We start from the raw sequence: 139,705 nt of genomic DNA on the forward strand, positions 1-139,705 counted from the left end.
GCATATTTGAGTCCTTTGGAATACTACCCCAAAATGTGTGTGGGAAAAAAACCAAAACAATAAAAAAACACAAAGATAAATTGCTGCAAGTTACAGCAACTACAACAAGAAAAGATCAGATTTCCTGGAGAACAAGCAAATAACCTGGAATGCCCAGAATCGTCACGCCAAGCCCAAAATGCGAGCAGTTTGTTTCCTAACAAACCTGGGGACAGTCGATCCCCAATTCTCTCCAGCTCCTTTCCAATGGGAATTTCAGATGTTTCCCTGTCCAGCTCACAATCACAACTGCTTCAGGATAACAGCCAGCTAGGGATTTTTTTTCTCTTTTTTTCAGCCTCCTAGACAGAATATTCTGCATTTCCGCAGTGCTTTCCATTGAGGATCTCCATATACAATATTCACAGCATCTCCCTCCCTGGACGGAGCAGCTGAAAGCACAAAATGACATCTGGAGGGGACACAAGAGCTTATTGTCAGCCTGGCACTTCTCTGCTACGTCAAATGACATTATTCCCATTTTTTTTCCCAGTTCTGCCAGGATAAAGAGGCCACATGTAACTCAATTTAAGGATATAATTACATTTATGCCCAGAGTCACGTTAGGAGACTGGCTAAATTTGGTGTAAATGTAGACCCTAAGTTTATCCACCACAGCAGCATGCTTAGAAATCCAGATCTTCCTTTTCCACAATTAAAGAGGGCTGTGAGGAAACAAAGATTGCATTTTGGCTTGGCTCTACTCGTTATAAACCATCAGCAAATTCTCTGCAAAACCAGCTGCTTTTTTTTCCTTTTTAAATTCATAAAGGCGTCAAATTTATTTCCCATCCTCCCCCCCCACCCTGTAACAGTCGAGTCGATATATATAAAAATCACCAAATATGATCTTTTACGATATAAATAAAAAAAAAAAGTATGAGGCATCACCGTTTACATGATGTAAAAAGAGCTAAAAAAGAGCGATATAAACTACATTCATAAAAGTGCATCTCCAAACATACAAGTAATGCTTTGGCTTGTTCCTGTGCCGAACGGGTCACGTACTGGAATACAAGAAGTCCAAGCTGGCCCCCCACGTTCTCTCTCGCTGTACAATTGCTATTTCCTTGCATTAATGCAGAGTGGGATACAAGTGTATACACAGAGTAGGCACATTTCAGCGTAGGTGGTGGGATTTTTCCAGAGCTCTGGGATAGGACCAGGAGCTCTGGTGGGGAAAGGACTGAGCCCCTCAGATGCTCTTTGCTCTGCTCTGGAACAGCCTCCCATGATACATATGAGGTAAAAGCCACAAGGGATCCTGAGGATTGAGTTGCTTCGAAACATTAGAAGTGACACCGGTTCCTCGTGCCCCATTCTCCCAAAACGCATTGGTCTCCTCTGCCGCGGCCCGGCAGCAGGGTGAGCCCCAACGGGGAGGAAATTGCAATCTTTGGTATTCTGAGGTGCTCGTTTCAAGGGTTGAAGAGCGCTGCCCACCCTACTTGTGTCGCGACCACGGGAAGGATCCCGCGTTGCCCTGCAGCGAAGGCGGCCGCAGCAACGCGCTGCGAAACGCTCCCTAGGCCAGGGCAGGGACGGGCCCTCGCTCCCCTCTGCTGCGAGTGGCAACGAAGCGCAGGCCAAAAGTCAGGCCACAGGGACAATTTGGGATCGAGTTCCAGGCTTTGGAAAGACCAATGGAAGTGCTTTCACTGGAATTAAATAAATTATGGAACAAGGGCTTTCATAAAAAAAAAAGAAAAAAGAAAAAAAAATATTCCCCTAAGTGCCTGCAACCTAAACAGTGCATCCTTGTAGTAGTGCAGGAGAGCCCAGAAGTGAAACCAGCTGAACACTAGTTGCTTTCACTGCGGATACATTGCTCTGAGTTTGGCACAGGAAAACCACTTCAGATTGTTAGACCCTTCCAGGGCTTTGTTTTTGCCTTTAAATTCAACACATCATTTATCATGTGCTCAAGCACCTTTTGTTTCATTAAAGTCTCCCTGCTACGAGCATTTACCTAAAATTAACTCCTGTTAATTTTACTGCACTACCAAAGCAATTTTCAAGCTTTTCCGATAGTAGTGCAGAGCACCTTTAATTCTGCTCTGTAAAGCAACATTTTGGCTCATGCAAAGTTTGCTTCTCCCAGTTTCTTTTCACACAGATACCTTATAATTAATCCATGGATCCACAGTGCTTAAAAAGCACTACTTTTTTATCAGTGAAATCAGGCTTATTTGTGCACCAACATACAGTATTTGAGGCTGGGAAGCCACCAGGAACTCGACTAGGAGAGATGTGGCACACTTAGAATGCAGAATGACTTCTACATATTCTGCCAGTATCTCTTTGGGGATCTCCGCAACCTTCTTCTTGGTTAATTTTAGAAATACACATTACAAGTTCTCCTTACCTTTGTTTCACTGTTTTGACTTAATTTGTACAAAAACTTATGTAAGTAGGGCCATAACATTTTATGGAAGTGTTAAATGAACACTTGCACATCTGGAAAATAAAACGCACACACTGAAGGGTTGAGCTTGGTTCCATCCAATTGTGCCGAAGTGAACTAGTGTCCAGCAAATTCTCCTCAAAGAAAAAAAAAAAAGAAAAAAGAAAAAAAAAGAAACCCATTTTCCTAGCTTTTTTTAGGGCCTGGACTAAAGGAAATAAATAAGGTTTTCCCAGACTCAGTAACTTAGTTTCTGGGCACCAGTTAAATTATCTTTGGTTTAAGGGATGGTAAAACTTTACCAGCTGAAGAGACAGGTGCAATAGAAAGCTGCTCTGCAGAACTCCCTTCCAGAAGAGATTTGGTTAATCCCTAGCAGTCCTAGGGAGATGAAGCAGGGGTTGTTTTGGCTATGAGGACACAAACTAACCAGCACCGTCCTAATGCTAGAACAGGTCAAGCCTTGCAAATCAAGCTCTGGATTTTCAAATGTCAGTGGGAGTCCCCTTAGGCCCTGGAGTGATTGCATTCTGCTGCAAGTTAGTTCTGATTATCCTGACATTTAGCTATAAAGACCTCCCTCACCCCCATCCCCAAATCCATGGTTTCATTATAAAATAACACTATTCACATACTTTTGAATCAATATTTTCTGAACACCTTCAGATGCTGAATACTTAAGAAAAATATATAACTATATAGCGAGTGCATGCTCAATGACACATGGCTTTTTGCTGGATTCTTGTACTTTAGATGCCTCAAAAGCCCTAGCAGTCTGGAAAAAGAGTGATCCACGCCGAGGAGCCACTTGTGGAGGGCTGGTCTGGATGGCTGTTGCAAATTTCTACTCTGAAGAGCGCAGCTTTTCCAGATCCCACTTTGATCCAGACTTCTTCTACGTTCAACCAGTGAGACACTTTGAGATCCCCATTCTTTGGCTTGCAGGAAACATGCAGCCAGCTGCAATTTCACATCAAGATAGCTAGGGCAAAAATGCAGCTCTGTTTGGGCAGCTGTCGGTAGCATAACCATTAGTCCAGCAACCAAAGATATCAGGCACAAGAGCAGACCCTAGGTTCCTTGGCATGACTTCTCCAAAGGACTAGGACAGCTGAGTTGGCATTTGGAAGATGCAGCACCACAACGGGCAGTTGCAACTAGACCAGACAGGGGCACTGAAAGCCCAGCAGGAGCTGCTAGCAAGGGAGGTAATTCAGTACTGGAGCTGTGCAAACTGATGTCTGAGCAGCTCTTCAGCAGAGGGTCTGTGCCTGGCTTCCACAAAGATCTGCTTTAGAAAGTCCCGGCAATGTTCTGATATGTGAGAGGGGAGCTGGGGGTTGGTGGGCTGGGTGGCGATCTTGAAAATCGCGGCCATGGCTTCGTACTCTGCCCAGGGTGGTTTCTCTGTCAGCATTTCCACGACAGTGCAGCCAAGGCTCCTGGAAAAGCAGATAGGAGAGGGGAAAAATTAAAAAGAAAGTGAGAAGTGACTCACACAATGTTCAGGGTTCAGAGAGAGCTTCCACGCAGCTGTCATCAAGGTACAGCAGTGCTCTGAAATCACCTATAAAACTGTTCTAGGCTCAGCAAGGCCCCTGTGCACGCAGGTTCTCGGCTGGATCTGCCAGCACTGCTGCTTTTTACTCCTGTGAGCCTGACACTGTGTAAAGTGCTGAGACAGGGAGCTGGTTTCCACTGGGGTTCTCACGGCATCAAGAACTGTGAAGTGCCACCTGCCCAGCTGCTCTTTGCTCGACTTCTCGATAGACCCACTATAGTATCAGAGGACAGCAGGTTCACACCACCCTACGGAACTGCTTGACCTGGCTGGTATTTCAGATAACTGCTGCTGCTGTATCGCAAAAGCCATTGCTGAGATGCAAGATAGAAGAGAGACTTTCAGGGTAAGATCCAATGGATCAGAGCTGGTTGATCTCACAAGGCGTTTCAGCAAAAACACTTCTCCTTGCACAACCTCCAAGTGCCTATGTGGAAAGAAAGTTCTTATCTCCATTTTACAGGAAACGAAGCATCCCAGAGAGTCAAAAAAAAAATTAAAATCTTTTAACAGCTCCAGGTAAATGGAGATGACACTAAATTAAACACTGGTAGGGCAGATTCATCAATATGTTCAGACAAAACTCCTAGTGATGTTAATAGGGTTTTGTAGGCCAATTCAAAGCAAGCAGAAGCTGACTGAGGAGGATGGACATGGGTGAGACAGCACCAGACCAAGGCTTTGATGGGAGCTTCACCACAGCCTACATGTCTATGCCCGTGTTTCCCTTCTGCCTGGATGAGAAGTGCTCCTTCACTGAAGGGTTTGTTTTGTGAATGCACTGCCATACAAAATGGACCGTTACCCATATAGCCATTTTGTAAGTGAGCAAACAGAAGGTGGGAAGCACCTTCCACAAGTCTCTCAAGGAGACCAGGGGCTGAGCCACCTCTCTGAATTAAGCGTGGCACTAATACTTTCACGGGGAAGATGTGCTTCTGCAGTACAGCAGCGATTGTTTTTTGCTCAGAAATAGAATTACTTGCTCAAGGCTACAGATTAACCAAACACAGCCAACTTCTAAATTCCAATCACGTGTTTTCATCACATCATTCCATTAAAAAGGAGAAAACGTGTCCTCTGCCTTTAAACCAAACCTTTCTTTGAAGTGAAATGCAAAGAAAAGTCATTCTCGGAGGCAGACTTGCATCAATTGCCAAGACAAGGAAGGAAAGGAATTAAAATCCAGTGAATATGCAAGAAACGACTTCTTGACAAGGTTTAAAATCCAACGTGAAAATTTTACATTGGTTTCCAGCCATTTAAGACTTACTAGAAGAGAGTACAGAAAATGCAAACCATGTGTGCTGAAGTGCTGGGGGTTTGCTCAAGAGCAAGCAGGGATATATTATTGTTTAGACTGATTTATACCGTTTAAGCAGATCCGGTTTCTTTAAGATATTCAGCAAACAGCAGGAATGTTTTTCATGTCAAGTCACTCCAGCAATAACAAATAGCTCACATATTCTGCTATTTAGGAAAAAGAAAATTGGAGAGGGGCCTGCAGCAGTGGCGGAAAGCCAGGTGGCTGGATTTGTTACGTCTTTGGGCCTCTCAGCCATACAAATCCACCCTGGGACTAGTGCTGCGCTGGAAAATTCTGCCCCCTCAAAACAACTGGGATTGTAGGAACTGGAGCCCAGCCAACGGCAGCATCGCTTTGATGGGAATGGACCCGTGTCAGCACCAGGAGGAAATCCACAACTGCATCAATCCAGGGAGAAGGGCACGTGCTCCGTTCTCTCCCCAAGCATCCCATCTGGGAGAGGCTGCAGAACTTAACTCTTTGCAGACAGGACAGATTTCAGCTACGTTTCCACTCGCTGCTTCTACAAGAAATAGTGGAGGATGCTTTGCTTTACTGTAGAGGAATAAGCAGAGCTTTTGTTGGTGTCAGTTAGCTTAGTTTTATAATCTCACCTTTTTAAGGCATCCAAAACTAACATTTTGACACAGAAGACAGTTTTTCTCTTTCCTTTTGATAGAGGTTGTTTCTTGGCTATGCAAATAAAATCAGGGCTACAGTTTCCACTCATGCATGCTTCAGATCACCTTTGGTCTGACCTGGGTCTTGTGTTATTCCAGGCTTGGGCATCTTTCCTTTAAATCTTTGTCAATATACTCAAGCGCTGTTCACTTGCATTTCCACAGTGTCACAAATAAACTCCTCTTTTTAAAATAAAATGAATAGACGCTCCCTAAACAACCATCTACATAGGTGATATAAGGCTGGAAACCTTGTATCAGAAGTAGGAAAAGAGGATCACTATTGCTTACAGCTTGATATACTAATTCAAGAAAGGAATGAACGGAAAGTGTTACTGGAAAACCAACAGGGCAGTAAGCACTGACACTGCAAAGCAGAGCCCGCAGTCTGAAGTTCAGACTTGCCACCCAAGTTTGCCTTAAACTCTTCTCATGTTTAATACAGACAGAATCTGAATTTGGATATACAGAGAACAGAGACTGTATTATATGCCTGTGTCATCTCACTCCAGTTGTAAATCAATCTATGGACAGAAAATCAAACCCTCACCATACATCTGCTTTTCTTCCATAGCCCTCTCCGCTGATGACCTCCGGGCTCATCCAATACGGGGTGCCAGTGACGGAGCGGATGCCTGTTCCAGACATACAGATTGTCTGCAGCCGTTTGCTGGCCCCAAAGTCCCCAAGCTTCACATTCCCAGCAGAGTCACGGAGAATATTGGCTCCTGGACAAAAAAAAAAGAGAATTGAGACAGCTGTTTTCATGCAATCCAGCTGTTGGCTCTGCAGCCTAGAGAGCTGATACCCAACCCCAAAATACCCGTGCTCACGGTGTGGCTTTCTCCCCATCAAGCCTCAGGTGACCTGCTAAACATCAGCTCTTTACTTTGAGCTGTAGACAAGCCAATTGCTAAGGGCTGCAAATGCAAAAAAACTTAAGGGGAAAAACACAAGGAAATGAAGGGGGAAGGGAAATGAGAGCTGAGTCAGCACCGTCATTGTTAACACTGTCTGTAAACAGCTCCGAGAGCCTATACGGGGCCCCCAGGCCAATGGCTCAGCTAGGACATAGCTGTATAGGAAAGGATTTCATTTGGATGCTGCTTTGGTGAATACTCAGCTGACCAGAAAGCAATGGCTAACAGATGTACCTAATTAAACCACTTTGAACTCCTACAATAAACAAGTCAATCTCCACTTCACTTGGTCAGAGGTCCTGAACATGAAACATCAGGAAAACAAGCAAACTTGGAGGATAGCTTGTGTGTGGACATAAGCTACTGCTTAGACAGCAAAAGATGATTTTCCTTCAAAGCTGGAAAACAATAGAGAGAGCCTTTGTCGCCAGTATCTGATATGTGCCTACATGAAGACCCTCTGCCCTCAAACCAAATACATTTGTGCTATAAGATAGTTCCACCACTTTGTTTCTGCACTGGGAGAGCTGAATCCAGAATAACAAGCCTGTCCATCCAGTACCTAGGAGGCAAATCAACAATTTGACTTAGAAGATGGGTACAGACTAGTGATTTCCAACCTGATAGGCAGGACAGGAGGCAGGACAGGTCAGGACAGCCTGATATAAGCAGGACTGTCAAGAACAGGCATGGAGTTCTTGTAAGACATGCTACATCTACCAGTTGAGAAATGGTACTTTGGCCAAACACAGAGAAAATCATAAGGAAAAGCACAAAGAAAAAAGATGCCCTGCAGGGTTGAGAGAGAAAGGTGAGGAGTTACAGATGAGGCCTTCCAATTCCCCTGGAGAGAACAGGTCAAGTGCCCTAACACAGCCCAGCACCTTCTCCAAGATCAGGACAGAGAGGTGAGACCGCAAGGCAGCACTCGAGCAAAGCCATTTTCAGGAGCCCAGCCAGGATACTGAATCCTTAACTCTTTGCTTCCTTTTTCCGAGATCTCTGAGCACGTGTTACATACATAAATCACCAGCTGATCTCACCCTTTATGTCCCTGTGCACAATCATGTTGCTGTGAAGGTACGAGACTCCCTCGAGGATCTGGCGAGTGTATTTCCGGGTTACATTTTCCGTCAGAGCACCGTACGCCTTTACCTGGTCTTTCACTGACCCCTACACCAAAAACAAACAGAAGGGATTGGCAAAAAAACGACAAACCACAAGTCTTGCAGTCTCCATTCAATTCCCACAAGTCGAGACCATGTTATAAATCCATCCAGCACTGTACTGAATACGGGCCTCTTTTAAAGCCCTTTTGTGAGCCTCTTGGAGCATCTTGTCCTATTAAGCTTCTTTTCAGGAAGGTAAAGACATGGCTCTATTGCAAAAATAGCTTATGGAAATTCTGGCTGTTTCCCCCATCCTTCAGCTGCCCTGGTATAACCATTTGTGGAGACCTACAATCAACTAGTTCAGTAGACTGAATCAGGTCAAAAGTCTTCCTTTTTGCACGGTTAATTTTAAACTGATTTGATGCACTGCCTATCTCTGCTAATTCACTATTTGTGTATTGCCAAAGTTCTTGGAAGTACTTTGGTAGAAGGAAAGAAATGAACTTTAGTGACTAATCAAGAGAATATACCACAAGTGCCAGACATTTCAATTGAACAAACAAACAAAACCAAAAGAGATGTTTTGAGGCTTCAGTAATACAATAAAAGAGCATAAATAAATAAAAATAAAGTGGTTGTACTATAGCACAATGTGCAGAGAGGGCATATCTGAGAGAGCAAAAGGGAAATTACATAGTTAGGACAACCACGGTATGATCTGGGATGCTGCTGTTCGTGTCAGCTCTTACCCCTGGCATGTACTCCATGAAGATGGTCAAGGTCTTCTCGGCTCGATCCCGCAGGCAGCCATAATACTGAACGATACGCTCGTGCTGGAGATTCTTCAGCAGCTGAATTTCACACTCCAAGGCACTCACTTCCTATAGACGTTGAAGGAGAAAATAAGGCTCTGGCCCGAGGAAATATTCCATCCCAATTATTCTAACCATGTCACTGCCAGGACAAGACCACTTCACCCTGAAGCAGCCTAGTCCATGGGATTGGCTCACCTAGCTCCTGGGAATGGCAAACATTAGCAAGGCTTCCGATTAATGCTTACTGTAGAAAAAGCAAGTTATAAGTTTCTGCAGAAGCTTCAACAGTTAGAAATAGAGGCAGTATCACATATAGGTTTAGAAGCAGAAAAACTTGATTTCTAGTCTTGATTCTGCCATCTGTTTAGTGACCGGCTTTGTCCAAGCCAGTTGAAAACATTCACAATTCAGAATTAACCCTTCCTTCCACCACTAACCTGATGACAGGAAGGCTTAATTCTGATTATGAAAAGCTGTGTGAGAGCACCTCTGAGAAATATTTCTGCAGGAACCTCAACCCATTGGATAGCAAGACTAGAATGCTAAGACTTTCTAACTATTTCTGTCAGCGAGCTCTTGCTCCAATTTATGCTCATGAGTTTTACTTGAGTCAATTTTATAAATAGCTTTCTCTCTTACAGGCTTCAAAGCATTTGCAGCTATGCACATGAAACTGATTCTCTGCTTTGGTCCTGCCACAGACAACAGGGTTATCACAGCACAAGGGCAGAAAGGTTATCCAAAAATTTCAGGCTCCATCAGGGATATTTGCTGCTGAGGAAAAATATTGTGTTCTTGATGAAGCCAGAGAATAAGCAAGCTGAACATCGAAGATACTGGAGCATGACAATCTACAGAAAGACAAATGACTGTTTTCCCCCAAAACTAGTCCCACTCACCCCAAATAAGTTATCTCTGCCACTGAAAGATGCCAAATCCACCTCCCACCTGAAGAGAGGATATAGCTCTTCAGAAACAAGGACCTGGCCACTGCAGAGATCATGGAACAAGAGGAAAAAGCTTAATGGGGCCAACTGATAGCTTAAGGTTTGGAGTTTCAGTGCCTTCAAAACACATTCCAGCCTGTTCTTCCCTGGTTCAGAGTTACTCTCTGACTTACAGCAGAGTCGTGGTATCAGTTAGGACGTCTCTTGGCATCAGTCTCCCAACATACAATCAGAATAAGCAGATCTTCATGGATGACTTATTTCAGATCAAAGTGAATTTGTTTAATACCGAGAAACTGATACGTTGTTGAAACACTGGCAAGGAACCCACCAGGCCCTCCAGCTGTGTTCACTGTGCAAACAGCAGCATGCAGCCTCTACCTTGAAACAAGGGCCCCTTCCCACCTCCACTGGTTCTCCTGTGTTGTCACACAACACTGTTCTTGATTAATTTGCACAGGATAGCTCTGCTTGGAGGAGAAGGAAAATTTAGAAGCTGAAACAGGCATCTGATTAATTGGTACCCTCCATACAGGAGCTACCATGTAAGTCCATAGAGTGAGCTTTGAATGTGCATCTGGCTTTTTTACTTAAAAAAAAAAAAAAAAAAAAAAAGTCCCACTCTTTTTCAGTTCAGTTTCACTTACATCCCTGTCTAAGCAGGAACACAGGGCAGCCTAGGATTCCTCAAGTAACCTGGCAACAAACCAAAAAGCTAAGAATGGAGAGCCAAAAATGAAGCTAGAAAATGGATATTAGTTTCAGGCTGAAGTTAATAATACAGAAAAGCAGTTTTTAAATAACTCCTATAACTCTCCACATGACTTGAAACACTAGTATGGACTCAAGAATATGCCAGCTTTTGAGGACAGACAGATAAACTTACTTTACAGGATCTCAAAATCTGTATAATGAAGTTATATAGCTCAGAAGAGAATTACCTTGCTCGTTTCAGGACTCTCGGGATCGAATTGGACCTGCTTAGCTGCAAGCTCTCTGCCCGTGTCCACATCATAGCACAAGTACACCCGACCAAAGGCACCCTGGCCCAGAAGTTTTCCTCGTCGCCAGTTTATTGGAGCAGTAGGAGCTAGAAAAGGACATTTTGAAGGACATAATTTTTTGAGTACTTTGCCAACCATTGGTTACTTTGCAGTTCTTTCTCTCAGGGGAGGGATTTCACTGTAAGGCTGTTTCTGCAGCAACAAAATTAGACATCACAATTCCTGCTAGAAAGCGATATGGTGGAGGCATAATGTAAGTTAGTGCAAACATCTTCATTGCACGTTGAACAGCCGGTCTATAGTAAAAATATATGAGACACCAGGCTAAGGCAGCTGTCTCAAATACCCCAGCAGGAGGTTATGTCAGCATGGAATTATGAGTTCTTATTATTCTACTTCACAGGCAGCATCCTGAGCCAGAGATTAACACCTGAGCCCAGTTTTCCACACTGCACTTCATCCTGTCCCAAAGCATACTATTCAAGAGCTGTGTTTGAGTTCTAACTTTGAAAAATGACACCACCAGACACAGCGCAATGCTTCCAATTATGTAGTATCTAACAAGAAACTGCAAAAACAAAGACAGGAACCAGCCATCTGGACAGTGTGAAAATACAGAAGAGTTGAGAGATTAGCTTTGCCACCTCAAATTTAGTTAGATTTCCTGACGGTCAGTGTTTTAGCGTGTTTTCTGCTTACTTTGTTAGCTTAATATCTTCATTTTGATCTTTAAATTACTGTACAGGATATGTGAAGTTCATTAGCAATAAATTTTGCTCTGTTTCTCTTTTTTCTTTTTTCTCCTAAACAACATACTCCCGAACAAATAACTCAGGGATGCTATTAATATGAAAGTAAATCTTTCTACTGAGGAATAAGTGAAATAAACACAGTGTTTAACTTGTAACATAACTGTAATCCACAAGTCTGACTATAAGAAGTTAACATATGAAGAAAATAAAACAAGCTCTTCTTTTTAAGAACACTGTACATCACCTCGATCCAAGCGAGTTCATATTTCCTACTTTTTAGCTAAATTTCCAATGCTTTCTAAAGGAAGGGCCACATGTAAGTGTGAGACTACAAAAACACAGACCACAGCTGAGATAACCACTGTGGGAAAAGTGTTTTGTGATTTTTTTTTTTGACTACAAAGTATCTTTAAATTTTACATGTTCTTATTTAGTGACTATTGATCTATTTCAAACACAACCAATCCCTAAAATATTTCTTACATGTTCATGTTACTGCGGACTACACTATGATTTGCTAAACCTTACGAACAGAATGTTAGGTACTAGAAAACAGTCTGGTATATACAAAACTAAGTGCTTTAATGGCAACAACTCTCTCCTGCACTGCTCTTAGATCAGGGATTATATGGGAAAAAAGTCACCAACTTCCAAACCAACTCAGTTCATAGGCAAGTCATGAAATTATGTGTTTTCAAGGGCTTGTATCAATCAAACCATGGTAATATTAACAGATCTCTTTGTCCCTAAGCCCAGGAGGCCTCTACCCAGCACTGGGACTACTTACATTTAGTGGGAATGTTCCTCTCCTGCACAGCAAGGGCATTTTCGCTGTCTGCGCTCCGCAGGCGCCCCCGGGGGTCCAGGTACTGCAATACCAGGCCCAAGTTTTCCCCATTGGTGCTTAAGGAACGACTTGAAGGCACCAAGGTGAAAAGATTCCCTTGGTGACGCCGTATCCGCGGAAACGTCCTCCGGCCTGAGGTGATAAAGATTAGAGAGAAAGAAACGAGAAAAATAAAATTTCTAAATAATATGCTTATAAATGGGAAACAGTAGCTGGAACTCAAGCAACGAAGAGAATGGAGAGGGACATGTTCTGGGCTGTTCCCATGAAGCGGAATCCAGCACCAAACAAACCACATGCAAAAATATTCAGGGCTGATGCTGCTTGAATTCTGTATAATTTTGTCTCATTCCACTAAAGAAGAATCTGTAATGCCCTCAGTGCAGTAGTGCTTCCCAGTAGCCTCATCAAGATCTAATCAAAACTTGCCTTCCAAAGGAAAGACTTGGTTCACAGGTGGCCAAGCAAGCACTGGGGCTTGTTAACACCCACACAGGCAGAATGACTTTCTAGATAACGTGCTTGAACCTACACACACTATTCAGGAACAAAGATTAAGATAACCCACATTTCCTATGGAACTCAGAGAAATTAATTTTCACAAAATTACCCAAATGACAGTTAAGCCACCTGACTGCAGGCAATCTGATCCTTTAAGTCAATAGTATTTTATATTAAAAGACTATGTTCCACCAAGGCTTGTAAATATTCCTACTGCTTAACTCCGTAGTCATTCACGGATACTCTAAGAAAATGCAAAGGTAATGAAGAATCCCAAAAAGTAATCTTGGGCTGCTACCAAAATGTGATGCCTCACATGGCAACAGCATCTCTGGCACCAACTGCACATGCAAGGATGAGGGCCCCTCTTTTTCACAGTTGGAGTCCAAGGTGTGAAAAACTCTCACCGTCGTTGTAGTCTTTGTGCTGCATGGAGACGTTGTAGCGCCGAGGGTAGGTCCCACCTTTCCCTGCTTTGTCGTAGATCTGATTCTCGCGATCTGGAAGAGACAGCAAGTGAGGATCCTTCAAAAAGTACCTGAGTTCTAATGACAGAACATTCCTGCAACAGTCAGCTTTTTAGGAAGAAGTGAGAAATGAATAATTTGAATGTTTTTCGACCAACTTCCCCCTAATTATTTTATTTACACAATCCAGTGAATAATGGAGTTAGGCAGCAAACAGCAGAAAAGATCAAAAGCTCTTGATACTGGATGCTGACATACCTGAGAATTCCTGCCTATTATCAGGAAAGCTTTGTGCTCTGGACATTCGTGACTTCCGAAAAGAAGGGCTATTAAAGAAAGAAGGCAAATATAAGCTTTGCTGGAGAGAAACCTACAAGACCTTTAAACACCAGCCAAAATATCTGCCTGCTGGTATGGCTTGAGACCCAGTTTTCCTGCAGCCACATGTAATACAAGGTTAAAACTAAAGCTAAGAGGAAGAGCAAACAGGATACTGCTTGCAGTACACAGCTCACAGGCAATTAAAGAATGGGACCACTGCCCTAGATGGTTTTCCATGAGGGATAAGAGTTCCTGTCCTGAAAACTTGTATTCACTTTCCTCTTTGTCAGCAGCTGATGGGCCAGAACACAAATTTATAACGTCAATCCCCTGTGTTTCTCCCCAAATAAGCAGAGCCTTTCCAGCAAGCCTAAGTACCCTAAGCCACCTATAAATTCATACTCTTCTTTACATACATATTCAGATGCTCAAGGGTAGCACTGTTCCTAATACCTGCAAGAAATCAGCACCATCAGCTGCAAAGAAAGTGAAAAGTGGGACTGAGAGTGTATCAAACCTGACATGCAGAGCTCCCCCATTTCCTTTGAAATTAATGTTATATCTTGTAGGACATAGGAATCTTGTATAATGATATATTTCTGTACCTTTGAATAGTTTGTTTTTATTTTTTTTAAATGAACAAGTAGAGCCTTGTCTTAAAGGATTTAAATACATTGCAGCCAGATGTTCTCAAGAGTCTACACACAAACAGCACTCTTTAAAATTTTGTATTTATAACATACGACTACTGAAGCACCAGTTTGTTGATACATGGTTTTGCCAGAAAATAAAACAGCCTTAAGATGTAGTTAATTCCCTGTAAGGAGTACATTGGGATATTGGGCTGGAAAAGTTCCTCCTTCTCTATGGGAAAACTTGTAAGATGGAAAACAGATTTTCACATAGATGCAACTGGCATTTCAATTTGAGCACGTCTGAGTTCCTACCAACTTGCATGTTTGTACCTGTCTGCTGACCTGTCCAAAGACTGACAGCTTCCTGACACAGAGTTTTCGGCACTGCTTAAAGGGTCCAGCATCTGTAACACAAGAAAAGTCACATGGCAACATCAGCTGTGCAAGAGGATCAGAATTGGTAACTGTTCATCTGAAGAACATCCAGACAAATAGGGGAGCCTAAAGCTGTTTAGAATGAACATTTTTCCCTTCTCTCTCACATAATTTGTTAGAGTTAAGGACATATCATGTTTGAGCCATCGCTCTGCCTCAAGCAACATCAGAGCCATGATAGTTCCAGCTGTGGAACTCAAGTGACTTCAGGAACAGAAGCTGCTGTCCCCATCTGCACACTGGCCTTACTTTGGCCTTATTTCCTACTTTTTAAATGGAGATGGTAATTTTAAACGCAAGAGGGTCACATCAACCTGATAATAGGAACTGAGCTATCTGCACGATGCATGACAAAGCCATGGCTCTCATTCAGACGTGGGGAGACCAGGCACAACACGTACAGCAACTGCTTCTAGCAATCCAACATATACACTGCATTTACATACATACAAACAAAGTTGGAACACAGTTTAAGTGAACAAGTATTAGTAGCTGCTAACACAACTCCAGCTATTGAATAGACGGAAAAAAAAAAAAAAAAAAGGCCTAGATAACAGCAATAAGCTCCTTAACTGCTGCACTTATTTTTCTTCACCCTAGTGCTCATACTCACACACTGTTCATTGGTTTCTGGGATGAATTCGCCTTCGCTGTTTATGCTGGTGTAGGAGCCCTGGCGAGCGATGCGCTGCTGCCTCTCTGGGACGTACCCCGGCGGCGGCGAACTTCGGCCTGTGTTCTGGGAACCTGGGCCAAAAAGAGCACGCACTGACCAAAAGGAGTCTGCACTGGCATGTACATGAAGCATAAAGTCAAAGTATTCACCTCTGCTGCTTCAGCTCAATGATCACAGCAATTTGGGAGTGAACCTTACAGCCCGGACAGAAACAGAACTGAGAGGTGCAACATCAAAAGGCAGGGAAGATTAGGAATATTCCTGGTGAAGCTCTTAACAGAGCAGTCACTTATCTCTGACCTCTTGTGCCCAAGCATAATTTAATCATCTCAGTAAAGCAAGCTGGCATCTACCAAGACTCCAGGAATCCTTGGTTTTCTAACAGGGGCATGAATTTTGCTCCAGTGCTAAACTCCACTAAAGAAAACACTAATCTCTTCTCCTGGTTACAAGTTTGCCACAACTAGTATCATCCACCCTGAATGACAGTACTGTCCCCACTAGTTATCCTCAGCTGAGCTAATTATACTGACACTTAGCAATGTAAACATCCTACAAGAGCACTGTGCTGCCTTTTTAACACACCCAGCAATCTCTGTCTTACTGTGTGAAACTGGAATAGTGCAACCAGCTTGGAAAACAAACACTGAGGTCAGTTTTGCAGCTTTTGAGATGAGACAGCTAAAAGGACAGAGCATGTCTAGCAGCAAAAAGATGAGAAAAACATTTTAGTCATCTGTTATGGTACTAAGGAGTTTTTGTTGTGCTACCTACTGAGAAGAGCTTGACCTCTGGCATTTCTTTATTCCTTGCAGATCTTGAAGGTGCTACTTCAGAAACAGGAAGGCACAAAATCCTTCATTTGCAGTGACCTATCCACCAAATCAGACTGTGAGTGCCAGGAAATGCTGTGGTCCAGCCAACCTACGCAAGGTCACTCATGAAGTCAGAAGCAGAGCTCACCTCTCAAGCTGTGCTCTTTATGATGCTGCCTTTAACTGTGTGTACTCAGGTGCTATGAAAGATGGGTAAAGACCAGCAGCCACTCTCCCAAGGAAAATATTTTCTACAGAAATTGCTGTAACAAAGAGAGAAGGCAAATGCTGGCAGAACCTAATCAAAAGCTGGTTTGTGCTCTTTTTGGAGAAATGCAGAATGAAAAACACTGGCTTGGTGTGCAGGGTGGACTGCAGGCAAAAAAAATCTATTGCTGAGAGTTACTATGTGATTTTAAGAGTTGGTTCACGTGACAGCGCGAGCCAACCGGAGGGCGGTAAACACGAGCGCGTGCTCCGTGCGCCCCAGGCACGGGAGCACTTTCACTCTTTCCGACACAGTGTCACGGCGCTGACGGAGCCCGAGTCCCGCTGGCGTCAGCCCAGGCGCTATTGTGAAAGGCCACCATCACTGGGCAGGAAAGGGAAGTCGGCACTAAATCACTGTATATCAAAGGAAGTGAGTGGAAAAAAACCACAAGCGCTGCCAGAATGCTTAGCAACTTTTTCTTTTTTTTTTTTTTAAATAGAAGTTATTTTATTTTCAAATCTCTGGACGGGTGACAGCAGGCTCAAGGTCTGCCTGCTTTAGGATACAGGAACTATACAAGTCTATCTGCTGCATGCAAGCAACTTTCCTGTTCATACCACGTGATGAAATGAAAGTTTCTGTGTCTGAAACTCTAGGAAATGGGCTAGATCTTTCCAAAAATCCAAGATAGGAAAAGGGAGAAGAAGGAATTGATTTAACAGTGATCTATGGCCAGAAAACTATTGGACAAGCTGGAACACTTCTGGACCTCAACAAGGCAGCAGTCTGCTACTTTAATTCATATATTATAAATGTGTCAATTTAAATATTTATTAAATGAAATTCATGCTTTCTTGACTGATGAATGACAGGCTTATCAGAAAGTGACAATAAATAAGCAGGAATAAGAGAATAGAGACTGTAACAGTGATACAAAAGGGGCCCCTCATTACTATACAGTTTACCCATGATAGACACTCAGTACAGTCTGTTAGCTTTGGCATTGCTATTTGGATACCTTAGAATGCCAATAAAGGGGAAAGATTTTTTAAAATAAATATTTCTGGCATTGAATTTGCCTGTGAAAAAAAAGAAATGTAATGTTCAGACAAGCGTGGATACCACTGCTTTCTTCATAGCTCCAAGGAATGTTGCTCTAGTTTAAGTTAATAGGCAAACAGAAAAAGAGATGGGAAAACCCTTTCTGTACCAGTTTCAGACACATATTTCATAAGATTTGAGCACTATTCTTTGTTTGTTTGCTACCTCACAAAAGCTACCTGACTAAAAGGGGATCAGCAGCCTTTAGACAGGATTCAAGCAGGCTTGGTAGGCAAGTACAACAGAGAACTACTAGTTTAGGTCTCAAATCCTTCTCTGCTGAGCTTTCCCTCTCATTTAGTTTTGCTCAGGACAGTGTGGATCTGAGCCAATATGCAGACTACTGGTTTTACTTTTAACAGACTTCTTACTTGGCACTGGAAGTTGGTTTGCAAACGTTGACCTAAAATGCTGTTCAGATTTTACCCTAAACGCTGTTAGGATTTTATCCCTACCCTGAGTTCACAGGTGATTTATGCTCCTCTTCTGCTCAGGAGCTGGAATCAAAGCAGCACTGGCAGCTCCCAGCTCCTGGTACCAGCCTTGTGATCTGCAGCACCTATGCCTGAAGCAGTGGGGCTGATAAGCTCTAAAACACGTTAAAGCAACGGAAACAAAACGAACTTCTGCTTCTGTTTCCAGCAAACTTCAGCTTTTCTAACTTTTAGGCAAAGCTCATCTATACACTACAGCACCTTAGGGTCCAGCCTTCTCGCTGCAGATCCCTGTTATTACTCACTTTCCCCCTGCTGCTTCACTGGGCAGTGAGGTTTCACACAAAGAAGCCAGGTTCTAATCCACAATCTTTTCTGTAGGTCCCCAAAATCTTGGGAGTCTCAGATATTTTAGTTTTTCAATATAAAAGGTTTACAGCTTTGACTTTCTTTCATCCACTGATTTGAACACAAGGTTATAGTTATACAAGGGGATAATGCAGACAAATTAGCACAAGTCAGCCAGATCTACCACAGGTAAAAGCCTTAAACATGCATATGTGTGGCTGCTCTAAACTGACACACTAAATGGTGCATCCTATGTCGTGTAAGCTGTATATATAGTTAGTAAATCCTTCCTGTAAAACACCAAATGTCTTAACTTTAGGAAAAGTTCTGAGAGTTGATAATATCTGGCAATCACAGGTTTAGATTTGCATTACCAGAGCTTTACATGGACCTTTCCATGGAAAGCAAATTCATTAATCCAAAAGAAACACAAAGGAAATGAGGCAGGGGCACATCTATCTCTGACTGTTTTTACTACTTTTTGTGCAGCTGAACCAATCTACCACCCTAACCTTGTGCTCTAGTCCTCTGGTAATTACCACCAAAAGAGGGACTTGGTGCATAGCACTCTGGTTAGATATGCAGGGGCAATTCCTGTGCTACCAGGGAAAAAGACTGATTAGAGGAGCTACTGCCGCTTCCAAAGCCCTACCATCAAGAAAAGAAAAAAGAAAAAAAATCTACATTTCATGAACTGAAATTGCCAAAATAAATAAAAAGGCTTAATGGACCCACATAAGCTTTCCAAATCTCTAACCTCAATGAAGCCGGCTGTAGGACATCCTCTGTAGCAGCTCCTCAGCTGTTCAACAACTTAGTAAGGAGCTTTGAAACATTCTTTCAAAAACACATTTAGGACCTTTGAAAATGAACTGCTATGTCCTAGAATAACCTCTCCTTTCTCAAGGGTTTCATGAAATCTGTACCACAAATACTAGCACCCAAAAGATAAGTTTCACAAAACAGCACGAGCAGAAGTGTCAAAAATACTCACTGACAGATAGATGCCTACTTCTGGGTTCTGGCTGCTGATAGGGTGTGTTCACATCCCCGACCGATTGGGAAGTTTTAATCCTGACTTGTTTGGGCAGTCCAGAATGGGATGAGGAACTGGTCTGTTGGGTAAAAGGAGAAAAAGAAAATGAGACCAAGGACCTCAAGCGGTCTGGCCACAGTTGCAGAAATATTATGTTTAGTAGCAAGAAAGTAACAGAGACAGCCCTAGAGCCTGAGATCTTATTATTTCATAGGTGAGAAACAGTAAAGGCAGGACAAGCTTCACAATCACAGTGTGAAACAGGAGTCGAACAACTAGAGTGTGCTCCCCTGCAGCCCGGAACACATGCAGGATTTACGAGTCTTGGTGTTTGTCTTCCATGAGCAAGTGTCCATGAAACCCACAGGAAAGGGGCCTGTATCACACACCGGCCCGTGGAAGAACCTACAATTGCTGCCAGTCATCTCAGCTGGCCAAAAGGACCCTGAGAAAATAAATGCTGCTTTCTGAAAATCATTTGAATAGGATGTGGTAAATAAGACACGAGGTTGCACAAAGGAAAAGGTGAAGTATTGAAGAGGTGCTCATTTAATAAGCAAAATCTATCTTTTGCACAGAATAAGGGGGAGGGACCTGATTTAAATTAAAAAAAAAAAAAAAAAGTCTTTGGTTGTGCAAATTACCATGAAAAAACTCATGGGGGCTGAACAAAGGGTTCACAGGTCACACCATATACATAGGTGGCCAGGCCCTAGTTCTCTAGGTGTTCAACTTAATCAGTTCTTCCCATTAGTTTCTAAGCAGAAAGAAAGGACTGAAAACAAAGAGCACGAATGAGCCACACCAAGAGGCACAAGGAAATTAATATAAACAGTATTCAGAAACACAGACTCTCTGCACTAGTAACACAGCTACTGCTGTAAAGTTATTTTTTTTTAATATACAGATTTGTGCCAAAGTCACGGCATTACCTTTCCATCCCCAGAAAAAGAAAAGAGCACAACCAAAACAAAATCTGCATCCTGTACTTCAGGAAAAATAATGCTTCCCGCTCCCTCAGTGGGATGAGATCATGCAGCCAAGAAGCCTCCTTCAGACTTGTGGGCTTTTGCTTTATCACATGTAGGTCTCTCCTGTCAGGCAACTCAGAGATGAAGAGGAAGTCAGAGGAGAGGGGGGAAACAGTGGCACTTACTGAAGACTTCGCTGTTTGTTTCTGCTTTGAGCAAAAGAGGAAAAAACAGCTAATAAAAGGGCAACACCACAGCACTGGTTATTGGCTGATGCAGGGATGAGATTGGCTAAGTGTTTATTGTAGGATGGCGTGGGTGGCCTGGCTAAAGTTTGGATAGTATCGTTTAACGTCTGTGTTGCTTGTAGCCTGAAGACACTGAGGTTAATGGAGGGCTGTAAAAGAGCACTGTTTTACCAAGTATTGTCTTGAGAACAGCCAGGAACTAATACGTAGGGAAAGGTGATAGGACAAGGAACAGCATGAACCTCTCCTCTATATCTTTCCATCTTCTGGCATTCAATTATTTGGGAAAGTGCTGTTAATACTCCTGCAGGTTTTTATATTTCAATTAACATGGATTATCAAATTTATAAATAATGAGAAGTATATCTAAGTTCTCTTGACAGTTCCAAGAATTACAGGTTTGAGTCTTCCAAGAGCCTGAGCCCACAGAAGATGAAAAGGAGTGACACATTCTAGGCTCAGAAGCTGCTATCAACATAATCTTCATAATCAGGGTAGCAGGTGGTTGTCATACAATTCAAAATAATCCATAATTCGCAAATAAAATATCTAAGCAGTCAAGATCTTTGTCTTTAAAAGTTGTACGACCTTAAGACTGATAAAAAAAAAAAACAGCATCGATTGACAAAGTTCTCCAGTTGCAGATCATCAAAAGAAACTTCTGACACTTCCTGCCCCAGTGGAGTTCAATTCCAGCTCAGTTCACTCCCCAAAACATGCAAATTTGTGAACCTCACTTAAAAGACCTAACTATTCCTGTTATGATCTTTTCTGCTGAGAAGTGAAAATTACATTAAAACTCATTGCCACAGCTCCTCGTGCCATAGGAAAGTGAATCAAGACAATCAGATTCATCTTAGTTGTGAACATGCCTCATCATTAGGCAAAAGCAACTTGTTTTTAGCCTCATTATTAGATAAAAGAAATTTAATTTCCCCATAGTAGGCTGGATTCAAATCCATAAAATACAGATGGGGAGAAAGAGTCATTAGGAAGTGACCTGAGGTTTCTCATCCAGAGAAAAAGAAAAACAAAACAAAACAAATAAACAAACAAAAAGACTCTTCAAGAATGAGTCTTCAGGAATGAGTCTCAGGACAGGATTATTAGAAGCAGTTTTGACACTGTGCTATCAATCAAAACTATAAGAAGTTATCTGTGAACCAAATTCATTAAGTGCTTTCTGGATACAGTTACAGGGTTTTCTAAATAAATCTTCACAATCACAGCTTAAAAGCCTCTGTTCAGTGTTTTAGTCCCTAAATACCTGCTGAAACAAAAAGGAAAAATTATACCTATAGCTTAGCCAGAGCAAGGACATACAACATATGCATGTGTACATGTGAAGCACAGCAACCTTGCTGATTCGTATTACTCTCTGCAGCAGAATACTACATTTCAAAGCTTAAAGGTAGAAACCTTCACTTTTACTGCAGTGCCACAGGAGCTGTTACCTACATGGTTTCTGTCCTGAGACAGTAGTAATATTCTGAGACTTTTCACATTAGAGCTTCGGTCCAAGAGATCTATTGCTTTATCCAGGTCATCTTGATTCTTCAAAGGAATAGATAACTGCAAAATATAGAACAGAAAAAGAGTAAAGACAAAAAAAGAGTATACTTTCACAATAGAAATTGATATAAACATTAGGAAAAAAAAAACAGAATATGAGGTTTCTAATTGCTTAATTATTCCACAATTTTTCATCATAATACTGTCTTTTAAGACATGATTTTCCTCCCACACCACCAGAGACTGGTTGACCCTATGCAAATTTCCCTACGGCAGCGTCCACAAGATTAATTACTACCTGATCTTTTAGATTTCAAAGAGCAGGTCAGAGACAAGCTCTTGTCTCTCTGATGAGAACACTGTCTTGGAATATTTATGAATCCAGACCAAATAATCAAGTGAAAACTGGTTTCACATGAGAGAGGAATACAAGGAAGATTAAGGCTTTTATAGAAGGATTCAGAAAATAATTTGAAGACTGATAATAAAACACTGTCAAATTGTGTCAGAGGCCCTCTGTTGTATAGCCCACAACTCAAAACGTGTGTTATTAACACTAAAGGACCACTTCAATTTCATTTTGGTCAAATTTCTACTGGTGAATGAAGTGTTGCACCCCCTTCATGAGGGATGTAACACCATGACAAAAAACAAAAATAAGGGAAGGCCGAGGTGTCTGGAGCAGGTAATCCAAAAAAAATTGATTATAGTTAACAGACACAATGCATTTTGAGCATTATTATCATATTGCAATGTGTTTTGAGCATTGATAACAACCCTCTTACCTCGTTGTTCATGTAGTGGAGGTCCAGCGGCTGGCCAAATGCTGTCTTCACTTTCTGTTGCACATCTTCATAGCGCACGGGACGGACAAACGGGATAATTCTGGAAGGAAAAGGAATCACTGATTGAATCAAGAGATGTACCTGACCACACAATCAAGTTAGACGGGAGAATTATTTAAAAGAAATAAAGGTTTCAACAAACATGCTCACAGCAAGTTAGTCCTTGCAAGCCGGTATCAGCAGGAACTCACAAAGGGAGCTGAAAATCTGCACCCCAGGGTTGGTCTGTGACATTCCCTCCTCAGAGGCTGTTCTGCAAGTCCAGGCCACAGCTTCAAACACCCAAACCGCAGGACCACGACACTGTCTTTGCAGCTATCCTTCAAACCACGCGCAACGCAGCTTGGACATTTTTGTCAAGAGCTGAAGCCAAATCAACTGTGCGCAACTGTTACATTTGTTGTTCTTTCTTTCTCTTTCTTTTCAATTTTGTTTTGTTGTTTTAGACTTAATGAATCAAAATGTACAGAGTCCTACAGGACCTAATGAGACCTAATGAATCAAAACCTACAGATTGCTTCAGCTGTGATATCAGAGCACAGCTGCCCGAAAACACTGCCATAATACAGAATATTCTTATCTGTCTCAACCCCCTCGTGCTTCCTCCCTACCTCAGTAGAAAAGAAACATTTAAAATAAAATTCACAAGATATTTTTCTTGGGTGTTCATGGGTAATGTATCTCTGGGCACCTCCACCACCTATCTCGCAGGAGAAATCTTGCACAAATGTAAATCATCCTGACTGCTTTCTCTGAGCCCAGACCTCCTGACATACCAGTTATAACATTCAGCTATTTCCTTGCCAGTTGAATGACAGGTAGTTTGAGACTAATGTACACACACGGCTGCAAAAAAGCCAGAAATCCAGATGGCAACTGGCAGAGCCATCCTAGGGGAACCCAGCAAAATCCTGCGGCATAGGCACGATTTTCAGAAAAAGACAGCATAGTTTTCACTCTTCAGTATTTACGATTGTTTGGCCTGTCTAGGAATAAAAACTACATGGCGCTAGGCAAAGAAGCAACATGAAGCTCCAGCAAAGCTTCTACGACTGTTTATTTTGCTGGAATGTTCTTCTGTAGGAACTCGCCAAGTACTCAGAAAGTCCCTACCTTGAAAGCAAGGAAAACAGACTATTTTCCCCTTTTTCAGAGCACAAATCAGCAAGTGAAGAAAATGCTGGGTCAAGAAACCAAAGATTCAAATGTAAACCACAGCTTACAACCCACTAGGCCATATTTTAGCAAACCATGGATGTCTAATGTTCAGAAAACTGCTCTTTTTGCTGCATGAGGCCCTGATGGATATTTTTTCCTGCTTTGGGGCTCATTTGCCCTGGACTTCTAATCATCTCATCGTCTGCTTCTGCAAGGTCCAGAAGACCACACGGACTCCTGGCTGAGCCGCTTTGGGACACAGTTGACAGCAACTGACCATTGCAAAGCTGTGGATCACTCACAGCTGCAACTTGAAACAACCTGCACTAGCGCAGCTCCTCATGCCTCAAGGATTGCCATAAAAACTGCAATCATTCAGCCCCACTTGGCAATTTTGCCACCAGGTCGAAATAGGAAGACATGAGCAGACCACAGAAACCCAAGACCTGTCTCGTTCACAGGGACGACTCTTTGTTTCAGTACAGCGAAATCCCAAACTCTCTCTGGGGAAGCTCACAGAGTTTCTGCTGAACCTGCCTTTTGGACAGGAGGCACTTTCCAAAACGTCAATCCAGCACATTTTGCCAGCACTCAGCAGCCTTTCACTATATGTTGCTTTTGCTTTAAACAGCTCTGAAGTTAGTTGGACTCCTCAGCCCCTTCCCAGGAAAGGTTCATCTTGCTACCGGTCCTACAGCATTCAGCTATCCGGAAATAATTGTCCTTGCTGAAAAAGCAGCCCACAATAACATTTTCTACATATTACTAAAAAACCCATCAGTTAAATTACAGTACTCTGGCACTGTACAAATGTAATTTGGCTCTTGGTTGAACTGAAGTCCCTTATAAAGGCTTCCATTCTATACTCAGGGCATTAAAAAGCAGAGCTGTTCTCAGGTGCCACAAATTCTATTAGTTTAAAAACTCTGTGCACTTTTCTAACACAAAATCATGGACTTCAGGGTTTAAGGAACCCATTCCTGCCTGACCACCTTAAATATTTGTGGTTAGGCCTGGCAGCTCCTCTGAAACCAAACACACACACTTACATTCTCAGTGCAAGCTTGCTGTCTGTAACTGCATACCACTTTGGGAATGGGGAATTCAGGCAAGCGTAACTGCATAATTAGACTAACACACAATCACCCTTTTCATTTTAATGCTACTTCAGAAAAACCTTTCTTCTCCCCGGAGCTCTGTGCTATCTTAAATGCCCTCGCTTGGCAAGGGCAGGTAGGACGACAGTAGAGCGGTCACAAGACTTCCCTTCCAATGTCCCTTGTCACAGCGCGGTAGCTGTGACAGGTCACAGCAGCTCTGCTGTAGTCCCCACGATGCCTTTGACATTGGCAGTGGGTCCTTTTCTCTGCACTTTTCTAAGTGTGCAGTACATGACAGCTATGATTGCTTCTGAATTTTCTCCTCATGCACCAATAAGTCCCATCTTTCTTAGTGACCAAATTCACTGCGCAAGACTTTGGTGAGTGAAACAGTTTGATTTTTTGAGGAAGAATTTATGTGCCATTCCCAAAGCCTGCAGTAGCAACAACAACAACAAAAGCTCCCCCCTCTGCTTTCTATTGTAAAAAAAATCCCTCAATTTGACAAAGGAGGATGCTGGGGAGTGTAAGCAACCCAGTCAGCAATATGCTGTTAGGATATGCGCATACCACTTGTCCTGTATCAAACATAAAAATGCCTTTTTTTTTTTTTTTTTTTTTTTAAGATATCATGAAACCACAAATTCTTGTCGTTTCTGTTGTCTGGGAAGGCAGAAAGCCAAGGATTCTCACACGAAGTAATGTGGACTAACATAAAAGTTCACAATTACAATCCAATTAATTTCTTCAGAAAAAGGCAACTGGAATATAACATCAAGATCTCCTTTTCCCCCCACTCTCAAAAAGAGCTAAACAAGAGCCTTGAGGAAGCTGCAAACAAGCCTGCAGGCTTCCCTTATGTTCTCACAGCCATTGAGGAGCTATAACAATATAAAGATTTTCTCTCAATTAGAAGGGAAATAAGGGGCTTTCTGGGACATATTTGAAACTTTTAGGCATCCATTAGGTCCTCAAGTAATTCTCACTGATAAAACATTTGCATTTCACAGTTGCTCCTATATTAATAGTGAGCTATAACTAACACCACACTCCAAATTTGAGTCCATCAGGGAGCGTGCGCATTAAAACATATCCTCAAATGGAGGCCTGGGCATTAGCAACACTCTGAACTGACTTAGAAACAATGGGCTTCACTGGTTTATTATTTAATTTCTTGAAACTGTAACCAAGCACACAAATTTCGCCTTCATACATTAAATCAGATCTATTCCTTTTGTTGGTGATAAATGTGATCTGATAAACGCATGATAAATGCACAAGTTTTCACGAGACCTTTCTGAAGGACAGATTAAAAGTTGGTGACTGAAGGGGACCTTCTAACCTTCAGGCATGATCTTGTGTCTGGAATAATACAATTCATAAAACACTTACATTTTACTTTTGTGAAAGGTATGTTATTTCAGCAAAAAGATTCTCATGTCCCTGCAAGGAAACTGAAGGACTTAACTAAATTTTATTCATTGGAAACAACACTGTAAACACATAAATGCTAATACAGTTCTGGTTTTCGTAAAAGATGTGTCTTAAAACCAAGTATTAGAGGAAACAACATGGAAATTTTTAGGCCAATGAAAAAAAAAAACCTTCCTGTGCCATATCTGGTGCTCAGTCACAGCAGGACAGTAATAGTGATAGATCATCAGGAAGTGAGAAACTAGAAAAGAATGAAGCCCGTTTGATCAGTTTCATTTGTTTTTAGTTAAATGAAACAAAAAGGGAACGTCTCTAAAATAAAGAGACTATCAGGCTGAATTTAAAGAGAAAGAAGTTTTAAAAACTCACTTAAGTGTGCCTCTTGCAAAGCAGAACACATTTATCATATCAACCTTTTTCTGTTTGTTTTTTTTGGTCCAAAGGACAATAACCTTATCCAGTTATTCTTCTATGCAAAGTTTCAGGCAAAGTAGCAAAAACAGACTTACCGTCTTTCCCCATTATGTTCAAACTTTATCCTTACATCATTCTGCACAAGAGAGAACAAAAGGTTACTTCATTATGAGAGACTTTGACATATATAACAAAGCATGCGAAGAAGCTATATGATTTTAAAGGCTCAAACACAAATTAAGGCAATTTAAAATTAAAAGGATGTGTACCACAATCACAAGTCTTCTGCAATTACAGAACCCATCTTGACCATTTGACTTGCTACTAGTAAGTTCTCTTTGATTTGAGTTTAAAATAAGGGCCCATCATAGAATGCCTCCATGGAATGGGGTGGGAACAACATAATTTTTATTAATTGGCACTGAAATAAGAGGACATTGAAATATATTTTAACTATATAAAAAGTTTAATCCATCTTTAATACTGTATAGAAGAAGACTGAAATAGACTCTAACTAATGCCACTTTTCTTTGAGCAAGCATGACTTTCTCGGCACAAAAGAGAAACAGATACAGCATCTGCATTTGCAAAAACTCTGCCTTTACTATGAAATTGCCAACAAATTAACTGTGTCATCCTTTAAAGTACAAAGGGGTCACCGGCCATATTGACAGATGGTTAAAAGCACTAACCATATAACCTGTACATCATGCTGTAAACTCAGAAGATGCTACGTATCACGGAAGAGTCAACACTATGAACTTTCAACTCTGGAGATCAAAGTTGAAATCCCAATTTAGGTCACAAAGATAAAAATAAAAGGGAAAAATCTGCTCTGATAAGGCTCCATAATTTCTGCTGCACAATTTATGTGATTGGAGTAGATTAAGCCATCTGTGAAAGCCTTAGACAATAGGCAATCATACATCTAGGAACTTCAAAAAAATGTGGCCAGGAAATGCTCTTTAGCTAGAGGAAATATCTGGCAGGCCTAGTGGTCAAGAATGCAGTTCAAAGGGACCCATGCAATCACTGTGAGTACACAGTATTCCTGCAGCAGGGCTGTCAGCACATAATTGATCATGACAAACGAGCTTTCCAATCAGCGCGACAATAATTCGCAGGTGGGTAATTTACACATCAACTTTACCAAAGCTGTTTTCTCAGATGTGAGAAGAATAAGAATCTACTAGAGAAAGCCATCAAAATAAAGCAAATTTTAGAGAGCTCTCATTTTGATTGAGCAGTAAAGGAAATTAAGCAACAAACAGTATAGGGGTAATAAGCTATAAAAGATGCCTTCCAGCCAGCTGCTGATGAAAAAAAAAGAGGAGTCTTAGGCACGACAGATGGAGAAATGATGTCTTTATAATAGGACTGTCTGGAAGAAAGGCTCTACACCTTCATTTTTGTCATGCAATTCTAAGTAGTTCAGTACAAGCAAAATAAACAGGATGATTTGGATGAAATTAAACAAAAGTGATTTTAATTAAATTTCTGGCCTCGTGATATACAAACGTTGAAAACGCTAAGTGACAAAAACTGCCTTCTGTCTGGTTAAAATTAAACATCCCTAAAACTTTTTCAAGGCTGCATGGAAACCCCTCTTCTACTTCCTGGTACCTAGGTAAACCAAGTCTTTCAATTTCATCGCTCCCTTTTAAACCTCTAATTTGTAACAAAAGGAAGGGGGAAAAAAATCACTGGCAGTAACACTATTTGGCCTCTACCCCTGGATGATTTTTTCAAAATGATTGGACACTGGCCATTTATGTCTATTTCTCAGAGACCTAAGGAAAGGTATTCAAAGTAATCTTGGTGTTTATGCTTCACAGAGAAACTAGAGGAATTAAACATCTCGCTCTTAATTTCCTCTGAAAATGCAGTTATAGAGGAACTCACATAAGCTGTCCTAAGGGATGTGCAAGAATGCAAATCCAGATCTGGTGCTTTAGTATTCCACTTCTGCAACGGGTTATCATACAGACTGATTACAGACTTTGATTTAAGACATCTCTGAATTTATGCCTCAGAGTGATTTGGAAAGGATTTTGTACTACTCCACCGATGGATTTGTCCAGCACGCTCAAGGAATTCCCAGATCCCAGCTGAACAAGCAGATTATGAGCAGACAAAGAATAAGAAAGAGACAGTCAAGACATTTAAAGCTTGCCTCCAAAAAGCTTAAGCCTGTAATAAGGAGACAAGTGGAACTAGGCAACTTCTCTGTTTAACCTTAGTCTAATTTCAATTAACTCGATTTAATCCTTCCAAAGCAATAATGGACAAACATATCTCGACTGAAATTGCTCCTTTTACATTGAACTATTTTGGTCAAATAAAATGCAGCACTGACAGGGCTGTATTTTTCTGTCTTTCCTTTCCACCAGAAAGTCAAAACAATTGTTTTCTCTATGAAGGAAGTCTCCAAGAACATAAAATGAAACTAGGGAAAATCTGAAGTACTGGGCCTGCCACTTTATTACCTTGGGAAAAGTATTTCTTTTTGAAAATGGACCTCACATCCCCTTACGCAAATGAAGGTTAGTTTCATTCCCGTCTTTCATACAACTGAGTAATTCCAGACAATCCTTCCCTTTAAGGATGCTACCTATATTCAGAGGCCTGTAAAGACGTATTTCCTTTTTTCACTGTGTGAAGCAAATTTATTATAGTTTCATTTAAATCAGTCTTTTCAATTAACCCATTTCGCATCCTATAGCTACATGGCAGTCAGTAAATGAAACCTTTCCTGGCCTCCCACACCTGCTTGAAAACTCTTTAAAGGTCACTGTACACAGTTTCAAAAACATGTGCCTGGCTTATAATTGCTAACATTGAACTGGAAGCCAGTTTTCTTACCGGAATTTTTTTTTCATCTACTGCAGAGGCACATTGGTTTGTTATTGCAGAGCTGGTCAAGAGGGGCGGACTGCTGGCATTGTGTTTTTTCTTTAAATAAATAAATAAAAAAAGTCATTACTTGAAAAAGAGGCAGCATGGACTGCAAAGCAAGAAAATCACGTGGTAAACTTAGCTGTCTATATGCATCACACTCCATCCAAGATTTATGCGGGAGGAAGGCAGAATTCTAAGCTGTTCAAATTACAAAATCTCTATCATCTTCAGTCCCAGAAGACAAGCAAATGACAAAGATACCCACCTAGTAACATGACCTGAGCAAACAGAATAGGGGGCTAATCTCACTGTGATGCCAGCTGCCAAAAGCACAGGGCAGAACACAAGCATAAGATTCACTGCCACCCTATTTCAGCCCTTCTGCTTCCAGGGAACGATTTCAAGTCTCAGTAAGTAGCTTGTTACCTGCTTGTTGGAGTGAGCAGTGTCTTTATTCTTCATGGTATCGAATCCAGTCAGCCTGTGACGACGGCCCATCTGGAGCGCTACCAGGTCCTTCATGATGGAGTTCAAGGCCTCTTGTTCATCTGCGATCAATGAGAATTTCCGCAGTTAAGTTGCCTGTGTGAATATCAACTTTACCATTCCTGCTCTTGCTTTCCACTGTCTCATAGAAAGGCAATCTTTTGTAGAGAGCTTCGCAAATAACCTATAATTTCATTTAGTCATAAAAAACATCCAATAAACTCAACCTAATTTCACAGAGCAGTAAACAGACGGATAAGGTTCAAGTCATCCGTCCAAAGTTGCAAAATGATCTGGCCATAGTAAAGGCTCAGACCAAATGTCTCCAACCCTGGGTTCTGTTAAAAGAGGTTCACAACATACAGCATGACTTAGATTTATTGGATCATCATTGAGTCATTTAGGAAGGGATGTCCTTCTGCCAAGAAAAAAAAAAAAACTAAGCATTTGTTCCTTCCAATTTTATATTCTGTTACCTTAAAAGTCTTGCTTGCTGGTAGAAGAGACTATCACCAATAGAAAGAAAATGGAAAAAGAAAAATTGGGACAAATTGGGGAAAATTGGGACAAAGAATTATCTTTGAATATATCTTCAAGTTCAAAACCATTAGAGGAAAAAAAAAAGGAGAAATGCACAGTAACTGGTCTGTGATGGAAGCTAATATGATAAAAGATTGTGCTTAAGAGTGACTGAAAACAATCCTTTGCTTTTGGAAGCAAAACAATTCTAAATTGCTTGATACTGTAAGAGGGAAAAGCTGGCACGTGGCGTTTGGTTCAAACCAGGCCTGTGCTAGCTGCTTTGCTCCTAGGCACCGTGCCATCAATGTAAGAAAGTAGCATCAGATAATATGACTTAGAGGATCTGTTATTGACATACTTGTGTCTACTGCATTGCTAAGCTGGTGTTTCACATCAAGACTCAGTTTTCAGGGATAAAGTGTTGTTTCCTTAGCAACTGTGCTGTGCTCAGTTATAAAATTCATGCCCCTGATATCAGGGCATGAATTTTGAATCAGAGACCAGACCAACTCTGAAGAAGCCCTAACGAAGAATCTGTCCTCTCTGCAAGGGTTTGGCTGGCCCTTACTAGCCGTTTGGAATGAAATCTCTTTTTTTTTTTTTTTGGATAATGGAAACATTTGAAAGTGAGGAAAATGCAAATGCATAGACAATGTTATCGCATCCCACTGGAATGAGTTATCTAGGTGTGCAGCACTTGATAGATCCAATTCCTCCTTCCTCCAGAAAGTCCATATTATTTGGGCATGCTTGAACTGAAATAAATGAACTTTTTTTTTTTTTTAGGATAATCTGTTAATAATCAAAAGCTTGATTTAAAAAATACCAACTATACCTATCTGTTCTTGACTCAGGACACTGATTTAGCTGCTTAGCAGTTCACATTTACAAGCAACAACCTGGGAACAGTCTCTGTGCATGAAATGACGGACCAGCTTGCACGTGTATTTCTCTATAAAAGGGACTTGCTGGGACTACATGTTTCTGCAATTTCACATTAGGCATTTGTTAACAGACATCTCTTAATAAAGCTCACTTACATTTTATGAAGCCAATAGAACTCATAATTTATCAATGAATAAATAAAATTAAAACTTTGCAATACCTCAAAATGATGCCTATGGGATACGAACAGCATCCACTCCCTACACACCTTCGTGGCAGGAACAAGATTTTCAGGATGTTAACAAGGTGTATTACTCCTTAAGGCATAAACTGATCACATTTTATAAATTCCACAATCTGCCCAGTGATTTGTGGGCACTAATGAGCACTACACAAAAAAACAGAAACAACAGTTCTACTGCTGCAGACATGAAAGGAAAGCATTCTCCCTGTGCATTTGCAGGAGCTGTTAATTGAAATTAAAATACTTTAAAAGAGGAAAGCAGAGCAGGGAAAATAAAGTCATTTAAAAAAACAAAACCCACCAAACCTCTACTGTCCAAGAAAAGCCAGAGGAGACAATAACGACATTGTAGCAGAGAAGGGAGAGTATTCCTTGAAATTCCAATTGCATGCAAAAGAGACGAGGGGTATAAGTAACACTACCAAAGCAAGAGGTTGCTTTTCAAAAACCACATCAGCCAAAGGAAATAATTGCTAGGATGTATCTCAGCACTAAGTAACCCCTTGTGGGAGGAAAACATGAAAAAAACAGTTGTGAATGAAGTCAAAGTTCCAGGTAGCTAACAGGACTCTTGTTGTTGTCGTTTCCAGCTTTACAATCAAATGTTTCAACTTTTACCTTATGGAAATGTGTCTAATTTATCCATATTCTTTCATTTTGTTTGATATTAAGCCTAATCTTTTGGTCATGTGGCAAACTAAGACCATAGCTTTACACGACCAAATACTACAAGTTATGGACTGGCATAACCCTGGAGCGGCTACCACCCAAACACACTGGGAAGAGCTGGGATGCGAGTTTTCCACTACAGTGTGTTTTGGGTTTGGCCAGATACCAGGAGGATGAAGAGGAGCTTGTCTTGGCAGACAGTCAGGGTTCCTTTGGGCAAGCAGCAAAACAGCTTTGAAGGCAGTTTATAACTGAGCACTCACGAGAAGAAATCAAGTCAATCAAAGAATAAGTCTATGAGTGAGAAACTGTATCCAGAGGGTAGAACATGCCATTCAAAACTAAAAAGAAGTTATGTATTCCCAAGCGAGATGCCCAGTTGATTCCAAAGCCTAAGTTGCACATGCAAATCAGACAGGTTTCAAAGTCTCGTTTGTGTGAGCAACTGGGCAGAGGGAAGAGTCAACTAACCACTTATGTATCTCGTGGTGCACATAGTAGCTCCGTTACATGACAAATTTATTACTGGCCGAGACAACCTGCAACTTTACAATACACTGAGACATTAAACTCTCCAAAGCAGCATCTGGTAAGCCTCTAAGCCCTAGCACTTGAAGGTCTATATCTCTATCTCTATATATCACTTACTCTGTTTTCTGAGTAGACAAGTGTTAATGGGGAAATCTTACTTACATCCACACAAACAGGAACACTTAATGCAACAAAGCAGGTTGATGGAGCTCTGGGCAGATGCTCTGAAGGCACTTTCTGTTCCCCAACTACCCTGTTCAAGTCACTTCTAAACTTCTTAACAGAAAAAAAAAAAGTAATGTATTGTTCTCTTGCATATTGTTTTATACTGGTACCAGTAACAAGAGATTAGGTGTCTCTCTCCTGATTTGTTTACCAGATGAATTCAGCAGCAGTTGAATACATTTTTTTTCTACTGCAGAATGACCACTTTAATGACCAGTTTAATGCCCCACTCACCCCCAATAGGAAGAATTAAAAAAAAAAAAAAGAAAAAGAGTGAACCTAGTTTTAGAGGGAGCTCATGAGATAACACCTAGGCACCCGGTTTGTGGCAGAATCACAGCACAGCAGCAGGACCCAGACTGGGAACCCCTGCTGCAATCACTCTGTACAAGTGCTGAATAACATAAACCAACGTGACTGTGGTGCCCAAGGTATGTTCGTAGTGCAACAACTTGGAAGGACATATTTAAGCTCGACTCTCACTTCCTGCTTAGTGCTCATTTTAAAGAGACCTGGAGACTTGGCTGAAGTGAACAAACGCACATTTGACATTTGTTCATTGCCATACGTTTAAACATTCAGTATTAGAAGCCCATTAAAAAATCTGGCACGTTTAAGCTCCAGGCTGCAGCTTTCAAAGGGACCACAGCACTTTGCAAGCCACCATACTGCAGTTAGCATTGATAGCTGCATTCACTCACAGCAGTAAGTATTGATAAAGGCTTTGAAAGCCTGCAGGTGATCTTCCATCTCTTATGCAAATATATGTATGTGTGTGTATATGTATATATATACACACACACACACACACACACACACACACACACACAGCTAAAACAAACTATTCTATAATTCATCCTTATGCTGATGAGGTAGTGTAAAATAAAAACCAAATATTGATCTGAGTTTGTGTACGGAAAAAAGTTTGCATTTAGGTTTGCATTGTAATGGATTTAACCTCGGGAAGCATGAATGCTTCTTTACTTCCATCAAAATGCAGGATTTCTATAGATTGACTTTAAAGCAGCAAAGCAGCATGCACAGCAGCATCACATTAATCACACAATACAAAAGTTATTACAAACGAAAAACAAGCAATTTTGGGAATGCACTGAGAGACCCTGTTTCACTAGGTCTCCAGTAGATCTGGGAAACACAGTTCTGCTTTGTGCGGGAAAGATGTTGTCCAGGAAATGCTTTTCATGTTTTAAAAACTACACTCAAGGATTTTTATAACATCGATAAAGGGGAATTGCTACTCACAGAAAAAGCTATTGCCCTCCATAAAGCATTTATTTCAACAAACGCGTGGTTTATTACCCAAGTCTGAGCAAGTCAGTGTATTTTCTAAGGCAGAAATGGAAATAAGTTTTGAAAAACAAAATCACAAAGTTCAAACGAACAGAGCAAAAGCATCTGCACATTGGTAAAAACAGGAAGTCTGTAAACCCCTATAAAGCGGCACGCTATTTCATATAGCATGATAATAGATGATGTGATGCCACTAATGTTTGTTTAAAAAGGCAAAGGTGAACAAAACAAATGTTTGTCTGTTGTCTACAGTTGCAATAGCAAGTTGATTGTACAAATAATTAGAAGATCCAGGGCCAATAAGTACATTTCACAGGTTAGGAATAGAAATGGAGTACTTATTAAAGCTTGGAAAATAAAAGTTTTGAAGAAGTTTCATTTTCTGTCCTTCCTCATATGCCACTAAATGAGCCATGAGGTATTTTGCAACAGAGCCTTAGCGATAACAAAAATGCTTTTATGCACCTATGTTTTAAGGAACTGCAAATCATTTTCTTAAATAGATTAAAAAGAAAAATCAGAGTCTCTCTGGGAAGCTGGTACATGTTCTATGTATCTTGGGGACCTCTTCTCACCCAGAAACTCCAAAAAAACCCAAAGGGCCAGGGTTTAAACTGGAACCGAGCTGTAATTCAGAGCTCCTACCCTCCCCCCGCCAGCCGGGCTGTCAGAGCAGCAGCGCCCGAGCGCTGCTTTACAGGCAAGTGCGGGAGCCAAGGGAAGGAAGTGACACAGGCAGGAAAAAAGAGCACATCGAGGGAAAGACTGGGCTGCAGCTGGGCCTGCACTGGGCATTTCATCCTAGGCCTGCCACAAACCTTCAGCCCAGATGCCTCTTTCCCTGTTTCTCTGCAAGGGAGGCAAGCGGGGGCATTTTAAGAGCGCTGAGAAGCTCTGCTGTGGGAAACGCACAGGGAGCTACTGTGGGAGCAGCTCGGCTGCATCAGTGCACTTAGGACAAGCTGCAATGCCATTAACTTACTGCTATCCGGCCCCCTATCCCTCATCAGTTTATGAAGAACAAGATGGAAGTATAACACAATACAGCCTGTTCCCTATAGTTCTGTGTAAGATTTGGTCGTGGCATAATCGATCAGGATAAGATCATTCCCCTCAGGAGCAACCTGTTGGTTCAACAGCTTATGGAAGGCCCGGGAGCTTCTCGTTTGGCACTCACGTCTTTGGAAACGTAAGTGCAATTCCCACCAGGGATAGAGCTCCTTCCTTCGCAACTACAGAGAGTGCAAGGATGCCCAGAGGAGCCAGTGGACTGGACAACACGAAGCTGCTTTTCCTAAAGGAAGCCCGCTCCTGGATCTAGACCCATCTGTTCTATTTCCAGAATCAAAGCAAGCTCCGAACTTGTTTTGGTAATGGCTGCAGCTGGGCCAATTGCGGGCACAAAGGAAATAAAGTTGCTTCACTTCATGCAATCAAACACTGCATTTTCTGCAAAACTTGCAATACTTTACGAATTCACGATATAAGAGTTATGTGAACTGGATAGAGGAGTCTCAGAAAACCAAGTTGGTAGGGGGGAGGTATAAAGAAGCACTAAACTCGGAGCCCCGCGACCAATGCGGCCCTGCGGCCCCTCTGCTTTGGGGGCAGGAGCCGCTCACCCGCGCACGGAGACCCTTCCCAGGGCTCAAGGAGGCGGCGGGTCCCGCGTCCCCCCCGCCAGGAGCGGCGCAGGCCGCATCACCCGGATGAATTTAACGGTTCCGCGGCGGCTACGGCAACTGCGACACCGCTCTGCCGCCCGCCCCCCTCCCGGGCCCCGCTCTTACCCATGGCGGCAGCCAGGCCGGGCCGCGCGCGCGGCGCGCTGAGGTACGGGGCTGTCACCGCCGCGGCTCCATGGCGGCCAGGCCGAAGGGGAGGGCTCACGGCCGCCGCCACATTCCCAGGCCCCGCGCCGCCGTCTGCTTCCGGCGGGCGCCGCTGCGGCCGCCCCCGCGGCGGCGGGGAGGGGGAGGCGGGCGGGGGGCAGGGGCGGTCCCGGGCGCTCCCCGCCGCCGCCTCAGGGCGCCCGCGGCCGCGCGAGCAAAACAAACCGCTCGGCGGGCGCCGCCGCGCACCCGCCGCCTGCCCGCCTGCCAATCACAGGGGCCGACCCGCCGCCGCCCGCCAATGGCCGCCGCCGAGACACCCACGCGACGGCGCCGCCCGCCAATCGGCGCGCCGCCAGCCGCGGCGCCGAACCCGCCCCCCTCCGCCCGCCTGCTCGCTGCCAATCGGGGCTGTCCCCGCCCCCTCGCGGCCGAAAGGCGGGGCAGCATCCGAGGCCACGCCTCCCATCCCTGACAATCATGATGACGAGCACCGCAACTGTCCCGCCCCCGGTCACCATTAATATAAACCACTTTGGGGACAGAAACCGGGTCACGCTAGAGCAGGGCCACAACCCTCCCCTCTCCTCTCCTGCTCCTACAGAGCACAGCTCTCCCCTACACTCACTAATTCACTCAATTTTTTGCTCCTGATATGCTCAAATAATTTCTTCCTGCTCCAAAAATGACTTAGGGGAAGGAAAAAAAGAAAATCTCATAACTGACATAGGCCCCTTGGTATTAAGGGGGTTTTCACAAATTTTAAGACAAAGACTATCATCATCTAATCTAACCCCAGCACTTAGAGCTATCCCTGCCGACATACACATCATTCCTGAAGGGAGGCAAATTCTGTTGCACTTAAGTGTTGCATTAAACAGATGCAGAAAATTCAAGAGCAATGACAGTGATGCTATGACACTAACAAGTTGAGTGTAATTTAGGGATCTGTCTGAAGGTAAAATAAGATTTTAGTTTTTCTGTCTAGAATTAGTCATGTCCAGCTGGTAGCCATTTGTTTTCATTTCAAGATTATCCTTCAATTTAAATACTCTCTTTCCATTCCCTGATGTTTTCCTGGCTAATACAGCAAGACAATAATCGTATCTCCTTGCAGGTTTCATTTGTAAAAGACAAGTAAGCCATTCTCTTTTTATAATACCAGCTTGATATTTGTAGTATCTTCTTGAAAGCCTTTTTCTGTCCTTGCTCCTATCTGAATTCATTTCTCCTGCATGGCAGTATCACTATTCCCCTTAAGCCTTAACTTTTTCCCCTTAACTTTTCTACATATTTTTTTCGCAGCCTCAGTGTAGTTCATTTATCCTTTACCAACCAATAAATCTACCTTCATTTCCTCAGTCACTTCCAAGTAATAAACTCTTAGCAACCTTTGCAAATTTATTCTTGCCCCTAAACTTACCCCCCTTGCACTTTCTGTTGTTGCGTTTCACCTCCTCTCTATTTCTTACTGTTTAAAGTCATCAAGTGCTTAATGTGTTCCAATCTCTTGTATTGTGAAGCCCCCTCTTTTGCTCAGATTCGATTATCACACACTTTTGTGCATATGCGTGTGCTAGGATCACTACTGAAAGGTTTAAATGGGACTAGGACTTAAGAAATTCAGTATCAACTCCCTACAGCACTAGCTCTGATGTTAAAACACTTTATTGTCACCTCACCTCCAATGTATTTTTTTGTCTGTCTTCCAGTTTCTTATTTGGAGCCACAGAAAATTCATAGTTGAAGTCCTGCTAAGAGTCCTATTGCATGAAAAAGTCATTTTTGAAAACTTTACTATCTACTTAATACTATGCTACTTTTGAGCACAAGAGTCAGGCCATCCATTTTACCATAACATGGTACAAACTGGTATTTTGTGGTTTTCCACATAGGTTGCCCACATCCTTTAAAATGTAATACTTTTGAGAACAAAGGCTTAATTTCTGTGAACGGCAGATACAAAACCTACTTAATTTTTCAACCTGAAGTTACTTAGCAGAACTAATACGTACATAGTGAGATCAGTTAGACCACTTATAAATAAGGAACTTTATAGAGGCTTAATTGTTTAACGCCATAAAAGAGCATGAAGCAAGAAACACTGTCCCATCTTAGGGATTTAAGCATCTTAAGAGCACTGCATGGAAAACCTGTGACTCTTCAGAAGTCGCAGAGGAAACAGGAGTGGACCTTTGGGATTTAACTCCTGGCATCTATTCCCAATCTCTTAATCGCTATGCCATCTTATTATTATTTTCTCTAATTTGGTAGTCACCAGGTTGTGCCTTGTCCTTTAGCAAGACTTCATTACATTGCACAGCCAGACATGCTAAACAGGAGTAACAAGAAAAAAAAACTTCTGGGAGGATGTGGAGCAAATAATCCCGATAAATCTTCAGAGGAGACATGAAAGTACCAGCTACAGCCTTGACTTCTGCTGGGTGTGAGGAAGCTTCACGTTTATTGACCATCCCCGTGCCCCCGTGTCACCGCCAGAGCAAAGCGTGCGGCTCCCGGGCACCAGGGCTCATGCTGCGGCTGCCCTCAGACGTCGTCCTGCAGGGAGAGAGGAGGCAGCTGGGGCTGAAGCTGCTGCAGGTGCTGCTGGGTGGGGGACGCAGCCCCTTGGCTCTACTCACGTCGAGGTCGTCCATGGTTGGGGGGGGACCTTTGTCCGTCACCTTCTGCAGGAGCTGGGCAGGGAACAAGGGCCGTGCGGTCGCTGGGCACCCACCGCTTCCCCGCGCAGCGCCCGGCCCTGCGGCACCTCACCTCTGCATATTGCTCCACCATGGCCCTCTCCACCTCCTCGTCTCCCTCCCAGTCCCGCCAGTTGTCGAAGTCCACTGAAAGCCAGGCCGGCTGCGGGCACAGAGAGGATCCTTAGCAGGCAGATGGGCAAGCCAGACCCGACAGGGCATGTCATGGCACAGCCATCCCAGCCCCTGGGCATGGAAATAGATAGGAATGGGAATGTGTGTCCATCCCACAGGCCCTGACCCTGCCTGCAGCCCGGCTCTGTGAGCTCTGCACTGGGGTGCCAGTGTGGGCAGCGGCACCAGCCGAAGGCTCCCCGAGGAGCCGGGAGGTGCTGCATGAGCACAGAGCTGGTCTGGGACAGGGCCCGCCATGTCCTGGAACTGGCCTGCGCACCTTGATGTTCTCCTTGGTGATGCGAGGCCAGGCCACTTTCTCCTTCCACTTCCTAATGAAGCAAGTGATGGAGCGGTCAGAGCGCCTCTCCTGCGAGTCCTGCGGGAGAGCGGGAGGCGTCACCGGAGCGTCCGCTCAGCCCTGCCCGCTCACCAGCATGGCCAGGGCAGGCGCCTGGCTGGGTTCCAGCTCTGGGGTGTGCAGAGCCATGCAGAGGGGATGTTTCTGGCCCAGGCTGTGCTGGGAGCGGTGGCAAATGCAGAGCCAGGGCTCTCCAATGTGCTCCCCCAGCCGCTTTGGGAAAGGCAGTGCTGCCCACTGGGATGCATGGATCGCCGCTGCAGGCTGTGTCGGAGCGGCTGGAGGCGCGTGGCTCTGCACCACGGGCCGGGCCAGCCCGGTTTGCAGGTCCTGCGTGAGAGAGAGGGCTCACCTTGGAGTTCACGCGGGCGTACAGCTCGATCTCGTTGTAGAAGTGCACTCCGTCCGCGTTGCGGCAGCTGCCGAGACACGACCCGAGCCCAGGCGTATGAGGCCACAGGCCCCCCCCGCCTGTCCGGCGAGCCCTGCCGCCCCCGCCGCCCCGTGCGCTGCTGGCCCCACCTGAACACGAGCCGCTGCTCCTCGATGGACACCTGCACGTCACGGCTGTCCTCCACGCAGAACTCGAGGAACACGTAGCGTGGGCGGTCGTACCACAGCGTCTTGGCCGGTTGCCTTGGGGAACGCACGACCTGGCGGGTGCCCCGAGTCCGGCTCCACTGCGGACCGCGGCTCCCGGGACACCGATAAAACCCCGGGCCGCGGCCTCTCCCCCGGGCCCTCTTCAGGCAGCGGGTGCCCGCACTCACCTCGCCATGTCGCCGCTCCGCTCCGCCCCGCCCCGCGCTATTTCGGGCCGGGGGCGCGGCCCGGCCACCGACCGGCCGCAGCGCCGCCCCGGGACCCCCACCCCCTCCGAGAGCGGCGCCTGGAGCCGGGACACTGACCACCAGCCCCCCCGCCCCGCCGTCCCGGGGCCGCGGGATCACGGTGCCGCTCTGGGGGCGCAGGGGGTGGCGGGGCGCTGCCCCGCGGTGTCCCCGGTGCCCCCTGGGGTGCCGCGCGCCGCCGCGCCGCACGGGGGCGCCGCGGTGCTGTAGTGGGGGGCTGCGGTGCCGGGGTGCCACCGCACCGCACGGGGGCGCCGCGGTGCTGTAGTGGGGCGCCGCGGTGCCGGGGTGCTGCGCGCCGCCGCGCCGCACGGGGGCGCCGCGGTGCCTCCGCGCCACACGGGGCCGCCGCGGGTCCCCGACGTGTCGCGTCACGTCACGTCAGGAAGATGGCGGCCGTGCGGCGGCGCCGGTAGCAGCCATGGAGGCGGAGGGCGGCCCGCTGGGCCCCGGGGAGCGCTGGGCGCCCGTAGGCGCCGTATCGGCCGCGACGGCGGCGGAGGAGGAGGCGGAGGAGGAAGAGGAGGAGGCGGCGGCGGGCGGGTCGCCGCGGTCAGTTCCGCGGCTGCGGGCGGAGCGGCGGCGGCTTCACGGGGCGCTGCTGGCGCTGGCCTCGCACTTCGCGCAGGTTCAGTTCCGGCTGCGGCAGGTGGCGCGGGCCGGGCCCGCTGAGCAGCAGCGCCTGCTGCGCGACCTCGAGGACTTCGCCTTCCGCGGCTGCCCCGCGCCGCTGCCGCATGGGCTCGGCGGCGCCCCGGTGAGTGGCCCTGCCCGGCCCGGCGTCTTCCCGGGGCCGCGGCGAGCGCGGTTGTGCCCTGGCTGAGTGCGGGCCCTTCCCGCGGCAGCCTCCGTGGCCGTGTCTTTACACTTCGCTCTGGGGCACGTCTGTGTTTCCTCCGTCTTGGCACTCGCACCGGCGCGTTCAGCAGCATGAGGGGCTGCACGGGGCACAGGAGGCACCAGGGCTCTTCCCTGGGGATGAGATGACTGGTGGCTCCTGCGCCTCAGTGTGCGAGCAAACCCTCTGCCGGGAACAGCACACAGCAGTGCGTGCTGGGGAAGGGCATGGGCTGGAGCAAAACCTCCCTATACAGTGATGCTGGGCGCTAGGTTTGGCTGCAGTGGTCAATGTTTGCCCTTGTTTGCCAAAAACTTTGTTTCAGAGTGAGGAAGAGAAGCAGGAGCAAACTGAGGTCCAGAAGGAAAAGCAAAGAGAGTTGATCCTGCAGCTCAAGACGCAGCTGGATGACCTGGAGACGTTTGCTTACCAGGAAGGCAACTATGATTCTCTGCCACAGTCTGTGGTCATGGAAAGGCAGCGGGTAAGGCCCCCTCGTCCCCTACTCCTTTCTCCGCATTCAGGAGCCTCTTACAGACTCTGGGGTGGTCTGGAGCTCATGGGCTGCACAGTGGCCTTGTGCTTCTCACTGCTGTGTTTTGCAGATGATTATAGATGAGTTAATAAAGAAGCTGGACATGGACTTGAATGAAGATATTGCAATGCTCTCTCCAGAGGAGCTGCGACAGCGTGTGGACACTGCCATAGCACAAATTGTTAATCCAGCCAGAGTGAAGGAGCAGCTGGTGGAACAACTCAAGACGCAAATAAGGGATCTTGAAATGTTCATCAACTTCATTCAGGGTCAGTCTGAATTATATTTGGGCAAGCAGATCAAATTGCTTTGTAATTCCCTCATATAGTTATGAGGTGGGAGGCCACAGATGTCAGAAGACATAGGAAGGTCTTTTGGAAGTTCCAGTCTCTAAGATGATGGTGAGGAGAACTTGAGACTGACCCGCAAGATGTAGAGAAGTTTAAGGGAATATTGACATTAACATTGAGGATGTGCAGCCTAGATTTACAGCAATGTGAAATAATAATATGGATTTCTTGTTCCAGATGAAGTTGGGAGCCCTGGTAAGGCAGAAGATGGGCACTGTGACTGTTCAGGCAGAAAAGATGGCAGTGGCTCCTACAAAGCAAATTCACGATCTTCTGGAAATAGAGGTGGGCCCTGCTGGTCTCTGAGCTCTCAGCACGGCTCCCCTGCCTTTCCTTTGCTGTTCAGCTCGCATGAACTGGTGCTTGGTCACCTTCACTTTGCTTTGCTGTCTTCCTGGCTCTTGGTTTCTGCTCTTTCCTGATCCCTCTGGCAGAAGGTCTGTGTCCAATTCCTTTCCCCTACTTGCACAGGATCATTAGTGCTCCCCATCCCTGAATATATGTGGCTCAGAGGGATGGGACTGGTCTTTAGCTGAGTTCAGGAGTAGAAGGACTTTGGAATATCAGCACAAAGTGCAGACAGGTGGAGCAGTTTTGTATTGCACATGCCTTTGGCCTACACTGTTAAGTTCTTTAAAGTAGCCAGTGGTCTCCTTCAGCATAGGCCTTGATTTGACTGCATGTGCCCACTGGAAAAGCTGCCGTGGGATTTCTCCTCTGCTGTGGGATTTGAGACAGACCTGATGGTTGAGAATGGGCTGTGTTTTGTACTTCATTTTCTGGTTGGCCTCAGTGCTGTGAAACTGGAAGCGGTGGCATCAGTTCTACTGCCAGAAACTCCTAAGCAGATGCAGGATCTGGTGGAGAAGGAGCAGACACTTGTATTCCTTTGTGTGTGAAAGGGCAGAGATAAGATTATTCCTTAATCACCTAAATCAGAGTTTTTTTTTTCTTTTCTAACTTAATTAGTGAATCCAGAAGATGCAAGAAAGATGCGAGAAACTGGCCTGCACCTCATGCGTCGCATGCTTGCCGTCCTGCAGATATTTGCTGTGAGTCAGTTCGGTTGCGCTACTGGTCAGATTCCTCGCACACTCTGGCAGAAGGACCAGGCTGACAAGGACTATTCCCCCTTGATCAAGAAACTTGAGCTGTCCGTGGAGCGCGTGAGGCAACTGGCAATGAAACAGCAGCAGGAAGATCACGTTATCAGCTACTCCAGCATGCAGGACATTCCCTTAGGAGGGAGGGATGAGCTGACTCTCGCTGTACGGAAGGAGCTGACCATCGCTCTGCGAGACCTCATGGCTCACGGGCTCTACGCCTCCTCTCAAGGCATGAGCCTGGTGCTGGCGCCCATCGCGTGCTTAATTCCTGCGTTCACCTCATCACCACAGACCATGCACCCCTGGGAACTCTTTGTCAAGTACTACAACGCTAAGAATGGACAGGCCTTCGTGGAATCGCCGGCTCGCAAGCTCTCCCAGTCCTTTGCCTTGCCTGTGACAGGAGGAGTTGCTGTTACCCCCAAACAGAGCCTGTTAACAGCGATTCACACGGTCCTCACCGAGCACGATCCTTTCAAGCGCAGTGCGGACTCTGAACTGAAGGCCCTCGTGTGCATGGCATTAAATGAGCAGCGTTTGGTCTCCTGGGTAAACTTGATCTGCAAATCTGGAGCTCTGGTGCAATCTCACTACCAGCCATGGAGCTACATGGCGAACACGGGCTTTGAGAGTGCGCTCAACATCCTCAGTCGCCTGAGCAACTTGAAGTTCAGCCTCCCAGTTGACCTGGCTGTCCGGCAGCTGAAAAACATCAAAGATGCTTTTTGATGTGTTTTTACTGAGATCATCCACATTCCCTAAGTAGGCAGCTGCTGGGTTCAGGAAGCCTGGCTTTTTTAAAAAAAACATATTTGGCTCTTCGAAATTGGCATTTGCTTTGGGGGTAATCTTACAGTGATGCTGGAAATCTGTGTTTTACAAGGCTGCCCATGCGAAAATGTTGGAGACTGGGGACTGCCCAGCACTTCTCCTTGCCCTATTTCTGCAACACTGAATAGCAAAATTGCTTCACTGATCAGCAGATGTCCCAAAATACTGAATGTGTTGGGTGGTCTGAGGGGGTGCCCAGTAGCACCTGTGCTGTGTCTGGGTGATCCCTTCTTGAACCTGTGATCCAAACAGTGTTGGGACTCCTTGTGGGAGGAGTGAGGCAATCTGGTGGCCGCCCTGGCCACTTGGTGCAAGGGTTTGTTTGGCTTTTCCCCACGCAAATGTAATGAAACAGGAGGCAGGTTGTGCTGACCGCGGTGCCCATGCACCTCCCATGCTGCTGCTCCACGGGTCATTGGGGATGCGATGGCCCTCAGGCTGCCAGGGCCAGACTGAGATTTGGGCTGCTCTGTGTGAGGTCCCTGAGCTCCTTCCCTACCCCGGTGTGAGTGCCTGGGGCCTGCGGCGGGCGTGTTAACAGCTTTGCAAATGTCTGCGCGGGACAAATCTTTTTCCGATTACGTGTCTTAATGTTTGTTCAACGTTGGCCGCTCGCTCCTGCGGCTCTGTGATATTTATGGTGGTTTTGGGATTCTAATTGACGTGCAGCTCTGCTGGTACCTTTGGTCTCCTCTGCCTTCCGTGTGGGGCCAGGCTGGGCGCTGTGAAAGGGGATGGGAGCGGGCGTGAGGGGGGGCTTGTTGGCGGGGTGACAGGACTGGGCGGGTGACGGGAATGGGGTGTATGGGGGGCGGGGTGGTTCGGGAGGTGACAGGACCGGGGTGGACGGAGGGGGAGTGTTGGGGTGATGGGACCGGGGCGGGGGGTGTTGGGAGGGTGACAGGAGCGGGGAGGTGACGGGAACGGGATGGTGGGAGGGTGACAGGAGCGGGGGGGTCACGGGACCGGGGTGGACGGAGGGGGAGTGTTGGGGTGACGGGACCGGGGCGGGAGGGGAGGGGAGCTGGTTCGGGAGGTGACGGGGCCGGTGGGGGGGGGCGGGGGAGGTGCCGCAGCCCGTTGCCAGGTAACGCTCTGCGTAAAAGGGGGGGGGGTAGAGCTTCCGCGCATGCGCTCTTCGCGCTCGGCCGCGGAAATGACGCGCAAACGCGCCGGAAGGCCGCCGGGCCCTTCCTTTTCCTGCGCGGGCGCCATCGGCGGCGGAGCTTCGGTGAGCGGCGGCGGATCCGGCGCCATCGGCGCGGGGGGAGGCGGATCCGGCGCCGTCGGCGCGGAGGAGGAGGAGGAGGGGAGGGCGGATCCGGCGCCGTCGGCGCGGGCGGGTCTGGGCTGCCCCGGACGGGCGCTGAGCGCCGCGCTGTCCCCGCAGACATGGGCAAGTTCATGAAGCCGGGGAAGGTGGTGCTGGTGCTGGCGGGCCGCTACTCGGGCCGCAAGGCCGTGATCGTGAAGGTGAGTGCGGCGGGGGCGGCGGCGGCGCCGCGGGGCGGCGCCGCGGGGCGGCGCGGGGGGACCTCCTTCACCGCCGGCCCCTGCAGAACATCGATGACGGCACCTCGGACCGGCCCTACAGCCACGCACTCGTGGCCGGCATCGACCGCTACCCGCGCAAGGTGACAGCCGCCATGGGCAAGAAGAAGATCGCCAAGCGCTCCAAGATCAAGTCTTTCGTGAAGGTCTACAACTACAACCACCTCATGCCCACGCGGTGAGTGCAGCCGGTCGGGACCCGCACAGGGGCAGCCGCACTCTCCTTCCCCTGTGTCTCTCCTTCCCTTTGCAGCTCTGGCTTCTCTGGGCTGCAGGACACGGGGCTCCAGCTTGTCTGCTCTCCAGAAAGCAGCTCCTTCCTTTATGTGCTGCACTGGGTGCTACCAGCTGCCTCGGGGCTGGTGCATCCCTAGGACGGGGGAGTCTGAAGGGATGTGACTTGTGCTAGGACGTGGGTCTGATGGTCTTGGCTGTGCCAGTTCCCAACCGCACCACTCTTTTCCCAGGTACTCCGTTGACATTCCTCTGGACAAAACAGTTGTCAACAAGGATGTGTTCAGGGACCCTGCATTAAAACGCAAAGCGAGGCGTGAAGCTAAGGTGAAGTTTGAGGAAAGGTGAGTTTTGCGGTTGTCTTTACAGTGTTAGCAGTGCTTGTGCCTCAGATGATGCTTCTGTGCCGCTCCCCTGGGAGCGCCTGTGAGTGGGAGCCGGGGTCCCGTGGGCGCCCCGTGTTGCTTCGCACCCAGAGCTGTTCCCCTGGAGGCCGAGGGCTCGTGGGGCTGCCCTGGGGCCTCAGTCTCCTTGGGAGCTGCCGAGCTCAGCCTGGGGCTGCCCGGAGCTTGGGAGGTCGACGTCCTCCCTTTGCGCTCTGTTCGTAACTGCTGCGCGGGAGGCGGTTGTGCCGCGTCAGGGAGATGCACACGGGGCTCGAAGCCCAGGAGTGCCAGCTCTGTGCAGCTTACCTGGGGTGCTCCTAATAAAATATATCTGAAACTGCAGCCTGTTCCTCAGGGTGGGAACTCCTGCAGTTCAGAGGTGATCCAAGTGCCTCTGGAGGCTGCTGGCAGCTGCCCTTGAGCAGAGGGTAGAGGGGCAGGAGAGGACATCAGTTGGGGTTGGGTAGCGGGAGCGCTGCGATGCGGGGACAGGATGGCCGCCGCTCCGCAGGGTTTGTGCTGCTCCCGCTTGGCCAAGCACAGAGGGTCTCCTGACGCTCCTGCTTCTCTTCCAGATACAAGACCGGCAAGAACAAGTGGTTCTTCCAGAAGCTCCGATTCTAAACTTGTACTTAGGCTGCATCAATAAATGTTTACAAAAAAACATGCTGTTGCTTGTCTGAAAACAAGGCCTTTTCGTTGGTGATACTTTCTGGCTTCACGTTTCCGTCACAAGTTAGTTTCAGCCTATGAACATTTAAAAGGATGTCACGGAGCAGTGTAGAACCTGACACGGGTGAAAGGTGTCGCTGTCCTGCACTTCGGCTCCTTTGCAGCGGGTTAAGGGACGCTGCTCTGCCCCGCTCCTCCCGCTGCTGAAGCCGGGCGCGGGGGGGGCGTTTTCCTGCTTTTTAGAACTTCCCGGGACTCGGAGGGCGGGGGAGGGGACAAGAGCGGCGGCGGCAGCTGCGGGCTGAATTCCCGGCACCGCTCCCGGGAGCGGGGGCCGGGAGGGCTCCGGCGCGTTGCGGTGACGGCCCCGCGGGAGCCGCGCTCGGGAGCGGGGTCAGCGCGGCGGGGGCCGGGGCGGCACCGGGCGGGGCTCGGGGCCCCGGCCGGGGCGGAGCCGCGGGGGAAGCGAAAGCGAAACGGGCCGGAGGGGCCGCGGCGGGTGCGGGAGGCAGCGGGAGCCCCGGAGACCCCCCCGAGCAGCGGAGCCCGTCCGAGGCGCCCGCCGGGGAGCGCGGGGATGGACCTGGAGATGGAGCTGGACGAGGTAGCGGCAGCGCCGCGGGGGGACGGGGGCGCTGGGCACCGCGCAGACCCTGACCCTTCCGGGCCCCCAGGACCTCTTCATCTACGCGGGTGTGCAGAGCAGCCCCGTGGAGCTGACCCCGGAGCAAGTCTGGAGAGAGATCCAGCGCTACAAGGTGCACGCGGCCGCAACGCGCCCCATGGCAAACGCCACAACAAGCCCCAGTCTGAGCCCTGTGATGAGCCCTGAGATGAGCCCCACGACAAACCCCACTCCGAACCCCATTACGAGCTCCTTGCCCCAGGCTCCACTCCAAGCCCCATGACAAACCCTGCGCCAAGACCTGTGCCAAACCCACTATGAGCCCCGCGACAACCCACCCGAGCCCCGTGACAAACCCTGCACCAAGACCTGTGCCAAACCCACTACGAGCCCCGCGACAATCCGCCCCCCGCCCCGAGCCCCGTGACAAACCCTGCACCAAGGCCCATGACCAACCCCACTGCGAGCCTCACGATGAGCCCCTGCGCCAAGCCCTGTGCCAGACCCCACACCTCACCAAGCCTGTGCCACCTCCACCCTCTCCAGCCCCACGTTGTCCCCAACCCCATGGCCCCCTCATCCTGATGCCTGGCTCCATGGCCGGAGCACTGTGCGATGGGCAGGACGCGACCGCTTGTCTCTGACCATCTTGCTCAGGAGCTTTGTGTTGCCCTGGAGCACGACTGCGCGGAGCTGCAAGCAGCCAAGGAAGACACAGAGCAGAAGGCACTGGAGCTGTGGAAAGAGAGAGAACGACTGCGCATGCATCCCGAGAGACAAATATGTCTGAACAGGGAGCATGCGGCCTCCCACCAGGTCAGTAGTTGGAGGAGTTGTCCAGGGTTGGGAACGTGGCAGGGAATGGCCTGGGTTGGCACTCGCCTCTGCTTGAAGGCAGCTTTGCTCTGGGCACATGGAGGTCTCGCGCACCTCCCCAAGATGCTGATGCTGAGCGCGCAACGGTCCCGCGTTGCACGGGTGGGTGGAGTGCTCGGGAGCGAGGGGCTGGCAGCCGTCACAGCAGGACAGTGCGTGCATGGGGGATGTGTCAAAGTCCTGCTGACAGGTCCCTTGGTGCCTGCTGGTTGTGCCTTCCAGGAAAGCATTTATTCAGCGAAGGAGGAGAGGAGCAGGCTGATGCAGGAGAAGGAGCTTTTGAAAAAGAAACTGCAAGAAATGCAGCAGAGGGGCCCCGCAGAGGATCTGGCAGTGGTATCTTGGGCATGGGGGGACAACCTGGTTTGTGTCTGCTCTCCTGGGGGGTCAGCTGAGCTGCTGACCATGGCGGGTGTGGGGATGACCAGCCCGGCTTCTACGAGTTGGTGGGACCAAAGTGCCAGCGGCTTTGGGGCACGGGCAAGGCCCTGGAGAGCCCCTGCTGGGGGCCCCCAGCTGCCTCTCCTGAGCCCCGCGCTGGCTCCCTGCCCGGCAGGGACAGGCCTGTGCAGAGCAGGTCACCTCTGCCCCTGTCCTAACTGCAGCCCGCCCTGCCGGAGAGATCCATGGTGTTCAGGGGCCAGGTGACAGACGTGGCGGACACGGGCATGCTGACGCTCACACCACGGGTCCACTACCCACTGCCAGGGGGCTCAGCCCTTATCACCTTTGAGCAGTCGGAAGGTAGGAGCCGAGGAGCTGCCCTGCATCTCCTAGGGGTGCAGGCGGCCCCTGGGCGCACGGCACAGCCCCGCATCCTGACCCACTGCTCACGGAGCCTGGCACTGCCGGCTTCTCCGGCTTGCAGTGGCCCAGAGGATTGTGGCAATGAAGGAACATGTGGTGGAGCTGAGCCACAGTGAGGAGCCAGACCGGTGCCGCATGCGCGTGCGGGCAGAGCCTGTGGAGTTGCTACTGCCGTCTGCCTTGGAGGTAGGGCCCTCGCAGCCCGGCCCCGGGGCCACACCGGCACTGCTGCCGCGTGCCCACCACCCTGTGCCCCACAGCTCAGCCTGAGCCGGAGCTGCCGGCAGGTCCTGCTGTCTGGCCTGTCCGGCCTGTCCAGCCTGGGCATCCCTGAGGACACGCTGCTGGACAAGCTGGAGCTCTTCTTCAGCAAGGCCAAGAACGGGGGTGGTGAGGTGGAGAGCTTGGAGTTCCTGTGCAGTGACCAGGTGGTGCTGAGCTTTGCTCAGGATGGAGGTGCGTGGGGAGCTGGGGCTGCGGCTGGCACGGGCAGTGCCAGGGGCTCAGGGCTCTCCTTGCCTCCTGCAGTGGCTGAGAAACTGGTAGCCAGGGGCCTCATACAGTTCCCCATCAAGAAAACCGAGTGCGAGATCAAAATATCACCCTATGTGAGTGGAGATGTCACCAGCCTGAAGGTGAGGATGTGAGCCCTGGGCACGGCAGCGAGCCCACAGGGGCTCCCGTGATCCTGCCCATCCCGGCTCGTTGCCAAACCTCCCTGAAATTGCCCCAGAAAAGGATGGTTCCCTGCGCAATGCCATGCATATTGCGAGGCATCATGCGACTCCCCTGCCCCACAGCTCCGGCCATCCCGCTGCGCCCGGACCGTGCTGCTGCGGGGAATCCCGGACGTGCTGGACACGGAGCTCATGCGGGACACCCTGGAGATCCACTTCCAGAGGAGCAGCCGCGGTGGGGGCGAGGTGGATGCCCTCGGCTACGTCCCCGAGGGGCAGTGGGCTGTGGCCATCTTCGAGGAGGACGTGGAGTAGCCCTCGCCTGTGCCGCTGGGTGGGTCATGGCCCTCCGGCTCCATGTGGGAATAAAGCTCTTCTGGGCAGCTCTGTGTTGTTGCTCTGTGGGACGGGCCGGCTGGGCTGGGCTGGGCTGTGGAGTGCAGGTGGGATATGGGAGCAGGCCGGGGCTGTGGGACGGGGATGGGATGTAGAGTTTGGATGAGATGTGGGGTTGGGATGGGACCTCAGGACAGGATGGGAGGACAGGACAGTGGGGAGAGGATGTGGGGCCAGGATGAGGCCGCGGGGCCGGCATGGGGACAGCCCGAGCGTGGGCAGGGGCTGCGGGAGCTGCGGGCTCTGGGCACCGCGCGGGGCCGGCCGGGCTGCCTCGCCCCGAGGCCCCCGCCCGCCCTGGCCCCGCGCCCCCTGCGGGGCCGCCGGGCCGAGCCGGGCCGGGCCGGGCCGCAGGGGGCGGTGCCGGCGGGGCGGGCGGCGCCCGTTTCGCTTTCGTTTCCGCGGGGGGCAGCGGGGCCGACGACAGAGGAGCGGGGCCGGGGCCGAGCCGGGCAGAGGGGAGCCCCCGTGGCGGGCGGTGTCCCCGCTCCCCGCAGCATGGCGGGCCGCACCGTGCGCGTGGGCGGCCTCCCCGCCGAGCTGCCGCCCGAGCGCGTGGCCGACAAGCTGACCATCCACTTCCTGCGCGCCCGCCACGGCGGCGGCGAGATCGCCGAGGTGCGGGTGCTGCCCGGCGCCCCGGCCCGCGCCCTCGTCACCTTCGAGGAGCCGGCAGGTGAGGCGGGCTGGGCCGGGCGGGCTGGGCCGCGGCGCCGCGTAACAGCCCGACCCGGTCCCGCTCACGCCACTCATCCCGCACAGTGGCCCGACGGGTGCTGGCGGCCCCACAGCACGTGCTCTGCGTTGGAGGGCAGCGCTACCCGCTGGAGGTGACCGCGCACGACCCCGAGCTCAGCCCAGACCAGGTAGCCACGCCAAGCCAGCGCGATGTCTCTTCTCTTCTTTGCTTCGTGCCAACAACGCGGGGATGCGCAGCAGGCGCTGCCCTTGGCTCTCTGCGCTTTGCGCCTGTCAGAGAAACCAGGCCAGCGGGGAGAGCCTCTCCCTGGACGTCTGGTGGACCCTGGGGGATCGGGCTAATGCCTCGGCCGTGTCACTAGCCGGACAGGCAATGCCTCTGTGTCCTCTCCCTCTGTCATGGGTTATGTTAGGAGATTCGCTGACGCCTGGGAGGCACTGCGAGTTCTCGTGTCTTCCTCCACTCTGGGTGGGCAGGAGCCGTGTCTCGTGCCCACAGGTCTGCATGCTGAGTGCTCAAGTGCAGCTGTCAGCCAGCCCGGCCTTTGAGACCTTCCCCAGGTCTGTGGGGCCTGGTTGCTTGAAGGATGCGGAGAGCAAGAAGGATGTCAGATGCAGGAGGGGTTGCGTTTGAGCCAGAGTAGGGGATTTCTTGGTTTGGGGCTGTTTGCACAGCTTGGAGCATGTGCCAGTGGGCTGCATCTCTGTGAGGTCTGGGTAGAAGGTCCAAAAGCTGCTTCAGCTGCCTGGAGCTTTCCATCCTGCCTGTGTTGTGCTTCCACCTAATCTGAAAAGCCGGATGCTAGGAGATGGAGGTGGACAGTCGTGTTGTCTCCTCTATCGTAATAATGCTTGGACTGTGGCAAGTGCCAGGTGCGTTTACCCCTCCTGCTCCTTGGAGGGGCGTTGTTGGTCCTTGCTTTCTCACCCCCTTGCCCTCTTTCTGCAGATCTTCATACATGTTCACATGGTAGTTGACTGTGGGAAGTTTCCTGATGGCAAAACCCTTCTGAGGAACTTGCATAAAGGCTACAGCAATGTGCAGATCAACTTTGACTCCCAGGACGGACACTGCATAGTCAAGGGACCATTCACTGAGCTGCAGGCCTTCAGCAGAGATCTGCTGTGCAGGCTGAACATCAAGAGCCAAGTGCCTGGAGAGATTCTCCAGTCAGAATGCAGCCATGTGGCCCAAGGCACCAGGACCCATGATCACCAGCAAGTGCCTGTCTCTGTTGAATCAGCACCAAAGACAACGAAACTGCCACATGGGGACCAGGTGTGTGAAGAGGCAGCTGAGGCCCCACCATATCGGGGTCCAGTGGATGGGGAAGCCATGGAGGGGCTGGAGGACTTTTCCCTAGTGATGGACTCAGATATTTACTTGTACATGCAGAGGTTCTGTGCTCATGAGTACCATCGTGTGCTGCGCCAGCATCATGTGGACGTGGTGGACATTAGCAGTGATGGCATTGTCATACTGTACCTCCAAGTGTCTGCAGGTGCGTCTGGGGACAGGGATGCCTTGGGACAGGCCCGTCTGGCCCTGCAGGAGCTCTACCAGCAGTTGGAAGTGAGCTTGCGCAAGGAGAAGATCGACAAAAGAGGCCTGGATTTGGACAAGCAGACACAGAAGGCTCTGTCACATGAGCTGCAAAAACGGTATCCCCACCTGCTCTGCCATGAAGATGAGAGGCAGCTTTATCTTATTGGAAACCTGGTTGATGTTTCCCAGGCCAAGCAGTATTTTCAGGCTTTCAGCACCAGAAGAAGGCTTGCACACAGACTCAGCAAGCTCAGGAGCTCCCTGCCCTCGCACCCGGCAGCTGCTCACACCACAGAGGCTGCACCGCGCAAGCCCAAAAGCCCCATGGACACCTCTCTCTCAAGACTGAGCCCAGGAAAGTTGGAGCTGCAAGGAGAGCCCAAGCTGGCTACCAGCTGCAGTGCTCCCAAGGTTGACAGGTCTCCAGCCAGTGCAGGGCATTTGCTGGATCAGGACTCTCCACGAGTGGGACAAGCCCTGCTTTCTGGAAAGCACTTAACAGGGACAGACACCCTCAGTCCAAGTGACCCAACAGCGCTGAGGCAGCAGGAGCAGCCTTGTGTCACCACAGCAGATGTGGTCTCGGGGCCAGAAGCAGGGTCGCAGCAGAAGGAGCCCAGAGAACAGGACCGGGTGAAAAGAGCTGCTGTTCTTGCAAGACCTAAGACCCCATCTCCTTTTGGGGGCAAAGAAAACAGCACTTCGCTGCATTCTACTAACTCTGAAGGCTCAAGTCCCATCAGTCACCAACGTCTCAATAGCAAGTCTGATGCCTTTCAGTCTCTGGATCTCTTCGGCAATGCAAGGACCTCTTCCACTTTGGACTCTAAACCCTCTGAAGCTAAGGCCTCACTGCAACGCTCCAGCAGCTTCTCTCTGCCAAAGTCAAAGGAAAGCAACAATACTCGAGACACTGTCAGGGCCACCAGTGGAGGCAGTGGAGTGAGTGAAGAAATGAGCCTGGACGCTCTGCAGTGGTCTTACCTGAAAGCCGCTTACTGCTCTGCTGTTGATGAACTGTGCAGGGATGGTGTGCAGATCTCAGAGCATCCTGCTGGGGACTGCACTGTGCTGACATTGCAGGCAGAGGACAGGAACAAGGTTTGCAAGGCCAAATGGAAAGTGGAAACTCTTGTGCAAAAGTGTCCTAACCTCATATATCAGAGCATGAGTTACTCAGAGCTTGATGTCGATGGGCCAGATGACAATGTCCTGAGTGAACTGTGCAGCCTCTTGCAAGGAGGTTCCACCAAGGTTGGACTAAGCAAGGACAAGTACAAGCTGTATCTTGCCTGCCCCAAGGAGATGCTGTCAGGAGTGACTGAGGCCTTCCAGGTGTTTTCTTCCAGGAGACTGAATACCCTGAAGGCTTCCCCTGTGTCTCCAGGACCAGTGAGAGCTCTTAGCACAGAGCCACCAAGGTTCAGCCGACCAGGCAGTAGCCAGGATGCCATGCTGGGTGCAGCCCTTTCCGAAAACCTGGAGTCCCTACAGATGTGCCTGCAGCACCTGGACATTAATGATAAAGCAACTGACTCAGCTGAGCTCAGGGCTTTCCAGCTGCAAGGTGCTGAGGAAATGAGAGCTCCCAGTCCTTGGCAATTCCAGCAAGCATGGGGACAGGAGGAGGTCAGTGACCCTGCAGCTCCCGAGGCAGTGCAGGGAGGAAGCAGCTTCCTCAGCCCTGCTGGAGTGGATAACCAAAGCCCTGCTGGCCTGAAGGAGTCCCAAGAACAGCTGAAGACAAAGCTGTCTACAGGGGAGCCTGACACTGCATGGCTAAAGCAGGTTTTTCCAGACAGATTCCAGGTTGCAAGACACAAGAGCACAGGAGGCCGCAAGGATGAGATGGGGCATCTGCGGTCACCGAGTCCTGCAGCAGACGGTGCTCCTCACTCTTTGCCCACCTGGCTATACGGGACTGCCACCCCCGAGCCACCCCAGGCTACAGCAGAGTCGCCTGCAGCAGAGCCCCGCGGCCAGGAAAGGGCCCTGATCCCAGCTGGCAGGACGAAAGTGGAGAAGGAGCTTGCCCTCTCATCACCGCAGACCCAAAGTCCCAGCCTTGCACGGGAAAGCTGCAAGGCCTCACTGAGTCAGTGTGATGCCTGCCAGGCCTTGTGCGTGACATGCCAGGCACCCTGTGGCCATGCCTTGTGCAGGACGTGTTTTGCAGCAGACAGCACCCAGCCAGCTTGCTGCCGCTCTGCCTCTGCTGCCCCAGGTCGCAAGCTCTCGGGGACATTCAGGGTCTCCTCCCTGGCGCAGAGCCTGCCTGGCTACTATCGAGATCCGACTCTTCAGGTTATCTACAGCATCCCTGATGGCATGCAAGTGGTAGGTACCCGGGCTCAGGGGTCTTTCCTGGCCTGCTGCAGGTGCTGTGGAGGTTCTGGGAGGGTGACCCAGGGTGGAGGGCAGCTGTAGCTCCACCAGATTCAACGGGGTGGAGGGATTGCCTTGTGGAAGGCATGATTCCTACGCAGGGCTTGGGAGCAGCTTGCTGCTTTTGAAGAGCTTTCATTTGAGGAAGTATCAACCCCTAGGGCCACAAATTTCTGTATCTTTTCATGCTGAACAGGGTCTCAGAAGACAGATCTAAGGGTCCACACTTAGGTGGTTGTTTAAAATATTTTCTTCTCATTACAAGGTTGGTGACCCCTGCCCAGGACACCCTTACAAAGGGGGAAATTTCCATGCCTACCTACCTGACAACAGGAATGGGCAGAAGACAGCCATGCTGCTGAAGAAAGCCTTTGAGCAGGGGCTAACATTCCAGATCAAGCTTTTTGACGGAGAGGGAAGAGTGACGTGGGGCCATATTCCGCACAAAACCTCACTGTACGGAGGCAAGGCCAGGTATGGGTCAGCCAAATCAAAGCCTTCAGGTATTTCTCAGCAATAACATGCACCTCAGCTAAACAAATCCCGGCGCTCTTCCAGGCTCCCCCACGTGCAGAGTTGGTGCTCCCCTTTGCTTCACCTCGCAGGGCAGCTGCAGTGTGGCAGATCAGCACTCCAGCTGAAGTCCTTACCTGTGCCATGCTCCTAAGGCTCCCAGGGAGCAGGAATTCTGGGCCCTGTTCAGTTGCAGCTCCTTTTCCTGGCTGCCCCCATGCCCCCGTGGCCGTGCAAACAGCAACAACCGGCTGCTACTTGTAGCTACAGGGAACAGGATTGCCATTCTCTCCCCTGTTACAAGGACAGGGCAGAAGTGAACTGTTGTGTCCCCCCTGCCAGTGGTTTTACAGTATTTACACCACTTTCCTCTCTGTCCCGACAGGAACGGCTATCCAGATGCTCAGTATCTCCACGAGGTTTGCACAGTCCTGAAGAAATTGGGCATTGCGTAAGATTTCCCGTTTGAGCAGCCGCATCCTCTTCCTTCCTAACTACCATAACTGCAGCTCAAAGCTGACAGCTCAGCTGCAGTTCCAGAGTTCCTTGTAACCCTAGAGGTAGCCAAAAAACAGTACATGGGTGACAGCAGTTCCCCCAGATCCTCCAAGCCCCAGCTTGAATCTGAGGTCCGCTGAAATTCAAGCTCCTACTGAATGCATGTCTTCACCAACCAGTTAAGCAGGAGCCAGTTTCAGCATCAGATCCAGGCTGAGCCTCACGTGCCTTTTGACAGGGAGCCAGTAACTCCGAGGCAGCCAGGAGCCTCCTTGCAATCCGGCCTCCTCTTCTTCTTCCCCTCTGGCTCCTACAGGCAGTTCCAGACCAGCCACTTCCAGAGCCTGTGGCAAAGCTGAACTGTCATTAACTTCAGCTGCTAACTTAGACATTTCATTCCTCAAGCAGACAGCCCCAGGCTACAGCCCTGCCCCAGCACCTGCTCTAGGAACAGTAAGAAACCCTATGTTCTCCTGGAGGGAACATTAACAGGTTTCTGCTTCTAGGACAGCTGTCTCCCCCCCACCGAGAATATACAGGCAAGGACTGTCTCGCCCTGAAAAAATTCAAATAAACAAGTTTTATTCCCCCATTTTCAGTAGTATTTACTCATCACTTGTCTTACAGTCATCCAAGGCACATATCTCAATCTAGCCAGGCTACAGAAGCACCCAGACACAGATTAAAGTGCAGAGGGCAGCAATGGGCTTTGCAGACAAAAACTGCTAAGAGCTGCCCTCCAGAAGTGTATGCTACAAGATGGATGCAACACTCAAGGCCACGATTAATATTTGTCCTTGGGAGCGGAGGAGTCGTCTCACTCCAGGAAAGCTGTTAAAAATCGATAAGGGGAACACCTGCCCCCAGAAGCAGTAGAAAGACCATAGAGGCCAAGCTAGGGACAGAGGCTTTCCTCTGGTAGGAGATGGAGCGGCGTGCCACTGAGGGTTTTGTTTGTTATGCTTTTAATTAACATTTGAAACACATAAGACATATGGTAACATCAGACAGCTTTACATTATAGTCACGTAAACAGCATTGGCATATTTGCTTCCTGTCCAACTTGGTTACACGCACAAAGCGGAATAATATTTTTTAAACAAAGGTTTTCAAAGTGTCTGTAAGGATGAGGCTCACTCATCACAGATCTGCAAATCAGCTCGACTCAGATGGTACAGACCAAGACCATATGTTGTAGGAGGCTCAGAGTCTCATGCATTTCACATCACACTCACATGCTACTTGCCATTGCATTACTTACTACTTGCCACTCACACTTTGCCACCACCAAGGCTTAGAACACCAGATACTTCATTTGGCAACAACAGTGGTTTTATACCTATGATAGCAGCTGTAAGTGGGCTAGGATGCTGCACTGATTAAAGCCTGGTGCCCACAACAGTTTTTACTTGTCCCTGGTCACTCGATTCTCATATAACACAGGTGTTCTGAGATGAAATGTACAGCTAAACTCCTGCCCCCGCTCTCCCTGTATTTTCAGTCTTCACTAATGCTACAGATTGCAGTAGGGGTTGTGCTCCTCTATGCAAGCTGAGGCTGCTTCCCTTTCTCTTCTACATGCAGCACAAATGAGAGAAATTAGAGTCAAAAACTTGACTAAAGCTGCCTGGTGAGAGCAAAAGAGTTGCACTTTGCCCAAGGCCAGCACTGCCAAAACTGTCAGTCCAAAATTGTGACTGCAGTAATGACACTGGAAGGGTATTTGAACAGTAACCCCTGTGCTAGTAAACAGGTAACACCAAGTGCAGCGCTTACATGGCAGCCCAAGTGACAGAGGGCAGGGCAAAAGAAGCCTTTGCTTCTGTGCTCAGGATCTCCTTACTCATGCTGTACCCTTGGTCTCCTCTCTTCGTGGCACAAGCTGTGGGACAAACAATCAGTAAAATAGACATTAAACTGCACTTTTGGTATATGGAACGGCATGCACAGCATCAGCACAGGAATGTCCTGTTTTCTTTGATATTATTAATTTGCTCGAAACAGTTAAGCAATATCTGGAATTGAATTATTTTTGAATGATTTTTTTAATCCTATTTTTTTTTTACCCCTTTGGTCCTTGATATACAACCTGCTGGTTAACTTCAGTAAGTTAAGACACTTGAAGCTGTCTGACATAGGTTTCATACTTATTGGCCCACAGAAATGTTTGTCCGTATAAAGACAAGCAGACAATTATATAAGAAAAAAAATAGAGTATTAACTAGTGAGTCAGTGACGAACAAGATTTTGATCGTAAATCATTCTATAGAAAACATTGTTGCTACTGAGGGACAAAACAGTCAAATTCAGTAACTGATGGCCATAGTAATTCCTCATAACTCATGCTCTGAAAAGGGCTTCATAAATTTATGGATAGAAAACACGCTAGCAACTACCCTAGGAGAGCTGGGAGCCCTGACTGTTTCCAGAGCCCTGGCACAGGCAGCAGGCTGTCTCGAGGGCAGATTCAGAACCAAGTCTTTATGAGGGAGACAACTGCTTTACCACACAACTTTTATGGATTCGGGGGTACAGAACATCCAGGGCAGCCCTGGGGAGTCTGCAGCACATGTAAAAAGCGTGTTACATCCAAGGAAAGTCGAACTGTATTACCAGTGTTCATGAAACAGATCACAGGTATCACAAAAGGTTTTTGGCAGTACTTGGAAAGGTCTGCATGGGAAAGGCTCCGGTGACTTTCTAGTCCTTACGAGCATGTAGAGAAGGCACTGAGATACTGTTTTCTGTAGGGGATCACAAGGCAGCATGTGTCAAAGGTGTGTTCTGTTTCTGAACCTGCCCCACAACCCCAAGAACACATTTGCAGGTGCCCAAAACGCAACACTCGGCCACCATTTCTGAGCCCCCAAACTGCCCTAGCAGCAGGGTGGGGAAGGGCCAGAAACACAGGGCTTAGAAGTGGAGGGCAGATCCTGCAATTTGGGGTCTGAAATTAGTGGGCTAGGGGCTGTTACAAGTCAGACCAAACCACTGACTTTCAACCCAAAAACACAGGGACGAATCGCCCTCCTCTGAGCCCCAAAGCAGCCCCCTGAACCCATGGGGGAACCCCAGGACGCAGCATTGGGGCAGGGAGGCAAAGACGCCCCCAACCCGCCCCTTCAGCCCCTCTTCTCGCAGCCCAGAGGTGCCCCAGGTCCCCCCAGCCCGAGTGCGCTGGGGACGGGAAGGGGGTCGGGACGGGTCGTGCTCGGTACCCGGCTCGGGGCCCCCTCCGGGCAGGCCGGGCCCAGCCCGCGGCGCGGGGCAGCCCCGGGGCGGGCGGGCGGCCGCTGCGCTCCGGCCCTTCGGCCTTTACTTCCCGGCGGCGGCAGCGACCGCCCCGCAGCCCCGAGCCGCCCCCCGCGCTGCGCCGGCCCCGGAGCCGCCGCTCCCGGGCGGACAGAGCCCCCGCTCCGCTCCGCTCCGCTCCGCTCGCACCGCCCCGGCCCGGCCGCCGCTCCCCTGGGCCGGGCGGAGCGGGCAGCGCGGCGGGACCCGCCGGCCCCGGCGCGAGGAGCGGCCGCAGCCGCCGGCCCGGAGCCCCCGCGGCCCCGCCCGCGCTCTGGGGATGGGAGCGGCCGCGCAGGCGCAGGGAAGGGGCCCCGCCCCCCGGGGCTCCGCCCCTCCGGCACCTCGCAACGCCAGTGGCTGTGACCCGGCGGAGGGCCCGCCCCCTCTATCGGGGTCCCGCCCCTTCTGCGCTGACCACGCCCCCTCCATCGGTGGCCCCACCCCCTTTTTTTGCTCCCGTCACGTACCTGCCTGTTCACGACGTACATGAACACTGACCTCATTGGTATATCATTAGCATATCATTAACAGGCAGTTAGCATCTCATTACTCTGCGGTTGGAACCCGAACGCCTCTGCAGTCCTCCCCGGACAACAAAAACACACAGAAACAACAGCCCCGCCCCACGCCGTTTTGTCCCGGCCCCGTTGTCCCTGGCTCCGCCCCTGCAGTCAGCTCCGCCCCTGCTCCCCCGAGCCCCGCCTCTCCGCATGGAAGGGTTTTGTCCTAAGAACGGAGCTCCTGAAGAGGTGGCTGGGGGCCTCATTATCATAAAATTTACATCTAATTAGCATACCACCAACCTCTCAGCGCTCCCAAGCAGAAACAGCAACACACCTCTGAACCCTAAGGAGCTTTAGGACACCCCCAAGCTGGCACTAGTGCTATTTGAACAGCCAGTCGTGGCCTCATTACCAAGAAGCTTGCATCTCGAGTATCTCATTAGCATCTCCTTAGCATTCCTATGCTGGGACACAGAGTCTTGGCCCCTCTTCCCTGACACCCTCCCTGGCACGATGGGGCCCAGGCGAGGATGGGTGCCAGTTGTGACACGTGTGGTGTTGCTGAGGCTTTCGTGCAGCTTCCCTGCACACAGGGCTGGGGGGGCCCTATGGACTTTCATGCGGCCTCCCGGTGCCTTCGTGCGCACGGGGCGGGGGGGACCCTCCAGGCCTTCATGCAGCCTCCCGGGGCCTCCGTGCGCATGGGGCCAGGGGGTGGCCTACAGGCTTTCATGCGGCCTCCCGGGAGGCCGAGGTCTCTGTGTGCACAGGGCCGAGGGGCTATACAGTGAGCCAGATATAAAGCATTCCACCTGGCAGCAATAACTCAGCCTCCATAGGTGGAAAGGGACCTGACATTTTATCTCAAATTCTGATTGCTGTCGTCTTTCTTATGATTTATGTGAGTGTGTGTGTTGATTTCTTTCTTTTCTTCTAGATTTACTCTTCAGTTAGCCTTATCAGGCAAAAGAGAGGAGAAGAAGATCAAGTTCCATGGAGCTTGTGGAATTATATTAATTTGCAGACAAAACTATACAGGCAAAGAGCTTTTGCTTGTGGAAAGCCCTATGAAAGCATCCATCATCCACAGACACATTAATTAAAATGATAATAGTGTGCTGCCTTATCTAAAAAAATCTTCAAATATTAATTATTCATTAACATTTTTACTTGGAAAGCAATGCAGCTATTATTAGTTTATATCCCTTTCACTTGTTAGGTCCATGAGGACCTTATTAACAGGCTTATAGCTACCTCCTATTCATACAGAAATTACCAGGTTCCTGAAGTAACATTTATAAGAAGAAGAAAATTGAAGAGATATGACAACATCATAGATTCAGAAAGTTTGAGGGTTAAAAGATTGGGGAAAAAAAAATCTGGAGGATTTATGCGTATTGCCTTTCCTTGTCATTGTAGACACTTGTACAGTAAGGGCAAAGTATTCATGTGACGGAAAAGCTGAGATTTTCATCCATACCATTTTCAGTTACAGATATTCTGGCCAGAAAGGGCACTGGAGCTCTCTAGTGTAATATACTTATCAATGGGGGAACAACACCAGCATTGGGTTAGATTTTGTAAGGAGGTGATAAAATTCACTTCTGGTCCTAAACACCCTTTCTCCTCCTCAGAGGGGGAGCCCATTGGCCCAATAAGCCAAAGGTTAACCCTCAAGTGCAAATACCCGTATTTGTGCTCATGAACACATATTTGAAGTCTCAAGAGTCAATTTCTGCCTCCTCTCCAGCCTATTTTTTTTTTCTCCTCTCTGCAGTGGGGACTGTATTCAAAGACACACTCTCTCCCAAGGAAATGTTGTGGAGCTCACAACATCCCCAAGGATATTTGGAATCAGGCTGCTGCTGGCTCATTTTGGTGATAAACAAGAAAATCCAGAACTTTTAAGAGGTTAGTAGAACGCAGCTTCAATCAGTAGTAGCAATTTCCCTCTCCCCCATCACCTCTCTTTTAGTTTAGGCATTCATCTCCTCACCAGAAAGTCTTTTCACATTAGCATCAATTCCATCTTTGCTTAATGTGAAATACCCTAATTCCCTCAAAACTTGAAAAGACCAAAAAGGTGGATAAGCAGCATTTTCTTCTTGTAATTTATCAGATAAAGTGTCATATTCATAGAAACCCACTTCAACTGATTTTCGTCTTTCTTTTGTTACTTAAAATGCCATAGAAATGTAGCTCACAAAAACTCCCTTCTTCCTCTCCTCTTCTCTCCTCTCCTTTCCTTTCTCTTCCACTCCTCTACATGCTATATGTTCTTTTTGAAAAAAAATATCATTTTCCAGAAAGCCAGATTCAGCTTAAAAGTGTTCTTGAGATATTAAAATTAAAAACAAGATCAAAGGGATTACTTGAATTCAATGAACACCTCTAGTTAAAGTAACTATTGAGTAATAACAGAGTGGGAATAATAACTAGAATTTAATGATAACATTATCCTGCATGATTTCTTAATGTGTTTGGATTATATGGCTTGTAATATTTTTTAAGTAATGTCATCTTCAGTTTACTATAATGGCATTATTCTTACTGATTATTTATTTGAAGACTGATTCACATATAGCATCTTTGAAAGTAGGAATGTGTTACCTTGCATTTCAGACCTCTTTGTCTGCAACTGTTGTCATGATTTTTGATTTTCATAACCAAAACGATCAGCACAGGAAATGTCAGTTATATTCTATCAGCAATTCCTCACCTGGGCATGTATTTTGAAAATATCAGTAACTGTTTTTGACAATAAGAGCATACACTCTTCCAGAGAAAATATGCATTCAAAGCTAACTCTGTAATTAGAAGTTTCTTTTTCTTCTAACTATAACTTACTAATTATCATTATTGAAATGTGTAGGTGTGTGTGTGTGTGCATATGAAGACTTTTAGGAGTCGTTTTGATTTGCTTAAAGCCAAACTCAGTATCTGGCCTCGGCTTTTCTCAGCAACGTATATCAAGGGCATTGTAAACCAAATAAATGTTCCAAAAGAAACAAGCATATCACTTTTGATGTGAACTCTAAGAGCTACTTGGTATAAGATGCTTGAAAATTAGTTTGTGGTGATCTTTGTTAGATTTTAGAGCATTTCTGCTTGTTTGTACCAAATCAGAAGTATTAAATTTTGCCTGAAAATTTCCTTCAAAATTTCAGTCAATGAAAAATTACATAATTTTATTAAATGTATTTTATTTCTGGAAAATATCTAACAAAACCAAAACCATTTGTATTTCATTTCATATTGATTTTTTTTTTTTGCAAAACGAAGTAAAAAATGTAGAACAACAAGAAAACAATCTGCTTTTCAATTGCTTTTTTTTTCGATTTCATAGATAGGATTTTTTTCTCCCAGTGAGGTTTGTGTGAATTTGGGTTATAGAGCCATCTTCAGGCGTACAGTTCAAGTACTTGCCACTTTTAATATATTTTTCCTTCAAGAATGTTACGGGTTTCTTTTTGTTCATGGAGTTTTGACTATATAGTTATGTATGCATTTGATGATAAATGGGGATAATTTTATTTGCACCTCAGTCTTGCATCCCAAAGGGTTTAAATTTTATTACTTTAATTCAAACACAGTGAACCTTACTAAGTTTTCACTTTAATGGATACCACCATTATACCACTTTAAATGTGGTGCTTAGTAGGAAGGTTTTCGGGGTCTATTTTGTTCTTTTTTTCTCTCTTTTTTTTTTTTTTCCTCTTCCATGGTAAAACAGCAATAAACAGCTCACATTATCTAAAGGGCTGACAGAAGAAAAGCATTTTGGCATTTGAATTTCCTTGAATCAATACCAGGCTGTGCCACCTGTTGAATATTTTAGTTTTCATTCTCAGTCTCTAAAACAAAAATTCTGCAGTGTGGAGACCTGCTCCGAGGACAGTAGCACAGGATGGCTTGTTAACAGTAGTACAGGATGTCTTGTTAGTAGATAACCAGCATCAAGGCCGGCACTGCAGATGTTCTCAGCAGACAAAGCAAAAGCAACTGTCTGGCTGCTACGTGACCAAGAAGCCGATTGGGTAGTTTTAATATAAAGCTTTAGATTATTGGTTTATTAGTAACTGTTTCACATACTTGTAGACAAACAAGTATAGTATCTGGTATAGTGCAGCATATAAGTTTTATCTCGTGCTCAATAAAATGTCTTTGGTGCATTACACTGGAGTCCGCTCCTTCGCAGCTGCAACAAATGGTGCCCAACGCGGGGCCCGAAGATGAGCTGTCTCTCCGGTTGCATCGCCCAGCTGAACTCCCGGGATTCAGGCTGGAAGGAATGATAGGATCATCGCCGATAGGATAGCGCTGATCGCTGATATCACCTATTGCTGATAGGATCATCGCCGCTGGGATATCACTGATAGCAGCTCCCGCCTGTTGGCCCATGCGGCGCTGCCGCCCGAGGCCGCTGCCGGCCCCGCCAGGCGAAATAGGTCTGGGAAAGAGTCTTGGTGGGGTGAGGCTTTAAAAACAGCGTGAGCCGCTCGCTCCCCTCCCCGAAGGAGCTCAGAACAAAGAAGAGTGTAAAAATGAAGAGCTGCGCAGAGATAGAGTTAGCACATACTGCAAGAATGAAAGAAAATGGCAGTGTGATTCACATTTTACTTAAGTGAATTAGGCACAAGTTATGCCTGTTGAATAGGGAAGAAAACAATTTAGAGTAAGTAGGTGTAAATAGTTAAAGGAGCCCAAGCAAAGGCCACTAAAGTGTTTTTGACTTTTCTAATAAAAAATCCAGGATTTTCTAATCAAGAATTCAGAAATAGGCAGGAATTGTTCTCAGCCACAGTACTGGCTCCTATCTGCTTTCACACGTTCTTACCTGTTTTTCCATATAGTCATATATTTCTATATAGGGAAAGCAAACAAAACAAAAAACACAACTGAAAAAAAAAAGAAAAAACGACACAGATTCTTCCAGGGAGGTGATTCTTCCACTGGATTTTTGATGTCTTCTCGGAGAAGTGATGAAATTCACATTGAAAGGCACCTTCAACCTGTGGACATTGCAGGAACTCTGTAAAACTGTCTGTTTTGTCAGCGGCCGCATCCCATCTCTTCTGCAGGGAGAGGCAGGAGTTGCAGTTTTGAGTCTCTACATGTCAGAGTCTGCTCTGAAGCAGGGACAAATACTGAAGAAGCATTTTTTACCCCCCTTACTGCCTACATATCTGGAGCTCAGCCCGCTTAATTATCCATCGTTGTCCATGCAGGCACCCATTGCCACTATGCCATCCATTTGTCCATTTGCTTTCCATTCCCTAATCCCATGCACCAGTAAAGGTTCAGGATTGACCTGCTGGAGAACAGCTTTGTGGAGGAGGACCAGGGGTCCGGGTGGACAGCAAGTAACTGTGAGCCAGCAGTGTGCCCTGAAGGCCAAGAAGGCTTATGGTATCCTGGGGTTCATTAGGAAGAGCATTGCCAGCAGGTCGAGGGAGGTGGTCCTCCCCCTCTACTCAGTGCTAGTGAGGCCACATCTGGAGTACTCTGTCCAGTTCTGGGCTCCCAACTGCAAGAAAAACACGGAGCTGCTGGAGTGTGTCCAATGGATAGCTATTTAGTGGCCGAAGGGGCTGGAGCATCTCTCCTGTGAGGAAAGGCTGATAGCTGAGCCTGTTTAGCCTGGAGAGGAGAAGACTAACATGGGAGCTTATCAGTGTGTACAAATATCTGAAGGGAGGATATCAGGAGGATGAGGCCAGGCTATTTTCATTGGTGCCCAGTGACAGGAGAAGAACCAATGGGCACAAACTGAAACCCAGGAAATTCTGCCTGAATATGAGGAAAAACTTTTTGACTGTGAGGGAGAAAGAGCACTGTTAAAGGTTATCCAGAGGGGTTATGGAATCTTTGCTTTAAGTTATTCAAAAATTGCCTGGACGTGACTCTGTGCAACATACTTCAGGTGACCCTGTTTGAGCAGGGAAGTTGGACTATCTGATCTCCAGAGGTCTCTTTCTATCTCAGCCATTCTGTGAATCACTAAGTTGCTCTTGATCTACATTTTGAGCTATGACATTACTGTAATATTGCTGATCCACAGCAAATTCTCCCTCAATAAATCTGTGAAATGCTCTATCCTGTCAGATGTGCCTGAATTTCCTCTTGGAAATCATTTGGTGTGCCCCAGAAAGATGTCTGATTGCAAATTTCCTTGCAGATTTGCCAAGCTTTTCCTATGAAATTGCAGCAGTCATTCTGCTAAAGATTTCGAAAAAGGTAGGTAGCATAAAAATGCAAGGAAAAAAAAATAGATGCAAGTCAAACTTAGATTTATCAAGTTCCAGTTCAATAAATATGGTAATTGGGTCCATGAATAGTAAGTACCATTTCACTTGATAGTGAGTCAAGGTCTAGAGCTCCTGATTTTCATTCATCAGCACATTTGAGTCAGCACATGAGCGAAGTCTTTGAGTACTTAGGTGTTTCTTGGGCAAGTGAAGGTCTTCCGCAGGGCAAATCTCACTTCTTTGTTTCTGAGGCAATATATGAGTGGATTCAGGAGTGGTACTACTACTGTGTACAAGACTGATACCAGCTTGTTAGCCCTGTAGGTATACATAACTTTTGGGTGGGCATAAGTGAACAAGGTGGTAGAGTAGAACAACACTACTACAGTCAAGTGGGAGCTACAGGTAGAAAATGCCTTTTGCCTCCCCTGAGAAGAAGGGATCTTCAACACAGTGAACATGATGCAAATATATGAGGTGACCACAGTACACAGTGGCACCATGATAACCATCAGAGCCAAGATGAAATCCACTAGCTCAGTCAAAGAGGAATCACTGCAGGAGATATTCAGTAGAGGTGAAATATCACAGAAATAATGATTAATTTTGTCTACATTGCAGAACCAGAGCTGAGCTATAAAGCTCAGCTTGATGGAAGAGGTGATCAAACCACATATCCAACAGCCAGCTGTTAGCTGAACACAGAATCGATAGTTCATGATGAGTGGATATCGGAGAGGATTGCATATGGCCAAGAAGCGGTCGTAGGCCATAACAGCTAAGAGGACGTACTCAGTACAAACAAAAGTCACAAAGAAATACATCTGAGTCATGCACCCCTGGAATGATATGCGTTTGTCTTGAGAGAGGAAATCTACTAACATCTTTGGCTCAATGACAGAAACATACCAGATTTCCAAGAAAGCCAAGTTCCCCAGGAAGAAATACATGGGTTTCTGCAAACTATGGTTAGTTCGGATAATAAGAATTATAATGATATTTTCCAAAACAGTTAATGAATAAGCCAGGAAGAAAGCAGAAAAGAGGAGCAGCTGCAGTTCAGCAGAGGTGGGAAATCCCAGGAGAATGAAGTACATGACGGTGGTTTCATTCCTGTCACCCATTCTGTAGGGGAAGGATGTACCTTATCCACCTGCAATAAATTGATATGTTACATGCTAACCTAACTTTTAATTGGTAATGGATTTCAATTTGTAACTATTTGTCCCAACACCACTTAAAGTCCTGTAAAAGTTCAGACACTTTGTTGCTGGGTTTGTAGAAATTAATTGGGTACAATTTGTCTGCTCAGTTCAGAAATTTTCAGTATAAAAATCTAACCATGCTTTTAGCTTATACTTCACGGTCATTATTCATCTCCTAGTCATTTCATGCACGTATTATTCTTCTTCAGAATTCATCTCAGCAGGAACACGTGTCTAAAATAACCCAGATCAATCGTACTATTGTTATTGACCATCCTCTCCATAGAGAATAAAGAAATATTGTTACAAGCTTACAGGTAGACATTTATATTATCAGTGTCTTAGAGTCTACATCTGTGTTTTGCTAAAGCTATACTAGGTATATCCCCTGAATTGTGATGTCAAGTACTGGAAGCACATGCACAATCTGATTAAAAAGACTTCAGAAACATCTGCCAAACCCTATCAGAGGTTTCCAAGCCTAGCTCTCAACAGGGGTATACTTATATAGAGCTTATTGACATGCTACAACAGAGCAGCATAATTGCAAGTAAATTATAGTTCTGCATCTGGTTTGTTTGTAGCTAACTCAGATCACCTCTTCAAAAGCAAGATTGCCTCAGTCTATGTTATTAAAAACAAAACAGTTCTCAACCTTCTGTAGTGGAAGTTCAGGGTAGAATCCACTGCCTTAGTTGATCCTTGCAAGTATGATCGATAGAGAGTGGATGAAGTGTGGATATATTGTATCCGCAGTGTTGTGCCAGTTGCCAGTTGCATGATTTATGCCAGTAAGTAGAAACTGACCACTTTATTTACCTTCGGTGTCCCACGAGATTTGGCCTGCAAATTACAGATAGTCTCCCAGTGGAAGCAATCACAGAAAGAAGAGGAATGCCATTGTTTTCTCTGTGTTTTCATAGGCAGTAGAAGTAATAACTCTGAAGATGTCTGTGGTTTAATCTGAGATTCTCAATAATGAAATATGTAATGAAATATATATAGGGAAGATCAGAATGTTTAGTTTTAATTTGAAAAAAAAAAGAGTATAGAAATTTTGGGGCCAACCTCTTTTCAGTGGTGGCAACTGACACAACTAGAGGTAGTGACCACAAACTGAAACACCAAAAATTCTGCAGGAACGTAAGGAAAAAATTCTTACCAGTGAGGGTGACAAAGCGCTGGAACAGGCTGCCCAGAGAGGTTGTGGAGTCTGCTTCTCTGGAGATCTTCAAAACCCGCTTGGACACGGTCCTGTGCCATGTGCTCTAGGTGACCCTGCGTGTGCAGGGGGGTTGGACTAGATGATCTCTAGAGGTCCCTTCCAACCTTAACAATTCTATGATTCTATCATTCTATTAAATCATTTACCAAAGATGAAATTATAAAAAGATTTTGTGTCCTAACTCTAAATTCAGAGCCTTGACTGGTAGTCCTGATTTGATAAATCATATCTCCCACACTGTGGTTATTCTTACAGTCTTCAATAGATATGAATCTATTTTCTTAAATAATATATTAGAACACAGATATTATCTTGCAATGATTTTGTGAGTGCATCTATGAGATGGACTAAATCAGTTTCTAAAAATTCCTAATCTACTTCTATTTGTGAAATTGCCCTATAAAAACTCTTTTCAATATCTAAGTGCTTGAATCAAATACTCCCACTCTTGCAGGATAATTATAAATCAAAATGAGAGATTCAAAATGGAGATTAACACATATGTATTTAACTTTAGGTCTTTGTTAGGTATGGGATAAATTAGTACCAATTTATACACCTAAAATATAAATATCTGCAATTGGAACCAGTTGGTTGAAGACAGGTGTCTAGTGCTATTTGAGATATTCTCAAATCTTATCACTGGCTTTCACTCGATACTCCAAAAGAAAGTGGGTCTTATATAGGTCTCAGGTCATATCTGAAAACCCTGCACAAATGTGCCCAATAACCTATAGTGTCTAGAATGACACTGGCCTAATAAATTGCGGGAACTACACCTGGGGAAAGTTTAATGTCAAATGCCTACAGTATATGTGTCCGAACTTGAGGGAGTCCTAAACAGTAGAGACTCCAGAAAGCAGTTCCACAGAACAGTTCACAGATTTGATCAGCCAGATAGCTATTTGGATTCTCTGTCCTGAATAGTATTCTATCCATATAATGTCAGTTAAAACACTTAGCTCACATGTAGCCATGCAAAACACAGATTATGTCTGAATATGCACTGTGGACCAATCCAAGTAGGTGAAATCCCTTTCTTATCATCCAAGGAAGAGGAACAATCTTGGGTCATATGACTATATGTGCAGCGATGTTCTGTATATCCTGGGGCATTCAAATCAATTCTAGTGGAATGGCAAATACCATGCAAGACCTGCAGAACACAAATGCCCTTTTGGAGCAGAAGCTGGAGACCCAGCAGGGTCCTGTAAAGCATACAGTGGAGCATATAGTGGAGACTTGTCGATGTGATACCCATCTACAAGATAAGTCGGATGGTCTTATTGTATATTTCACTGTGCGGATTATCAGGAGCACAGCACAGGGAGAACAACAGAGTTTGGCCGTGGTGTCTTCACTCCACTCCACCCTCCATTGCTCCTCTTTGCAGCTGCGAGGAGGGCAGATGGGGATCTGGATGATGGTAATGCATTTAGGCAATTGGTGATGTATCTTTTATCTTAAACACTGTCCTCTCTTTTGTATAATAATGGTTACGTGCATTACCTTGCTTATTTTGTCAGTTGCTAAAACTGAGCGGATAGTAAGCTTATTGTTTTGTTAAATGTATCATGCTGTATTGCCTTAATATTAATAGTGAAATAAGACCATTCTTTCCACTGGTTTCCACTGGTGTCTGGTTCTTTCTGTTGCTTCCTCCCTGCCCCCTGCCCTGTCAATTGGCAAAACACACGGCCTCCCATAATTTTCTTCCACAGCCACTATCACTATCATGTCATTTGAGTTCTTCTTTAAACAACCTATTCCATCTTTCAATTTTACAATTACTCTGAGGTTGATAGGTAAGCAGAAAGTCCTCTTAAACCTGTGCTTGAGACACTATTCTTATACAATTTTAGGGTAAACTTCAACCATTCCCTACTTCAACTATAATAAATTTCCACATCTTGAAGGTATGTGTCATAGGCCCAATAAAGTCCAGTTGCCAAGTGCCTTGAAGGACTTTTCCTTCCATAAGATTTGCTTGTTGTTGACTTTTGACAAGATGAACTCTTTCATTTCATTACCAAATATACAGGTTTATACTACATGAACTGCCTGTTGCTCAGTAATTGGATGGCCCCTTCTTGCTGCCTACTGATAGAGGTCATATGCTCCTTGTGTCCCAACCATTCATGCAGACATTTACCTCGTGTCCAGTACTCAAGCATGCCACATTTATACTGGTTAAGTGGTCACATGTATTATGCCATTTTGCCACTGGAGTGGTATTTTTCTGGTGTGCTGCTATGTACTCTATACTAACAGGACAGGAGTATTTGCTCCTAAAATTTCCTTCTCCAAACACCTTCATTCCCTCTCTGACAGTTACGTTTTGCCCAATGTCCTAGCCATTAAGTAGCACCCGTCCAAACAACATATACGTTCTGTGAACCATTCCTAAGAGGTAGAACAATGGCACGGAGTTCTGCTAACTGAGCAGGAACCTCTAGTCACTTGATTACTAGTCACTGTGGCCAATGGTGTCCCACAGGCGTCAGTACTAGGCCTGGTGCTCTTCAACTTGTTCATCAATGACTTGGACGAGGGCACAAAGTGCACCCTCAGCAAGTTTGCAGATGACACCGAACTGGGAGGAGTGGCCAACACTCCCGAGGGCTGTGCTGCCATTCAGAGGGACCTTGACAGGATGGAGAGTTGGGCAGAGAGGAACCTTATGAGGTTCAACAAGGACAAGTGCAGGGTCCTGCACCTGGGGAGGAATAACCCCAGGCACCAGAACAGGTCAACAGTGGTTGACCTGCTGGAAAGCAGCTGTGGAGAGGGATTTGGGAGTCCTGGTTGACAACAGGTTAACCATGAGTCAGCAATGTGCCCTTGTGGCCAAGAAGGCCAATGAGATCCTGGCCTGCATCAGGAGGAGCATTGCCAGTAGGTCAAGGGAGGTGATCCTCCCCCTCTCCTCAGCTCTGGTGAGGCCGCACCTGGAGTATTGTGTGCAGTTCTGGGCTCCCCAGTACAAGAAACACATTGAGCTTCTAGAGACGGTTCAGCAGAGATCCACAAAGATGATTAAGGGACTGCAGCATCTATCTTATGAGGAAAGACTAAGCGACCTTGGCCTGTTTAACCTAGAGAACAGAAGATTGAGAGGAGATCTGATCAACATGTTCAGGGGAGAATGTAGGGAGGATGGGGCCCAACTCTTCTCGGTGATGGCCAGTGATAGGACAAGGGGTAATGGGTACAAGTTGAAACACAGGAAGTTCCATCCCCATGAGTAACTTCTTTACTGTGAGGGTGACGGAGCTCTGGAACAGGCTGCCCAGAGAGGTTGTGGAGTCTCCTTCTCTGGAGATCTTCAAAACCCACCTGGACGCCACCCTGTGCCACATGCTGTATGTGTCCCTGCTTGAGCAGAGGGATCGGACTAGATAATCTCTAGAGGTCCCTTCCAACCTTAATCATTCTGTGATTTTGTGACAGACAAACACTGGGAAAGGTTATATTTCGATCTTTGGAGGTTTTCAAGTGCTACCTGGAGAAAGGTGAAAAAGGTTTTATGTATGTTATATACATTCTTTTCTCATTTTTTTTGCCCTTTGCTGCCATCTTGTTAAAGAAAATTAAAGTTTTTCTTGAATATTATTCTTTATCTTCCTCCTTCCCTAATATTTTAAGAGTGCTTCCTAGGGGTAGTATATAGGTTATCTACTTCAAGAAGTAGAAAAATTTACCATGATTCTTAGTGCCCCAGGCACACAATGATGCCATTTTTTTCTCTTGATTCCTGTGCAATTACAGTATAATGAACTGTAAACTTCAAGCTGCAAGTGGTAGTGCTGTATCAGAGCTTATAGATCAGGTCATAAAAATATCAGTTGTTCCGAAAGTTTCACTGAAACAAACTAGCAAGCAGAGAGACTTGAATCACTTAAATACACACCTGCATTTGGTCATATTAATATCTAGCTTCCAGTGTACTTAGTTGCCTAAACTTCAGTGTCTCATATCATTTGAAGTGCTGGGTATCTCATTTGACTATTATCTGAAATGAGATGTATGAGTCTCCTATAAGCACTGGGTCATAACAGCAAGCCTGTGTAAGTTCCTTAGACACCCTCATGTGCTGGTGCTGGAAACCTAACACAGTCAACACAGTCTTATACTACTGCTCCGCTGCTCACAGTGGAAGCTCAAACAGTTAGCTCATAATTAGATACTGACATTGTAGACAGAGAAAACTGAGATGGATATCTATTGCCTCCATATCTATTTTTTTTTACAGAAAGAAACAAACATATGTAAAGCAGAATGTCTTAGAATCATAGAATCACTATAGTTGGAAAAGACCTTAGAGATCATTGAATCCTACCTTAAGCCCTTCAACACCATGCTTGCTAAACCATGTCCCTAAGTGCCTCAGCTACATGTTTCTTGAACATTGCCAGAGAAGGTGACTCCACCACTTCCCTGGGCAGCCTGTTCCAATGCTTGACTACTCCTTCTGTGTAGAAATATTTCCTAATATCTAACCTGAACCTCCTCTGGTGTAGCTTGAGGCCATTTCCTCTTGTTCTACTAGTAGTTAGTTATTCTGGGAGAAGAGATTGCCCCTCCACCATCCTCCCTATAGCCTCTTTTCAGGAAGTTGTAAAGAGTGATAAAGTCTTCCCTGAGCCTCCTCTTCTCCAGACTAACCCCAGCTCCCTCAGCTGCGTCTCATAAGGTCTGTGCTCCAGGCCTTTCACCAGCTTCGTTGCCCTTCCTCAGACATGTTCCAGCACCTCCATGTCTTTCTTGTAGTGAGGGGCCCAAAACTGAACACAGAATTTGAGGTGCAGCCTCACCAGCACTGAATACAGGGGGATGGATGCTACAGGGGGATGGATGGATGGTTGGATGGATGGATGAATGGATGGATGGATACAGGGAGGTGTCAGGTTATGGATGCTCACATTAGGCTGAGGTCTGTTGATATATACTTGTGTGCATGTGTTATCACACCCCTTACAAGAGAATAAAAAAAATCTTTCCAGTGTTTTTTTCCAGATGAGAAGTCATCAATGCAGATAGCAGAACAGGCATAAGAATAAAAAAAACTAACCAAACACAGAAGAAGACAGATGATGGTTATATATTCTGTGTTCCTATAGAACAAATTGCAATCCCTTGAGTAAAAGTAGATATGAAGTCCTGGCTATAGTTTGTTTAGACACATCATAAATATAAACACAGTTACCTTGGGTTCTTTCCATAATCAATAGTCATCTCCAAGGTGAATGAATTGTGAAAGGATCATTGGAGATGTCTGAGCTTCATTTCAGTTAAAGAAAACTCAGATAATAAAATTCCTCACCCATATTTTTAAAGTTGGGTGTAACAAATAATAATTCCAAAGGCTTATCTATTCACTTTCCCATTTAATTGTCAGAGAATCAGAAAAAAAAGTGATCTATGTGATGTCCGTATTTTACAAATGCAGGAACTGGAGCATGAAGAAACTGAAATACCTTCTAAAAATTGTCATGGTAGGCGAGGAAGCCCATGGTTCCTATGTCCCAACTTTGCCTACATCTTTCTCTAATGTGTGTTCCAGCCTCACCTATCTCCAAGGCAATTTTAGCATTTAGAGCAATAAAAAATCCCAGAAACTTAATAATGTCTCTTGAGTGACAAATTAAACCTATATACTTCAAGGCCATGAGTTATTCACTGATCTTTTCAATGCTTTTTTCACCTCTTTGTTTCTCAGGGTATAAATGAAAGGATTTAGGAAGGGTGTGACAACAGTATTAAGTACATGGACAGTTTTACTTATATCTAATGAGTCCTTTATGGAGGGTTTGACATGGAGAAAAATGGCAGAACCATACCAAAGAATCACAACGATGAGATGGGAAGAACAAGTGGAAAAGGCCCTTTGTTGACCTATGGCTGATGGCATTCTCAGTATGGTGGAGATGATGTAAATATAGGAGACCAGGGTTACTGTACATGAGCCAAGGATGACAATGAAAGAGATAATAAAGGCAACCAACTCAAGTCCACTTGTATCTGTGCAAGAGAGAGCTATCCATGAGGCTATGTCACAAAAAAAGTGATTAATAGTATTAGATCCACAGAAGGACAATCTGCTAATCATATATGTAGGTATGGCGATGAACAGGAAACCACATAACCAGGATCCAAAGGTGAGCTTAGTTAAAAGTGTGCTATTCATGATTGAATTATAATGTAGGGGGAAGCAGATTGCCAGACAACGGTCATATGCCATGACAGCCAAGAGAAAATACTCCGTGCAGCCCAAGGAGAAAACAGAGTACATTTGCAGGAGGCAATTAGTAAAGGAAATCGTTGGATTTCCACCCAGAAGGACCGCTAGAGCTTTTGGGACACAAGATGTGGTGTACCAGATCTCTAAGAAGGAGAGGTTGCACAATAAAAAGTACATAGGGTTATGAAGCTGTGGATGGCATCTCACTAACACCATGATGGAGAAGTTTCCTGTGTTTGCCAAGATGTACATGATGAGGAAAAGAATGAACAAAGCTGTTTTCATATACTTATTTCCAGGGAAACCCAAGAGAATGAAAACATGGGTGCCGCTTTGGTTTCCTCTTTGAACATCAGAAGTAAGACTCATCTAAGTCACAAAAGATAAGAAAGAAACAGAGATTTGTTCAGTGCATGAATACTTTTTTTTTGCGCTTGGCTATTAGAATTAAAAAAGAAAGCCAGAAAAATAAACTGAAAACAACATTACTTTAAAATGTGCAAACAAGTCAATCTCTTTGCCTGACCATACTATATTTCTTTGTGTCAACAGAGGGAAATAAACATCTAGATGATGGTTAATCGTCTCATATGTATATATATGTATATATGTATATATATATGTCTTAGAGAAGAATCATACTGCAGAAGTGCTTATTTCTTTCCAAATACAGCATATACAGAAGTATAGATTACTAATTCAGATATATTTTGATTATGTCTGCAATGGATCCCGCTCCATGTCTTTAGACAGACAGGAAATAATGACAGAAAGATTGATATAGAGAAATTGCATGGGAAGAATCATACAAAAATTGATCGTATATAAAGAAATGAAGAAGTAAGAAAGCCACTGCAGGATATCCAGGAATGAGTTCAGAATTAGATAAGCAGAATAAATGATAAAATGACCAATAAAAAGGAACAAAAATGGGTCAAAGCTCCCAAAACTTGCAATATGCAGGGATAGATAGAAAGCTAAAGAGTCAGTATATGTAGAATCAGAATAATTCAGGTCAGCTAGTCCAATCTATTGCTTAAAGTGAAGACAACTATAATCTTAGAGCTTTACATTCACATGGATGGGTAAAGAGAAAGATGAATGCAGTGACAGAGATATAAAATAGAGACAAACTGAATTAGAAATCTCTTTTCTAGCTTTACCTTGGATTTCACAGTGGCAAAAAAAACTCCACAAAGAGTTCACAATAATCAGTGCAAGAACAATACTTTTCCTCTGAAATCGCTAATACCTCTTTGTGTGCAAGGACAGTATTTCTGAAGCCTGCTTTTCTGCCACTTACCCTGAGAGGAAAAATCAAGTATAGCTCCAGGACACAAATATTTTCTTGACTGGCTCTTCCTTAAGGAATTAACTCCCCAGAGTTCCTCCAGTCTCTGAATGATTGTGGGAGCAAGAATTACACTTCGATTCAGCAAAGAACTATTTCTATTCAACTTTGACATGTGAAAGTAAATTTGGTTTTGTACCTTTTTTGTTCTTGCTTCCTATAATCAGAGACTTGGTGAACAACAAAATAAACCTTTTACCAACTGCTTTTCATGACTTTCAAACTTCTGTAAATTATGATTTGTAGCAGAGATCAATACAGAATGTAAATTTAGGCATTTGAACTGTATTGGGTTATATTCCCAAATTGGAGGGTTGGATTCGTCTCATCTTTAGACATGTCAAAGTTTTGTGCCAGTATTTTCTCTCTATAATTATTGGAGGAAATAGGAAGTTTCAAAGCATGATTCATTTTTCAGAACAAATCAGAGAAATGCTCTAATATCTAAAAGAGATAACAATATCTAAAATGAGATATCCCACTTCTAGACAGAAAAAAAAAATAAGTGAAATGTATGCTCTGGCCTAAATTTTGAGCACTTGTTGAAGAAAATTGATGCAAATGCATCGCAGCTTGGCTGAAGGTAGCCTAATATATCCAAAAGGTATTTTCTAGGGTATAAAGGAGTTTGGTTTATCTTAAGCTTTGTTGGATATCTTATCCTCCTCTGAGGTCTTCTGTTGGACTGAATCACAGTATGCTACTCCTGTAATCAAGAAATAAAAACACAAAATACAACAAAAAAATCTGCGTTTGTGTGTTCTTTTTTTGTAGCCTCACATAATGAAATTTCTACACTGCAGCCTATTAGACTGCTAATTTTATATCATACTGATCATGTGACTTCAGGAGATCCTGGGATACCTCAAAAACCTATTTGCCAAGTGTACATTTATACTTTATGTTGAGTATAGTATCTATAGCAAACCATCTGCTAAGTCACTCCTGTGTTTTATTTTAAAAGGAACTACATAGTTGTGCTACGGAAGCCAGTTCATGTTTGAAATGGAAAAAAGAAAAAAGAAAAAAAATCTGATGTTCCTGGGGAACAAATGTTCTCAGAAATGAAACCTATCCTGCTATGGGAGACAAGCACTAAGTATCAGTTCCTTATACCTGCATGCTTTGGTCATTACCTCAAGCTATAAAATTTAAAGAGTAGTAGCATTACACATTTTCAGCAAATGCAGACATTGTCTTTTTACTTCATTTGACTAAGTCATCTTTAGAGTTGTACTTCTCTTTCCACAGGGATTCCTAGGAAGAAGGATTTCTAGCTGCAGTAACTATCCTGCAGTACCCAGATCTCGATAGTGTGATTACTCCTCTGAAAGTCTGTCTGATTCCTCCCAGATGAAGTCAAAAAAGGGATCAGAACTGAAAAACCACACTCTGCTGACTGAATTTATTCGCTCTGGATTTTTTGGCCACCCAGAATTGCAGAACTTACTGTTTCTCACATTCTGCTTGATTTACACCATCACTGTCATAAGGAACCTTCTCATTTTCATTGTTACAATTCACCCCACCCTTAGTATACCCATGTACATTTTCCTCCGGCTCCTGTCCTTCCTGGATATTACCACAGCATCAGCTATTGCTCCCAAGATACTGATATGCTTTATGTTAAAGGAGAGGGGCTCCTCTTTCAGTTCTGCCACCAGCCTAAGCAGTTGATCCACTTGTTCACAGCTAACACAGGTGTTGTCTCTGCTATGCCCCCATAACACTGAGAGCCTCAGAAACTCCCTGCGCCTGTGACATTCAAGATGATTGAGTCCAACCTTAAGCCCTTCAACACCCTGTCTGCTAAATCATGTCCCTATATGCCTCAGCTACATGTTTCCTTTACACTGCCAGGGATGTAGATGCCCACTAGCCTGGGCAGCCTGTTCCAATCTCTCACCTATCTCACCAATCTCTCTTGATCTGCTTGAAAAGAGGAAGGCTGTACAGAGGGATCTGGACAGACTGGATTGATGGGCTGAGACCAACTGTATGAGGTTCAACAAGGCCAAGTGCCGGATCCTGAGCTTGGATCACAACAACTCCGTGCAACACTACATACTTGGACCAGAGCACGTGGAGAGCTGCTTGGTTAAAAAGGATAAGAGGGTGTTGGTCAACAGTTGCCTGAATGTGAGCCCGTGTGCCCAGGTGGCCAAGAAAGCCAACGACATCCTGGCTTGTATCAGTGTAGCCAGCAGGACCAGGGAAGTGATCGTTGCCCTGTACTTGGCACTGCTGCAGCTGCACTTGAATCCTGTATTCAGTTTTGGTCCTCTCACTACAAGAAAGATATGAAGGCACTGAAGTGTGGTCCAAAGAATGACAACGAAGCTGGTGAAGAGGCTGGAGCACAGACCTTTTGAGGAGCAGCTGAGGGAGCTGGAGGAGTTGGGAGCTGGGAGCTAGTGGAAGATTGCTCAAGAAGGGGAAACTTAGAGGAAAATGGAGCCTAATAGAAGTTACGGCATTACAGAGGCTTGCTTGAGGTGAGAGACAGTTACCACTTCCAGGATGGTTGGTATATGTGGAATCTATTTCTCCACGATTCCCTTGGCAACAAAATCTGCCCTCCTAGCGCACATTAATAAGAGTAAACGAAGAGTGGAGCAGAATGGAAAAACCATGGCCAAACTGTGTTGGCTTCCCTGTGGAGGGGGTAACTCGATGGTGCCATGTGGATGACGAGTGAATGGAGGCCAAACTCTTGTACTCCCTGCAGAGTTGGCAACCTGGTAGTGCTCACGGAGCATGCGCTCTAGATTTTCGATTAACTGGGAAGATGTTTTTAAATCAATGAATAATGAAAGTAAATACGACTAGAGTCACTCAAGCTCCACCTAATTGTAAAAGAAAATATATAAAAGGAGAACTAAGGAGGGATAAGGTGGGAAGGAAGAATGGAGTGAGAACTAGGATGGAGGAATGGGATGGTAAGAATGCAGGAAGAGGAACTAAGGAAGAAGGAAGAGAGGGAAGATTCCATTGTAACTTCTGGATCAGTTGACAGATTGAACCCCTTTCCTCCCCTTGGGTGAGGACACTGCCTGAGCAGACTCCTCAAGATTGAGAGCCCTCTCCCATCTTCTGGGTGAGTGATGCTTGCGCATTTGTACACTAGGCACTAGCTAAGAACCCTACACTGTAGGGTTCTCTGTAGGAGAATTTCCTATACTGACATCCGAAACCTGTTTTCCAAATGTTGCATTTGCAATCGGACCTACAGTCAACACACTGTTGGTGAATCCAGTACTGCCAGAATTGAGTTTATAGCTGCTCACACTATTTGGGAACTCCATTCGCTCCCAGGAAGGCGATCGGCCCGACGGTCAGCAGACTGCGGGTGAATCCGATACTGCCAGAGTTGGGCGTATAGCTAACACAGTACTTGGTATCCCTATTAAGAGATGAGTCCAGTTGCCTCCAGTTCCTCTAACCTTTGAGGATCGACTGGAACACAAAGGAATTCATCTCTTACCTAATTTGTCCCCCTCCCCCATCCAACCGCAACAGCAATCTCTTCTCCAGAATAACTAACTACCAAAAACAAGTGAAATGGCCTCAAGTTGCGCCAGGGGAGGTTCAGATTAGATATTAGGAAACATTTCTACACAGAGAGAGTAGTCAAGCATCAGAACAGGCAGTCCAGGGAAGAGGTGGAGTCACCATCCCTGACAATGTTCAAGAAATGTGTAGCTGGGGGCTAGCTGAGGGTATTGATCCCTTAGGGGCTCACTGATCTTAAAGGTCTTTTCCCACCACAGTGGACCTCTCAGTATGAGGCTGAGAGCTGGGTCTGTGTAACCTAATGAAGAGAAGGCTGAGAGGAGATCTAATTAATGTGTACAAATACCTTACAGGAGGGTGTCAGGATGATGGGGCCAGATTCTTCTCAGTGATGGCCAGTGATAGGACAAGAGGCAACGGGCACAAACTGAAGCACAGGAAGGTGCTCATACTTTAAAAGGTGTGTTTTAATCCAAATAGGTTTATTATCTTCAGTTCAGCTGCAGTTTTGATCAGGACACATTTCACTTCTTTATTTCTCAACCTGTAAATCATGGGGTTTAACATGGGAATTATGGCTATGTATATGACAGCCAGAATTTTCTTAACGTCTTGTGAAAATCTCGATCTGGGCTGCAAGTAAATCAAAGCCCCACTCCCATCATAAAGTGTTACAACAATAAGGGGTGTGAATCATAGAATCATAGAATGCTTAAGTTTGGAAGGGACCTCTAGAGATCATCTAGTCCAGCCCCCCTGCACACGCAGGGTCACCTAGAGCACGTGGCACAGGACTGAGACCAAGTGGGTTTTGGAGATCTCCAGAGAAGGAGACTCCACAACCTCTCTGGGCAGCCTGTTCCAGTGCTCTGTCACCCTTACTGTTAAAAATTTTTTGAAGAAGAAGTGGAGAAGGTCTTTTGTCTGCCTTCTGCAGAGGAAATCTTGAGGATTTTGGAGATGATGCAGATACAGGATAAAAGGATAAAACAAAGTGGCGTGGGGGTGACAAGGACCATTCCTGTTTACTGTCTGCATTTCATAGGAAGAGGTGTCAATGCAGGAAAGTGTAATGAATGGGGCAGTATCACAGGAGAAATACTGAATATTGTTGGGTCCATGAATTTGCAGTGGGAACACCCCAACTGCCTGCAGCACAGACACCGCATTACCACCCAAGCATGACAGCAGGACTAGAGAAAGGCCAAGTCTTCTGTTCATAACAACTGCATACCTCAGTGGGTTGCGTATGGCCCTGTAGCGCTCGTAGACCACGGCTCCCAAAAGGTAACATTCAGTGGTGACTAAGAACATTACAAAATAGAGCTGTGTGGCACAGCCCATGTAAGAAATACCCTTCTCCTTTAGCAGAAAGCTTATCAGCATCATGGGAGCAACAGCCTGTGCTGTGGTAATACCCAGGAAGGACAGGAGCCAGAGGAAAAAGTACATGGGCACACAAAGGGTGGAGTGCACTGTGACAACGAAAATAAGAAGGTTCTCCATGACAGTGATGATGCAAGGCAAGCAGAATGTAAGAAACAGCAAGTTCTGCAACTCAGGGTTTTTTGACAGTCTTCAGGTCCAATCAGACCTCACTCTTTAGTAAAATGCTGTAGGATATTCCCTTTGAACTCTGCTGAAGGCCTCATTTCTCACGCATCAAACAACTTCTAATGCCTTTCAGCTCGGTCCCAGAGCTGGATCTTCTCTCCAGAGCTAAGGAGTTTAAAGAAAGAAAATAAATAAATAAATAAGTTTTAAGTACTTCAGTTTTAAGTGCAAGGCAGAGAAATACTGGAACCCAACACAAGGCACTCAAGCAGAAACACCATCCACATTTACAGGTACTTACCAGAGGAACCTCTTTTCATTCTTCCTCTGCTGATTCAGCTCAACTCTCTTTTGCCACATTTCCCTCCGGGTCTTGTACGTTTCTAAGACTTGCAGAGTGTGCCTGGATCGCGGGGAAAGCTGGCTACAGGAGCACAGAGAGAACTTACTGGTTACATGCTGCTTGTGAGCCATCCCCCAGCTGCTGTGCTCATGGTGCCGTTTGTGCTCACATACATTTTAGCTCAGAAGAAATTTTAGGCATTTTCTCTGGGTTTCAGATTGGCACTCGAAGGGAAAGTCTAACCACAGCCATTCCCAAATCATGAGAAATCAGAGAATTGTGTATCCCAAACTATGACCGAGAGGCTTGGAATCCTGACCACACAGTTGGGTGACTATCACTAAAACAACCTAGAATTTTGAGGCATCTAGCACACACTTACTCACTATGTAGACTCCGCAGCCTTTCCATCTTTTTGTTCTTCTCTTCTGTTATAGGTGGAAAATGGAGACTCTTCCCATTTTTGTGAACTGCAGGAACCTTTGCCTGGGTTATGGAAGTCACCTGCAGTGACATTAAAGGAAGATTTGGACCTGGTTCTCACCTCAAGCGGAGGCTCCAAACATTCAGCAGTAGACAAACGCAGGACCTGTGCAGTCCTCCAACCCACTCGATCTGATCTCATTTCAGACCCCTCCAGTGCTACCACCTGCCTGAGACAGGCACAATATGGTCGTAGAAGGAAACAAGGAGAATCACCACATCACATCCATTAAGCTCATGCCACAGCACAGATGGGGTTCACTTCAGTTTCCCACTGTCCCTGTTTATGTCCTTGTGACATCGTCATCATATCATAGACAAGGGGAGGTGGTATGAAGAGCACGTGCTATGAAATGATACCCTTCAGAAGTATTTGACAGGTTACACTAGATGATGCTAAATGACCCTTTTGGCTCTTGATTTTTTCAGTTATCACAGCGTCCACTTACTGTTTCTTCAAAAACTGATAGTCAATGGAAGTCTTTATTGGCCAAGAGAGCCTGCTTCTGATTTTAATTTGCCTGTCACATGCTTTTGGGCTATAGTTCCAGCATTTTGACAAAGATGTTGCAGGCCTGAGAATTGTGTATGTATTTATTTTAAAGATCTTGTCAGTTCTGTGCTCTGTTCTGGGGAGGGATATATATATGTGTGTGTGCTTATATGCACATACACGCACATATAGAGAGATATATGTAAGTACCTATATAAGCATATATATAACAAAATACATAAGCAACAGCAGATGTGTGTGTGTATTTATTATTTATTGACAGATTGTCTCTCGTAGCAGTGAGCGGGCATGTATGAAAGACAACCGTGACAAACTTTGCTTGCTTGGGGCAAGGGTGCTAGTGAGACTTGAAGATTTTCACATCTTGTCTCCCCTGAGGTCTAAGAGATACAAGGGTTTCAGTGCTAAAAAATGCTTCCAGTACCTGCAGGCTCAGAATCTCTTCTCTTTCTATCCCCACTTGGTGCACTGCCCAGTTTGCCCTTTCTTGACTTTGCTTCTCTTCAGCAGACCATAAGGAGAGATACCTGTGGTCCTCGTGAACAGATGGGAGACCTGTTCCCTGGAGGACAACAGAAATGCAACAGCATGCAGCATTAGTCTCACCTCTTTGAGTTGGTTCTGCATGAAGGGAGAAGGATTTTTTAGTTCTGTCTTCTGAACCTTTTTGTCATTGGGGCTAAATGAAAGGCTTGTAGTGCCTTGACTAATAATCAAAGTGAACACCTATCTAAGAAAGAAACTCCCTGATTGCTATGCCATAAAAGCCTAAGAGTTAACATTTCTAGCATAATCCATGCAGAGAAAAAGTATTTATAGGAGTTTCATGAGAAGTAGAAATGGAAACTATACTGTTTATTTTAAACTTGCATCTTGTTTGCATCTTTTAAACTAAGAACTTAAAGTACTAGTTCAATATTAAGCTCACCTAAAGAGATACTTAAAATTATCCATTTGACTATGCCTTTCCTGTACTTAAATATGATAAAATAATGACATCAATCCGTATCATGTACCTGTCTTGCTCCTTCCTGGCCTTTGCAAACTGACAAAGCAGTTTTGTTTCTGGCTTCAGAAGGTGGTTCCTGCTTGATTCCATCTGGGGACCTGCCCAGATATGGGAGCAGCTGGCTGAAAGTAAACACCAGGTTGAGCTTATATGAGCACAGGAGTTTGTTTTCTATCCTATGCTCAACAGCTCTACCTTCTCTTGGAGCATAAGCATAAAGCAGTTGAAAAGACTAGCTGGGTCTACCCTAATTTTATTCAAATACAGGGAGATGACGGGGGGTTGGGTGGGAGAAGGGAACTGGGAGAGCAAGATAAATAGAGTGAGAGAAAGAAGTGATAGAGAGAGGGAAGTCCGACCTATAATATTTACGAGTGCTGCAACATTCCCAAAGCAAAGCTCAGTATCACTTACATTATACCAGGCTCACTGAAATCTCAAGGAACTGAATAAAAGACTGTTGATCGTGCAACAAATATTTGCACCACAATAAGTCACTAGGCTTGTTTCTGCAACTTTTTTTTTTTTCCCACTGGAAGGGAAATATCTTTTGTCATTCTGAACAGGAGGGGTATCCAAGGGAAACATGCCAGTCCTGGCTTGACCAGAACACAACATCAGCCCTCATCCATTTGTCCTAAGTTTCACCTGCCAGAAGGCTCTGATATGACATTCCTGTCATGCTTCTCTTCTGTGTTTGCCACTTCATTTTTTTGGAGAGACTCTATAGATGCCTCTGAAGATTCTTCTCTACGTGGTAGGTCAAGCTGAAAGCTGGGAAGAAGAAAAGACCACTTTGAAGAAAGGACACTGCATTCTTTTGCAACTTGCACTAATCATCTGGTCAGAGTTGTAGTTCAAAGGTCCTGTGCAGGCCATCCTTCTGGGACTGTGCTAGGAACTTGAGGTCAGTGAAGAAATGGCTGGAATCAGAAGAGCCCTGAAAGATCATTCTAACCCAAAAATCTCTCACTTCTTACTCACAACACTCCTGGAGACTGACTATTATTTGCTATATTTTTGATTTAATACAATCTTAACCATAAGAAAAAAAAAAAGAAAGAAAACTGAAACCTAATGGAAATGTCTGAATTTGTCTGTGAGAGAAATTTAAGCTGATAAAATGTAAAGCACAGACATTACTGTTTTTCAGAATATTTTTCTGTAATATATCAATTATTCACATCCCCAAACCAGTAAGAGCAAGCATTAACTGGGAAGTGTTATTCAAAATGGTTGTTTTTGAGGAAATTCAGGAATAGACAAGCCATGGCAAAGCACTAAGCAAAGCTGAGAAATGGCAGGCTTTGTTAGCTGAGAGCTACAATAGCAAAGCTACTAACCTGGGAAACAGGATGGCACCATGAGGAGGCATCTCTAAGCCTTCAGTTTCCGAGCTCAGAATGGCATAATCATTCCCCTTTGGTGCCTGAATAAGTGCATAGATCCATGAGAGAATTTCAAGGAAATTATCTTGTTCAGAAAGGCAGCAAACCTTTCCACTGCGCAAAAAAAGGAGCTTACAGAAACCCCACCTAGATGTACTTTCATTAACATTTCATTGTCAGTCAGCAGAAGCTGCACAACAAAGTGCAACAAGTGTTAGGTAATAGCACTGAGGTGTTTGTGAAGAAAAGCATCAGTAGACTCAGGAGTCTATTTGTCACTAGCAGAAAAGTCAGTGGAGGCAAACACAGGGGAAGGTGTTTAATTACCCTTATGTTTTGGCTGCTGGGCTTTGTTTCCTGTTTTTTTGTTTGTTTGTTTTGTGTTTGTTTTGTTTCATTTTTTTCATGAGTCTTAAACAGAAATGATATGAATTCTAAATTTTTCCATTTTGCTAATAAAACTGGACACTAGGCAAGAATCCTACAAAGAATTCTACATTGTTGTAGACCAGGTCTAGCCCTAATGGCTGGACAAATTGCAAAAAGTCAATGGAAAGCAGTTCCTCAGTCTGGTGATAGGATTTAGAAAAACAAACAAACAAAGAAAACAACAACAAAAGAAACTCTTTTCATAACACTAGAAGAAGGAGCAACTTACAGCTAGAATAGTTTTGACAAGTTTTCCGCTGTTATCCATAGCATGGAGAAAGTCAAGGTAATATCTCATTTTCACAACCGTATCTCGTACGGACAGAATTCCAATGCCGTTGAAAACAAAATCAACATCTTTTCTGTGTGCTAGGGCCCAAGAAAATGACTTTGCTGTGTCATCTATACAGCCCTGCACAACATCTCGTGGAAGGTCGGTACTCCATGCTATCTCTGAATAGTTCAGAGGAACAATTTCAGTATCATCTAGAAAGAGGAAAAAAACCCACCACCAACACCACGAACAACACCTACAACAGAATTAAGTAACTTAGACAGTAGTTCACCAGATTTGAAGAATGCACCAGGAACTCCTAGACTCTTTGGCAATGCATTGCAACAGAGCTACAGAGAATTTTTTGTTACTGGTACATCTCAGAAAGGCAGCTGATACAGTTCAGCTGTGAGGAGCATCCCAAGAACAGAGGGCGTAGGTAGACAGTTTACATCCACCCTCTGCCCACGGTCCTGGGCTGAATTTAAGCACAGCCCTGGGCTTTTGCTCCCTCCCAGAGCCATATCACAGGAGTACTGCTCTCTAGCTATGCCTGTGCCCAGCAATGGGCCCTATTGATCTAGACCCTGACCTGTAAGCTGACTTCCTGGCTTGACTGTGGACCCATCTCATCACTAGAGAACTGCCTAGTGATCACCAGACTATGTGTGACCCTAGTCCACCATACGTGACCTGCAGGTTGGATTCACAGCCCTGACCTTGGACTTGCTTCATCATGATGAACTTGTCTCATGATCTGGACTTTTGGTTAAACCTGGATACCACCTCTAGGTCTGCCCTGCTCCTCTTGCTCAAGGTATTGCAGGGCTGGGCCTTGGTTGGTGATAACCCTACTGTGCCAGCTGCATTATCATGCTCGGCTCTCCATCCCTTTAGGGAGCATTCTCAATGCTTTGTTGTGGTGCCAAGTCCTGCCCCTAGGGAATGCCAGAGTGATGCTCACATCACTGTAAAGATGGAGTCATTGTAAAGAAAAGAATCTTTCAGACCATCAACTCAGCTCTTGGTACTCTTTGGCATCTGCAGTGTTGTACTAAACTGCAACAATGGCAGCATTTATTAAATAATTATAGGGAACATGGCCAGTTGATTGGCCTTTGGTAAGACCCTCTCTTCCATCTGTTTCCAGATGATTTTCAGCTGACTTTTAACTAGGAGGAACCTTTATAGAGCAGCACAAAATCTGGTGTTTGCCTTTACAATGTCAAGCATAATATAAATATGGAACATTAATTCCACGAATGATTTATGAGACTAAAAGCGGTCAAGACGTTTCCCTCAGACAGCAGTCCCTATACCCCCGAACAAGTGGAGATGGTACAGAATTAATATTTTAAAAGGGGTCAAAGTGAGTCTAACTTTTTACCTTAACACTACAAGATGTTCCACCAGGAGTTTTTCCTGCATATTGCCACTTAGCGATCTATTTGAGTAAGTTCTCAGAAACTTTTGAAGGAGTGCTACAGTTGTACCAGTCTCAGTTCTAAACAGATATTAGCATACAACCCAAAGATGCCACAAAGGAAAGGCAAGGTTCCAATCTATCTTCCTACCAGGGATGTTTTCGGGGAGCTCATGAAGAACATACTTGAGAAAGTATTTGTTTTTGAAAAGCCTAGGAAACTGAAACTCAGGTTTCTCCACAGTAATTTCCTTATTACGTCGAGTACATATTCTTTTCTTAGCTATGTAAAAAGTCCCAAGACCATGTATTCTGACAGCCTGAAAACAGAAGAGAATAAAAACAGGAACAATCCTAAGCATTTCAGATTGGAAAATCTGACCAATACCTTGCCAGAGCATGACGATGGTGCTCTGTGCCTGGCCTGCTCCCAGTGCACACAACGGGCACTTGGGAAAGCTTTCAAGAATACCTCCTTACTCAAACAGATATCCTTCTCCCTCTCTTAGTCTGAGGACCTTTTGATGCAATAAAAGCTAAACAGATAAGATCCAAGGAATTTTCAACAATTGGATAAACCCTTAATACTGCACCACAATCTCATTTGGTCTTTCCATTATAGCACTGGCGAATGGAGAAGCCTAGAAAGTGTCTTCCTTCTCCTAGAGATGGGAATTATTTGCTACGTCAGGTGACAGAAGCGAGTATCTGCTACTTTTATCAGGTGCTATGCCCCTTTGTGATGCTTTTTTTTTTTTTTTTTTTTTTTTTTTTTTTTTTTTTTGCTTTCAAAGAATGGGAAGATGAATTGCAATCAATGGCATGAGTGTTAGGTGTATGCAAATTCTCAGGGTACCCTTGGGGGAACAGGATGAAAGCTCCACCTTCTTCTGTGCCAGCTGTTGTTGAATGTAGTCAGACACTTTATCCCAAATGTCAACAATCTCTGGAAAACAAGTAAAAGACATGACATGCTCCATCTGAGCAAGCTCACAATCATTCACCATACTTCCAACCAAGACTTTGACCAAACATTTTGCAATTAATAATACCATAAACGACCAGGACTTCAGAATACCAACTTCAGATTATCATTCTTCTGCGTCTAAGACAAGCTGACAACCAAATTGGACTATGTGTACAAGTTTACAATTTATTCTGCCATATCTGGAGGAACAAAACAGAGAGAAGTCATTCCTGAAGGAGTGACTTGGTTCTTGGACAAGTGGACAATCTGAGATGATGAGAAGTCAAATAATTTGAGATGTTCATATTTCAGGCAATACGCCTAGAACCAGCAGAAGCTGCACGAAACTGTCTTTTTGAAACAGGACTCCTTTCCTTTTAGTTGCTTATATTCAAGCGTGAGCCACTGCCTGGGGGAAAATGTTAGAGGATTTCTCCTGCAGCACTTTGTGAGCTGGGAAGGCTCAGCATATCACAGATCTCTTCTGTTTGTGGGCTATCTCCTCCAGTATTTAATCTGTGCATCGATTTAGATTTAACACTTCCACCTGAGCAGCTTCAGCACTTTCACCTAGCAATAAACTCAAAGTGGCTAGTCCCCACTTCAAAGCAGACAGGGAGCCAGGGACTTCTACCTGGTGGTACAACAGGAATGCAGAAACAGAGTCAGGAAGAGAATCCAAGAGTCCTGCCGGCCAAATTCATACTGAAGCTAAGGGGTGGTTAGCCAAGTCTCTCTTTCCAGCCACCAGTTCTGTACAGGGCTCTACTATGGCCTGGCCTAAAGCCTACTACTGCTGTGGACTTTCCACACTTGTTTTTTGACTTGATATTCTGTATGGGAACATGCAAAAAAGGACTCGCAATGGTCTTACCATCCCTTTCCAAACACATCAGTGATGTAGGTAAGGCAGGGTGAGGGTTTGTGACTATTTTCTGTTTGTTTCTTTCAAAACTCTCTTCCTCCATTCTCTTCTCCTGCTTTACTTCACCCTACAGTCTTTCAACAGTCTTCCACTGCCTGCCTTCCCCTTCTCCTTTTCATTGCAAAGCAGTTCCTGAAGAGCAGTCCATCACAAGAGCAGTCACTAAAGACTGGGCTCTGCAGGCAACTCAGTGGGACCGCAGGGAGAGGGGAGCTGTCGCTGTGATGCTGGATGATGCACTGTGACCTCAGACCATATTGTAGAAAGGTTCCTCCTACCCTGAGAACCGGCCAGGTTTTGAAAAGCTCATCCCCACTAGCTGCTTTCAGCCTGCTCCCATTCTCCCCATGTTCACCTCCAGCGTTCACCTTTCCTCCTACTCTCATTTTCCACTCCCCATAGGGAACCACAAGATGGTTGCTCCAGCTGAAGGCTTATTCGGTTCCCTCGGAGTGTGCTGACCTCTTTGACTACTCCAAGAGTAGGAGAGCAAGTGTGCTTCAACTGCAAAGACTGAGGGGACTGTCTCTTCCCTGGAGGAATGGAAAGAAATCAGTGAATGAATAAATAAGAGAGAAGTGAGATCCAGGCTCTGGAAGGCGAGTGCTGAATCTACTAAATGTTTCATTAGGTCACAGGCATGGATATAACATAGCCTGGTGAAAGATGAGAGGCATTTCCTCTATTGCCCTGAGAAACTTTTACTACCATTCTCCACAGTTAATAACATAGAATTTAAGGCAATTCAAACAATATGAATATCCAAAATAGGATGCTGGAAGATTTACTTCTAACCCCTCTGTGCTAAAACATCTCTGGATGGACTAGAGAACCCTATGTTTGTGTGTGTGTGTGTGTGTGAGCCGGATGAATGAAGAGGGAGGAATATTTTGAAAAACAGTTTCTATCTTAAGTATATTCAATTATATTGGGACCATTTATGCATCTACTCTTTCCAACTGTCAATTCTGTAATGCAAACTGCCTAGATGATTCTCTGGAACAGCCAGATTTTCAAGCCAAGATGTTAGCCAACACACTGAAACATATGAATGGTACCTAACAGTTGCTCTAGGCTAGGCATAAATTGGCAAAGAGTTAAAGGTTGAGGGACAATCCAGATAGTCCAGATCCTAAATCTCTTAAAGCCCATGGTTGTCCTTTGCTGTGAAAAATTAGGGGGAAAAAAAAAAGTATCCCATTATCTTTTTCTTTTAAGAAAAGTGTACATTGAAGTTAACTTTTCCCTCTTTTCTGCACTGCAGTCCAGCTCCAGTAGGATCCTGGAGATCCATGTCCCCGTCTCCCACTATTGAACTGAGGGTTCAATTCTCTTAACTTGAAAACACTGAGAACTTCCTCTTCCTTGTTTTCCATGTGCTATTATAAATAAGGTCATCGTTATCCCTTGGTCCACTTCTGATTTCTAATTCAGGTGCCAGGACGAGCTGGGAGTTGACCTTCTGCACAGCAGCCCTGCAGAAAAGGACCCGGGTGTCCTGCTGGACATGTTGAAGATGAGCTAGCAGTGTGCCCTTATGGCCAATAAGCGCATGCAGGCAGGATGAAGTCCTGCTCCCGGCCCAGCTAGGGAGCTCTCTGCACTGTCAAAACGTCAGTGATGAATCAGCTGAAGCTATGGTGTCTACCAGCCCAAAGGCAGCACCACAAAAACTGTGGGGACGCAGACTGAGCTGCCTCACATATCTGCAGTGGTCCATGATGCAGGGAGTGTCTGAGCCTCTCAGTGTTATTGGGGGGGTAGCAGAGACAATACCTGTGTTATATGTGAACAAGTGGATGAACTGCTTAGCCTGCTGGCAGAACTGAAGGAGCAGGTAGAAAGGCTAAGGAGCATCAGAGAGTGTGAAAGAGAGAGATTGGTGGAGGCACCCTCTTCAATCATCTCAAGAAGTGCACCAGGGAAACAGTCCAAAAGCACCTGAGGATTCCCTGCCCTCTTGTTGTAGGACAGAATTAAGAGACAAGGAAGAATGGAAACAGGTCTCTGCTTGAGGTGGTAGGAGAATCCCCTCCTGGCTCACTTCACGTTCCTGGGTGGCCTTAGGCAATAGGTATGAAGCCCTGGAACTCAAGGGACAGGTAAACAACAGACCAAGGTCCATCTAGAGAGTTGTCTAGGGCAAAGTAGTCAATCCCCTGCCTCAAGACTGCCTCTACTAAGAAGAAATGGAGGGTAATTCTTGTGGGCAGCTCCCTCCTGAGGGGAAGAGAGGGTCCAATATGCTGACTGGACCCATCCTGCAGAGAGGTCTGTTGCCTCTCTGAGGCCCAGGAAAGGGAAATCGCAAAAAGGCTCACAGGTGTTGTATAACCTCTTAGAATTACCTGCTATTGTTCTTGCAGGTTAGTGGTGATTGAGTTGCCAAAAGAAACCTGAAATCCCTCAAAAGGGGCTTCAGGGCATTGGTGAGATTGGTTGAGGGTGTGGGAGTGCACATGGTGTTCTCCCCTAACCCTGCCATGTCAGGGAAGGAAGCTGAGAGGAACAGGAAAAGCCACCCGCACAACAGATGGCCAAGAAGCTGGTGTCATCAGTTGACACCAGACAAACCGTGTTTTTTTTTTTTTTTTTTCGACCGTGGGGCAGTCTTTACATCACTGAGTCTCCTGGTGACAGAGAGGTCCACTGGTCTTGCAGGGGGAAAAGAATCCTTGCCTAGGAGTTGACAGGGCTCATTGAGGGGGATTTAAACTAGGTTTGAAGGGGGAGAGCGTTTCCAATTTTTGGTGAGGTCGATAGCGGCAACAGCAAAACTGCTTCTAGCAGACAGACTTTGGACTATTTAGGACATTGGCTCGGAGAGTCCCTTGGGAGACAGTCCTGAACAGCCAAGGGGTTCAGGAAGGCTCAACTTTTCTCAAGAAGGAAATTGTAGAGGTGCAGGAGCAGGCCATCCCTGTGTGCCAAAAGATGAGCTGGAGGGGAAGAAGACTAGCCTGGCTGAATAGAAAACTATTGCTTAGACTCAAGGTAAAAAAGAGAGTTTACCACATTTGGAAGAAGGGGCAAGTAACTGGGAAAGGGTACAAGAATGTCGCCAGTGTACGCTGGGCAGAAATTAGAAAGGCAAAAGGTGAAAGAACTGTATCAGCTACCTTTCTGCGATGTACCAGTAACAAAAAATTCTCTGTAGCAATGTATTGCCAAAGATTCTAGGAGCTCCTGGTGCATTCTTCAAATCTGATGAACTACTGTCTATGTTATTTAATTCTGTTGTAGGTGTTCTTCCTTTTTGTTGTTGTAGTTGTTGTTTTTTTTCCCCCCTCTTTCTAGATGATACCGAAATTGTTCCTCTGAACTATTCACGGATAGCATGCAGTACCGACCTTCCATGAGATGTTGTGCAGGGCTGTATAGATGTCACAACAAAGTCATCTTCTTGGGCCCTAGAACACAGAAAAGATGTTGATTTTGTTTTCAATGGCATTGGGATTCTATCTGTACGAGATAGAAAGTCCTTAAGTCCAACTGGCTCTATAATGTCTCTCAAAAGTGAGAGACCCAGGAATACCAAGAGTAGCATGACTGAAGTCTTATGCACCATTTTTTCAAAGGTGAGTACACACAACATTGAAAGAGAGCCGTTCATGACTGCAATGGCATAAACACTTTAGTAAAAAAAAGACAAGAAGTAAGCAGCAGGCCTTAAAGAAAATATGACTTCGCCTCCCTCATTATTTTTTTTGTCCACATATTTCTAAATTTAAGAAACGCTGTTATTTGCTATTTATCCCTTTCCATTTTTCTATTGCTTTTTTTCAGTCATGTTTTTGTTTTATTTCGATGATAATGGTTCTGAGCTTCCTTTTGGATGTAAATTGCATATGTATTTTAAATGAATAGTTCCGTACCAACAGCTGGTTTGACATTTCCAAAAACAACCTAATTCAGCCTTCATCAGCTGAATTCGTTGTTCACATCTGAAACTTTCTGTTAGAATTTCTCATGCTCCTATCCTGGAAATGTTAAAAATGTTGTTAATTTTGCAGGAAAACATTCATCCCAAGTAAATGCTCTTAAACATAGTCGTATCTCATGAACTGTTTAATTCCTGAACTAGTCAATCAAGATGATAGCCAATTGCCTTTTCCATTTGCTAAATATCTCATAAGTCAATGATCTAGCTGGATATTTTCCTTCTATACAAACATTCAATTTCTCTTAATCTCATTCTGTTTATTCTGTTGTTTAGGCAATTTTCAGTCTAATTATCCCAGGAAATTGCTATCACCTATTCATCTCTCCATTGATCCAGCTATTTTCAAGGTGCATTTTCCCAGGAAACTGGACTTGCCTAGGACAAGAATGTTCAAGACATGACATTATATTTTGTTATAATGAATGTGTTCTCCTTTCAGTAAAACAGGCCTTGAGGGTTTTTGTTTTGTTTTATTTTTTGTAATTACAATGAAAATTCCTCCTGTTTCTGTGCATAGGTAGTACAATGTATGTACAAAATCAGTCGTAATTGGATCAGGTGCAAAATAACTGGGATCCTTTTGTGCATGCAATGGCAAAAGACTAGAATGTAAAGAACTATCTCATTCTCTATACGTGGATCGAAGGGTGTCTCTGTCCACTCATTGCTTGACCATAAAGTTGCTCTTCTTATCTTTTAATCCCAACAGAACATAAGCCAAACTAACTTCCTTTCAAAATATATTTATTACAATTCTTCCTGTAGTACATAATTAAAACAGTGACACACAAAAATTACATTTTACATGTTAATTGAAACATATCTAAAAGCTCTCTAGTTCACCACATAACAGCTAGCTCTACAGGGAGAGACAACACCAAACACAGAGCTCATTGTGGCTTCCAGTACTTTAATGAGTCTCCTGAGGAATCTGGTGTTGTGTCCCTGTTACTTTGCAATCTGGCAAGTTGCCCGAAGAAATGATTAGCAGAAGCAGAAAGAAAATTTACTCCAAGTTTTAATGGATCCCAGAGTGAGATGCAAGACTGGAAGCTAAGTCAGACAATATATACCCATTGGAGCTCATTAGTTCAGAAGCTCATGGGTTTTGAATATAGACAGAGAATAGAAAGTTCTCCTCCAGCAAGCCTCCTCTCAATATGTTCTGTCAAAAACAAAAAGTCAAACACTAATCCCCAGGTGCTAGGAAAGATGATCACTTCAGACATCCCCACATGTGGAATGTGGAAAGGAAATGCCACAGATTTTCATTTCCAAACCTAGGCCCTCATGAGACTGGTAGAGGCACCTAGCTGCTCTCTAGACCTCAGTGATAATGATCAGCCAAGATACTGTAACTGAAACACGCTTCCTGACATGCTCATCAACCCCAGCTCTGTTCACAGATTCCTCCTGTACACTCTGATCCAGGTCATTCCTGAATTCAAACACATAAAATGATGCATCTCAACTCCATTGAGTTACATTAGCCTTTGAATACCTCCAGTTCTGCTCACTGCAATGAGAACCTTGGGCTTAATGATTTTTCTTGACATCTATATAGCCCAGTACTTCTTGCCAAAGCTCTGATAATGTCTCTCCCAGTTCTCACTTGCTGGTTATGAGTAAGAAAACCCAACATCCCACCTACAGACTAATGTAACAGCATATTCCAAAAAGGAACAACTGATGTTCGTTATCTTCTTGTTACAAAAGTGAAAAAAAATGATCCAACAAATGACTCCTTGGCTGCCACAGTTCTGCTCCCTGTCATTCACTGAGCATACTCACATATGACCACCATTGCTGAATCAGAGCTTATTCACTCTTTTGTGGAGTAAACTCAAGTTTACTCCCAATTCACAGAATTATAATGCAGGCCTGAACATAGTTTGAGATGCCCTGGAGTACCCCACGTGGTATCCAACCATTTCTCCATAGAAGTAGGTACCCCCAAGTCCTATCTCATATTTACCAGCATGTTGGGAATGTCTAGGTACCCCATGGTAACTCAAATCGCATCAGGTATATTTGAGAATATACCTGAAGTATACTACATACTCGCATACAAAGAAGTGAACTTTGTGAACCTGAATTAGACAACACAAAGAAAAGTTTAGTGACTTTCACTCTTTGAATTCTATATTTAAACACCGTTCATTCCATTTTGACTTTGGTAATCACAACTAGATCAGGAGCACTGACATAAGATCTATCTTTTCTGTATATACTATTGCAAAGATGGTATGTCTAAAACAGATATGGTAGCTCTAGCTATAGTATTTATGAGAGATTGTCACCTCCAGAAGACATATTCCATATTTTTGAAACAATGTGTTACCATTACACTGGAGTTGGGAACTCTGTTCTCTACTACACTTCTAGATTTGGGGGACTGGTACTATTCAGCTGTACCTTTAGCCTTTACTGAGGCTATTCCTTTTGATACAACAGGTGCAACCAAAGTTAATTTTTACTTCAGTCCTGAATTCTAAATTCTGTTTCAATCAGAATTCTAAATTCTGATTGTCCACCGTAAGTCATTCACACCTGGACTTCAACAAATCCACAAATTTCCTCTGTATTGTGGTGGGACTCTTGGGGTTGCTTGTTCCAGGGACCATCATCATAGGCAATAGGGACAAAACAGCCTCATTTGACTGCCTTCAGTTATCCATCACTATCCCAGTTAGTCTTACACATTCAGACACCCCTGTTCACATCATATTATAATGGTTGCAGCAACTCCTGCCGTTATTGTACAAAAGTATCACTCTAATGGACTGCAGTACAATCCTCACATGTTTTCAGCTAGTTTTTCATTTGAGTGAGGAGAATATCATTGAGTCCTCTGTGTGAGGTGAGGACAAAAGGCTGTGCAACAAGAATGCAGCAAAACTTTCTGAAGCAGTCCAGCTGCAAGGAGTATGAATACTTCGGCCTGGGGGCCATAAATCATATGCTACATGTCAGCAGGGATGCTACAGCTAGTGTTCCTAGCAAAATGAGCAGCAGGTGATGGCCTCCTTCCTGTCCCAGAACACATAGACCATGAATCTCAGGGAATGAGGTCTTCCAGACTAGGATGCTGGTAGGAGGGGTGGAATACATCTCTATAATGACAGTTCAGTGAACAAAATGAGACTGTCTGCCCTGTAGGTCCCAGATTTTTTGCATTTTTTGAAGTTGGGTGCAACATTTGCCTTTCCCCAGTCATCAAGGATTGCCCAGATTTCCATACCCCATCAAAAATAAATAACTGCAGCCTTGCAAGAATGCCAGTCAGTGCTACCAGTCATCTTATATGCACCCTGTTGAGCCCCATGGACTTGTCTGGGACAAGTTCTCTCAAAGCAGCCCCGACTTGATCCTTATTCACTGCTGATAGTTCTTGCTCATCTTGAAATCTTTCACAGAGACCTGGGAGATCTTGTTTGTGAAGACAAAAAAAAAAAAAAAAAAAAAAAAGGGTATTGAGTACCTCAGTCTTCTCTGTGCCTGGTGTCCCACCACTCCATTTAGCAACAGTCCTACATTTTCTGTTTTTAGCATTTTACTGATGTTTTGGTCACTTTTCTTAGTGCTTCAGTGCTCCAAAAAGCCCTTGCAAATCTCGGCTTGAGGTGAGATTTGGCTTTCCTGAAACAATCCCTGCATACCCAGACATTGTTTCTAAATCTATTTTTTTTTTAACCAGTGCCTGTTTCCACCATCTGTCATCATCTGACAGACCCATTTGTTTTCCTGAGTCTTGCACTTGGGAGACGCTCTTCATAAAGAAGTGCCAGGTTTCCTGAAAAGCACTGTTTCAGCTACATATTACATATTAGAATGTAGATAGCTCTGTCTGTACTGGTTGTCTGGAAAGATGACTAGTGCTCTGAAGGTGCAGTGAGTTTAGGCAAAGCACTCAGAGTACCTGTAACATAAGGACCTAAGGATCTAGATACCCAAAGGTCTCTCAAGCATGTGTACAAGGCTTCCAGCTATTGCCTAAAGCCTTCAGAACACCAACTGGAAAGACAAACTTGAAAGATGCTGGATGACTCCTGTGTTTAGGAACATGTATTGCTCCCCTAAATTTAAGTGAGATTATTTCAGATGCAGTTGCTAAAATATGTCAAATCTCTTCAACATTTTTTGTTTGCTTGTTTTGCTTGTTTGTTTGTTTTTAATATAATTAAAAATAAATTCAATGTGTCATTTTCCTTTTCTTGTCCAGAGGCTGACTGACATCATTTGGTGGCATCCATTCTAACAAACACTGTTAGTTTCCAAAACAGAGATGCACACCCAAGTGGCCTATTAAAAGTGGACTCTGGTACATGCTAAATTCTGAATTGGCCAGACAGTTTTCCTGCCCTAAAACCATGCCCAGAAGCACCATAGAGTATAAGAGTATGGACTTTTGAGTGTCAGTGCCTGGGAATGAACAATTATTACTGTAGCAATAACTTCTGAGCAGAATCGGTTTTTGACCCTGGCCCTAGGCTATGTTATAAAGCCACTGGCTGAGAGAAGTCTATTTGCATAAGTGAAAATGTGGCCTTTTAATTGTAGTGGAAAAAAAAAGACAAGAGGAAAAAGCAAGGAATAAATGGAGTACCAGCAAAATTTATTTGAATCGCTTTGGCCTTCAGATGGCAGCAAAGGATTAGAGATGACGCAGAGAAGCACGTGTCAAGGGACTAGCAAAGGGCTGGAGAAGGATGTGACTTCAGAACAGCCAGACTGAGCAAAATAAAGATGGGAATAACAAAAGATAAAAAATATATAAATAAGGAAAGAGATTGATTCACTTATTTGTCTTATCTTTCCAAATGAGACTAATAGTAATGAACTATCACCTTAATTGATATTGTTTCCAGCATTTCTTCAAGAGATTCTTGGTTGTTTCCAAAGACTAGTGTGGCCAGCTCTTTTGAGATCATCTGGTCTCCCCAGACTCTGCAAACATTTGCTTCAGAATAGATCAGCTAGTTTCAACCTGGCTTTCTTACAGTCAGTATTCTTTTGCAGACCGAAAGAAGTTCTGAGAGAACTATCAACATGTTTTTGTCTCCAGATGAGCTGTTCAACCTCTAAGCTGGGGGGTGATACCTGCACCTCTGGAGAGTCTGGTGACATTTCAATACCAATGGTTATCTCATTTGGCTTGCAGCTACTATTCCAGAAGTGCACGTTTCCTCTAGAGGCACTGTCTTAACCTGCCAGAGCAGAGCAATCTACTTTATCATAAAGGATCACTGAAGTCTGGTATTTCAAAACAGAAATGCTCTTCAAATACATCTGTTTAGGAGGTAGTAACCTCAGAGTAGAGACTAGGAGCAAACAGTTTGGGATTATAAACTCCTGGCCTGCTCCGGCTGGTTTCCAGTGCTGCTGCCTGATTTTCCCAAAGACGGGGAAAAAAAAGACCCACACTCAAACTCAGTTAAGTTACTGAAGGACTAGTATACCCCTCCTTTGCTGGCATATTTTTCTTGCAAATGGAAAAAAAGAAATCTCACAACATGTATAAAGCACAAAGCATCTGAATTCACAAGCTTAAATTCAGTTACACAATTCTGATGCCACAAATGCATAACTATTCAGTCAACTGGAGGAGCTAGTCCAGCTCTCGACTGACTCAGGGAGCTGGAAAATGCCTTCACCACGCTCCTCTTTAATGCGTGCTTGACCTGATTGTTCCTGAGGGAGTAGATGTATGGGTTAAGCATTTGAGTCACTATGCAAAAGAAGAAAGCAAAAACTTTGTCAGAATGCCATCCACCCCGCTGTGCTGGGCAGATATACCTGCAAATGGAGGTACTATAAAATATCATCACCACCATAAGATGAGCTGAGCAAGTGGAAAATGCTTTCTTCCTTCCTGTGGAAGATGGGATATGCAAGATGGTTACAATAATGCAGCCATAAGAAATAACAGTTACTATTAAGGCACTGAGTATGATGATAATTAATATGACCAGCATCAATTCCTCAATGAAACATGTATTCATACAGGACAACTGCAATAAAAAGGGGGTATCACAGTAAAAGTGGTTCATGACACTGGGACCACAAAATGGCAATTGGACAATCATAATGGTGGGAGGAAACATCACAAAGAAACTCACTACCCAGCAAGCCAAAATCAGCTTGAGGCAAAACCTGCTGTTCATAATGGCTAGGGAATGCAAAGGCTGGCAAATGGCAATATATTGATCAAAGGACATTGCTGCCATATGGAAAAATGTGCAGGTGCCCAAGCAGAAGAAAAACAGCATCTGAAGAAAACAACCGGGCAGGGAAATCATCTTTCTCTCTGTCAGAAGGCTTTCGAGAGTATTTGCGATGAACCTAGAGATGAAAGCAATTTCCAGAAGGGCAAAATTCCTGAGGAATTAGTACACTGGAGTCTGAAAGCACTTGCAAACCAGAGTGAGAGTGATGACAGTAATGTTTCCAAGCAGGATCAAGAAGTAGGCAGTCACAAGAAAGATACAGAGGAAAATCTCCAAAGAGTGGCTGTTGGTTATACCTAGGAGGACAAATTGAACTACTCTTGGGTTGTTCATTGAGACTTTATGGCCAGCAAGAAAAAAAAAGCCTATTTTGATAATCAGTGGAAAAGACCATAAAAGCAAAATTCAGTCTGATTCTGATGACATTAAAGGGGTAGGCCGGTAATGAACCCCCGTGAGAGACTGAAGCAGCCACAGGAATCACATACATTCAGTCTTCTTCATGTAAATACAGTCTCAAGCACAGAGTTCTCATTCCAGTTAGAATGCTTCATATGGGTTCTATATTCCATTAGTTGATAAAACAGTATGTGCAGAAAATGCCTAGGACCTTAGCATGAATAAATCTTTGAATGGAATGAAAATATTCGAACTCCACCAAATATAGAAAAGGCAAAATGCACATATGCCTACATTACTAAGTGCACAAAGACGATAGATAAAAGATGGGAGAGAAGAGTGAAGTGAAGGATGGATAGACACTACAGAAAAAAATGCATGCATAATAGCCTTGGCAAGACAGAATTTAAAGGGGGGGGGGAAAATCTGTTTTTCCATTTACCCTCAGCTCTACAGCTCCACAAGATCAACTCTGAGGATGATGCTTATTCTTTCTTGCCCATTGAATATCTCTTGAAGTATTCTTCCATGCAAAAAAACCCAAAAATTTCAGAATAAAAATTTGACCTGTGGACGCCTATCAGTCCTTCTCCACTCTCATTACAAAAAATTATCTCCGTGAGCTGAGTAGAGATTTCCTTCTTGCAGATGATGACCCTTCCCTCTTGTTCTTTAACTGTGTGTTTCTGGGAAGTCTCCCAATCCTCCCAAAAACATCACATCCTAACTTTAAGAAGGGTACCCCAAATATTTACTAATATATCCTCAAAAGTTCAAGATTCTTCAGAAAGGAGTCTATGTCTGATGTTTCTCCTCCATTTAATTTATGGCTTGGCAAATAAATCTCCTTTCTTCACAGCTCCTTTCCATAGTGGTGCTAGCATATTACGTTCTTGTACTTCCTCATTGACTCAAAGCTCCGAGACCAATCAGGCAATGAGATCTGTCTCGACCGTTGACACTTTCTGGGGAAACCCTTCTGAAATCTTCAGGAACAACAAGCAAATATATAACCAAATGAAAGGAAAAGCAGGAGATTGGGAAGGACCTGTGGGGTCCAAAACCCTGCCCAAAGCAGAGCTCCTTTGAAAAAAGCTGGGCCAGGCTGCTCAGGACATCGCCCAAGGAAAGCTTGGATATATCCAAAATTCCACAACCTCCCTGGGCATCTACCAGTGCTTCTCCACTCTCACTGTAAAAAAAATTATTTTTGTGGGCACAGTGGAGATTTCCTTGCTGCAGAACATGCCCCTTCCCTCTTGTTCTTTCACTGTGTGCTTCTGGAAAGTCTAGCTCTTCCTTATAGCATTTCATGCTGGTCACATTTCTCCAGATGCATCTAACAGCTGCAGTGCCAAGCAGCAAGAAATTTTCACTTCTCTGGAGTTGCTGAATACATTCTTGCTAATGAGGCCCAGCATTCAGTGAACCTTCACAGTCGCAAAGACAAACCATTCAGACAGCACAGTCCAGGGCAGAAGTCAGGTGGATTCATACAGGAATTCCTTACGTGATTTCCCTGTCGCCCCCCAACTACAGCAATCTTCCAGCACTAGAAATGTTTATACAAATTACAAGTGTTTATATAGGCACTTATACTCTAGCCCGTGATATGGAAAGACTCTTCTTCCTTTTCCATTATAAAACCATCAGTCTTGTCAACTGCCATACAGCACTCTATATTTCCCTCATTTGGAATGGAAAAGAAAAGAGGGAAAGGAAGGAAGAACTAGAAGAAAGGGAAAGATGGAAAGAGGGGTGAGGAGAGAGCAGAGGAGAGGAGAGGAGAGGAGAGGAGAGGAGAGGAGAGGAGAGGAGGGGAGAGGACAGATGAGATGATACCTTAAGAAGCTCATGAGGTTTGCATGGACTTAATCTGAGGTTTCTGAATTATGCCTAAGGATTCTTTTAGGCTAATGTGTAGGTAGGAAATGAGATGAAATGTTCAGAAGAAAAGTTCTGCATGTACTTGCTTTCCAGGGCACTTTGTGGATACATTCCCCATTTTTAATAAACGTGCTCGGAGCTAAAAAGCCCATTCTTGTCCACATCGTCCCGTCACTTCACTTTCATTCTGCCCTGCAAATTTGTTGCCTGCTTTAATATCCAGTACATATGCCTAACAATGATGAGATGAAAGATTTAAGGATTACAACAGCTTTTGGGGAAAAATAAGCATTCCTTTGAGGAACTAAACTTACTGCCTAATCTTGTGTGCAACTAAGAGCCCTTACTGACAAAGGAGCAAGAACGTCTCCCTAATTATAACTGTGATGGATAATTGCAGTCAGTGGAATAATCAGAAAGCTATTTTAAATTACCTCCTGGTCACAGAAGGAAGAAGAGGAGACAGACAGTTGTTTATTGGTTACAAGCAGAGGACTGCAGTGAGCAGAGGACTCAGGAGAGTTTATATCTGTGGATGTGTTTGCCACCCAAAATGACTGGAGCCTTCAGATCCAGGAAAGAAGATCTGAAGACAGGTGAGAGAGATGGCATCTGTTTTCCCAGGGAGCTGTAAATGCCACATTTATGAACTTCTTTCAGCTCTGCAGCTGAAGTCCTGGAGACAATCATACCAGCCAACTCCTGTGTGCTAGGTGGAATTCAGCTGGCTGAATATCAGGCGGTCTGGCACAGACACCGGATGGGGGTGCCTGAAGTTAGGTGGGATGAATCTGATTGTCCATGACTGGCTAATAGGGGGGAAGGCAACCTCAAGCCCTTGAAGAGTACAGAATCTGAGAAATGCATAAGGTTCAGTTAGAGTGTTTGAAAGAAATTGCAGACTGACTGATTTATTTTCCTTCTTCTCCAAACTCCTTTCCTCTTGCCTTGAAGGAATCAGAGGAAAGTAAGACGGGCCATTAAGCGGATCTTTGAAGGATCTTCTGACATATATTTCACTCTTGTTTTTCAGAATTCAATAACAGAGATGTTGAAGTGGAGCTATGCAGTTTGGCTCCATCTTCTTGATAACCTTTTTAGGCAGTGGCCACAGGATATGTTGTATCAAGCCATAGAAATCCATGTTTCTCTCTATTGTCTAAGAAAACTGTTAAACCACTTAGCTTCTATGGAGACATGCATGTATGTGAATGAAATCCCTCAGAACTGAAGTGAATCGCTCTCTGTATGGGCTTTATATAAAGGTGTCTCTATGCGAGCACAGGGGGAAAGTATGAGTAGAAAAATTCAAGCTGTCACAATACATTACACTAGAAGTGTGACTTTTGAGAAATGTCCTCATGGATGCTGTGCACTCATGTCAGCTGCAACATTTTAGAACGGCTGACCTCTCTGACAAAGTCTAAATATCCTGCGAGGCTCCTGATTGCTAAAGTTAAAAGGAAAACGAAAAATGGACAGAACTCACCAAGCACTTTTTGGCACTGAGATAATTTGTTTTTAAAGGTATAAATAAGAATCGAGAACACTAAAGCATCTTTCTGTTCCTGCTTTGTTTTTCCTATCCAAGGTTTGTGCAGAAAAGGAAAATGTTCAACCAAAGCACTGTGACCGAGTTTCTCCTGCTGGGATTCTCTGACCAGAGGGAGCTGCAGATCTTACATGTTGTCATCTTCCTTATTATCTACGTGTTGGCTCTCATGGGCAATCTTCTTGTTATCTTGGCCATAGCCTTTGACCACTGCCTTCACACACCAATGTACTTCTTCCTGATGAATCTGTCCATCCTGGACCTCAGCTCCATCTCTGTGACTGTCCCCAAATCCATAGGGAATTCCCTACTCAACACCAGGTCTATTTCTTATTCTGGATGTGTTGCCCAAGTCTTTCTTTTCTTCTTCTTTGCCACAGACAATTTCATCGTCCTCACTCTCATGGCATATGACCGCTATGTCGCCATCTGCAAGCCGCTCTACTACCATACAATCATGAACTTGAGATTTTGTGCCCAGATGATTGCTGCTGCCTGGATCTTTGCTCTTCTGTACTCGGTAATGCACACTGGTAACACATTCTGGCTACCTTTCTGTTCCTCAAATGTTATTGATAAATTCTTCTGTGACGTGCCACAGATCCTCAGTATCTCCTGTTCTGATGCAAACATGAGTGAACTTCTTATTCTTGTCATCAGTGCATGCTTGTACTTCATTGACTTCCTTTTCATAGTTGTGTCTTACTTTCATATTTTCACTGCAGTGTTTAAGATTCCCTCAAAGCATGGCCGGCATAAGGCCTATACCACATGCCTTCCACATCTCATTATGATCTCTTTGGTCATTTCTACTGGGACCATTGCGTATATCAAACCCACCTCCCATCCCCCATCAGTTATGGATCTTATTGTGGATGTTCTCTATTCTGTGTTGCCTCCTGTCATGAATCCAATCATTTACAGCATGAGAAACAAACAGATCAAAGGTGCCATGAGAAAACTGATGGCTTGCAAATTCTTCCCCAAAACAAAACCGTTCAGCTTTCGGCTATGACTGTGCCTTGATGGACATTTTCTGCAAAGTTTTAGGAGTCCCAAAGCATTTTATCCTTTAGACTCGTTCGTGGAATTTTCTCCCATCTGTCAGAAGTTACAACAGTGTGAATTGTTAATATTTATCTTCTGAAGGCATCAGAGATCCTCTGAATTTGCACCATGAGAAGTCTAATTTCAATCTCTCTCTCTAAATATCACACCTAAATATCCCCACTATAAAGCGCTTGGCTGCATCTTCTTGATGACATCCCCATGAGCACTGTAAGGCTGTTCTGAAGTTTCTATTTCCTTCGCTGAACAATCCTGCCTCTCTCAGTGCCTCCTTACAGGACACATGCTCAAGCCTTCTGTCCGTCTCGGCTGCTCTGCTGGACTCAGTTCAGGTTTTTGATGTCTCTCCTAAACCGCGGTCACTAAACCAGTCTCAGTATTCTAGATGTTGCCTAAGGAATGCCACTTAGAGTGACCACTTCCACGAAGCCTATGCTCCTATTAAGGAAGCCTAGGCTGTTTATAGCTTTCTTTGCTGCCGGGCCATGCTGCCCCTTCTTGTTTAGCTTGATCTCCATTGAGGTTCTGGAGGCCTTTTCTGCAGAGCTGCTCCCAAAACAGTCAGTCCTCAGGCTGCATTTTTGCAAAGGGTTATTCCTTCCCAGGTCCACATGGGCAAGCTTCTTGCACTTCCGGATGGCCCATTTATCCTGCCTTAGTCCTTCAGAATGGCACTCCTGCTGGAGTCTGGAGAGAGTGACAGCAACTGCACTATGGCAAGGACTAAGCTGGTGTCAGGAACACTTTGGCTGATAAGTGGAAATGACTATAAAGCTATCATCTTATCCCCTAAATAGAGGGACAGCCCAAGAGGCTGTAGAGTTCTCCTTGCAAGGCAGAGGGCTGCACACCAGGATCTCCCCTTGAGCAGGAACACCTCTCAAGGTTATTCCTGGAGGTTGAGACATCCCTTACCAGCTACAGATCTGTGGGAAGTGAACGTAGCATGCAAAACCTTCTAACACATTTTAGGTTTTACTAAATTGCATCCAGGATTGATTTGGCACATAATCCCTTAGACATCAACCCCTGACCAAGTGTGGGACTAAGATAGGATTCAGCCACAGCCAGACTTCTTCCTTAGCTTGGGAAGCTAAGGGGTCCAGTGTGAACCTGGGACTCACTGGGAATGTCTTCTTGGTAATTTTGCATGAGCTTGTCCTCTATGCAGTAAATAACAATGACCTTGTCATAGAATCTTGTTAAAACCACTGTCCATGTCAATGAAATATAGTACTATTTCTTTCCATAAGAGTGAGGTTCATTGTATCACTCACCCCTCACGACTATTCATTGACAAAAGCAGCTCAGGAAGTGATTTGGCCCTCAGTTCTCAAGCAAATCCAAATTTGTTTGTGAAGAAAAAAATAAACAAACAAACAACAAACTTGAGAAGTGAGGCCATGAAGTATTTGGACCTTCTTATGGCTTTTTGTACATTCTCTTTTTAAAATCTGCCATTGAGTGGGCAGCAATTGTGAGGAGTCGTTGAAAGTGTCAGTTTAAAATATGTCTTTGAAACCATGTATGTACGGTTCTTTCTTGTAGAAATTTGAGCAATAAAAGCAATGATTAAAAAAAATCTCCAATTAAACTTATTGCTTATGATTTACATTGTGATTGATTTTCCGTACATTCTAAAGGTAAAAGTTCTCTTCTGTGTGGGGGCTCTTCTGATTTACATCTACCAGCAGGAACATTAGAGTCGTTGCTTCTCTTGTATCCCAAATCACCTCCACAAGCTCATATTTCCTTTTTGGGAAGGGCCCATTCTTGGGGACCTGATATGTCAAGCGCAGCCCCCAGGCTCTTGGCCACCAGGCAACAGCCCTAAACACAGTTGGAGAGGGGAAAGCCGAGCTGGCCTTGGACTGAGCGCATCGGCCCGCACCTGGCAGGAACGCTGCCTAATGGGCACAGTGCTCCTGAGGGCTGTGCTGGGGAAGAGCGGGACAGGCAGCAAGGATGCTGGTAGCACTGGGATCCTGGCCTGATGCCCTCCCCACCTGGGTGAGGCTCTCCTCTGTGGTGGCCGGTGACAGGATGAGGGGTAACAGGTCTAAGTTGAAACACAGAAGTTCCACCTCCATATGAGGAAGAACTTCTTTACTGTGAGGGTGACAGATCCCTGGAACGGGCTGCCCAGAGAGGCTGTGGAGTCTCCTTCTCTGGAGATCTTTAAGACTCACCTGGATGCCACCATGTGCCACGTGCTCTGGGTGTCCCTGCTGGAGCAGGGGGGTTGGACTAGATGATCTCTGGAGGTCCCTTCCAACCTTAAGCATTCTGTGATTCTGTGATTCTGTGATTCCGTGAGGGGGCACCCTGCACACAGGGGTTGAATGTAGGGATCTAGATGGAGAAACTCTTCTCCAGCGAGAGGGCAGGCAGCGCACACAGTCACAGGGTCTGTACGGCTGGTGGAGTCAGGCTGCTGGTGCCATTGGCCAAGAGCCCAGACCAGGGCCTCTGGCTGTTGCCAGAGAGCCATACCGGTACCAAACAGTTGTGGGTAGCTTTTGGCTGGAGCCAACACTGTTGTGGCCTTTGGGAGCTGCCCAGTCCAGGCAATCTGGATCTGCCATTACCCATCCATGGCTTGTCCTGCAAAATTTGGGGCTGTACCCCTTGCTGCCTGCACTGCTCACCCCAGGAACAGATACAGCCACCCCTGCCCACACATCCCTGCTGCTTAGCCTCCTACAAGGATGAAACCTTGCCAGCCTGGGGCCAAGGAGGACCTGCCTCATGTATGCCCGTGCCCTGCGTGCTGGGATTGGGCACAGCACCACCGCATGGGCACCATGATCCCTCCAGGCCCGCAAGTCGCTGCACAAGAGTGCTGGTGGCCTCCTGGCTTTCGGCTGCATGTGAGGGAAGCTGCCTCCTGTTGAAGACCTCCTCTTCCTCCCGGTGCATAACGACAGGCCGGGTGTGAGGATCTTGGCCACGACCTAGACAGACTCCTGTGAATCTCCCATGAGTGCCAGGCAGAGAAGTTCTCTGTGGGGCAGAGGCAGTTTTTGAATTGCAGGGCACTTGAGAGCTGCACCTGAGGGTGATGGTTTGAAGGCAACCTGTTGGGTCTGGGCACAGGGCGGGTAGCGTCTGGGCCAAGGCTGGGAATATGTAGAGAGGCAGTGGGTGCCACCCTCGTGTGTGTGCACACATGTGCCCGTTTTTTTTTTTTTCTTTCTTTTTTCGGAAGTGCCTGGCCTGGCCTTGCCTGGGCCAGGGCTGCTCTTGGTGAAACAGAGCTTCAGCGAAGGAGCAGGGAAGGGCAGGAGTGACAGAGCAGCAAAGCGCCCTGCCTGGCTCCCCCAGCCAGCCAGGGCGGTGAGTCCGATGGCCGCAGCTCAAATGCCCTGTCCAAGTTTCGACTGGTCTCTCGGCCTCCTTACAGCTGTACCGAGGAGGGTGGAAGCTCCCAGGAGTTCCTCGGAGAGCCCCTGGCTGCAGGGACTGCCATCACCAATGGCTGCGTGATAGATAAATCCATCGGTCAGTAAGTAATAAATAAGTCAGTAAGTGTGCACAGCACTGGTGCAACTGAGGGCAACTGTGCCAGGCCAGCCTGAGGTTGGCCCAAAACCAAAAATGGGTTCGTGCTGGGTGACTGCTGACTCTCCCAAATCGAGGGCCCCGTTATCCTGTTGCATGAGGCTCCTCCTTGGTCCGGAAAAGGCTTTGCATTGGGGCCAGCAGTGAAATGAGCTGCCCTGTTGTTAGAACAGCCGCCTTCCCGGAAGGGGCTGAGTATTGGCCAAGCCTGGAGCTGCAGTAAGGAGGTCCCTGGCGCCAGGGCAGGGTCATAGGGGCAGGCAGGTGTTCCTTCTTGCACATTATGCTTCCCTCCAAGCATTCTGCTCCTCTACCACATCCTACCCCAACCCCAGACTGGCTGCACATTGCTCAGTGTACTGAGTCTACTGCAGTACTGCATGGTGCTACCACAACAGACACCAGTGCAATTGCCATTACCTCCTGCAAGTGAAAGGCAGCCTGAAGACTCTGGCAGAAATGCTGCTGGTGAAACACTGCTTCAGCAAAGGAGCCGGAAAGGGCAGGAGTGGAGGAGCAGCAAAGTGCAAAGCACCCAGTGATGCCCCTCCATTGCACTCTTCTTTCAGCTTTACAGGGTCTCATTTATGATGTTTCAGGGGCATTTTCCTTCTCTCTTTACCGAGATGCCAGGCCTCCTTGCCCTGAAGAGGGATACACTCTCCCTAATTATATTTGCACTCAGGCCTTACATATTTTGTCCCCTGTGTCTTGATATTTGATCACGGTTTTAGACTCTGGATGTCACTTATGCCCTAGCATGCCACCAATAAGGACCTTTCTAAAACAAAAGTAAAAATATTCCAAAGGTCGATTGGATTCAGCCAAACACAGACTTCTTCCTTAGCTTGGAAAGCTAAGGGGTCCAATCTCAACATTTTTTCCACAAAACAGTGGGACATCTACATCATTTCACAGTTTTTTCTCTTTTTACCTCAAAATAAAATAAAGCAAAAAAAGCCACAGCAACATCAAAATTAGAATGTCCTTTTTTTTAAAACCATAGTTGACAGACATATTTTGGAAGCTGAGATTGGTTCCTTAAAACAAGAAAGTCTTTCAATAACAACTAAAGCTTCTACTTTAATTTGGAAACTAAGCCATTCAAAACAGTATCCCTTTGAACTTTCCTAGCCTCTCCAAAAAATCACACCCAACTTTAAGAAGAGTACCCCAAATATTTACTAATATATCCTCAAAAGTCCAAGATTCTTCAGAAAGGAGTCTATGTCTGATGCTTCTCCTCCATTTAATTTATGGCTTGGCAAATAAATCTCCTTTCTTCACAGCTCCTTTCCATAGTGGTGCTAGCATATTACATTCTTGTACTTCCTCATTGATTCAAAGCTCCGAGACCAATCAGGCAATGAGATCTGTCTCGACCGTTGACACTTTCTGGGGAAACCCTTCTGAAATCTTCAGGAAAAACAAGCATATAACCAAATGAAAGGAAAAGCAGGAGATTGGGAAGGACCTGTGGGGTCCAAAATCCTGCCCAAAGCAGAGCTCCTTTCAAAAAAGCTGGACCAGGCTGCTCAGGACATCGCCCAAGGAAAGCTGGGATATATCCAAAATTCCACAATCCCCCTGGACACCTGCCAGTGCTTCTCCTCTCTCAGTACAAAAAATTGATTTTTGTGGGCCCAGTGGACATTTCCTTGCTGCAGAACATGCCACTTCCCTCTTTTCTTTCACTGTGTGCTTCTGGAAAGTCTAGCTCTTCCTTATAGCATTTCATGCTGGTCACATTTCTCCAGATGCATGTAACAGCTGCAGTGCCAAGCAGCAAGAAATTTTCACTTCTCTGGCGCTACTGAATACACTCTTGCTAATGTGCCCCAGCATTCAGTGAACCTTCACAGTCACAAAGACAAACCATTCAGATAGCACAGTCCAGGGGAGAAGTCAGGTGGATTCATACAGGAATTCCTTACGTGATTTCCCTGTCGCCCCCCAACTACAGCAATCTTCCAGCACTAGAAATGTTTATACAAACTACAGCTGTTTATATCGGTCCTGTCACCTGCCATAAACTCCCCTGATTTCCCTCATTTGGAACAGAAAAGAAGGAAAGGAAGGAAGAAATGGAAGAAGGGAAAAGATGGAAAGAGGAGAGAGGAGGGGAGAGGAGAGTGGAGAGGAGAAGAAAAGGAAAAGGAGAGGAGAGGGGAAGAGAGGAGAGAGCAGAGGAGAGGAGAGCAGAGGAGAGGAGACAAGAGGAGATGAGAGGAGAGGAGAGGGAGAGGAAAAGGAAAAGGAGAGGAGAGGAGAGAGGAGAGGAGAATAAGAGGAGACGAGAGGAGACGATACCTAAAAAAGCTCACAAGGTTTGCGTGGACTTAATCTGAGGTTTCTGAATTATGCTTAAAGATTCTTTTAAGCTACTGTGTAAGTAGGAAATGAGATGAAAAGTTCAGAAGAAAAGTTCTGCATGTACTTGCTTTCCAGGGCATTTTGTGGATACATTCCCCATTTTTAATAAACGTGCTCGGTGCTAAAAAGTCAATTCTTGTCCACACCATCCTGTCAGTTCACTTTCATTCTGCCCTGCAAATTTGTTGCTTGCTTTAATATCCAGTACATATGTCTAACAATGATGAGATGAAAGATTTAAGGATTACACCAGCTTTTGGGGAAAAACAAGCATTCCTTTGAGGAACTAAACTTAATGCCTAATCCTGTGTGCAATTAAGAGCACTTATTGACAAAGGAGCAAAATGTTTCCCTAATTGTAACTGTGATGGATAATTGCAGTCAGTGGAATAATCAGAAAGCTATTTTAAATTACCTCCTGTACACAGAAGGAGGAAAAGCAGACAAGGCAGTTGTTTATTGGTTACAAGCAGAGGACTGCAGTGAGCAGAGGACTCAGGAGAGTTTATATCTGTGGATGTGTTTGCCACCCAAAATGACTGGAGCCTCCAGAACCAGGAAGGAAGATCTGAGGACAGGTAAGAGAGATGGCATCTGTTTTCCCAGGGAGCTGTAAATGCCACATTTATTAACTTCCTTCAGCTCTGCAGCTGAAGTCCTGGAGACAATCATACCAGCCAACTCCTCTGTGCCAGGTAGAATTCACCTGGCTGAATATCAGGCAGACCCACTCAGACACCCGATGGGGGTGACTGGCTAATAGGAGGGATGGCAACCTCAAGCCCTTGAAGAGTACAAAATCTAGCAGTAATGCATAAGGTTCAGTTAGAGTGTTTGAAAGAAATTGCAGACTGACTGATTTATTTTCCTTCTCCACACTCCTTTCTTCTTGCCTAGAAGGAATTGGAAAAAGGTAAGAGAGGCCATTAAGCAGAGCTTTGAAGGATCTTCTGACATATATTTCACTCTGGTTTTTCAGAATTCAATAACAGAGATGTTGAAGTGGAGCTTTGCAGTTTGGCTCCATCTTCTTGATAACCTTTTTAGGCAGTGGCCACAGGATGTGTTGTATCAAGCCATAGAAATCCATGTTTCTCTCGATTGGCTAAGAAAGCTGTTAAATCACTTATCATCTATGGGGACATGCATGTATGTGAATGAAATCCCTCAGAACTTAAGTGAATCTCTCTCTGCATGGGTTTTATATATAAGGTGTCTCTATGTATGCACAGGGGGAAAGCATGAGTAGAAAAATTCAAGCTGTGACAATACATTACACTAGAAGTGTGACTTTTGAGAAATGTCCTCATGGATGATGTGCGCTCATGTCAGCTGCAACATTTTAGAACGGCTGACCTCTCTGACAAAGTCTAAATATCCTGTGAGGCTCCTGGTGGAATTGTTCAAGTAAAAAGAAATATTTAAATGGACAGAATGCCCCAAGCAATTTTTGCCACTGGGATCATTTGATGTTAAAGGTATAAATAAGAATCCAGAACACTAAAGCATCTTTCTGTTCCTGCTTTGTTTTTCCTATCCAAGGTTTGTGCAGAAAAGGAAAATGTTCAACCAAAGCACTGTGACCGAGTTTCTCCTGCTGGGATTCTCTGACCGGAGGGAGCTGCAGATCTTACATGTTGTCATCTTCCTAATTATCTACGTGTTGGCTCTCATGGGCAATCTTCTTGTTATCTTGGCCATAGCCTTTGACCACTGCCTTCACACACCAATGTACTTCTTCCTGATGAATCTGTCCATCCTGGACCTCAGCTCCATCTCTGTGACTGTCCCCAAATCCATAGGGAATTCCCTACTCAACACCAGGTCAATTTCTTATTCTGGATGTGTTGCCCAAGTCTTTCTTTTCTTCTTCTTTGCCACAGACAACTTCATTGTCCTCACTCTCATGGCATATGACCGCTATGTTGCCATCTGCAAGCCGCTCTACTACAATACAATAATGAACTTGAGAGATTGTGCCCAGATGATTGCTGTTGGCTGGATCTTTGCTCTTCTGTACTCGGTAATGCACACTGGTAATACATTCTGGCTACCTTTCTGTTCCTCAAATGTTATTGATAAATTCTTCTGTGACGTGCCACAGATCCTCAGTATCTCCTGTTCTGATGCGAACATGAGTGAACTTCTTATTCTTGTCATCAGTGCATGCTTGTACTTCATTGACTTCGTTTTCATAGTTGTGTCTTACTTTCATATTTTCACTGCAGTGTTTAAGATTCCCTCAAAGCATGGCCGGCATAAGGCTTATACCACATGCCTTCCGCATCTCACTATGATCTCCTTGCTCGTTTCTACTGCGACGATTGCCTATATCAAACCCACCTCCCATCCCCCATCAGTTATGGATCATATTGTGGATGTTCTCTATTCTGTGTTGCCTCCTGTCATGAATCCAATCATTTACAGCATGAGAAACAAAGAGATCAAAGATGCCATGAGAAAACTGATGGCTTGCAAGTTCGCCAAAACAAAACCATTCAGCTTTCGGCTATGACTGTGTCTTAATGGACATTTTCTGCAAAGTTTTAGGAGTCCCAAAGCATGTTGTTCATTACACTTGTTTCTGGAATTTTCTCCCATTTGTCTGAAGTTACAACAGTAAAAAATGTTCTTATTTATCTTCTGAAGTCATCAGAGGTCCTCTGAATTTGCACCATGAGAAGCATAATTTCCATATCTCTCTCTAAATATCACATCTAAATATCACTACTATAAATCGCTTGGCTGCATCTTCTTGATGTCATCCCCATGAGCACTGCAAGGCTGTTCTGAGGTTTCTATTTCCTTCGCTGAACAATCCTGCCTCCCTCAGTGCCTCCTTACAGGACACATGCTCAAGCCTTCTGTCCGTCTCGGCCGCTCTGCTGGACTCAATTCAGGTTTTTGATGTCTCTCCTAAACCGCGGTCACTAAACCAGTCTCAGTATTCTAGATGTGGTCTAAGGAATGCCACTTAGAGGGACCACTTCCACAGATCCTATGCTCCTATTAAGGAAGCCTAGGCTGTTCATAGCTTTCTTTGCTGCCGGGCCACGCTGCCTCTTCTTGTTTAGCTTGATCTCCATTGAGGTCCTGGATGCCTTTTCTGCAGAGCTGCTCCCAAAACAGTCAGTCCTCAGGCTGTATTTTTGCAAAGGGTTATTCCTTCCCAGGTCCACGTGGGCAAGCTTCTTGCACTTCCTGATGGCCCATTTATCCTGCCTTAGTCCTTCAGAATGGCACTCCTGGTGGAGTCTGGAGAGAGTGACAGCAACTGCACTATGGCAAGGACTAAGCTGGTGTCAGCAACACTTTGGCTGATAAGTGGAAATGACTATAAACCTATCATCTTATCCCCTAAATAGAGGGACAGCCCAAGAGGCTGTAGAGTTCTCCTTGCAAGGCAGAGGGCTGCACACCAGGATCTCCCCTTGAGCAGGAACACCTCTCAAGGTTATTCCTGGAGGTTGAGATATCCCTTAGCAGCTACAGATCTGTGGGAAGTGAATGTAGCATGCAAAACCTTCTAACACATTTTAAGTTTTACTAAATTGCATCCAGGATTGATTTGGCACATAATCCCTTAGACATCAACCCCTGACCAAGTGTGGGACTAAGATAGGATTCAGCCACAGCCAGACTTCTTCCTTAGCTTGGGAAGCTAAGGGGTCCAGTGTGAACCTGGGACTCACTGGGAATGTCTTCTTGGTAATTTTGCATGAGTTTGTCCTCTGTGCAGTAAATAACAATGACCTTGTCATAGAATCTTGTTAAAACCACTGTCCATGTCAATGAAATATAGTACTATTTCTTTCTGTAAGAGTGAGGTGCATTGTATCACTCACTCCTCACGACTGTTCATTGACAAAAGCAGCTCAGGAAGTGATTTGGCCCTCAGTTCTCAAGCAAATCCAAATTTAAAAACAAACAAACAAACAACAAACTTGAGAAGTGAGGCCATGAAGTATTTGTACCTTCTTATGGCTTTTTGTACATTCTTTCTTTTTAAACTCTGCCATTGAGTGGGCAGAGATTGTGAGGAGTCGTTGAAAGTGTCAGTTTAAAATATGTCTTTGAAACCATGTATGTACAGTTCTTTCTTGTAGAAATTTGAGCAATAAAAGCAATGATTAAATAAAAAATCTCCAATTAAACTTATTGCTTATGATTTACATTGTGATTGATTTTCCGTACATTCTAAAGGTAAAAGTTCTCTTCTGTGTGGGGGCTCTGCTGATTTACATCTACTAGCAGGAACATTAGAGTCGTTGCTTCTCTTGTATCCCAAATCGCCTTCCACGAGCTCATATTTCCTTTTTGGGAAGCTCCCATTCTTGGGGACCTGGTATGTCAACCACAGCCCCCAGACTGTTGGCCATCTTCTTCAGTGTCAGGGAGCATGGATAGTCTTACTGGTCCTCTGGAGAGGTTTTGAAGCTATCTGTTGGAGCTATCTGGAGTGCTAGTGCAACCCTGATTTCCTAAAGAAATTGGCATTGCTGAAAATGCTGACTTTTGACAAGTACGTTTACATGCACTTCCTCCACGCCCAGCAACAGTGCATCCCTGTGTGTAAGAAGTCAGGCAGAGGGGGCAGGAGACCTGCGTGGATGAGCAGGGAGCTTGTGGCAATGCTCAAGGAGAAGGCGACGGTATACAGAATGTGGAAAAAAAGGACAGGCCCCCTGGGAGAAATACAGGAACGTAGTCAGGGAATGCAGAGATGTGACAAGGAAAGCTAAGGCACGTTTGGAACACAATCTGGCAAGGGATGTTAAAAATAACAAGAAAAACTTCTTCAAATACATTAACAGCATAAGGGAGATCAGAGAAAACGTGGGGCCGCTGGTAAACGGGATGGGCACCCTAGTTACAAATAACACAGAAAAAGCAGAGTTGCTGGATGCCTTCTTTGCTTTGGTGTTTACCAAGGGCAGCCCTTTAGAGCCCCAGGCCCTAGGGACAAGAGAGGAAGCCTGGAGAGAGGAAGACTTGCCCTGGGTAGAGGAAGATTGGGTCAGAGAGCACCTAAGGAAACTTGATACCCACAAATCCATGGGCCCTGATGGGATGCACCCCAGAGTGCTGCGTGAGCTGGCGATGTCATAGCTAAGCTGCTCTCCATCATCTTTGAAAGATCCTGGAGAATGGGGGAGGTGCCGGAGGACTGGAAGAAAGCCAATGTCATGCCAGTCTTCAAAAATGGCAAGGAGGACCCAGGCAACTACAGGCCAGTGACCCTCACCTCCATCCCCGGAAAAGTGATGGAACGGCTCATACTGGCCATTGTCTCCAGGCACATGCAGGACAAGAAGGTGCTCAAGAGTAGTCAGCATGGATTCACCAAGGGGAAATCATGCTTGACTAACCCGATAGCCTTCTATGATGGAATGACCAGCTGGATAGATGAGGGGAAAGTGGTGGATGTCGTCTATCTTGACTTCACCAAGGCTTTTGACACTGTCCCTCACAACATCCTCCTGGGCAAGCTCTGGAAGTGTGGGATAGACAAGCGCACAGTGAGGTGGATTAGGAACTGGCTGGATGACGGAGCTCAGAGGGTGGTGATCAGTGATATAGAGTCTAGTTGGAGGCCTGTAGCTAGCAGTGTCCCCCAAGGGTCAGTCCTCAGTCCAGACCTGTTCAATTTATTCATCAATGTCCTGGTTGAAGGCACAGAGTGCTCCCTCAGCAAGTTTGCTGATGATACCAAACTGGGAGGAGTAGCTGATACCCCAGAGGGCTGCGCTGCCATCCAGAGGGACCTGGACAGACTGGACAACTGGGCGGTGAAAAACCTCATGAAATTCAACAAGGCCAAGTGCAAGGTCCTGCACCTGGGGAGGAATAACCCCAGACACCAGTACAGGCTGGGGACTGACCTTCTGGAGAGCAGCTCTGCGGAGAAAGACCTGGGTGTCATGGTGGATGACAAGTTGACCATGAGGCAGCAGTGTGCCCTTGTGGCCAAGAAGGCCAATGGATTCCTGGGATGCATTAAGAAGAGCGTCTCCAGCAGGTCGAGGGAGGTGATCCTGCCCCTCTACTCAGCCCTGGTGAGGCCACATCTGGAGTATTGTGTCCAGTTCTGGGCTCCACAGTACAAGAGGGATGTGGAGCTGCTGGAGAGAGTCCAGCGCAGGGCCACAAGGATGATCAGGGCCCTGGAACATCTGCCCTATGAGAAGAGGCTGAGGAAGCTGGGCCTGTTCAGCCTGGAGAAGAGAAGGCTGAGAGGGGACCTGAACAGTGTCTAGAAGTACCTCAAGGGAGGCAGTGAGGAGGATGGGGCCAGCCTCTTTTCACTGGTGGCCATTGACAGAACTAGAGGAAATGGCCACAAACTGAAGCACCAAAGTTCCGCAAGAACTTAAGGAAAAAATGGTTAACAGTGAGGGTGCCAGAGCACGGGAACAGGCTGCCCAGAGAGGTTGTGGAGTCTCCTTCTCTGGAAATCTTCAAAACCCGCTTGGACGCAGTCCTGTGCCACGTGCTCTAGGTGTCCCTGCGTGTGCAGGGGGTTAGGACAAGATGGCCTCTAGAGGTCCCTTCCAACCTTAAGCATTCAGTGATTCTGTGATTCTATGCTTCTATGTCTCAGTGTAATGAAATAACTGTTGTGGAAGCAGGTGTTTTAAGAGAGAGTGCCTGAAGAGAGAGGTAGATAATGCAGCCTCACCAGCTCCAAGTATGGGAGGGATGATCACTTAGAATCATAGAATCATAGAATCATAGAATGCTTAGGGTTGGAAGAGACCTCTAGAGATCATCTAGTCCAACCCCCCTGCACACGCAGGGACACCTAGAGCACGTGGCACAAGACTGCATCCAAGCGGGTTTTGAAGATCTCCAGAGAAGGAGACTCCACAACCTCTCTGGGCAGCCTGTTCCAGTGCTCTGTCACCCTCACTGTTAAGAAATTTTTCCCTAAGTTCCTATGGAATTTTTGGTGTTTCAGTTTCCGGCCATTTCCTCTAGTCCTATCAGTGGCCACCACTGAAAAGAGACCATCACCGTCGTCTGCACTCCCTCCCTTGAGGTACTTATAGACACTGTTCAGGTCCCCTCTCAGCCTTCTCTTCTCCAGGCTGAACAGGCCCAGCTCCCTCAGCCTCTCCTCATAGGGCAGATGTTCCAGGCCCCTGATCATCCTTGTAGTCCTGCGCTGGACTCTCTCCAGAAGCTCCACATCCCTCTTGTACTGTGGAGCCCAGAACTGGACACAATATTCCAGATGCGGCCTCACCAGGGCTGAGTAGAGGGGCAGGATCACCTCCCTCGACCTGCTGGAGACGCTCTTCTTAATGCAGCCCAGGATTCCATTGGCCTTCTTGGCCACGAGGGCACACTGCTGCCTCATGGTCAACTTGTCATCCACCATGACACCCAGGTCTTTCTCCGCAGAGCTGCTCTCCAGAAGGTCAGTCCCCAGCCTGTACTGGTGTCTGGGGTTATTCCTCCCCAGGTGCAGGACCTTGCACTTGGCCTTGTTGAATTGCATGAGGTTTTTCACCGCCCAGTTGTCCAGTCTGTCCAGGTCCCTCTGGATGGCAGCGCAGCCCCCTGGGGTATCGGCTACTCCTCCCAGTTTCGTGTCATCAGCAAGCTTGCTGAGGGAGCACTCTGTGCCTTCATCCAGGACATTGATGAATAAATTGAACAGGTCTGGACTGAGGACTGACCCTTGGGGGACACTGCTAGCTACAGGCCTCCAACTAGACTCTGCACCGCTGATCACCACTCTCTGGGCCCTGCCATCCAGCCATTTCCTAATCCACCTCACTGTGCACTCATCTATCCCACACTTCCGGAGCTTGCCCAGGAGGATGTTGTGAGGGACGGTGTCAAAAGTCTTGGTGAAGTCGAGATAGACGACATCCACCGCTCTCCCCTCGTCTATCCAGCTGGTCATTTCATCATAGAAGGCTATCGGGTTAGTCAGGCAAGATTTCCCCTTGGTGAATCCATGCTGACTACTCTTGAGCACCTTCTTGTCTTGCATGTGCCTGGAGACAATGGCCAACATGAGCCGTTCCATCACTTTTCCGGGGACAGAGGTGAGGCTGACTGGCCTGTAGTTGCCTGGGTCCTCCTTCTTGCCTTTTTTGAAGACTGGCGTGACATTGGCCTTCTTCCAGTCTTCCGGCACCTCCCCCGTTCTCCAGGATCTTTCAAAGATGATGGAGAGCGGCTTAGCTATGACATCTGCCAGCTCACGCAGCACTCTGGGGTGCATCCCATCAGGGCCCATGGATTTGTGGATATCGAGTTTCCTTAGGTGCTCTCTGACCCAATCTTCCTCTACCCAGGGCAAGTCTTCCTCTCCACCCGCTTCTTCTCTTGTCCCTAGGGCCTGGGGCTCTAAAGGGCTGCCCTTGGTAAACACCAAAGCAAAGAAGGCATTGAGCAACTCTGCTTTTTCTGTGTTATTTGTAACCAGGGTGCCCATCCCGTCCACCAGCGGCCCCACGTTTTCCCTGATCTTCCTTTTGCTGTTAATGTATTTGAAGAATTTTTTTTTGTTATTTTTAACGTCCCTTGCCAGCTTGCCTTCCAGACGTGCCTTAGCTTTCCTTGTCGCATCTCTGCATTCCCTGACTACGTTCCTGTATTTCTCCCAGGGGACCTGTCCTTTTTTCCACATTTTGTATACCCCTGCCTTCTGCTTGAGCATTGCCACAAGCTCCCAGCTCATCCACGCAGGTCGCCTGCCCCCTCTGCCTGCCTTCCTACACACAGGGATGCACTGTTGCTGGGCGTGGAGGAAGTGCTGCTTGAAAACTAACCATCTCTCTTGGGCCCCCCTGCCTTCTAGAGCACTAGCCCATGGGATTCTACCAAGGAGGTCTCTGAAGAGGCTAAAGTTGGCCCTCCTGAAGTCCATGGTTGCAAGGCTACTTACAGCCCTGCCTCCTCCTCGTTGGATCCTGAACTCCACCAACTCATGGTCACTGCAGCCGAGGCTACCCCCCACCTTCACATCTCCTACTAGGCCCTCCCTATTTGATAGCACGAGGTCCAGTAGCCCACCTCTCCTCGTCGGCTTCTCCACAACCTGCGTCAAAAAGTTATCGTCGACGCTCTGCAGGAACCTCCAGGACTGCTTATGCCTGGCTGTGTTGTCCTCCCAGTTGATGTCGGGGTAGTTGAAGTCCCCCATGAGAACCAGGGCCTGTGACCGTGAGGCAATATCCAGCTGCCTATAGAAGGCCTCATCAACCTCCTCGTCTTGGTCAGGTGGCCTGTAGCAGACACCCACCACAGTGTCTCCCACATTAGCCTGCCCTCTAATCCTTACCCACAAGCTCTCAACTCGCTCATCCTCCACTCCCAGATTGAGCTCCATGCATTCCAGTTGCTCTCTCACATAAAGAGCAACTCCACCACCTCGCCTTCCCAGCCTGTCCTTCCTAAAGAGCACATAGCCTTCCATGGCAGCGCTCCAGTCGTGCGAGCTATCCCACCACGTCTCTGTGATTCCAATGAGATCATGATGCTGGGACCGCACACAGATCTCCAGTTCATCCTGCTTATTCCCCATGCTTCGCGCATTGGTGTACAGGCATTTCAGGGAAGCAACAGAGGCCACAGGTTTCCCAGGAGGGGTGAAAGAGGACCCTCCGTGATCATTTCCTATCCTCACTTCCCCACTAGCATACTCCCGCTGGACGCCATCTGACCTGGGCTGTGCGGTACTGCTTGCCGTATCAGTGTGCCACTCCCCTTCCCCCTTCTTGCCTAGTTTAAAGCCCTCCTAACCAAGTTGGCCAGCCTTTTGGCAAAGAGACGTGTGCCCCTCTTGCTAAGATGGGTCCCATCATTCCCCACTAGCTGGTGGTCATCAAACAGAGTCCCATGGTCATAGAAGCCAAAACCCTGTTGCCAAGCCCAGCGGCGCAGCCAGTTGTTAAGCTGCCATATTTGCCTTCTCCTCCTTGAGTCCATTCCCCTCGTTGGCAGAATAGAGGAGAATACTACCTGGGCACCTGTACCTTTGATGGCCATCCCTAGGGCTCTGAAGTCTTGCTTGACGTCCCTCATTTTCCCCATGGCATCATTAGCACCCACATGAAACAATACTAGAGGATAATAGTCCGACTCCTGAACAATTCTTGGGAGCCTTTCTGTGACATCCTTTATTTTGGCCCCTGGCAAGCAGCAGACCTCTCTGGATGAGGGGTCCGGTCTACCTATCGGTGCCTCCGTGCCCTGCAGCGTGGAGTCACCCACGACGATCACCCGCCGCTTCTTCCGGGCGCTCCTTTTCACTTTAGGGGGAGTAGCCTTGCAGCATGGATTAGACTGCCTCTCAGGAGAGAGCCCCCTAGACGGGCCTTGGTTCAAGGCCTCCTCTATCTGATCCACATGTTCCAGGGCCTTGTACCTTTTGAACGTGGTCACCGGTGGAGGTGAGGTGGGCCGTGGAGGGGATCTTCTGCCACCTCGAGTGGGGACCCGTTTCCATTGTTGGTCATCCCTGGATAGGGATGACCCGTCCTGCTGGCTAGGGATTTCCCGGTCCTGCTGGCTACTCTCTTCCTGATACAAGTCAGGAGGCCGTTGGCCTTCTTGGCCACCTGGGCACAGCGCTGGCTCATGTTCAGATGGGTGTCCGCCAACACCCACAGATCTTTTTCAACCAAGCAGCTCTACAGCCACTCTGCTCCAAGCCTGTAGCGCTGCGTGGGGTTGTGTTGAGCGAAGAGCAGGACCCAGCACTTGGCCTTGTTGAACCTCATGCAGTTGGCCCCAGCCCTTCGATCCAGCCTGACCAGATCCCCCTGTAGAGCCATCCTACCCTCAAGCAGATCAACTCTTCCTCCCAGCTTGGTGTGATCAGAAATTTGCTGAGAGTGCACTCAATCCCCTCATCCAGATTGTGGGTAAAGATACTGAAGAGGACCAGCGCCAGCACTGACCCCTGGGGACACCTCTCATGACCTGTGGTCAGCTGGACTTAACGCCATTTAACTGCAGGTATGAGCCTGAAGAAAAGAAAGGTTTCAGGGAATATTGAAATTTCAACTAAGAAATCCTAAAGGGAAAATGCAAAAACATAACAAAAAAAAGTATTAGGATAAACATTTCAAGATCAATATTTTCCATTTCAGGGGAAGATGCAACAAACCTTTTCCTGGAAGTGGTACTTCTGGTGTTGTAGTTTTGTTAACTGTACAGGTGTGGATATGTGAACCAGTTACTACAGAGAGTACCAAAAGCATTTTAAGATTTATTTTGTGTAAATAGACAAACTAGGTAGAGTGATTTTCAGTATGACCCAAAAAGTGTTTTACAGAGATACTTGTTAAGTGTTTGCTAAAATCCTGGCCTGCAATTGTTGCCGCAACTGCTTCAAGAGCATTGCTTTTTCTTTTTTTTTTCTTTTTTTAAACTAGACTGGTTACTGTTTCCATCTGGTGCAAGAAAAGCGGTTTAGAAAAATTATTGGCAAAACTTTATTAGGCCTCCACTCCCTGTTTCCTTGGAGCTGCAAGAGGTTGTTTCAGCTGCCCAGCCCAGAAATGTGGGATGATTTGGATGCCAACAGCCCTAAACACAGTTGGAGAGGGGAAAGCCGAGCTGGCCGTGGACTGAGCGCATCATCCCGCACCTGGCACGAACGCTGTCTAATGGGCACAGTGCTCCTGAGGGCTGTGCTGGGGAAGAGCGGGACAGGCAGCAAGGATGCTGGTAGCACTGGGATCCTGACCTGATGCCCTCCCCACCTGGGTGAGGCTCTCCTCTGTGGTGGCCGGTGACAGGATGAGGGGTAACAGGTCTAAGTCGAAACGCAGGAAGTTTCACCTCCATATGAGGAAGAACTTCCTTACTGTGAGGGTGACAGAGCCCTGGAACAGGCTGCCCAGAGAGGCTGTGGAGTCTCCTTCTCTGGAGATCTTTAAGACTCACCTGGATGCCACCATGTGCCACGTGCTCTGGGTGTCCCTGCTGGAGCAGGGGGATTGGACAAGATGAGCTCTGGAGGTCCCTTCCAACCTTAAGCATTCTGTGATTCTGTGCTTCTGTGAGAGGCACCCTTCACACAGGGGTTGAATGCAGGGTTGTGGATGGAGAAACTCTTCTCCAGCGAGAGGGCAGGCAGCGCACACAGTCACAGGGTCTGTACGGCTGGTGGAGTCAGGCTGCTGGTGCCATTGGCCAAGAGCCCAGGCTAGGGCCTCCGGCTGTTGCCAGAGAGCCACACCGGTACCAAACTGTTGTGGGTAGCTTTTGGCTGGAGCCAACACTGTTGTGGCCTTTGGGAGCTGCCCAGTCCAGGCAATCTGGATCTGCTATTACCCATCCATGGCTTGTCCTGCAAAATTTGGGGCTGTACCCCTTGCTGCCTGCACTGCTCACCCCAGGAACAGATACAGCCACCCCTGCCCACACATCCCTGCTGCTTAGCCTCCTACAAGGATGAAACCTTGCCAGCTTGGGGCCAAGGAGGACCTGCCTCATGTATGCCCGTGCCCTGCATGCTGGGATTGGGCACAGCACCACCACATGGGCACCATAATCCCTCCAGGCCTGCAAGTCGCTGCACAAGAGTGCTGGTGGCCTCCTGGCTTTCGGCTGCATGTGAGGGAAGCTGCCTCCTGTTGAAGACCTCATTATGCTCCTCTTCCTCCCGGTGCATAACGACAGGCCGGGTGTGAGGATCTTGGCCACGACCTAGACAGACTCCTGTGAAGCTCCCATGAGTGTCAGGCAGAGAAGTTCTCTTTGGGGCAGAGGCAGTTTTTCAAATCCAGGGCACTTGAGAGCTGCACCTGAAGGTGACGGTTTGAAGCCAACCTGTTGGGTCTGGGCACATGGCGGGTAGCATCTGGGCCAAGGCTGGGAATACGTAGAGAGGCAGTGGATGCCACCCTAGTTTGTGTGCACGTATGTGCCGTTTTTTTTTTTTTTTTCTTTTTTCTTTTTTTCATAGAATCATAGAATCATAGAATGCTTAGGGTTGGAAGGGACCTCTAGAGATCATCTAGTCCAACCCCCCTGCATACGCAGGGACACCTAGAGCACGTGGCACAGGACTGCGTCCAAACGGGTTTTGAAGATCTCCAGAGAAGGAGACTGTACAACCTCTCTGGGCAGCCTGTTCCAGTGCTCTGTCACCCTCACTGTTAAGAAATTTTTCCTTAAGTAAGTTTTCTTTCTTTCTTTCTTGCTTTCTTTTTTCGGAAGTGCCTGGCCTGGCCTTGCCTGGGCCAGGGCTGCTCCTGGTGAAACAGGGCTTCAGCGAAGGAGCAGGGAAGGGCAGGAGTGACAGAGCAGCAAAGCGCCCTGCCTGGCTCCCCCAGCCAGCAGGGCGGTGAGTCCGATGGCCGCAGCTCAAACGCCCTGTCCAAGTTTCGACTGGTCTCTCGGCCTCCTTACAGCTGTACCGAGGAGGGTGGAAGCTCCCAGGAGTTCCTAGGAGAGCCCCTGGCTGCAGGGACTGCCATCACCAATGGCTGCGTGATAGATCAATCCATAGGTCAGTAAGTAATAAATAAGTCAGTAAGTGTGCACAGCACTGGTGCGACTGATGGCAACTGTGCCAGGCCAGCCTGAGGTTGGCCCAAAACCAAAAATGGGTTCGTGCTGGGTGACTGCTGACTCTCCCAAATCGAAGGCCCCATTATCCTGTTGCATGAGGCTCCTCCTTGGTCAGGAAAAGGCTTTGCATTGGGCGGCAGCTGGAAACCTTGAGGCCGGCAGTGAAATGAGCTGCCCTGTTGTTATCTGGGTACATATGCCAAACAATGTGAGATTACAACAGCTTTTGGATTACAACAGGATTACAGGATTACAACAGCTTTTGGGGAAAAGTAAGCATTCATTTGAGGAATTAAACTTACTGCCTAATCTTGCATGCATTTAAGAGCCCTTACTGACAAAGGAGCAAGAACGTCTCCCTAATTATAACTGTGATGGATAATTGCAGTCAGTGGAATAATCAGAAAGCTATTTTAAATTACCTCCTGTTCACAGAAGGAAGAAAAGGAGTCAAGGCAGTTGTTTATTGGTTACAAGCAGAGGACTGCAGTGAGCAGAGGACTCAGGAGAGTTTATATCTGTGGATTGTTTGCCACCCATAATGATTGGAGCCTCCAGAGCCAGGAAAGATCTGCAGACAGGTGAGAGAGATGGCATCTGTTTTCCCAGGGAGCTGTAAATGCCACATTTATGAACTTCTTTCAGCTCTGCAGCTGAAGTCCTGGAGACAATCATACCAGCCAACTCTTGTGTGCTGGGTGGAATTCAGCTGGCTGAATATCAGGTAATCCTGCTCAGACACCCGATGGGGGTGCCTGAAGATAGGTGGGATGAATCTGATTGTTCATGACTGCCTAATAGGAGGGAAGGCAACTTCAACGCCTTGAAGAGTACAGAACCTAGGAGAAATGCATAAGGTTCAGTTAGAGTGTTTGAAAGAAATTGCAGACTGACTGATTTTCTTCCTTCTTCTCCAAACTGCTTTCTTCTTGCCTTGAAGAAATCGGAGGGAAGTAAGACGGGCCATTAAGCGGATCTTTGAAGGATCTTCTGACATATATTTCACTCTTGTTTTTCAGAATTCAATAACAGAGATGTTGAAGTGGAGCTATACAGTCTGGCTCCATCTTCTTGATAACCGTTTTAGGCAGTGGCCACAGGATGTGTTGTATCAAGCCATAGAAATCCATGTTTCTCTCGATTGACTAAGAAAGCTGTTAAACCACTTAGCTTCTATGGGGACATGCACGAATGTGAATGAAATCCCTCAGAACTTAAGTGAATCTCTCCCTACATGGGTTTTATATATAAGGTGTCTCTACGTATGCACATGGGGAAAGCATGAGAAGAAGAATTCAAGCTGTCACAATACATTACACTAGAAGTGTGACTTTTGAGAAATGTCCTCATGAATGCTGTGCACTCATGTCAGCTGCAAGCGTTTAGAATGGCTGACTTCTCTGACAAAGTCTAAATATCCTTTGAGGGTCCTGTAAGAATAGTTCAAGTAAAAAGAAATTTGAAAAATGAACAGAAATGACTAAGCACTTTTTGGCACTGAGATAATTTGTTTTTAAAGGTATTAATAAGAATTGAGAACACTAAAGCATCTTTCTGTTACTGCTTTGTTTTTCCTATCCAAGGTTTGCGCAGAAAAGGAAAATGTTCAACCAAAGCACTGTGACTGAGTTTCTCCTGCTGGGATTCTCTGACCGGAGGGAGCTGCAGATCTTACATGTTGTCATCTTCCTAATTATCTACGTGTTGGCCCTCATGGGCAATCTTCTTGTTATCTTGGCTATAGCCTTTGACCACTGCCTTCACACGCCAATGTACTTCTTCCTGATGAATCTATCCATCCTGGACCTCAGCTGCATCTCTGTGACTGTCCCCAAATCCATAGGGAATTCCCTACTCAACACCAGGTCAATTTCTTATTCTGGATGTGTTGCCCAAGTCTTTCTTTTCTTCTTCTTTGCCACAGACAATTTCATCGTCCTCACTCTCATGGCATATGACCGCTATGTCGCCATCTGCAAGCCGCTATACTACAATACAATCATGAACTTGAGAGATTGTGCCCAGATGATTGCTGCTGGCTGGATCTTTGCTCTTCTGTACTCGGTAATGCACACTGGTAACACATTCTGGCTACCTTTCTGTTCCTCAAATGTTATTGATAAATTCTTCTGTGACGTGCCACAGATCCTCAGTATCTCCTGTTCTGATGCAAATATGAGTGAACTTGTTATTCTGGTCATCAGTACATGCTTGTACTTCATTGACTTCCTTTTCATAGTTGTGTCTTACTTCCATATTTTCACTGCAGTGTTTAAAATTCCCTCAAAGCATGGCCGGCATAAGGCTTATACCACATGCCTTCCACATCTCACTATGATCTCTTTGGTCATTTCTACTGGGACCATTGCCTATATTAAACCCACCTCCCATCCCCCATCAGTTATGGATCATATTGTGGATGTTTTCTATTCTGTGTTTCCTCCTGTCATGAATCCAATCATTTACAGCATGAGAAACAAACAGATCAAAGCTGCCATGAGAAAACTGATGGCTTGCAAGTTCTTCCCCAAAACAAAATCATTCAGCTTTCGGCTATGACTGTGCATTAATGGACATTTTCTGCAAAGTCTGAGGTGTCCCCAAACATTTGATCCTTTAGACTTGATGATATTATTTTGTCCTGTATGTCAGAAGTTACGACAGTAAAAACTGTTCATATTTATCTTCTGAAGTCATCAGAGGTCCTCTGAATTTGCACTATGAGAAGTATAATTTAAATCTCTCTAAATATCACATCTAAATATCACCACTATAAAGCACTTGGCCGCATCTTCTTGATGACATACCAGTGAGCACTTTAAGGCTGTTCTGAGGTTTCTCTTTCCTTCGCTGAACACTCCTGCTTCCCTCAGTGCCTCCTTACAGGACACATGCTCAAGCCTTCTGTCCATCTCGGCCGCTCTGCTGGACTCAATTCAGGTTTTTGATGTCTCCCCTAAACCGCGGTCACTAAACCAGTCTCAGTATTCTAGATGTGGTCTAAGGAATGCCACTTAGAGGGACCACTTCCACGGAGCCTATGCTCCTATTAAGGAAGCCTAGGCTGTTCATAGCTTTCTTTGCTGCCGGGCCATGTTGCCTGTTCTTGTTCAGCTTGATCTCCATTGAGGTCCTGGAGGCCTTTTCTGCAGACCTCTAGAGGTTCCTTCCAACCTTAAGCATTCTATGATTCTATGATTCCTCAGCCTGTATTTTTGCAAAGGGTTATTCCTTCCCAGGTCCATGTGGGCAAGCTTCTTGCGTTTCTGATGGTCCATTTATCCTGCCTTAGTCCATCAGAATGGCACTCCTGCTGGAGTCTGGAGAGAGCGACAGCAACTGCACTATGGCAAGGACTAAGCTGGTGTCAGGAACACTTCGGCTGGTAAGCGGAAATGACTATAAAGCTATCATCTTATCCCCTAAATAGAGGGACAGCCCAAGAGGCTGTAGAGTTCTCCTTGTGAGGCAGAGAGCTGCACACCAGGATCTCCCCTTGAGCAGGAACACCTCTCAAGGTTATTCCTGGAGGTTGAGACATCCCTTAGTAGCTACAGATCTGTGGGAAGTGAACGTAGCATGCCAAACTTTCTAACACATTTTAAGTTTTACTGAATTGCATCCAGGATTGATTTGGCACAACCCCATACCAAGTCTGAGACTAAGATAGGATTCAGCCACAGCCAGACTTCTTCCTTAGCTTGGGAAGCTAAGGGGTCCAGTTTGAACCTTGTGACTCATGGGGAATGTCTTCTTGGTAATTTTGCATGAGCTTGTCCTCTATGCAGTAAAAAACAATGACCTTGTCATAGAATCTTGTTAAAACCACTGTCCATGTCAATGAAATATAGTACTATTTCTTTCTGTAAGAGTGAGGTGCATTGTATGACTCACTCCTCACGACTATTCATTGACAAAAGCAGCTCAGGAAGTGATTTGGCCCTCAGTTCTCAAGCAAATCCAAATTTAAAAACAAACAAACAAACAACAAACTTGAGAAGTGAGGCCATGAAGTATTTGTACCTTCTTATGGCTTTTTGTACATTCTTTCTTTTTAAAATCTGCCATTGAGTGGGCAGCAATTGTGAGGAGTCGTTGAAAGTGTCAGTTTAAAATATGTCTTTGAAACCATGTATGTACGGTTCTTTCTTGTAGAAATTTGAGCAATAAAAGCAATGATTAAAAAAAATCTCCAATTAAACTTATTGCTTATGATTTACATTGTGATTGATTTTCCCTACATTCTAAAGGTAAAAGTTCTCTTCTGTGTGGGGGCTCTGCTGATTTACAGCTACCAGCAGGAACATTAGAGTCGTTGCTTCTCTTGTATCCCAAATCACCTTCCACAAGCTCATATTTCCTTTTTGGCAAGCGCCCACTCTTGGGGACCTCATATGTCAACCACAGCCCCCAGACTGTTGGCCATCTTCTTCAGTGCATCCCTGATTTCTAAAACAACTTTGGCATTGCTGAAAATGCTGACCTTAGACAAATACCATTGCATGTCTCAGTGTAATGAAATAACTGTTGTGGTAGCAGGTGTTTTAAGAGAGAGTGCCTGAAGTGAGAGGTAGATAATGCCAAAGGGAGTAAGCATGGAGTGAGTACATACAAGAGTATGTACTCTTAGAATCATAGAATCATTATGATTGGAAAGACCTTCAATATCATGGAGTCTAGCCATAAGCCCTTCATCGCCGTGCCTGTTAAACCATGTCCCTAAGTGCCTCAGCTACACGATTTTTAGCTGAAGCAGGGATGGTGACTCCACCTCTTCGCTGGGCAGCCTCTTCCAATGCTTGACTACTGTTAACATGAAGAAAGTTTTCCTAGTATCTAACCTGAACCTCCTCTGCTGCAACTTGAGGCCATTTCCTCTTGTCCTATTGGTAGTTATTTTGGAGAAGACATTGCTCCCCCTCCCAACAACCTCCTTCCAGGTAGTTGTAGAGAGTGATAAGGTCTTTCTTGTAGTGAGAGGCACAAAACAACATGGTGTATTTGAGGTGCAGCCTCACCAGCTCCAAGTATGGGAGGGATGATCACTTCCCCGGTCCTGCTGGCTACTCTCTTCCTGATACAAGCCAGGAGGCCGTTGGCCTTCTTGGCCACCTGGGCACACCGCTGGCTCATGTTCAGATGGGTGTCCGCCAACACCCAGAGATCTTTTTCAACCAAGCAGCTCTCCAGCCACTCTGCTCCAAGCCTGTAGCGCTGCGTGGGGTTGTGGTGCGCGAAGGGCAGGACCCAGCACTTGGCCTTGTTGAACCTCATGCAGTTGGCCCCAGCCCATCGATCCCGCCTGACCAGATCCCTCTGTAGAGCCATCCTACCCTCAAGCAGATCAACTCTTCTTCCCATCTTGGTGTCATCAGAAATTTGCTGAGGGTGCACTCAATCCCCTCATCCAGAATGTCGATAAAGGTACTGAAGAGGACCAGCGCCAGCACTGACCCCTGGGGAACGACCTCTCATGACCTGTGGTCAGTTGAACTAAACCCCATTTAACTGGGTATGAGCCTGAAGAAAAGAAAGGTTTCAGGTTATATTGAAACATGAACTAAGAAATCCTAAAGGGAAAATGCAAAAACATAACAAAAAAAAGTATTAGGATAAACATTTCAACATCAATATTTTCCATTTCAGAGGAAGATGCAATGAACCTTTTTCCTGGAAGTGGTACTTCTGGTGTTGTGGTTTTGTTAACTCTACATGTTTGGATATGTGAACTGGTTACTATAGAGAGTACCAAAAGCATTTTAAAATTTATTTTGTGTAAATAGACAAACTAGGTAGAGTGATTTTCAGTATGACCCAAAAAGTGTTTTACAGAGATACTTGTTAAGTGTTTGCTAAAATCCTGGCCTGCAATTGTTGCCGCAACCGCTTCAAGTGCATTGCTTTTTCTTTCTTTCTTTTTTTTTTTTACCTAGACTGGTTACTGTTTCCATCTGGTGCAAGAAAAGCGGTTTAGAAAAATTATTGGCGAAATTTTATTAGGCCTCCACTCCCTGTTTCCTTGGAGCTGCAGGAGGTTGTTTCAGCTGCCCAGCCCAGAAATGTGGGATGATTTGGATCCCAACCGCCCTAAACACAGTTGGAGAGGGGAAAGCCGAGCTGGCCTTGGACTGAGCGCATCAGCCCGCACCTGGCACGAACGCTGCCTAATGGGCACAGTGCTCCTGAGGGCTGTGCTGGGGAAGAGCGGGACAGGCAGCAAGGATGCTGGTAGCACTGGGATCCTGGCCTGATGCCCTCCCCACCTGGGTGAGGCTCTCTTCTGTGGTGGCCGCTGACAGGATGAGGGGTAACAGGTCTAAGCTGAAACACAGGAAGTTCCACCTCCATATGAGGAAGAACTTCCTTACTATGAGGGTGACAGAGCCCTGGAACAGGCTGCCCAGAGAGGCTGTGGAGTCTCCTTCTCTGGAGACCTTCAAGACTCACCTGGATGCCACCATGTGCCACGTGCTCTGGGTGTCCCTGCTGGAGCAGGGGGATTGGACAAGATGATCTCTGGAGGTCCCTTCCAACCTTAAGCATTCTGTGATTCTGTGATTCTGTGAGGGGGCACCCTTCGCACAGGGGTTGAATGCAGGGTTGTGGATGGAGAAACTCTTCTCCAGCGAGGGGGCAGGCAGCGCACACAGTCACAGGGTCTGTACGGCTGGTGGAGTCAGGCTGCTGGTGCCATTGGCTGAGAGCCCAGACCAGGGCCTCCGGCTGTTGCCAGAGAGCCACACCGGTACCAAACTGTTGTGGGTAGCTTTTGGCTGGAGCCAACACTGTTGTGGCCTTTGGGAGCTGCCCAGTCCAGGCAATCTGGATCTGCTATTACCCATCCATGGCTCGTCCTGCAAAATTTGGGGCTGTACCCCTTGCTGCCTGCACTGCTCACCCCAGGAACAGATACAGCCACCCCTGCCCACACATCCCTGCTGCTTAGCCTCCTACAAGGATGAAACCTTGCCAGCTTGGTGCCAAGGAGGACCTGCCTCATGTATGCCCGTGCCCTGCGTGCTGGGATTGGGCACAGCACCACCGCATGGGCACCATGATCCCTCCAGGCCTGCAAGTCGCTGCACAAGAGTGCTGGTGGCCTCCTGGCTTTCGGCTGCATGTGAGGGAAGCTGCCTCCTGTTGAAGACCTCATTATGCTCCTCTTCCTCCCGGTGCATAACGACAGGCCGGGTGTGAGGATCTTGGCCACGACCTAGACAGACTCCTGTGAAGCTCCCATGAGTGTCAGGCAGAGAAGTTCTCTGTGGGGCAGAGGCAGTTTTTGAAATCCAGGGCACTTGAGAGCTGCACCTGAAGGTGACGGTTTGAAGCCAACCTGTTGGGTCTGGGCACATGGCGGGTAGCATCTGGGCCATGGCTGGGAATACATAGAGAGGCAGTGGATGCCACCCTAGTTTGTGTGCACGTATGTGCCGTTTTTTTTTTTTTTTCTTTTTTCTTTTTTTCATAGAATCATAGAATCATAGAATGCTTAGGGTTGGAAGGGACCTCTAGAGATCATCTAGTCCAACCCCCCTGCATACGCAGGGACACCTAGAGCACGTGGCACAGGACTGCGTCCAAACGGCTTTTGAAGATCTCCAGAGAAGGAGACTGTACAACCTCTCTGGGCAGCCTGTTCCAGTGCTCTGTCACCCTCACTGTTAAGAAATTTTTCCTTAAGTAAGTTTTCTTTCTTTCTTTCTTGCTTTCTTTTTTCGGAAGTGCCTGGCCTGGCCTTGCCTGGGCCAGGGCTGCTCCTGGTGAAACAGGGCTTCAGCGAAGGAGCAGGGAAGGGCAGGAGTGACAGAGCAGCAAAGCGCCCTGCCTGGCTCCCCCAGCCAGCAGGGCGGTGAGTCCGATGGCCGCAGCTCAAACGCCCTGTCCAAGTTTCAACTGGTCTCTCGGCCTCCTTACAGCTGTACCGAGGAGGGTGGAAGCTCCCAGGAGTTCCTAGGAGAGCCCCTGGCTGCAGGGACTGCCATCACCAATGGCTGCGTGATAGATCAATCCATAGGTCAGTAAGTAATAAATAAGTCAGTAAGTGTGCACAGCACTGGTGCGACTGATGGCAACTGTGCCAGGCCAGCCTGAGGTTGGCCCAAAACCAAAAATGGGTTCGTGCTGGGTGACTGCTGACCCTCCCAAATCGAAGGCCCCATTATCCTGTTGCATGAGGCTCCTCCTTGGTCAGGAAAAGGCTTTGCATTGGGCGGCAGCTGGAAACCTTGAGGCCAGCAGTGAAATGAGCTGCCCTGTTGTTATCTGGGTACATATGCCAAACAATGTGAGATTACAACAGCTTTTGGATTACAACAGGATTACAGGATTACAACAGCTTTTGGGGAAAAGTAAGCATTCATTTGAGGAATTAAACTTACTGCCTAATCTTGCATGCATTTAAGAGCCCTTACTGACAAAGGAGCAAGAACGTCTCCCTAATTATAACTGTGATGGATAATTGCAGTCAGTGGAATAATCAGAAATCTATTTTAAATTACCTCCTGTTCACAGAAGGAAGAAAAGGAGTCAAGGCAGTTTTTTATTGGTTACAAGCAGAGGACTGCAGTGAGCAGAGGACTCAGGAGAGTTTATATCTGTGGATTGTTTGCCACCCATAATGATTGGAGCCTCCAGAGCCAGGAAAGATCTGCAGACAGGTGAGAGAGATGGCATCTGTTTTCCCAGGGAGCTGTAAATGCCACATTTATGAACTTCTTTCAGCTCTGCAGCTGAAGTCCTGGAGACAATCATACCAGCCAACTCTTGTGTGCTGGGTGGAATTCAGCTGGCTGAATATCAGGTAATCCTGCTCAGACACCCGATGGGGGTGCCTGAAGATAGGTGGGATGAATCTGATTGTTCATGACTGCCTAATAGGAGGGAAGGCAACTTCAACGCCTTGAAGAGTACAGAACCTGGGAGAAATGCATAAGGTTCAGTTAGAGTGTTTGAAAGAAATTGCAGACTGACTGATTTTCTTCCTTCTTCTCCAAACTGCTTTCTTCTTGCCTTGAAGGAATCGGAGGGAAGTAAGACGGGCCATTAAGCGGATCTTTGAAGGATCTTCTGACATATATTTCACTCTTGTTTTTCAGAATTCAATAACAGAGATGTTGAAGTGGAGCTATACAGTCTGGCTCCATCTTCTTGATAACCGTTTTAGGCAGTGGCCACAGGATGTGTTGTATCAAGCCATAGAAATCCATGTTTCTCTCTATTGACTAAGAAAGCTGTTAAACCACTTAGCTTCTATGGGGACATGCACGAATGTGAATGAAATCCCTCAGAACTTAAGTGAATCTCTCCCTACATGGGTTTTATATATAAGGTGTCTCTACGTATGCACATGGGGAAAGCATGAGAAGAAGAATTCAAGCTGTCACAATACATTACACTAGAAGTGTGACTTTTGAGAAAAGTCCTCATGGATGCTGTGCACTCATGTCAGCTGCAAGCGTTTAGAATGGCTGACTTCTCTGACAAAGTCTAAATATCCTTTGAGGGTCCTGTAAGAATAGTTCAAGTAAAAAGAAATTGGAAAAATGAACAGAAATGACTAAGCACTTTTTGGCACTGAGATAATTTGTTTTTAAAGGTATTAATAAGAATCGAGAACACTAAAGCATCTTTCTGTTCCTGCTTTGTTTTTCCTATCCAAGGTTTGCGCAGAAAAGGAAAATGTTCAACCAAAGCACTGTGACTGAGTTTCTCCTGCTGGGATTCTCTGACCGGAGGGAGCTGCAGATCTTACATGTTGTCATCTTCCTTATTATCTACGTGTTGGCCCTCATGGGCAATCTTCTTGTTATCTTGGCTATAGCCTTTGACCACTGCCTTCACACGCCAATGTACTTCTTCCTGATGAATCTATCCATCCTGGACCTCAGCTGCATCTCTGTGACTGTCCCCAAATCCATAGGGAATTCCCTACTCAACACCAGGTCAATTTCTTATTCTGGATGTGTTGCCCAAGTCTTTCTTTTCTTCTTCTTTGCCACAGACAATTTCATCGTCCTCACTCTCATGGCATATGACCGCTATGTTGCCATCTGCAAGCCGCTCTACTACAATACAATCATGAACTTGAGAGATTGTGCCCAGATGATTGCTGCTGGCTGGATCTTTGCTCTTCTGTACTCGGTAATGCACACTGGTAACACATTCTGGCTACCTTTCTGTTCCTCAAATGTTATTGATAAATTCTTCTGTGACGTGCCACAGATCCTCAGTATCTCCTGTTCTGATGCAAATATGAGTGAACTTGTTATTCTGGTCATCAGTACATGCTTGTACTTCATTGACTTCCTTTTCATAGTTGTGTCTTACTTCCATATTTTCACTGCAGTGTTTAAAATTCCCTCAAAGCATGGCCGGCATAAGGCTTATACCACATGCCTTCCACATCTCACTATGATCTCTTTGGTCATTTCTACTGGGACCATTGCCTATATTAAACCCACCTCCCATCCCCCATCAGTTATGGATCATATTGTGGATGTTTTCTATTCTGTGTTTCCTCCTGTCATTAATCCAATCATTTACAGCATGAGAAACAAACAGATCAAAGCTGCCATGAGAAAACTGATGGCTTGCAAGTTCTTCCCCAAAACAAAATCATTCAGCTTTCGGCTATGACTGTGCATTAATGGACATTTTCTGCAAAGTCTGAGGTGTCCCCAAACATTTTATCCTTTAGACTTGATGATATTATTTTGTCCTGTATGTCAGAAGTTACGACAGTAAAAACTGTTCATATTTATCTTCTGAAGTCATCAGAGGTCCTCTGAATTTGCACTATGAGAAGTATAATTTAAATCTCTCTAAATATCACATCTAAATATCACCACTATAAAGCACTTGGCCGCATCTTCTTGATGACATACCAGTGAGCACTTTAAGGCTGTTCTGAGGTTTCTCTTTCCTTCGCTGAACACTCCTGCTTCCCTCAGTGCCTCCTTACAGGACACATGCTCAAGCCTTCTGTCCATCTCGGCCGCTCTGCTGGACTCAATTCAGGTTTTTGATGTCTCCCCTAAACCGCGGTCACTAAACCAGTTCTCAGTATTCTAGATGTGGTCTAAGGAATGCCACTTAGAGGGAGCACTTCCATGGAGCCTATGCTCCTATTAAGGAAGCCTAGGCTGTTCATAGCTTGTTTTGCTGCCGGGCCATGTTGCCTGTTCTTGTTCAGCTTGATCTCCATTGAGGTCCTGGAGGCCTTTTCTGCAGACCTCTAGAGGTTCCTTCCAACCTTAAGCATTCTATGATTCTATGATTCCTCAGCCTGTATTTTTGCAAAGGGTTATTCCTTCCCAGGTCCATGTGGGCAAGCTTCTTGCGTTTCTGATGGTCCATTTATCCCGCCTTAGTCCATCAGAATGGCACTCCTGCTGGAGTCTGGAGAGAGCGACAGCAACTGCACTATGGCAAGGACTAAGCTGGTGTCAGGAACACTTCGGCTGGTAAGCGGAAATGACTATAAAGCTATCATCTTATCCCCTAAATAGAGGGACAGCCCAAGAGGCTGTAGAGTTCTCCTTGCGAGGCAGAGAGCTGCACACCAGGATCTCCCCTTGAGCAGGAACACCTCTCAAGGTTATTCCTGGAGGTTGAGACATCCCTTAGTAGCTACAGATCTGTGGGAAGTGAACGTAGCATGCAAAACTTTCTAACACATTTTAAGTTTTACTGAATTGCATCCAGGATTGATTTGGCACAACCCCATACCAAGTCTGAGACTAAGATAGGATTCAGCCACAGCCAGACTTCTTCCTTAGCTTGGGAAGCTAAGGGGTCCAGTTTGAACCTTGTGACTCATGGGGAATGTCTTCTTGGTAATTTTGCATGAGCTTGTCCTCTATGCAGTAAAAAACAATGACCTTGTCATAGAATCTTGTTAAAACCACTGTCCATGTCAATGAAATATAGTACTATTTCTTTCTGTAAGAGTGAGGTGCATTGTATGACTCACTCCTCACGACTATTCATTGACAAAAGCAGCTCAGGAAGTGATTTGGCCCTCAGTTCTCAAGCAAATCCAAATTTAAAAACAAACAAACAAACAACAAACTTGAGAAGTGAGGCCATGAAGTATTTGTACCTTCTTATGGCTTTTTGTACATTCTTTCTTTTTAAAATCTGCCATTGAGTGGGCAGCAATTGTGAGGAGTCGTTGAAAGTGTCAGTTTAAAATATGTCTTTGAAACCATGTATGTACGGTTCTTTCTTGTAGAAATTTGAGCAATAAAAGCAATGATTAAAAAAAATCTCCAATTAAACTTATTGCCCATGATTTACATTGTGATTGATTTTCCCTACATTCTAAAGGTAAAAGTTCTCTTCTGTGTGGGGGCTCTGCTGATTTACAGCTACCAGCAGGAACATTAGAGTCGTTGCTTCTCTTGTATCCCAAATCACCTTCCACAAGCTCATATTTCCTTTTTGGCAAGCGCCCACTCTTGGGGACCTGATATGTCAACCACAGCCCCCAGACTGTTGGCCATCTTCTTCAGTGCATCCCTGATTTCTAAAACAACTTTGGCATTGCTGAAAATGCTGACCTTAGACAAATACCATTGCATGTCTCAGTGTAATGAAATAACTGTTGTGGTAGCAGGTGTTTTAAGAGAGAGTGCCTGAAGTGAGAGGTAGATAATGCCAAAGGGAGTAAGCATGGAGTGAGTACATACAAGAGTATGTACTCTTAGAATCATAGAATCATTATGATTGGAAAGACCTTCAATATCATGGAGTCCAGCCATAAGCCCTTCATCACCGTGCCTGTTAAACCATGTCCCTAAGTGCCTCAGCTACACGATTTTTAGCTGAAGCAGGGATGGTGACTCCACCTCTTCGCTGGGCAGCCTCTTCCAATGCTTGACTACTGTTAACATGAAGAAAGTTTTCCTAGTATCTAACCTGAACCTCCTCTGCTGCAACTTGAGGCCATTTCCTCTTGTCCTATTGGTAGTTATTTTGGAGAAGACATTGCTCCCCCTCCCAACAACCTCCTTCCAGGTAGTTGTAGAGAGTGATAAGGTCTTTCTTGTAGTGAGAGGCACAAAACAACATGGTGTATTTGAGGTGCAGCCTCACCAGCTCCAAGTATGGGAGGGATGATCACTTCCCCGGTCCTGCTGGCTACTCTCTTCCTGATACAAGCCAGGAGGCCGTTGGCCTTCTTGGCCACCTGGGCACACCGCTGGCTCATGTTCAGATGGGTGTCCGCCAACACCCAGAGATATTTTTCAACCAAGCAGCTCTCCAGCCACTCTGCTCCAAGCCTGTAGCGCTGCGTGGGGTTGTGGTGCGCAAAGGGCAGGACCCAGCACTTGGCCTTGTTGAACCTCATGCAGTTGGCCCCAGCCCATCGATCCCGCCTGACCAGATCCCTCTGTAGAGCCATCCTACCCTCAAGCAGATCAACTCTTCTTCCCATCTTGGTGTCATCAGAAATTTGCTGAGGGTGCACTCAATCCCCTCATCCAGAATGTCGATAAAGACACTGAATAGGACCAGTGCCAGCACTGACCCGTGGGGAACGACCTCTCATGACCTGTGGTCAGTTGAACTAAACTCCATTTAACTGCAGGTATGAGCCTGAAGAAAAGAAAGGTTTCAGGTTATATTGAAATATGAACTAAGAAATCCTAAAGGGAAAATGCAAAAACATAACAAAAAAAAGTATTAGGATAAACATTTCAACATCAATATTTTCCATTTCAGAGGAAGATGCAATGAACCTTTTTCCTGGAAGTGGTACTTCTGGTGTTGTGGTTTTGTTAACTCTACATGTTTGGATATGTGAACTGGTTACTATAGAGAGTACCAAAAGCATTTTAAAATTTATTTTGTGTAAATAGACAAACTAGGTAGAGTGATTTTCAGTATGACCCAAAAAGTGTTTTACAGAGATACTTGTTAAGTTTTTGCTAAAATCCTGGCCTGCAATTGTTGCCGCAACCGCTTCAAGTGCATTGCTTTTTCTTTCTTTCTTTTTTTTTTTACCTAGACTGGTTACTGTTTCCATCTGGTGCAAGAAAAGAGGTTTAGAAAAATTATTGGCAAAACTTTATTAGGCCTCCACTCCCTGTTTCCTTGGAGCTGCAGGAGGTTGTTTCAGCTGCCCAGCCCAGAAATGTGGGATGATTTGGATCCCAACAGCCCTAAACAGAGTTGGAGAGGGGAAAGCCGAGCTGGCCGTGGGCTGAGCGCATCAGCCCGCACCTGGCACGAACGCTGCCTAATGGGCACAGTGCTCCTGAGGGCTGTGCTGGGGAAGAGTGGGACAGGCAGCAAGGATGCTGGTAGCACTGGGATCCCGGCCTGATGACCTCCCCACCTGGGTGAGGCTCTCCTTTGTGGTGGCTGGTGACAGGATGAGGGGTAACAAGTCTAAGCTGAAACACAGGAAGTTCCACCTCCATATGAGGAAGAACTTCCTTACTGTGAGGGTGACAGAGCCCTGGAACAGGCTGCCCAGAGAGGCTGTGGAGTCTTCTTCTCTGGAGATCTTCAAGACTCACCTGGATGCCACCATGTGCCACGTGCTCTGGATGTCCCTGCTGGAGCAGGGGGGTTGGACAAGATGATCTCTGGAGGTCCCTTCCAACCTTAAGCATTCTGTGATTCTGTGATTTTGTGATTCTGTGAGGGGGCACCCTTCGCTCAGGGGTTGAATGCAGCGTTGTGGATGGAGAAACTCTTCTCCAGCGAGAGGGCAGGCAGCGCACACAGTCACAGGGTCTGTACGGCTGGTGGAGTCAGGCTGCTGGTGCCATTGGTCAAGAGCCCAGACCAGGGCCTCCGGCTGTTGCCAGAGAGCCACACCAGTTGTGGGTAGCTTTTGGCTGGAGCCAACACTGTTGTGGCCTTTGGGAGCTGCCCAGTCCAGGCAATCTGGATCTGCCATTACCCATCCATGGCTCGTCCTGCAAAATTAGGGGCTCTACCCCCTTGCTGCCTGCGCTGCTCACCCCAGGAACAGATACAGCCACCCCTGCCCCCACATCTCTGCTGCTTAGCCTCCTACAAGGATGAGACCTTGCCAGCCTGAGGCCAAGGAGGACCTGCCTCATGTATGCCCGTGCCCTGCGTGCTGGGATTGGGCACAGCACCACCACATGGGCACCATGATCCCTCCAGGCCCGCAAGTCGCTGCACAAGAGTGCTGGTGGCCTCCTGGCTTTCGGCTACATGTGCGGGAAGCTGCCTCCTGTTGAAGACCTCATTATGCTCCTCTTCCTCCCGGTGCATAACAACAGGCCGGGTGTGAGGATCTTGGCCACGACCTAGACAGACTCCTGTGAAGCTCCCATGAGTGTCAGGCAGAGAAGTTCTCTGTGGGGCAGAGGCAGTTTTTGAATTCCAGGGCACTTGAGAGCTGCACCTGAGGGTGACGGCTTGAAGCCAACCTGTTGGGTCTGGGCACATGGCGGGTAGCGTCTGGGCCAAGGCTAGGAATACACAGAGAAGCAGTGGGTGCCACCCTCGTGTGTGTGCACATATGTGCCTGTTTTTTGTTTTCTTTCTTTCTTTTTTCGGAAGTGTCTGGCCTGGCCTGGGCCAGGGCTGCTCCTGGTGAAACAGAGCTTCAGCGAAGGGGCAGGGAAGGGCAGGTGTGACAGAGCAGCAAAGCGCCCTGCCTGGCTCCCCCAGCCAGCAGGGAGGTGAGTCCGATGGCCGCAGCTCAAACGCCCTGTCCAAGTTTCGACTGGTCTCTCGGCCTCCTTACAGCTGTACCGGGGAGGGTGGAAGCTCCCAGCAGTTCCTAGGAGAGCCCCTGGCTGCAGGGACTGCCATCACCAATGGCTGTGTGATAGATCAATCCATAGGTCAGTAAGTAATAAATAAGTCAATAAGTGTGCACAGCGCTGGTGCAACTGAGGGCAACTGTGCCAGGCCAGCCTGGGGTTGGCCCAAAACCCAAAATGGGTTCGTGCTGGGTGATTCCTGACTCTCCCAAATCGAGGGCCCCATTATCCTGTTGCATGAGGC

General features: G+C 46.2%; 13 protein-coding genes across 13 annotated transcripts; 8 read left to right on the top strand and 5 right to left on the bottom strand.

Annotated features, from left to right (window-relative positions):
• Positions 1-2,844: 2,844 nt before the first annotated feature.
• Positions 2,845-36,809, bottom strand: MAP3K3 (mitogen-activated protein kinase kinase kinase 3). The gene is made up of 17 exons (XM_088537226.1): positions 36,611-36,809; positions 30,374-30,495; positions 29,912-30,001; positions 27,145-27,185; positions 22,884-22,983; positions 22,045-22,158; positions 19,326-19,446; positions 15,360-15,493; positions 14,642-14,715; positions 13,614-13,681; positions 13,296-13,388; positions 12,328-12,519; positions 10,726-10,874; positions 8,772-8,903; positions 7,954-8,083; positions 6,541-6,718; positions 2,845-3,885 (listed from the first exon to the last, which is right to left on the bottom strand). The coding sequence occupies exons 1-17, from the start codon at positions 36,612-36,614 to the stop codon at positions 3,657-3,659; spliced, it is 1,971 nt and encodes a 656-aa protein (XP_088393352.1). The 5' UTR covers positions 36,615-36,809; the 3' UTR covers positions 2,845-3,656.
• A 2,332-nt stretch (positions 36,810-39,141) lies between these two features.
• On the bottom strand, positions 39,142-40,737 carry PTGES3L (prostaglandin E synthase 3 like). The gene is made up of 6 exons (XM_088537191.1): positions 40,660-40,737; positions 40,412-40,525; positions 40,242-40,308; positions 39,809-39,907; positions 39,428-39,517; positions 39,142-39,348 (listed from the first exon to the last, which is right to left on the bottom strand). Exons 1-6 carry the CDS (start codon positions 40,665-40,667, stop codon positions 39,142-39,144), a joined length of 585 nt encoding a protein of 194 aa, XP_088393317.1. The 5' UTR covers positions 40,668-40,737.
• Positions 40,738-41,161: 424 nt separating this feature from the next.
• RUNDC1 (RUN domain containing 1) lies at positions 41,162-44,571 on the top strand. The gene is made up of 5 exons (XM_088537143.1): positions 41,162-41,497; positions 41,904-42,062; positions 42,184-42,382; positions 42,641-42,748; positions 43,433-44,571. The coding sequence occupies exons 1-5, from the start codon at positions 41,162-41,164 to the stop codon at positions 44,296-44,298; spliced, it is 1,668 nt and encodes a 555-aa protein (XP_088393269.1). The 3' UTR covers positions 44,299-44,571.
• Positions 44,572-45,595: 1,024 nt separating this feature from the next.
• On the top strand, positions 45,596-47,235 carry RPL27 (ribosomal protein L27). The gene is made up of 5 exons (XM_088537228.1): positions 45,596-45,631; positions 45,791-45,873; positions 45,960-46,129; positions 46,419-46,529; positions 47,147-47,235. Exons 2-5 carry the CDS (start codon positions 45,793-45,795, stop codon positions 47,193-47,195), a joined length of 411 nt encoding a protein of 136 aa, XP_088393354.1. The 5' UTR covers positions 45,596-45,631; positions 45,791-45,792; the 3' UTR covers positions 47,196-47,235.
• Positions 47,236-47,820: 585 nt separating this feature from the next.
• Positions 47,821-50,615, top strand: IFI35 (interferon induced protein 35). Its single transcript, XM_088537192.1, has 9 exons — positions 47,821-47,847; positions 47,918-48,001; positions 48,526-48,684; positions 48,967-49,107; positions 49,350-49,488; positions 49,613-49,737; positions 49,812-50,007; positions 50,080-50,186; positions 50,352-50,615. Exons 1-9 carry the CDS (start codon positions 47,821-47,823, stop codon positions 50,541-50,543), a joined length of 1,170 nt encoding a protein of 389 aa, XP_088393318.1. The 3' UTR covers positions 50,544-50,615.
• Positions 50,616-51,122: 507 nt separating this feature from the next.
• On the top strand, positions 51,123-56,640 carry LOC104573011 (uncharacterized). The gene is made up of 5 exons (XM_088537147.1): positions 51,123-51,300; positions 51,387-51,490; positions 52,273-55,206; positions 55,520-55,728; positions 56,153-56,640. The coding sequence occupies exons 1-5, from the start codon at positions 51,123-51,125 to the stop codon at positions 56,220-56,222; spliced, it is 3,495 nt and encodes a 1,164-aa protein (XP_088393273.1). The 3' UTR covers positions 56,223-56,640.
• A 9,858-nt stretch (positions 56,641-66,498) lies between these two features.
• Positions 66,499-67,434, bottom strand: LOC104573019 (olfactory receptor 6Y1-like). The gene has a single exon (XM_010220200.2). It carries the CDS (start codon positions 67,432-67,434, stop codon positions 66,499-66,501), a length of 936 nt encoding a protein of 311 aa, XP_010218502.2.
• Positions 67,435-74,399: 6,965 nt separating this feature from the next.
• LOC104573018 (olfactory receptor 6F1) lies at positions 74,400-75,350 on the bottom strand. The gene has a single exon (XM_010220199.2). The coding sequence runs from the start codon at positions 75,348-75,350 to the stop codon at positions 74,400-74,402; it is 951 nt and encodes a 316-aa protein (XP_010218501.2).
• Positions 75,351-80,298: 4,948 nt separating this feature from the next.
• On the bottom strand, positions 80,299-87,267 carry LOC148591589 (olfactory receptor 10A7-like). Its single transcript, XM_088537193.1, is given in 4 exon segments — positions 80,299-80,530; positions 80,740-80,870; positions 80,872-81,421; positions 87,227-87,267. Coding segments are annotated over 4 exon segments (954 nt in total).
• A 15,953-nt stretch (positions 87,268-103,220) lies between these two features.
• On the top strand, positions 103,221-104,177 carry LOC148591590 (olfactory receptor 14A16-like). The gene has a single exon (XM_088537194.1). The coding sequence runs from the start codon at positions 103,221-103,223 to the stop codon at positions 104,175-104,177; it is 957 nt and encodes a 318-aa protein (XP_088393320.1).
• Positions 104,178-111,725: 7,548 nt separating this feature from the next.
• On the top strand, positions 111,726-112,679 carry LOC148591591 (olfactory receptor 14A16-like). Its single transcript, XM_088537195.1, has one exon. It carries the CDS (start codon positions 111,726-111,728, stop codon positions 112,677-112,679), a length of 954 nt encoding a protein of 317 aa, XP_088393321.1.
• A 12,629-nt stretch (positions 112,680-125,308) lies between these two features.
• LOC148591592 (olfactory receptor 14A16-like) lies at positions 125,309-126,265 on the top strand. The gene has a single exon (XM_088537197.1). The coding sequence runs from the start codon at positions 125,309-125,311 to the stop codon at positions 126,263-126,265; it is 957 nt and encodes a 318-aa protein (XP_088393323.1).
• A 7,122-nt stretch (positions 126,266-133,387) lies between these two features.
• On the top strand, positions 133,388-134,344 carry LOC148591593 (olfactory receptor 14A16-like). The gene has a single exon (XM_088537198.1). The coding sequence runs from the start codon at positions 133,388-133,390 to the stop codon at positions 134,342-134,344; it is 957 nt and encodes a 318-aa protein (XP_088393324.1).
• Positions 134,345-139,705: the final 5,361 nt, after the last annotated feature.

The sequence above is a fragment of the Tinamus guttatus genome, unplaced genomic scaffold, assembly GCF_059628265.1.
Source record: "Tinamus guttatus ecotype Peru unplaced genomic scaffold, ASM5962826v1 Tinamus_guttatus_pri_ptg000732l, whole genome shotgun sequence".
Classification (NCBI taxonomy): Eukaryota; Metazoa; Chordata; class Aves; order Tinamiformes; family Tinamidae; genus Tinamus; species Tinamus guttatus.

What these genes read in the sequence shown, in the direction of transcription:
- MAP3K3 (XM_088537226.1), bottom strand. An exon ending in CAGAAACCAATGAACAGTGT is followed by an intron (nt 14,716 to 15,359) that starts GTGAGTATGAGC and finishes CTTGTGTTACAG; the next exon opens with ATGCTGGACCCTTTAAGCAG. An exon ending in AGAGTCCTGAAACGAGCAAG is followed by an intron (nt 8,904 to 10,725) that starts GTAATTCTCTTC and finishes CAACGTCTATAG; the next exon opens with GAAGTGAGTGCCTTGGAGTG.
- PTGES3L (XM_088537191.1), bottom strand. An exon ending in ACGCCCGCGTGAACTCCAAG is followed by an intron (nt 39,908 to 40,241) that starts GTGAGCCCTCTC and finishes GCTCTCCCGCAG; the next exon opens with GACTCGCAGGAGAGGCGCTC. An exon ending in TGGTGGAGCAATATGCAGAG is followed by an intron (nt 39,349 to 39,427) that starts GTGAGGTGCCGC and finishes TTCCCTGCCCAG; the next exon opens with CTCCTGCAGAAGGTGACGGA.
- RUNDC1 (XM_088537143.1), top strand. Translation starts at nt 41,162, where the DNA reads ATGGAGGCGGAGGGCGGCCCGCTGGGCCCCGGGGAGCGCTGGGCGCCC. An exon ending in TGGTCATGGAAAGGCAGCGG is followed by an intron (nt 42,063 to 42,183) that starts GTAAGGCCCCCT and finishes TGTGTTTTGCAG; the next exon opens with ATGATTATAGATGAGTTAAT. An exon ending in GTTCATCAACTTCATTCAGG is followed by an intron (nt 42,383 to 42,640) that starts GTCAGTCTGAAT and finishes TTCTTGTTCCAG; the next exon opens with ATGAAGTTGGGAGCCCTGGT.
- RPL27 (XM_088537228.1), top strand. Translation starts at nt 45,793, where the DNA reads ATGGGCAAGTTCATGAAGCCGGGGAAGGTGGTGCTGGTGCTGGCGGGC. An exon ending in GCAAGGCCGTGATCGTGAAG is followed by an intron (nt 45,874 to 45,959) that starts GTGAGTGCGGCG and finishes CGGCCCCTGCAG; the next exon opens with AACATCGATGACGGCACCTC. An exon ending in AAGGTGAAGTTTGAGGAAAG is followed by an intron (nt 46,530 to 47,146) that starts GTGAGTTTTGCG and finishes CTTCTCTTCCAG; the next exon opens with ATACAAGACCGGCAAGAACA.
- IFI35 (XM_088537192.1), top strand. Translation starts at nt 47,821, where the DNA reads ATGGACCTGGAGATGGAGCTGGACGAG. An exon ending in GAGCTTTGCTCAGGATGGAG is followed by an intron (nt 50,008 to 50,079) that starts GTGCGTGGGGAG and finishes TGCCTCCTGCAG; the next exon opens with TGGCTGAGAAACTGGTAGCC. An exon ending in GAGATGTCACCAGCCTGAAG is followed by an intron (nt 50,187 to 50,351) that starts GTGAGGATGTGA and finishes CCTGCCCCACAG; the next exon opens with CTCCGGCCATCCCGCTGCGC.
- LOC104573011 (XM_088537147.1), top strand. Translation starts at nt 51,123, where the DNA reads ATGGCGGGCCGCACCGTGCGCGTGGGCGGCCTCCCCGCCGAGCTGCCG. An exon ending in CACCTTCGAGGAGCCGGCAG is followed by an intron (nt 51,301 to 51,386) that starts GTGAGGCGGGCT and finishes CATCCCGCACAG; the next exon opens with TGGCCCGACGGGTGCTGGCG. An exon ending in CTGTACGGAGGCAAGGCCAG is followed by an intron (nt 55,729 to 56,152) that starts GTATGGGTCAGC and finishes CTGTCCCGACAG; the next exon opens with GAACGGCTATCCAGATGCTC.
- LOC104573019 (XM_010220200.2), bottom strand. Translation starts at nt 67,434, where the DNA reads ATGGGTGACAGGAATGAAACCACCGTCATGTACTTCATTCTCCTGGGA.
- LOC104573018 (XM_010220199.2), bottom strand. Translation starts at nt 75,350, where the DNA reads ATGAGTCTTACTTCTGATGTTCAAAGAGGAAACCAAAGCGGCACCCAT.
- LOC148591590 (XM_088537194.1), top strand. Translation starts at nt 103,221, where the DNA reads ATGTTCAACCAAAGCACTGTGACCGAGTTTCTCCTGCTGGGATTCTCT.
- LOC148591591 (XM_088537195.1), top strand. Translation starts at nt 111,726, where the DNA reads ATGTTCAACCAAAGCACTGTGACCGAGTTTCTCCTGCTGGGATTCTCT.
- LOC148591592 (XM_088537197.1), top strand. Translation starts at nt 125,309, where the DNA reads ATGTTCAACCAAAGCACTGTGACTGAGTTTCTCCTGCTGGGATTCTCT.
- LOC148591593 (XM_088537198.1), top strand. Translation starts at nt 133,388, where the DNA reads ATGTTCAACCAAAGCACTGTGACTGAGTTTCTCCTGCTGGGATTCTCT.